The 144,179-nt window shown below is 35.8% G+C and overlaps 5 protein-coding genes across 5 annotated transcripts; 4 read left to right on the top strand and 1 right to left on the bottom strand.

Moving 5' to 3' along the window:
* The first annotated feature begins 17,494 nt into the window (after positions 1-17,494).
* Positions 17,495-63,104, top strand: LOC121422603 (dexamethasone-induced Ras-related protein 1-like). The gene is made up of 3 exons (XM_041617755.1): positions 17,495-17,765; positions 58,674-58,714; positions 60,160-63,104. The coding sequence occupies exons 1-3, from the start codon at positions 17,495-17,497 to the stop codon at positions 60,769-60,771; spliced, it is 924 nt and encodes a 307-aa protein (XP_041473689.1). The 3' UTR covers positions 60,772-63,104.
* A 7,577-nt stretch (positions 63,105-70,681) lies between these two features.
* Positions 70,682-94,661, top strand: LOC121422546 (protein phosphatase 1 regulatory subunit 7-like). The gene is made up of 16 exons (XM_041617690.1): positions 70,682-71,018; positions 77,529-77,760; positions 80,681-80,770; positions 81,871-81,942; positions 82,588-82,646; positions 83,283-83,335; positions 84,849-84,991; positions 86,379-86,465; positions 87,642-87,713; positions 88,540-88,601; positions 89,514-89,637; positions 89,950-90,032; positions 91,274-91,392; positions 92,209-92,290; positions 92,822-92,962; positions 93,307-94,661. Exons 1-16 carry the CDS (start codon positions 70,780-70,782, stop codon positions 93,362-93,364), a joined length of 1,716 nt encoding a protein of 571 aa, XP_041473624.1. The 5' UTR covers positions 70,682-70,779; the 3' UTR covers positions 93,365-94,661.
* Positions 94,662-100,027: 5,366 nt separating this feature from the next.
* LOC121422976 (transmembrane protein 220-like) lies at positions 100,028-103,789 on the bottom strand. Its single transcript, XM_041618229.1, has 6 exons — positions 103,657-103,789; positions 103,205-103,234; positions 102,617-102,677; positions 102,058-102,199; positions 101,013-101,072; positions 100,028-100,336 (listed from the first exon to the last, which is right to left on the bottom strand). Exons 1-6 carry the CDS (start codon positions 103,756-103,758, stop codon positions 100,171-100,173), a joined length of 561 nt encoding a protein of 186 aa, XP_041474163.1. The 5' UTR covers positions 103,759-103,789; the 3' UTR covers positions 100,028-100,170.
* Positions 103,790-104,006: 217 nt separating this feature from the next.
* On the top strand, positions 104,007-116,406 carry LOC121423015 (putative GTP-binding protein 6). The gene is made up of 9 exons (XM_041618285.1): positions 104,007-104,185; positions 108,055-108,950; positions 109,393-109,604; positions 110,291-110,380; positions 110,784-111,013; positions 111,824-112,032; positions 112,942-113,093; positions 114,057-114,212; positions 116,042-116,406. Exons 2-9 carry the CDS (start codon positions 108,369-108,371, stop codon positions 116,190-116,192), a joined length of 1,782 nt encoding a protein of 593 aa, XP_041474219.1. The 5' UTR covers positions 104,007-104,185; positions 108,055-108,368; the 3' UTR covers positions 116,193-116,406.
* A 2,339-nt stretch (positions 116,407-118,745) lies between these two features.
* LOC121422426 (matrix-remodeling-associated protein 7-like) lies at positions 118,746-135,534 on the top strand. Its single transcript, XM_041617460.1, has 4 exons — positions 118,746-118,851; positions 131,806-131,997; positions 132,744-133,027; positions 133,826-135,534. The coding sequence occupies exons 2-4, from the start codon at positions 131,836-131,838 to the stop codon at positions 133,935-133,937; spliced, it is 558 nt and encodes a 185-aa protein (XP_041473394.1). The 5' UTR covers positions 118,746-118,851; positions 131,806-131,835; the 3' UTR covers positions 133,938-135,534.
* Positions 135,535-144,179: the final 8,645 nt, after the last annotated feature.

The following is a 144,179-nucleotide window of genomic DNA, read 5'->3' as shown; positions in this document are numbered from 1 at the left end:
AGTTTTCTCAGGTAAAAAGTTTTATGCAACAGGCTTCAGAAAGTAATCTTTTAAGGACTGCATTTAGTGACTCATGAATAGAATATATATCTCACGAACTAAATAATGACAGCGCGAACCGCAAGCTTAAAATTTGTGACATTCCAACCTGAAAACTGGACATTTCATACTTCTTTTTTGTAACCAGGAATAGAATGAGTTCCTCAATAAACAATACTTGATGCGAGCGAGAAACGTGAGCCAAATTTTTCCGATTTTCCAACCTGAAAACTGGACATTCTATAGCATTCTTGTAAAAAAAATAATAATAGCTGGGAGAATAGTTTTCAGAACTGAAGTGGCTTCCCTGGGTAAATGATATCTTTATCAATATCATCATTCTAGGCCCACATGAAATTTCCAAAAGTTTGAGCACGTGATTCGCTCGCAACATCTCACAAGGATGCCCTTTTCACAGTATTGACCAAAAAGGTGAATTTTACATCTTCAGATTTGACTTTTTCCCCAAACCGCTTGCTCTCTACGCTCGCAGAAATGAAACGTAAATATATAACTTTAACATGTTTAGTGATCACTTAAAAAATTGTGCTCAATTTAGTTACTACAAAAACACACAACCTCTTTACACAGATGATAATCTAATGGTGAAAATATCCGTTTGCACCAAATTGCCCCTATTGGCCCCTTTTTTTTTACTTTGCCCCCCCCAAAAAAAAAAAAAAATACGTTCCGCCGCCATTGGCTAAAACACGATCGTCTTCATGGCTAACTGCAAAAAGTTCTTAAAATGTCCCCTTTAGATCAGATCAGAGCTTATATATTTAAAAATTCTGTTCGCGCTTCTTGCTAGCAGTTATTATCTAAATTTAGTTACATAGGCATCTCGCTTTGAAGATCACAAACATATTGCCCATCATATTAACAAAAATATAGCTCGCGCTCGCATTATTTAAAAAGGGTTTATCATGTTATTACATATTTACTTTATTTTATAAGGATAAAGCTAATTATTGACTGTTAGGACTACCCTTTCAAAGAAACAAACAAAAATCAACTTTAAACTGCCGATCAAGGAAAATATGGCTAAAAAAAAATTCCCCCCCCCCCCTCTATTTGACGAAAGTTGGATCCGCCGGGAGGGAGGCAGGGGGCATCAAAAATGGAATAAAAAACAGGGGAATTAATATTTTCCAAAATGGGAAAGTTCCTTTTTCAAAAATAAATATGCCGTTTTTCATGTTTTTTCGAAATAAAATACTCTTTTTAAAGTATACAAGTTAAGTTAAGTTTTCAGGCTGGAATATTGAAAAATTTCAGCTTGCGCTTCGCACTCTCATTCGATTGGTGAAATATGCATCCTAAAGAGGTCACTAAATGCTTTCTTTAACAGGTTCCTTTTCTGGTCAGTATGTTTAAGCTCGCGTTTTGCGCTCGTGTTAATTCTTTAGTTAGATGCACATCTTTTTAATGACAGCAGAAATCTGCTCGGATTTTTAAAAACTAATTTTAATTTTTGATTGAAATAACCTAAAGTTTAGCTTGTGATTCACGCTCGCAACACCTCGCAATAATGCCATTTTAAGAATAACTGACCACAAAAAACGTTAAAAAACTTCACCTTTGAATTTGTTTTACCAAGCCGCTCGCTCATTATACTCTCTCCCGAAAAATAAAGCCTAAATATACATTTTGCCATAATAAGAAGTCACTTCAAAAAAGTTATTCTCTACTTAATCACTATCAAACAGACAATGACTTCAAGCAGATGATAATCTTAAGGTGAAAATATCACCACAGTCCCAATTTTGACGTATGAGTTTCATTTTTTGGCTTTACCCCCAACGAAAATTCGTTCGGCCGCCCTTGCCTTCCCATCCTCATATGATAATTGAACGGCAACAGTGTCCCCCGCCCCCTCCCCTTGCCTCTGCTTTCCCGGTTTTCATTTTTCGGATTAACGAACCTTATTTTGTTTTCGGATTAACGAACCTTATTTTGTTTTCGGATTAACGAACCTTATTTCGTTTTCGGATTAACGAACCTTCGGAAAAACGAACCTTATTTTGTTTTCGGATTAACGAATCTTATTTCGTTTTCGGATTAACGAACCTTATTTCGTTTTCGGATTAACGAACCTTATTTCGTTTTCGGATTAACGAACCTTCGGAATAACGAACCTTTTTTCGTTTTCGGATTAACGAACCTTCGGAACAACGAACCTTATTTCGTTTTCGGATTAACGAACCTTCGGAACAACGAACCTTATTTCGTTTTCGGATTATCGAACCTTCGGAATAACGAATCGTCGGAATTACGCCACAAATGTTCGGATTAACGAACCCTTTTTCGTTTTCGGATTAACGAACATAGAGGTATAGGCAATTTACGTGTTTCGGAATTACGAACCTTCGGAATAAAGAACCTTCGGAATTACGAAGCTTCGGAAATACGAAGTGTAACCGTCTTTTATATAGACTGTCTCATAACTTGGAGTGAACTTAAATATATTCAGTTTCCAGATATTGTCAGTGTTAAAAATCAAGTTTTGTGGTACAATATCACACATGATAGAAAACCTTTATTTTACAAAAAAAATGGTTTGAAAAAGTCATAACGATTAATGACATTGTAGAAAATGGACGATTTCGGCCAAGGGAACATATTTGTCGAGTGCTTGGCTCAAATTCTTTGTTAATTGACTTTATGTATTCGAAACTGAAAAATGCGATACCAAAAATTTGGATCGAAAGAATTCTAGACATAAGTTATGCAGATAACGATGAAACAAATTCACAATACGGAAGCGACGTATTCGAATTTAGAACGCTTGATTTTATTAAACTACGAGCAATGAAGTCTCGTAATTTCTATAGTTTATTGTGTGAATTTAAAAAAGAGAACCGGCTGCTTTAACATTCTGGGAAGGTAAATTGAACCTTGCAATTGATTTTGACTGGAAAGACACATTGAAATTTAAGTTTAAGATATTGAAAAACAATAAATTATCAATTTTGAAATGTATAATTGTCTACCATTTCATTTGTACATTTTTGTTTTTCCAACCTGCAGAATGTATATTATAAATATGGTTGCAATATAAGATCGGATTAGAATTGTTACGTCAAAGCGCAAAAGAAATAACTTAAGTAGTTTACGTCCATCAATTATCCCTTCTATTCCCACCTCACTAAAGACATGATTTCTTTCTCGGGTCATGTGAACTCCTCAATCCTATTATATTTTATATTCAATAATCGTCCTAGTTATAAAATTTTGTATCAGTTCTCGAAGGGGGTTATTATTTCTCTCAACAATCAAGGTGAAACAGAGAATGAAATTTGGTCAACATATATATATTTAATGAATGTTAGAGGGAGTATAGCATGTGATTATGATTTAGAGCTGACCCTTGAGGTGGCTTAATCAATCTTTGTGTTCGAATAGGCCTACATTTTCAATGCAAAAATTGATATCATTATGAGAAAAAGTAAGCTGTTGTGTGTCCGGACGGGTGGGTGTTTCATAAAGTGTTTCATAGAGCGGTGTTGGCTCAGTCGGTAACGCGTCTGCCCGTCGAACCAAAGATCGTGGGTTCGAGTCCACCCCGGGCGGATGACTGAAGCCAGTGCGTTGTGTGTAAACGTCTCTCCCATGTTTCATAGATGCAGGCTATGTTACAATGGAAAACACTCCGTCCCTCGGATAGGACGTTAAATGGAGGCCCCGTGTAGAGGAGAGTCACCACCTTTGCACGTTAAGAACCCACTGCACTATTCGTATAAGAATAGGGGAAACCCGGTGTAGTGGTCCACCTGCATTCCCCCAATCAGTTATATCGGGAGGAGAGACCTGCGGGTCATAGTGATTCAGTTCGCTTTTCGCCTCCCAGGCACAGGTGACGCCAAACAAATAATAATAAAAAAGCTGCTTGTAAAGTTACGCACAACTTTACGAACGACTGAAACATGTCCTAAATGAATGACATAGGTATGTATCATCTAGCACAAGAAGGGGTCACCAGTCGTGCGTAAAGTCATTCATATCTTACGAACAGCTTTATGAAACACCTATCAGGTCGTGTATCTGGACAATCAATTTCAAACAGCCATTTGAAAAAAAATCTACAATTTTAATACAAAGTGTTAGGTAATGTTATAGAGAACAAATACTGATGATGATTACAATTTTTCAATTCACAATAACTTAAGTGTTCGGACACCCGAATTCCCCATCGTACTGGTATCACCGATATATCTTTTAAAAGTTCCATAACTGCATGGAACATTTACTTTTTCATTGTGAAAAAAAATATCAGAGGAATAGAAATTTACAATTGCATTCTTGGTATAGCTTAAGTGGGAAGATGTTGAAAGAGAAAGAGATTTTGTTTGATTTATTGTATTTAAACGTGATAAATACCCTAGATTAGCTTACAGCTCCTTGAGGGATGGGGCATTTAAACAATATGGATTTAAGTGCAAACCATTTTTTAACTGGAACTGAAAGAACGCAGTCAAATTTACCTTTCAAGGGTGACATTTGGTAGGTGATGCGATAGGTAGGTCTATTTGTTCTTTAGGAAGAAATTATGTATTGCAGCGATGGATATATTATACCATCATCTCAACAGACACACATTCCTTTTTAAGTGTTATAACTTAAGTGCTTAACTTTCCGGGAAAAAAATATTATCTATGTCTATAGGCCGTACATAAATCTATTTGTAATATACTTCTCGATTCTGCTGTACTTTCGAACGTAGTTATATGTAAAATTTGGTATATTGTTGTAATTTGTTTGTTTGAATTGAAATTTTTGACGGGGACCTAGTAGTATGTTTCCCCTCATTTTCGTTCTGTCTCAAGGTGCCCCCGCCAAAATGTGCAGTAGAAGATAATAGTTGTAATTATATGCAACATTTATATAGCGCTTAATACAAATGTTTCAAAGCGCTGCATGAGTCACCCCGGCTTTACGGCTGCCCTGGTCTGGCACATCAACCATTCAAGGAATTACTTTCTATCGGGTACCCATTTACTATAGTACACCTGGGTGAAGAGTGGCAAATGTAGATAAACGCCATGCCAAAGGACGCGAGTGCTGCGGTGAGATTTGAATCCCGGACCTTGTGGTTCAAAGTCCGAAAATTATCCACTGAGCCACAACACCTCTACGATAGATAGGCTATTTTGTTTCAATTATCTCACGATCGGGCAAGAAAAGGGAGAAAGACAGAGCGCCGTGGTTGAAATGCCCCAGAAAGACATGTAAATGCAGAAATATATTTATTGTACAACAGCCTATGATTATGGGGAGGTTCTTCTCGTTTCCCCCAAAGTGCATGACCCCCCCCCCCGTGCATGACCCCCCCCCACACACACACCCACACACAAATGTCCCGAAATCGCCGCCCATGAATGCCTCATTATAAGTAAGTAGAGCATGTAGGCGTATTAATGAGGACCACTGACTTATATTTTATGTTTAATGATATTCACCGAGTTCTAGCTCATTATACAAAAAAAATCAGGGTCACGCGTAGGTAGCTACTTTGCATGGTCAGAAGATCTTGTCGGATGAAGTTCTTGAACGTGATCGTATAATCATGTAGAATCATATGTCACTAGTAGTGACAGTGGAAATGCGAGATCAACTAAAACAAAGCTATGGAAAATCCTCATAAAAAATACAATTTCTGAGGATTCTTTTGGTAGAACTGAAAAATGAAGTGATCCATAACAAACTGAATAGATTCTCTGTTATGACTTAATTTTGTTTTACAGAACTATCCATTGGAGGTGCCGTGGCCGATTGGTCTAAGGCGCCTGGCTGTACATAAAAAGTCCGGGGTTCGATCCCCGGCCCCGTGAGCAAGGTATTTAATATACAATGCTCTTTTATCCTGCTTTCAAATAAATGGAAATGCTAACTTGATGTGCATTTGTTTCTTTAAAAAAATTGATAGAATGTGCATGCGCCGCTCTGATTAGATTTTGATTATGTTTAGAATGTAAACATAAATGCTGTTAGTGTTCAATTCACAATCCAAAAGTTCGGCTCTCTGAAGGGGATCGTAATACAGATTACTAGCTGCATTCAGAAGAAAGTTTGTATCAATAGGGTTCTTTCGCTCTGCGGTGCACGGCGGACTCAAGAATACAGAAAATGTCCTTAAAATGACAATCAATCGCTGGGTCTTTGTAAAAACTTGGTGGACCTGGGCAGCAGTTTCGTCCGATGTTTCACAGGGGTCGCGGAAGCGTGGGGGCTGTTTGGTCAGCCCCCCCCCCCCCCACTTTGAAAACTATTCTGCGGCCCCTGTTTCAGAGCTGACAAAAATGGCAAATATGTCGCTTGCCCACAGTCCAGGGTGAAACTAGTTCGGACAGGAAGACTTCTTGATTGTGCTGTATCATGATGGGGCATTTGACGATACATTTTCTTTGTTTTTTAATCCTTTCTGCTTTGTTGAGCGAAAACTTCCCAATACAAGCGAGCTACGAGTTGTAACCTGATTAATGGCAATCTCTGCGTGGCATTGATCAATGTCACGCAGAGATGGCCATTCGACATTGTCAGACGGTCTTATCTTGTTTGATAAAGTTCCTGGGCATTATCTCATAGCTCTATATAGAATACGAGATCATTTTTTTTAATTTGGTCTTGTTTAAGTTCTCGGGCATTGTCTCATAGCTCATAAATCATGATTTAATGGATACATAATTAACACATAGGTGGAGAACCCGCACAACGGTGGAGGGCCCTCAATTTAAAGGGCCTGGTTATTTTTTAAATCAATTTACCGGTGAAAACAAGTCATTTGAACATATTATAGAGCATACCATAAGACATCCCAGCGAAGGGACAATTATAACTGTGTGAGGGAGCATTATCAACCAAGCCAATTTTTTTTTTCCAGTGAAAACTTTTTTGAACATTTTGAACCCATATACGGGCACGATAAATGGGCACTGAGGTAAGAAAGACATATTTTTTTTTGCTCAGGTACACACGGGCCCGTATTCTGAAGTCAGGTTTAACCATGGTCTATACTCTGTGCTAAATATTATTATGGGAAGCCAAAGGTGTCAAAATTTTCATTAAGTTGTATGTTTCTTATGTTTACTGTGCTCTTTCCTGATTCATCGATGGTGAAGACGGTCATCTATTTATATTTCCTAGACAAATATGAATGATTTGAGAGCCAAATGAGCTGAAATATGATATCTCAACTGTTAGTGATTTATGTAACAATTGGCTATCCATACTTAAACCAAAACTTTAAACATGGGGTTTAAGTTAAACCCGACTCCAGAATGCGGGCCACGGGGTTCAAGTACAGAGTAGGTAAATGTATATCTGTTTTAAAAATAATGAATAGAAAAAAAAAACAGTTTCGTCCTAATTTTCGGAGTTGACGAAATATTGCAAATCTGTCGTCTGTCCAATTCAAGGATGAACTGGCGTTTGATTTATCAATTTTCGACAAAAACTTCGTTGTGAATGGTGGGTTTGAAGAACATTTGTTATATTCACAGAACCTAAAAATGCAGAACATAAAACAATGAATAGACGATTTGAAGTGTGCAAGTGAGCGTAGCGACCGAGTTTCTTTTTCTTTAAACGTGAAAATAAGATATCATAGAATAGGACACTCTCCATGAACCGCCGTTAAATTGTGTATGCTTTTCTTCTTTTTTCTTTTTTTTTCAAATTTATTCAATTTATTTTATGCTTGCAATTTGTCAGTTTGCATTGGCCACCGATTCTGTCATTCAGTGATCATAGCATACAAGTCTCTTCATTTCATGTCGATGCGAAAGGGTGAACGGTTGAAACGTTGCTTTATGCAAACATAATCAAAAGGTCATGGAAGTGCGAAGTAAGCATTGTCTCGTTTTAGAGAACGATTCAATATTATTCCCCGGAAACAAAGCGCTCAACACAAACAGGGGTAAGGAAAGCACTACGTGGTGTTTGTTTTGAAATTTGAAGTCCAATTTCGGAGATTAAAACAATACTGCGTTCTGCTTCGATACAGGTTCATGCGATTTCAGGTCACCCTATACGGTCACACTTCGCGAGATTTGTCTTCGCGCGCGCGATATAAGCCTAATGTGCAAAATTAATCAACAGGCAAAATAAAATCAGTTGGCAATAGAAATCAATATATGAATACAATTTATATTTGATGGGGTGGTGAAACGGAAAGAGTGATATAGAGCGGTATCCCCTCCACTCCATCCTCTTGGGCACGACGTATCCAGAAATGTATGATGGCATAATTTGCGCACATTTCAGACATTGTCATGAAGTTGATTTTCAATCAAAAATTTATCACAGCTTGAAAACTGGCGATTTTTTTAAGCTTGTCGAGAAGTTCGGATTTTCTTCGAGCGGGCGTAAAAGGTAACAAAATTTGCCGATTGTTTGCCAATATTTTCACGAATTGAGACATCCCACCATGGCCTAGCGTCCTTTGGCAAGGCGTTAATCCACACTTTGCCACTCTCCGCCAAGGTGTTAAATGGGTACCTGGTAGGATGTGAAAGCCTATGTCATGTGTATGTAGTATGCCTGGCAATTGAGTCTTCGAACTCCAGTTGGAATGCTCTCCAGGGAGTGGAGAAGGTGCATACATTGTATGCGGGCATGTAAGGATCCGATGACCGGGGTCTGTAAAGCGCTTAGAGACGTCGTTCCGATGTATTAAGCGCTATATAAATGCGGAATATTATTATTATTAAGGCAAGGCCCGTTAGGTCTCATCACATTCTCTACGCATAGTTTGTTAACTAAATATTTTTTTTTCAAATTGCCAATTTTTATCATTTTCAGTTAAGGTTGAGTTCATCAAGCCTTAATTATCCATTATAAAGTATATGAATGAGGAGATGATTTTCTTCTTTTCTTCTGGGCCATTTTTTTTATTTGACAAAGTACAAAATAAGAAGTTGACGAAATGGAAATGAAACCATCTGCATGGGTAAAGACGTAACGACGATTTAATAGACCAACAGATGATTTACTTTGACCGATCGGTTATTAGACCAAGTGGGTTTTGCAATGATGGTGTTAGACGTCTGAAAATCGAACCGGCTCCGTAACACATAGATTAGTGATTAATCGCTAATTTGAAAGAATAATTCTGATTGGTTCCTAGTCAGTTTACTGAACAGGATGCGCAGGCAACGATGATATTGATTGGCCATTTCATTCAATGATTAATCGCTAGCCTTTATGTTACGAAGCCCAGGTGAAATCATCTGTTCTCTTCCTACAGGTTGCCTCTAAAATGTTATACGAGCGAGTTTTTTTATCGTTGCCTCAGTATCTATTCTACGTTGTTTTCCTTAAAAAGCACCATCCTTACTAGTAATCATTTTTACTTTATAGAGATGGAATATGCAAATTGTGTAGATATATTTCTGTGGAAGAGAAAGGGTATGGAAAAGGTAGGGAAGAAGAGAGAAAGGAGGAAAAGGGGAGAAGGGATTATAGATAAAGAGGTAGAGAGAGAGGGGGGGGGGTGAAGTATAAAGAAAAGGGAAGTGGATCAGTCTTACGCCATGATTACCTGAACAGCATAATAATGCCAGGAAAATTAGCAAATAATTATCTCTAGATGTCAAACAATCATATTTGGGATATTCGGAATGAGAATTAGTGAAGAAGTGTCATGTCGGTCCACTGTTATATATCAATAATAATAGTGGATCTGTGGCCAATCGTCTGTTTAAACAAAGTACTTGCAATACTAGACATTTCTGCATACTTGTGTATTAGGCATATCGGGGACACTCATTTAGCGGATCATTCGTGAAATATTTCACTATATTATTTAAGTAGGCCTACCGGAGGGCATACGAATTCCTAGAATCTATTGAAGATTGAATCCATTTTGTCAACGAGCTGTTGATCACTGGCCTCTCTTCCCATAATCCTCCGTTTCTAACTTCGAAATCATTTTTCGACGATTAATGATTTCCAAGAAGACACCATCAAGTGCGTTTACAAAAGAGCACGTGCTCACACATTCAGAAACGCCCACAAAATTCAACCTCACCAGAAGGCGCCGATTTGGAATGCTTACAGGCTTTCACACAAATCGACAGGCGCACGCGCTCCAATAGTAGACAAGCTCATACACACAGAATCACTCTCGATTTACTTGCTGCTGGCATGCATAGCTGTGTGTGTGTGTTTTGCTTTGATCATTTCCAGCACGCACATATCCACACACCAAAAACGAGTATAATATGCAAGTGGCGTCGTGAGATATCAACTATTTGTGAGAAGTTGTGCATTTGCTCTTGTTGCTAGTCGGCGTGCAGGAAACCATTGATCAATCTCTCCTCAAAGTTTTTATTTTGACACCTGAATAAATATTCAATTTTTCTTGTTTTTCTCATCTCCGAAGTTTTTCTTCAGGTTACCAATCATCTTAATTTCTATCTTTTGTAAACATCTCGGAATAATACATTCTTTCAAAGAATATTTTGGATTCCAGAGTAAAGGGAGCTTTGTTTTAATTTCAATTTTGATCTTCAAATTGGAGAGACGACGATGCATCACGGAGAACGATCTCTCACTGGATCTCGGCACTGAACAGCACACTATCAATAAAGGTAAAAAACAAAGATAGTGATTTTTTTTCATTTCATGTAATTGATTCTAAATTCTACTAAGAATCTGTTGTATTCTCGTAATTTCGTCACCTGACTAAATTGGGATGGTTTGGATCCATGAATCAAGAACGTAATTTGATTCGTGTGATAATCTGATCAAAAGAGAATATGAATTATTAACTCCGAAGCTTTATTTTATTTTTGACAGCTCGTTTTTACCAACACAGGTGCAGATCCAGGATTTTTTTTGGAGGGGGGGGGGGCATTTCTGAGGCCCGTTGCAGAAATAGTTGCGCATGATTTTTTGAGTTGCGATTGATTGCAAATCTTTCTGAAACGGCACCTGCTCAGATAAATCTGACAATTGAGAACAAAAATCCGGAATGAAGGTGATTCAAGTCACCGAAAGTCTTGCAAGCAAAAAAAAGTTTGCACTTCCGGATTTCCGACATTTTCCCCAAATTATTTTGTATGGCTCTAAAGAGGGGTGGGGTGGATACGAGTCGTGTGTCGAGGGGGAAGACGAGTCTTTTCCTTAGATCGGCCACTGAACCATCAGGATGTCACTTATGTTTTTAAAACGCGGGTCCCATTGCATACAGGTTAATATTATTGTAGCTTTATTTATTTAGCTTTACTTAGATGGCAAAAGTTACTATACGGTGCGTATCAAAAAAAAATAAAAATTACACTTAGAAAAAATCCTGTAAAATTAAACATTTGTAGTATCCTGAAGATTTTTTTCCACATTTTGACATTGGTACAGATCCATTCAAGGAAATGACGATATAACTGTCGAAAAATATTTCCGCTTGAGTGAGCACCACTTACTTTTGAAAAGTTAGTGAAAATGATTTGCGCAGAACTTTGAAATAGGTATGCGAATAAGGGTAGACCTTAATCATGAAGAACACGTAGAATTTAGCTGGTAAGATTGATTTGAAGATATCTTTTACCTTTTTAAAACTTTTTCCTTTCCCAAAACACTTTGGAGAGTGCATTGCGCCCCACTTCACACACCGAGGCCATCGTGACGATATTTGCTTTACACTGAGCTGTGATTTACATGAAATGGCTTAGGCTTGATTTTCATTTTGTTAATCATTGTGAAGCTTAGGAAAAGTGTGGAGAAACAAGTATTGAATAAAAAATGAAATGTAAACCCACTTTAAATGATAAAAACTTAGTAAAAATGCTGGAGATGTCTGATATAAACTTTTGTTCAGATTCAATTATATCCTCATATCCAGCTGGCACAAAAATGCTAAAGGTTGTGCTTACTAAGTGTTGAAATTTCAATTTGGGTGGCAAAATTGTTACAAAATGCTTGAATGTATCCGTCTTATTCCATTTGACTAAAAGTGCAAGGGAAATGTATGAGAAATGTTTTGCAGGGTAAGTTTGATTTCGCCCTTTCCTCTTGACACAGCATGAAAACTAGCCTTTCTGCGAGCTTTACAAAAATGGACAGTGCTCACTTAAGTGTAACATTCTGTCAAAACGTTTACTTTCATTATAATTATAAATGAGACCCAAACCCAAGATTATATGTGAACAAAAATTACCCACATGTATATTATTTAATTCCCAGGGCTTTTTTCAGAGTGTAACCTTGTTTTGATATGCACTTTATGATAGTTACTTTTTTGCAACGGGGCCCTGTTCTGCAAGTCGACCTAGCATGATACAATATTTGATCATTAACCTCCATCTTAATACATCTATAATATGTAAGGAAGACAGATGATTCCGGTGTGACTCCTCTTGGTATCGAACCCATGACCTTCCAATGATGAGGCTACTCCACACCCTGGCCACCACATTTGGTATAGTTCCAAAAAATTTCACCCATAGCAATTACAAGCCCGGTATACATTCACTCCTGGCATCTGATAGTTTTATCTGATGTACAAGAGAGGGGATGATGACAGAGGCCTGGTCCGAACGATTTTCTATAAAGAGGTGCTGGTTTTGTTAATAATAAATAATTTGACCAGGAAAGGAAAAAAATAAATTCAGGAAAGGTCTTCACTTACGAATGGATTTGCTTTTTTATGAAGAAATAATTTGACAAGCAAAAACAAATTACCCTCCTAAGTATATACTTTAGTGTATGCTCAGCATATACAGTGCGTCCCACAAAAAACGAAACCGAGATTTATCGATAATTTATCATAACTTAATCACAAATAAAATGGACAAATGACCTACCATTTTAAAGCTTGGAATCTCCTCTTTCATCCAAAATTACGTAGATTATTTCTCATTCATGCATGACTGAGCAAAAACAATTTGAAGAGGAGATACCAAAAAGTCATTTGGCAGGCTGTATCTGGGTTTCAATAAGAAAACCACATTTTTAGAAAATTCAATATCTGTTCTTTAATTTGATATCTCAATTACAGAAAATGATCAAGAAATAACAAAGTTCTATTTGAAATAAGGCTTGAATTTCACTAATTTCATAAATTAAGAGGTTCTGCAGGTTAGCGTTCAAACTCACTTGACACTCCGTTTTGTTGACGATCAGCCATGCAGTAAGTCTTTTGTTAACCACGCGATAGCTTCTGTGGGAAACCAAGGAAAACACGTTTATTTAATGAAATTATGGAAATACAAGCTTTGTTTTGAGGGAACATAAATTTTTTACTTCTTGACCATTTTTGGTGATTAAGGTATCAAATAAAAGAGCAGATATTGAACTTTTTAGGCATGTGATTTTCCTTTTGAAATTCAGATACCCCCCCTCCCGCCAAATGAGTTTTTGGTACCCTTTCTTCAAATTGTTTTTGCTCACTCATGCGTGAATGGGGAATAATCTAAATAACATCAGATGAAAGAGGAGATTCTAAGCTATACATTGGTAGGTCATTTGTCTATTGTATTTGGGATTAAGTTATGATAAATCATCGCTTAATCTCGGTTTCGTTTTTTCTGGGACGCACTATATAACAACATTTTCAGGGAGCAATTGGCAACATTTTTGGGTGATTCATCCCCAGCTCCTTGCTTCTCAGAGCCATAGGAGTATTCATTATATACTTCGTTTACTTGGCTCGGGAGCTTCCTTTGATTTTGATGACAGTTTCGTTTTGTGTTGAAAGAGAGAAAAGGGAAAATGGAAATGCAAATGATATCCTTGACAGCGAAGTGTTCTCAGTTGACCCCACTTTCGTTTCATTAGCAAGATGAGGCACCGTTGAACTTTCCCCGGACGGCTAGCGTAAGTATTCTCGTCCGAGAAAAAAAGGTGCATTAAAAGCAAGTCAGTCAGCATTCACTTTTTCACCTTATTCGCTCTTATATTAGCCCAATCTCTCTGGCTGAACTTCAAAAAAGAGTGACGAGTGCGCGTCGTAGTTAGCCGTCAGTTTTAATCAAAGACAATGTACATCTTGTCCATCGAGTAGTTTCATTTAAAAAAGAACATACAGAGAAGAGGGGGAGTGGGAGGGGTATTATCGATTGGATGTTTAAAAGGACTAGTTCACTGGGTTTGTTTTAGATTTGTGCCACAAATTTAAAACGACAAATTTTGTGGCATCGCGTACTGAGGTCGTGAGATTTGTCAATTTAGAGATAGAAATTTAGCACTGGCTTACATAATGTCATCCTGGTTGAACTTCTGCGCCATAGAACGTGTCAATGTCGAACTGTAATCGAGTGGATAAAGCTCATATTTGCGTGTGTATTTGTGTTTGTGTGGTAGGCCCTGCTGTGGTTTGAAATTTATCACCAGAACACGTTGCCATAGCAACTTTCGTGGAACCTGTCGCTGGGATCATTATTTAATTTTCATTCGGATAACGAACCGCGGAGCAAATTTCGTCCGATTATGAATCGTGGAGTAATTGACATCAAATCAGTGAGATAGCTACACAGATATCTATGAAGTAATGTATTGGGTGGTTTTCGCAATACTACATAGACGCTTTGTGGAACGTAGAGAATCTATTGCCTAAAGTCATTTATGACAAAGCAGCCTTCGTCGAAAATTGGGGAATCAAAACAGCATTGTCGTCCATGACTCTGGACAAACTACATATTTGCTGTTTTTCATCAGCTCCGAAACCTTTGAAGATCAGCTGTCCGGGTTCACCAATTTTCGACAAAGACCTCTAAGCTGTTCATTGTAATTTGACAGACATTTTCAAGAGATTTAAAAGGGGGAGTGAACTGAGTGTGGTCTCTCATTGACTGCGTGTGAAAAATATATAGTCTTAAATTATACGTTTTCAGATATTTACTAGTACTACAGAGAATGAATTGACCTATAATTGTATTTGTATAGAGAATCTAAAATGTTTTGAGAGGAAAAGTAATTGTTTTGCTAATTGGTAACATAATTATTGCAGTGTAAAAGTATTGAGTTGTTAATTAACATGATACCATTCAAGTGGGTCTATACTACTAGACTACACTAGCATTATGGGTCAGTAAACTGGCCAGGTATGAGTAGCTGAGGACTCGAGATGGTGCTATTGGTTCGTATCTGCTTTAATATGCTGTCGAATTGCGGAAAACCAGTATTATTATTGGATAGAGGCACGATCACTACGGTCATTATAAAGCGATCGATTCGTGTAAAATGTTTTACAGTGTTTGTCTCATTTAGTGTTATGAAAATTCCACGTTCTTCATTTTTTTTCCCAAATTATGAAACTATGCACTCCATGAGTTAGTCCACGGTTGACTTTAATCCTTCATTTCTTGATAATCGAATTTAATTCAAAAGTTCATGTGTTTCTTTGAATAAATTGATTTCAAATGGTGAAAGTGAGAGCAAGAAAATATTCACTTGTCACTATAAATGTTGTTTTTAATAAGTTTTATCTGTATAATTATGTTTCCGTGTTTATCATGTTTTTGCTGACAATTCTAATTTACTTTCATTATCACAAACAAGTATTTACAGGTACACCGTACTAGTGTCGAGATATAGATATTTTATATTTACATTTTCGTTCATCTTTTCACACAATTCGAATCCAACAGCACTTCAATACAACTGACTTATTATTTTAATAGCATCAAACCAATTCGTGCTACTCTGCTAAATCTGTTTACATTGCGAATATTTATTTAATAATTTTAAACCTTTATGGTGAGGCTGCCATCAATAACCATGCACTCACGATGGCGGTTTCCTGCGTTCATAAATTAATGTTGGTTTGTATATTATGTTCACATGTTTTTTTATTATCAATTATATACTTTGATGATATTATATACATTATGGATTATTTTGTATACTGCTACTGTAAATACATATGATACTGTATCATTTTGAATGCAGTAATGAAAATAAAACAAACAACAACAAATTAATTTGTATATTTATTTCATAATCATCATTGGATTAAAAAATTACATGATGTTATGGCACATGTAAAGAAAAGCATAGTGTCATATTAATAGAACCATTTTTTTTTGCTGAGCAGGTGGCGTCTTTTATACATTCTTGTCTTTGAAAGAAAACCTCGAGAATGACATGAATATACATATATACATGTATTACAAATGAAAAGCGGACACCTCACTTTTTAAGAGGAAATCGTTTGATTGTTCCATGCTCAAACACCAAATCAATCAGGAAGCAGTATTTTGATAGCTTTTACCAGTGCGAACGACAAGCCCTCAGAATCGTTTTACAGAGAAAAACAAGCAATATTCATAAATCACGCTACTCGCTTCCAGATATTGCTGACACGTCCACATTTCAGAGACACTTCATACGTTGCTTGTTATTCATTATAGCCGAGCAATACGAGTGATATACATGTACATTCAATTTGTGGAGCAACCCTTTCGACGCCAAACAATATTCATTCCGCGGTGTGAGTGCTAACCGCGCTGTGGATAATAAGGACAAGGAATATGGATTTCTATATATTATTACTATTGCATCGTTACTATGACTCACGGAAATGCTACAGCTTACCAAGAATACGAGCTGCATCTATCAAGGTATCTCAGTATTTGGGTTGGTCTAGTGAGGAGGCAGGGCATAGCTGATAATTTTTTTTTAAGAGGGGTGCTGGTTTTGAAAAAAAAATAAACAAGCAAAAAAGGAGGGGGGGGGCTCCTCCAAAATCAATGTAATTCTAGTAAGAAAAAGGTAAGGAGCAAAAAAAAACGAAATTTGAAAAAAATAAATTGTCTTCCCTACAAAATGAATTTTGGTATAAGTTCTACATTTATGCATACCAACACAACTTCCATCCAGAGGGTGCTTCAGCACCCCCTTCCTTGAGCCATTTTAGGAGGGGGAGAGTTATGGAGGGAAAGATTGAGAGCTGAGTCAAAGATTTGAACATTCATGAATACAATATGTTTCTCGAATGGGTAAACACGGGTGTGTCATATTTACCGTTTACTAGTATGAAACTATTTCTGAACCATTGAGTACGCTGAAAGATCAAGAATGGAATTCATGTTTTTACAGCATTTAGACATGGCATTATATAGTAAAATGTATGGAAATTGATTGCTCCAAGCAACGTATATGCTTTTATTGTATGTCTGTGGTGACAGGATCTTTTCACGAAAAAAATACTGACCCATAGAGAGGACGCTGAATATCTTGAATGCAAATTGAATTGTCACCATAAATCAATAGACGAAGATTTAAATACCACTGCACTTTTGTTAAAAAAAATGTTCGATGATGCTTTAATATACTTCATATTATTAAATGTTAAACATCAAATAGAATCATTTACATCTTTTAATCTTTCAAGAATCCTGATTGGCCTCGATGTATTTGAATGGCTACTTTGTTTCAGGCAAACCTGGGATTCACATCCTTGCTTCTTTTATCCATTTTCTTCCAGACTAACGATTAAAACAGCAAAATAACATTGATCATGACCTCAAAAGCGTCAACCCCCGACTCGGAAATAAGTGCTCCGGACGAGAACTGTTACCGGTTGGTGGTCCTTGGGTCGCCGAAAGTTGGAAAGACGGCGATCGTCAGTCGTTTCCTGACTGGAAAGTTCGACGACAGTTACACCCCAACCATCGAGGACTTTCACAGAAAGATCTACAAGATCAAAGGGCAGGTCTACCAACTCGATATCCTTGATACGTCGGGCAACAACCCATTTCCCGCCATTCACAAGCTATCGATACTAACAGGTAAGCTTGTCGTCTGTATACATGTACATCGTACGATTTTACTAAAATACTGCTTTCCTCCTATAAATTATCGCAATCTTATCGTAGAAGATATATATAATAGCAATTCGACGTAGGATGATTGAAAAACATATGATAAAAATAATTATGCGCTCAATAGTCATGATAAGAAAGAAAAATCATTGTTATAAAATAAATTGTAAAATTTGAATTTTGCAAACTCGAATTAAAGCGGGTGTGATCCATCGAACATAAAGAGCATCACCACATTGCAAATTGTGGATTTCTCTGTTTGCAAAGTGTTGACGCCCTCTCCACTGTTGGCACGGTCCAACTCTAGGAATTGTTATGTGTGCATTCATCGTTTTAGTTCAGATGCGAATAAAGCACGTGATTTACGAATGATGAGTACATTAGTTCGGACGTGATGGCGTTTTTACATTCAAAGACTGAAAGAGGAGGTAAACACATTGAGTTACATTGTATATCAAGTTAAAAATATGCCGCCATGTTTAACAGCTCTATTTCGTTGCTTCACACCGTCGTGCCGGTATTCTTCAATAACACACCGGCATGAGGCTGTTTATTAGACAGGTGGCTTTGATATTGTGGGTATCAAACCTGTATATCTAATTTTGCTACAACATGCAATAAGCAGATGCGTCATGAATATGGTGTATTCTTTGAGGAGGTAACCAAGATTAACATAAAGTTTTCTTCCTCTGATGTTCTATTCAAAAGTATTTATAGATGAGTACAATAGGAGAGGTTAGAATTGAGAACAAATAAAGGATTAGGCAAATTTAACGAGAAAAGCAACAATGATCTTCAAATATAACAAGATAGAAATAAAAATTGGGGCAGAAAGCGAAACAATGAGGTTAGGGAAACGTTATAGAATTGAATAATGACAAATGATAGACACAAAGCAGACAAAAGATGAAAATTGCTCGTTTATGAGTCGAACTCATTTTGATTCTTCTCTTATAAACGCCAATATTTTATCTGAAATTTAAGCCTTGATTAAGAGTATTCCAAATTAAATTGTGTGGAGATAAGGTTAATATATGCTGAAGGTGGAGTGATATTATCTGCTGCTGCTGGAAACAGCTTAACCTCTGCCCCAATAAATCTGTAATTCCCAAAACTTTTTGTGCTAGGAACACCCTGTTCAGTAGGCAATGAGTTAAGTGATGATCAAACTGATTAATGCAGATTTAGATATACTTTCCTGTTACCCTTGTCCCTCGGTCTTGCCATTTTTTGTTCTCTTCTGCATTTTAAATGAAGCTGTGATTGATATCACAGAACCACTAAAAACTCATCAGCTCAATTTACAAACGTTCCTTAATAGACAAAAACTATTTTTTTTGGTGCTGGCTTCAAAGTTTTTTTTTTTAAAGACGAGCTAAAATTCGTTTTTTCTTTTGATTTGTCTTTAGGTATAGCAATATTCACATTCACAAAGAATAATGTTACATTTGCATTTGATAGTAAGGGCATCAACAAAGTCTAATTAAACTCCAGATCGACCGAAACCCCCAATCCCCCGCCACCCCCTACCCTTAACAACAACTCTCCATATTTTGCATCTCTAATTTCTTTATCAATAATCATGATATGGGGCTGAGACTGTTGGGTTATTAGTGTTTTAGTGCGAGGTAATCCCGACTAACCACTGCTTAGTTACTGATCTTTTTAAGTGGGGCAGTGATTACCCGTAAATCTCTGCAGTTCTCAACAACACACACCCACAAACACAGGACAGACGGGAAGACATGTGGCTGTAAAGGAGGAATGGAGCATTGTAAGTCATGATAACGTCCGCTTGTCTTACAAAGGCGTTATGCTAACGTTAATGCCACAAAATAAATTGTCGACATTACAGTGCTTGGCGATGGTCGTTTTGAGGGATGATAAGTTTTATAGTGGCATATGTATGAAACAAGACGTTAGATAGTCCCTATACCCAATGTCAAACGAGTGTAGGAGAAATGGGTTAGAATGAAAAAAAAATCGCACTCTCCCTGCAGAACTGATGCGTCATAACAAATATATCCTTTTTCAGCCCCACGGTGTTCCAATGCATGGGGATCAGACCTAAAAAAAGAAGCATATCAAACTAATAATGTACTGTACGTAACGGTTTAGAAGTTTTTGGATTTTTGTGTTAGCCTGTCAGCCTTCCAATAGATGTAGAGATAAATGACAAGGGGAATTGTTAGGTTTTCCCAAAATAATCGTAAATCGTTGTTTTTTCGTCAAATTTCTCGAGACGTAGAAAATCGCCCGTACGGGGAAAATTGAGCTGTATTAATTTTCAAAATATTTTATAACACCCCCAAAATGGTGAATTTCAATAATGATATCAATGATGATAATGATGATGTTGTTGGTGGGGATTTGATGGTGGATATGAAAATAATAAATACAATGAAATCACTTTGAATATAATTTGCATCATATTATACATATGTCATACTTTAATTTCTAATTGAGGTTTCTTATATGAGCAGGGGTAGACATATTGGGCCCGTATTCTGAAGTCGGTTTAAACTTAGGCCATAGTGTAATGCGGTGTTAACATTATGGGAAGCCAAAAACGTTTTAAAAATCATTTGCATTATCTGTTTCCTATCTTTACTTAGCTCTTTTTTATGTCTTAATGGTGAAGAGAACAGTTTCAGTTTAATTTAGACCCGAGTTCAGAATACGAGCCATTTCTATTTAATACTCTTAATAGCTAAGTGTACATAGCTCATCTTCATTAGATGTGAATACACTCGTACATCACTAAGGGGGAAGTTTAAAGTTTATACTCCGTCTGACGACAACGATAATAATTTATGCAACATATTTTCTGACGACTTTCTCGCGACATAACTCAATGACACTACACTGCAAAAACAGGTGTTTATTTAACACAATCCTTGTATCTATATCGAAAAATCAAGAGAAGCGCTGACACTACACCAGTATTATTAAGAATAAAACCGATATTGGTTTAACACTATAAGTAGTGTTGCTAAGATGACAAATTACTGTTAGCCTAACGCCAAAACCGGTGTTGTTATAACACCTCTCTGGTGTGGACCGATATAGATACCAGGTTGGTGTTAGATTAACACCGGCGTTATGCAGTGTAAAGTATAATCAAGGACAAAACAAAAATGTGTATCAGATTAAAATATAAAGTCGTTTGTCGTAGATGGATCGTTCGGCTCGGTTACACTTCGTAATCCCGAAGGTTCTTTATTCCGAAGGTTCGTAATTCCGAAACACGTAAATTGCCTATACCTCGTTGTTCGTTAATCCCAACATTTGTGGCGTTATTCCGAAGGTTCGTTAATCCGAAAAGGAAATAAGGTTCGTTGTTCCGAAGGTTCGTTAATCCGAAAAGGAAATAAGGTTCGTTGTTCCGAAGGTTCGTTAGTTCGAAAACGGAATAAGGTTTGTTAATCATTAGTTTTCGGACTAATGAACCTTCGGAATTACGAACTCATTTCGTTTTCGGATTAACGAACCTTCGGAATTACGAACCTCATTTCGTTTTCGGACTAACGAACCTTCGGAAATACGAACCTTCGGAAATACGAACCTTCGGAATAACGAACCTTCGGAATATCCCAACCTTCGGAATAACGAAGGTTCGGAATTACGAATGTATGCGGTTCGGCTCGATATTTTGTCGTGTCACTTGTTTAGTTAGAATGACACCTTTTTGAGAACATTTACTCACAATGTCGGCTTACATTTGATTTTTTGAGAGCAAACTAGCGAAACAAAAAGGCATTTTCATCCATTATTATGAGTATCATTTTCGCCAGTGCATCTTTAAGAAAAGAGGTTCAAGTTCCATTTTGTTCGCTTTAGAGATTATCTTGGAGAATACATGTAATACTAGTTATTTTGGTTGTGGAGAAAAGAGTTAGGAAGTCTCATGATATTAGATCACTCAATTAGTAATTAATTTCACGTGAAGTATAGTTAATTCTTTAACATTATATAAAAGTGAGACTTTAAATGACAAGAAAACAATAGATTGTTAACAATCATTTTCATTCTTATATTCTTCGATAAGGTCTCTTAACTATTTTTATGTTTGATAAAAATGGAGGTATTTCTATTTTTGGAGCTCTTTTATTTCACGACACGCTGGCGTTCTTTTTGAAAAATCTCTTCCTTCTTTTAGGGTGCCATTGACCTTTTCTCAACACTTTTGAAGCAACATTCTCGATATTTCCTTGAGAGTGAAATGATAAAAGGAAGGTGGTTTTTTATCTGTCGAGGACGGTAATGGGTAGATTGTTATCGGAAAGACGGTATCTTAACCGTACGGATATAAAACGTCTCATTTGATTGGGAAGATACTGGTTTGAAGAGCAGATGAAGGTACCCTTAACGTATCAGCTTGATGAAGTGGATTAGAAACGGAAGCATCAGGAGAAAAGGGAGATGAAAGTGATGGAGTTGGAAAGAGAGAGTGTGTATGTGTGCGTGTGTGTGTGAGTGAGTGAATGAGGGTGTGTGAGGGGAGGATGGGTGCGTGAGAGAAAGAGAAGAGAAAGAGGAGTTAAGAAAGGGACGGGGAAAGAAAGAGGATCGGGACTTCTACCCGAAGGAAGAGAGAAGAGAAGGTATGTGTGTGTGGGAGAGAGGGTGAAGGTGTGAGTGTGGGTTTGAGCAGGTTTAACTAAACAAAATCTTGGAAATTTTAAAGAGTATGGAAATAGACAAGGGATACGAGATGGAGTGGTGATTTATAAGAATGACGGGAAAATGGTAAAAACGGGATAAAAAGCGAGTGGTCGAAACATTTTGAAGCTGTGGTTTTAATGCGCCTTAAATTAATAGTTGTAACATATTCATGAATCGATAGATATATATAAATAAATAGATTTCATGAATAAAGATTACGGTACTCAGTTGCTACGATTAACATGGTTAAATGGAAAGGTGATTATCAAGGGGAAGCATGTTGAAGAACTCGTACAAAATTAGGCGGACATTGCAAGTACATGTAGAAGAGGAAGACTTCAAATTAAGTGAATTAAGTTTTGACAAATTAATGAGCTCTCAGGTGTCGACTTTAATGTAAGTGTTAAACATTGGATTCGAAATGACTACATTGCCTCAAGTCATTATAGAACAAGGTTTCAGTCAGGCTGGCGCCAACCAAAGCAACGAGATAACTGTCAAGAAAATGAAGATAAATACCTGATGGAATACTCTTAAGACTCTGCATCAATGTTCATTAAATGAACTGAATGATACGTGAGCATTCAAACGTAGATCGCTGCCGAATTGATTGATAATAGCGATCGATAAAAAAATAACATTCAAAATGTGTTATTTCGTGGATAATGGTAATGAATGAGTATTCTCAGACCCATCCCTTTTCAGTTATGAAAATGAAAATCCATAATTTATTGTTCGAAATAGACATGAATGAAATACTCCGAAAATTTGCTTTGCCCAATTGATCGTGGGCCCGGCAGCCACCGTGCAGCGCCAGATCGACGAGGCTCTATCCCTTTATTGTTGAACGCCAAACAGGGTAGCAGCAACTCCCATCTTTTAACGTCTTTTGGTCTTATTTATTTTTCTTCATCTGATATCAAAAGAGAGTTCGAAATTGAACAAATATGGAATGCTCTCGATGCTTGGATAATGAATAAAATTACATCACAGTCACTGTAAAAGAAATTCATTGAGTTTTCTCTTTCTCTTGTATGCTGGAGCCTCTTCTCATCCGCTCCGGATTTTTCCTGTTTGTCCAAAATAGCTATGCATATTTACAGTATTTTTTTTTTTACAGTAGGAAGGATCAGCATTGGGATAAGGTACCAAATCTTAAGTTATAACCCCCATATATCCGTTTTCTTTTATTGAACCTGTTTCTCTCTCTCTATCTTCTGTCTATCTAGAATGATTATTGCTACCATAACGGATGTATCAGTGTATGGAATGCTCCATTGCTCATGCCATTTTTCTTTCTCTCTCTGTGCCTTTGCTCATGTAAGCAAGTCTCTTTTCAAAGCTATTTTTTTTTAATGATTAATGCAAATTCACCTACTCAGTTTTAATTATATGATTGCTTTTTGTTCGCAATCAATATGTTATGCCTTTGTAATTTACTTTTTATGTACATGTTAACCTGCCTTGAACCAGTACAGGTTCATGGACCTGGTTTCGATGGTTACTCTTCATTGTTTGACTTTGTTTATTTGTATTCTGCTTTCCTTTGAAATAAAGAAATGATTACAATCAATCTACATCAAGCATATTATTGAAAACTGTTTTAAAAAACACACTGGCACATTAACCTTCCAATCAATTGAATATAAAAATGTTTTAATGTAGAGAAATGCCATTTTGGGGGGTAAAATGAAGGCAGAAATCTGAATTTCTTTTGTTCCATCATTCAAAAAGGGTATTTAACATTGTTAGTGTTTCTGATGGGTTGGTTATTGTTGACGTCGTATCAGACTCTATCGTTGCAGGCGCCAACACTCTAGCATTAATAATTTTACGTTATTAACACTTCAATTTCCAAGATCTTTATACCATTATAATTTTGAAATTATTTGAAGTTCCAGGATAGTATATCTATTTGTATTGCTCTCCATACTTACAGTGAACTCTGATTCGCCATTTATACCTGATTGACAAATCATTTATCGTATACACTGTGATCTGCAGTTCATAATGACCGTCTAGCAGGAAGTGTGCATTAGGACAGATCAATTTTCTACAATTACACCCTGGGTTTTTTAATCATTATTAGTGAGTGGAAAGTACGGAAAAATCTATAATATTTCGAATGATGCCAGTAGTTTCTCTATAATTATGGTAGAATTTACTCATTTATGAAAAATCAAACTTGCATGGCCAATAGTTGACGTCGGCCTTACATTTAACCTTCGCATTAATATGTAGAGAACCATGGAGTCCCTAATTGGGAACAGTTCGCAACCATTTCCGGATTTGCTTGTCTGTGAAATGGGACATCCGTATAGCCGTAGCGCACTTGTAACCGAATCCACATAACCACCCCCCCCCCTCCCATCCATTTGTCCCGTTCAACCATATGGCGTAAATCGACTATTGTATACAGTTCTCTTTTATGTTCCTGTATTGTTTTCAACAACAGGTTATTACTCTGTGTCATTCTCTTTGCATATTCGAATGCCATTTAATTCAGTAACATGATTAGTTTTGTACTTTATTCCTGGGCGTATGTACTGCCAGAAAACCGTCAGGTATAGATGTTGTTTTAGTGGATAAAATGTAGTAATAACTCAGAATTTTCTTGTCTCATCATATCTTGATTGCCTCGATCGTTCATATTCATGTTATTTAAGCTTGACTAATCAGCTTTGTGCTGTAATCATATCAAACATAGATCAATCATGGATTTTGGTGTACAGACCCACAGATTATACACGAACGTGATCTTTCCTATTCCAATGCTATTGGTTTGTTAATCACCAGCGGGCATGATTATGTTTGCTCGGTATATTTGATCTGCCTATGCTAATTTTCTACCGATATCGAATCAGCGGTCTTTTTCCTCACGCCAGGTTGTTCCAATTGCCTTGTTCATACATGTGGCATTATTAAATTTGATTGTTAATCCACATATGGCTTTAGACATGAAATCATTTGTGATTGTTCACGTACCAAAGCTTAATCATCTCGGAAAACATGCATTATATCAGCCTGTAAATGTCATATACCCGCTTCTATAAGCAAAAAACATGTTCCGTAATGAAACATTAAAAATTGAAATTAATTGAAACTATATTACCTAAAATAATATTTAGCGGACGCTTGTATTATGATGGCGAAACAAATTCAATAGATAAAAATTCATTTCTTTATTGTACTTTGAATGATCTTTGTCGAACCTTCGCCATTTTTCCCAGCTTTTATTTAAACATTATTATCGTCAGGAAAAACTTCTCCTTTAAAAGTTATAGGTAACCCCAAATTAAGTCGTGACTACCAGTCAGTACTTTATGTCGTACAATGAGGGACATACTATGATAGTATTGAAAGATAATAGTTATCAATAAAGTATTATCTGAATATAATAATTTTGATATTGCACGTATGTTATCAACGAAACAATTCAATGCTCTATCTCTACCCTCGAGTTTGTGAAAATTGTAATGTTCTAAAGGTGACTTGGCTGACTTGGTGACGAATTGCCCGAGATACCATATACCCGCCAAAATGAAAACTGGTTGATTGATCATTTCATGATATAAAGTGCGTAAGGGTTCGAGGCGACGCGGTAACGAGGCTATATTTAGAGATAAGTAACAGGCTCTTACTTGTGTAGCATCTCATTCAATGTTCCTGTCGACTACCCGTTACGTGTAGGGTGACGCAGATATTTGCGGCAAATAGGCTGAGGGTTGATATCTGTATTCTGTATTCTGATATCCTTTGAGTTTCACTAGACTAGAGTGTTTGGTGTCATGTAGACCAATAATATCTATATCTTTGTACCAACATCACTTTAAAGAGGAGTCTAAACTTGATCAGTGGCGTACAAGTGGGTCGGGGCGCTTGCCCCCAAATTTTCATGGACAAGGGGAAAAAAAGAGAATAGGGAAGAAGAGGGGAGAGAGAAGAGTGCAATGTGATATTCATTTCCTGAATCTTAAGTCCAGAATCTATCGCAAAATTGGATTTTCGATTTTAGCTTGCTCGCAACTTTTTATAAATTACGCCAATATACACCATATCTGGTCCCTCAATTTTTTTGCTTTGTACGTCACTGACCTTGATAGTATAAAATTACACATCACTAGTTCTACATCTTTAGAGAAAGTTAAATAAGAAAGTTTATAGCAGTTATAAACGTTAGAAAACTATGCACATCCCTCAAATAAGTATATTCAATTCCTTATTCTATTTCCATTCAAAACATAACACAAAGTAATATAAATCAAGTGCGATTTGACAGACGAGCATTCAAAAAAGAAACTTCGTAAAACAAAAACAAAAAAGTATAAAATTGAGCATAAATGTAAATGAGAAAAGTATGTAAGGACTAGTTTCCCAAGAACTTGTACATTATTATCAAGATTCAATTATTTCATCCATAAACACATTTTTCCTCACGTGGGATTTTGACCAAAAAATTTGCTTTTATATAAATTTAGAAAAAATGACGAGTCTCATTCTTTATTTGAGCAGATAGAGGAGTTGTTTGTTCCCTTTTAAACGTTACGTCGATATTACCTAGATTTGAAATACCCCTGAGGTATTTGATGATTACAGATTTTTGTTGCTTTTAATCATTTATGTATAACTTTCTAATTGTGTCAGATTTTGATGATTTTATTTTACCTTATTCGATTCTCTGCGTTTATTTGGTGATTTAGGACTACCAGTGCTGAAAGAGTAAATTATGGTTGATATTTTTAAATTTATAATAATTACGTATCATCAGAGTGCTTTTGGAAAAGTCTGTATACTCAAGAAATGCGTTTACTTTTAAGCATTGACATGGCCAATTTTCTTTCAGTTTTATTTACTTTGTAGAAGAATTTGCTACCTTAAGAGATCAAAAATTATCTTTTTTGCATTATTTGTTTTTTGTTACGATATTTTATATACTTCGACATGAAGAGTTTAGAATGTCAAGCTCGTATCTATTGCTCGTTATTATTTTCATTTCATGTTTGGATAGTCGATATAAAGTGATATGTGGCTTGAGGAGGACAAAAAAGACATTTCTGTCAACGCCAATTCATCATCTCTTATTTGCTGATATTAGAGACGATCTATGTACCGCTGCCATCAAACGGTCTCGTTTTAACCCCTTTCCTACCGAGAGGAAATAATGTTCAGGTTTCATTTTATTCCATGTGCAGGTACAGCTGCTGAAGCATTCAAAACAATGTTCATAGTTAATTCCATCTGTTAAGAATGCAAATATATTTCGATGGTCAGTCAGATTTTACAGTAGATTATTAGGGCACTTTCATGATTCTTGTTAAACTTTGAGCGGTTAAAACGAAGATGACCGGAATCCAATCGAATAATTATAACCTTAATGGACAAGAGAATATTTTCTTAGAAAAAAAACGTTTCTGGAATTCATATCACATGACAAAATCAAATGGGGAGCTGTTCGCTTGGGACGTTCCAAAAATAAATCTTAAAATTCCAGAACTTGATTTATTAGTTTATTGATATTCGCAAATATTTTATTAATGTATATTTATTTCTGATTTTTACTAAAGCCGAATTTAGGTCACCAAGCAGTTTGGACCATGCTTTGAATCTACCCCTGCTCATTTTGTAGAGTCGGTCCTTTTTTTTACCTCCGGGGCGTATTAGCAGCAACACAAAATCCCAATAACATACGCTTATTCTATACTTCTTACGCAACCTCCACACAACTCGTCAAAACTTACTCAGTACTTCATGATTGCAACTCAGAGCCTTAAATGAATTGCGGTCCTTCCAACGGCGCCGTTGATCTCCGACCTTAGCGGAGGAAGAATACAGGAGAGAGTCAGTGTGAAGTTCTTATTTAAACATGGATATAGGCCTTATAGTACGTAATATTATGCTGAAATATGAAGTAAATATACCAAATCAAATTGTGTAATTTCATACCTGTCATAAGTAATATTCTGCTGAAATATGAAGTACGAACACCAAATCTGATTCAATATGGTAACAAGATTCAAATTCAATGATAGATTACCTTAGTTTTTACATGTAAAAGACGTGTAAGGGTGATACATTTGAAAAACAACAGCTATTAAGCCCTATTTAGTATTTTTTTTCTTTCGCTTGTAGCTGCATACTGTCACGTGTGCTCTTATGTTTGAATTGAAGCACGACACCATCGACTACGATAGCCTACTCTCCCTCTCATCACTTTCCCGATAGAACCTCAGTTAAATCTGATACACTTAACTGTCTTGATGACTTTCGAAGTATAACATCAATTACCGCGCCTCAAAATGTGCCTAAAACGCTTGCTAAGTCACAATAATGCATGCAGCCCTTCTCCTGAATAGCTTTGTGTACGTATATACAGCGACTTTATTTTTTAACCATACAATAAAAGTATTCTCATTTTATTTCATAATTTCACATAAAAGACTCCCAGTTTTTAAAAATGTTAAGTTTGAACATAATATTGAATTGGAGCTTAAAAGAGAGCAAAAAAGTTATTTGTTTTAGTAGTAGTATAGTCAACTCGGTCCAGGTATGAACACAATAATAAAACAAAATCTTATTCTATAATAATTAATTTTCATACCTAACACTTATGTTTAAGCTGTTGGCATATGCTTATCGTTTTTATTGTTGTTTTTCTTTCTTTTTTATCATCAACATCATTCCACCGCTAATTTAATAAAGTTTTCAGAATAATTTTCTGACTTTATTTCTAATTTTATCTTTTTGTAGTGGAGGACTTGACCTTTAATGACTTCCCGTTGTTCTGCAAATGATGATTAGAATTCAAACTACAAAATAAACGATAATATAAAGACTTGCATGTATTCTAAAAATGAACGATTTGAAGCTATATATAAATGTATAAGCCATTAGACCTGCGTCTGCTCATTAAATAAATAGATGGTCTTAATAAAGGTCTCGAGACGTTTGGGAGATTATTTATAGAAAAGGTGTTCTTCGAGATGAGCGGGAACTCACATTACATAACATGTTTACTCTCACGGACTAAATATAGAGTATTTTACAATGTAAATGTTGTTATGCTATATGGAATCGTCATTATAAATGCGATTTAAAAATAAAATGGATCGGAATTGAAACAACATAGTAATCATGAAAATGATTGGTGGGAAAGCAAAGCAGCCAGATGTTAATGATTGCGCAAGATCAGTTTCTATGCTTTCCATTTATAGTCTCATATTAATCAGATCAAAATTTAGGACTTATCAAATGGAGTATGCATACTCCATATAGTTATAATCAAAGTGCCTTTGAATTTTTTTTGTTTTATTATTTCAATTTGATTATATTATTGGTACAATTTGAATTATCTATATTCTAAAGTAAACCTTAAAACTCACCCATTTCGAGAAAATGTAAAATTATACCTTAAGACGACATTTTACATACGGTCAATGATTACAAAAATCCCTCAATAATTTGTTGCTATACCTGGCATAGGCAATGATAAAAGTCTGTTGAAAAAAATAGACTTTAGACGTAATACGTGTACCATATTATCTTCTGATTGAAACTGAAATAACGGTGAGCAGTTGGCGAAGATGAAAGGAGTCTAGTAGAAAAGAACGGTAATTCATATTCATTTCCATGGCAACGAAACCCCTGGGGAGAAAGGTAATGGATTAATTACTTCTGTATATCATTGTTATAATAGAGGTCATTGAAATGGACTCAGCAGCATGTAGATCTTGTACCAGCTTCTAATACTAGCAAATAATATTATGGATAGTTGTGCAAGTAAGGATTCTCATTTCATGGTGTGGTTAAAAACACAGCATTCGCCAGCAGTGATACAAATCGAAAAAATTAGTACAACATAGAATATTTTTTATCATATTCAGTCTTAATTCCAAATGCATACAGAGAAGGAGTATGAGTGTAAGAAACTTTTAAATGAAACTTAAACGAAAAACATACAACCTGGTCTACTATATGAACTGACGGTTTTTCGTGGGTTTTAAGAATGATAAAATTTAAATAACTATGTTCATATTTTAAGTAATAAAATGAACATGAAGATTGCTGTTATTTTTTAAAGCAATTTGTTACATTTTAAACAATAATTGGTCAATTTATGTTGTAAATCACATTGTATAAAATGATTTCTATACTTTTTTTTCGATTTGAAAAAAAAATAAGTAGCTTTGAAGGAGAATGCCTTAAGAAATGATAAAATATTATTTTGCGCTCGAAGATGTATACAATATAACTTTTAAAAGACCCCCTTTTCGCTGTGTTTTATTTATTTGATGTTTTTAATATATAAGGATCAGACACAGGGATTGATAAAGAAATTTATATGAAGAACGTTCGAATACACAAGCTCTCTATAAAAATATATCTTTGGCCGAAAGACAGGTTGGCTCATCAAACAACATATTTTGCTTTACCTGTTCAACCTCTCTTCCAATTCTCTGTTACAATTTAGGTCGTGCCATTAAACTCTGAGTAATAAAAACTTGAAATAATTGTCTTGAGTGAAGGCACTCGGGGCATGACAAGAATAAGCGCGTCACTGTTGTCGTTTTAAGACAAGAAATGCTTAAATTCACCCCTTGAGGAAATGGAATATCAACCGGACACAACGATTGTCGATGACAATAAACCCCAAGCTTGAGTATATTAGAAAGGAAGAAACTCAAGAAAGACAAAATTTGATAGCTTAATTGGAGATTTATTTCATTTTGGCTTCTTCTTCAAGGGAGATATGTTTTTTTTCTGAAACAGAATATAATTGTTTTTCGCCGGAAGGGATCAAATGGATCTTACTTTCTGAAGACATCGATTTTTTTTACTTTCCGTTTCTTGGCAATCCATTGTCTTTGTTTAAGGGGACTTTTTAACCAACAAATAGTGTGCAAGAGTCATGCTTACAAGCGCCAATGCGCACGTGATATTGAACTGGCAATCCGTATATAAGCTAAATACCTAATTATCGCTAACATCCCCTTTAAAAAACATTTTAAGCACTTGCAGATTAAAATATATTTATTTGTATGTTTCGTTATGCATATATTCTAACGCTTTTTAGTGGAAAGGCGCTGTATTAATGCATTAATACATCGGACACACGCCAACTGACCTTCCAATACACACATATTCAACCACATGAGGAGAGGTATGGACGAAATCTAAGGTAGATGTGGAGACATTATTTTATTAAATTGATGTGGAGCGTTGTGGCCCAGTGGATAAGTCTTCTGACTTTGAAACAGAGGGTCGTGGGTTCGAATCCCAGCCATGGCGTAGTTTCCTTCAGCAAGAAATGTATCCACATTGTGCTGCACTCGACCCAGGTGAGGTGAATGGGTACCTGGCAGGATGAATTCCTTGAATGCATGAGCGCTGAGAGGCAGCTCGAGCTAAAGCCGGGGTAATAATAATAATAACAACGCGCCTCGGAATAGAATATTTCTAGATAGATGGCGCTATATAAGTGCCTATTATTATTATTATTATTATTATTATGTCCAGTGACGAGCCTAGGACGCTATTTGGAATTTAAAAAAGAAATAAGAGAACTTACTGTATCAAAACATACACATGTACGAAATACCCACATGATCACCCACACGCACACTGTAAAAACTGTGGTGCTAAAACTGACACCAGTTGGTGTTAATTGAGGACCACGCCCTGAGGTGTAAAAATTGCACCCTAGAGATTGAACATAGCACCAAAGAGTGTAAATATAACAACCATATGTGTTTTAATAACACCTATAGGTGTCAAACTAACACTGCCAATTTAACACCGGTGTAAAATAACCGGTGTGGTCCTCTATGTACACCGGTTAACACCACAGTTTTTGCTGTGCACTCACAAAACAAAACATCGAGGCGCAATTGGGCCGTATAGTGTCCGTGCATGGTCACTATCATTTGACCTGGAAGGAAAAAGAGAGGACTCAGGACACAGGCCTATTCCTATCTTCTTGGGAATGATGCATTATATTTTAAGATCGGCCACTGTCAGCTAGTGGCGTAATGATCAAAAAACAAAATTGACAGGGCAAGATGTTGTGTATCGGGCAAAATTTATTTTAAAAAAATTGAGAGCGAGCGAAGCGACCGAGCCAAAAAAAATCTACATTTTGATAAAAAAAAAATCAAATTTCGTGATACATGTGTAGATATTGACACGTAATATTCAGAAAATAGTATCATATTTCTCTCTCTTTCCTTTTGTCTTATTTCCTTTTTTTCTTGGTCGTAAAAAAATTTGAGAGGCAAGCGCTCCCAAGCCCCCATCTGTACACTACTTGTCACTGTTATATATAAAGTTCAGAACAATTTAAGATTATTAGATGGGAAGGACATATTTTCTGCATTCAAGATAAGGATGCAGTATTTTGTGTGGGTGTGTTTCACATTCATAGTGTCTGCTTTTCTATTATCTTACACGCACAAACCTTGTCACCGAAGATATTCCGTCAAAATGATTGTGAAATGTCAAAAAGGTTTTGACATTTTTATTCCAGGCTGTTTTTGATCATCTTGTACTCCGGCGCTGTATCATTATCAAGGTTTCAAGGCTATGCCGTTCAGCGAGTAAAGTGAGGAAACGAGTGACAATGATGAATAGGAAATAGGCCTATGCAACTGCAAGGTTTCTTAAGAAGGAACGACATAGGTATCGCCGATGTATTATGACATGAAGCGCATTGTTAAAATATATTATCAGTATCTCGGCTTGTAATTCATGATTCATTTCAATTTTGACAGAATTGAAGGTGTGTTTTTTTCTTTAATTGGGCGTTGTGGCGTGCCCCTGTAATCCAAGCTACATGTTTGTGGGGAAGTTACAAATTGATGCAGAAGGTTTGAGGTTCGAGCCTTGGTCACGTCTTTCGGATGGTGACGTAAGAGGTCGGTCTCAGACGTACTTCATCATGATTTAAACACCTCTGGGGCCGTTTCATAATTCTGTTCGTAAGTTAAGAGCGACTTTAAGAACGACTATTGAACCTTTCTTACGCACCTAACCATTGCCAATGAATATGCAATTTTCCACATGAAAGGATCACCAGTCGTTCTTAAAGTCGCTCTTAACTTACAAACAGCTTTATGAAGCAGCCACCAGGAAATACTTAATTTCACATACAGACACCTTAAAAAATATAATTGTCTGGGAATAATGGTTAATAGTTTGAATTAATGAACGATTTACAAAAAAAATCACATCTTTTTTTAATTATGCAATCATATATTATAATACATTTTTTAAGAGTTTATTTAATCTAAATGATGATAATGTATGAAGAAATAGATTTACTTCATCTCCCAAGTACTGCTTGATGATAATCCAATAGTTCCATTGTGATCTATTTTACCTGTTAGTCTACGGAGACCATAATGTATCGTGTGATGTGACATATATGACTCTTATGACAGATCAGAAATGTGTAAATTTATTTTGACGGGACTTTTCTGTTTCAATGGATAGTCCATCCTAAACGAAAAGTTCACAACAATAAAGAGAAAAGTCAAACAAGTCAGCTATAACGCTAGGGATTTCATCAAAATCATAGTTCAGATAAGAAATTAAGGACATTTAGAAATTTGCTTTATTTCATTAAATTGTTACAAGCACATTATGGCCGATGTACCATGAGACACACTGCACGCTCACAGTTTATTTTGTATTTTATCATATGAATTATGAAATATTCACTTGTTTCCTGATTATGCTGTTGAAACATGATTGATTTTCCATGAACATATGGAATTGCCATTTTGTGACGCATTGTGATTTAATTTAACGAAATATTGTATGATTCATGCAATAAAATACAAAAGAAATTGTGACTACATCCACTGTCTCATTTGCATATGTTGTGAGTATAATGTTTCGTTTGAAATAAACTGGTAAACAAACTAAGGCAAATTTCTTAGTAAAAATGATATGAAATGGAAACAACCGTTGTCAAAATATGTCATTTTTAGATCACTTTTCATGTTTGTTTCATTATGTAAAATAATTTTAACAACAGAGGACCTTCTGGTTATGAGTTTGGTATCCAGTTTCACAGTTGCGTTTAGTCGAAGCTACAAGTAATTACTTGTTTATCAATTACTCTTGTGTATGTTTTTTTTTTTGGGGGGTGGAGCAGACTGTTAGCATAAGTTTGCAGCTTTATATGCTAGACTACGAGGAAAGTATTATCATTTTCTTCATCAATTTTTCGAAAGGGCCTGGATACCATCCGTTATAGACTCAAATCAGTCAAAAATGACTAGTATATAGGGTCGGCTGGGTGCAACTGTTATTCTAGTCATATTTGATTATTTTCTTATCGTATTTTACTAGAATAGAGTTATTTCCGACTAGAATATTATGTCAGAAATGTGACAAGACATATCAGTTGCACCCAGCTGACTACTGGTCTAGTCAATTTGACTGAGTTGTTTTAAGGGTGTATTTAACAATAAGCAAAGTATGGCGACTCGCATTTGTATAATCTTACAAAGTGTTGATTGTATGCTATTCACGAAATCGATGGCTTGATTGGCTAATCAGTTCGTTTTGTCTGGAGCGGAAGTGAGTATTGGCTCCACAGAGGTAGGGTCGTTTGTGATCTTCAGAAGATCTTTCCGTCAGGGTATTTGTTGCGTTAGTGTTACCTTGGAACTCGCATCAGCGTGTGGGGGATAATTCACTTACAAGCCACCTGCGCCTGCTGTTTGCTCCCTTCCTGTGGAAACGGGTTTGAACTCGACCTTTCAAACTGAATGAAATTATGCTCATCTGCCGCTTTCTTGGTTTCGTTTGTCCTCTCAGAGTTCAGGGTAATTGTATGGGTTAATTTAAATAAGATGTTCAACACACTGTGAAAAAATTGGGCAATATTTTACCCAATATTTTGCCCAACGTTGGGCCGATAGTCAACCCTACCAACTACTGGGCAATATTTTACCCAACGTTGTTGGGGCATTAATGTGCCCAACTGTTGGGTAATATTTTGAACTACATTTTGGGGGACATTAATTTGCCCAACTTTTTAATAAAGTTATTAACCCAACATCTGGGCAAGGCCTACACTCACTTCGTGTACCTGGTCCGTATCGATCCGGAGACCTTATCCGAAAGTGCTTTGCATGCACAATAACGCTGCATACAAGTGCAAGTGCATATCTCAAGTGAGTGAAGCAAAAACAAAACAGCGTCAGATATATGTCATGTATGTAGGCCTATTCTGACAAATTCCTTATAAATTATGCTTAACGTAAAGTCCAAAATAAAAAAATTAAAAAAACGTTTAAGCAACTCATCTATGAAAGATTCAGCGAGGCTCCCCAGCCCCCAGTCATCTAGAAGCTCCTCCATATCTTATCGACCGTGTGTAGCATGCTGCAAGCGCAACTCGTGATCGTAAAGTTTCGCAACATTTACCACTCAGCAGGGCAATTACTAGCCCAACAATTGGACATCTGTATTTTGGCAGCGGCAGAGTAAAAATTTGCCTAAGTATTGGGCACATAATGCCCAACAAAACAATAACCAACGTATATATTACCCAACAAAAAAATGACCAACGTAAATTTACTCTTTTTTTTCACAGTGCAGATTAGATAACGAAAATAATGAAAAACACAAACGTTAGCAGTTTTAGGGTATCCATACAAGTATAATTCATAAGGTATCCATAAGGTGCAATTTATTGAACTAGTCTTGTAGACTACACGAGACAAAGGCTCAATTAATGTTTTTAATATATTAATAAATAATAATTACTTGATTGATTCCATTCCATGATCTGCTATGCCTTGTAAGTCTCTGTCAATCCCTTCTTGTTATTGAGAACTTTCCCCTCTCCAATTTCGACCTTAAGGGAGATGAAAGTCTCGCTACCTTCCTCCCTCCCCAGCAGAATTTGACGAGAAATATCCAGAAGCCATCGAGTATGCTTTCAAGTCGGCTGTTATATTGAAAATGCTGTGTGACGAAGTATAAAAAAAGTAGAGAATTTCGCTAGAAACGAAAAGCAGCTAGGACATAGGATGACATGACATGGTTATAAGTTGCCTAAACGAATTCATGTTAATCTCCCGATATGACAATTCGTACAATTTTCCTTAAGGACTGATTAATTTCTTTCATCATCAGAACTGATGGTAGAGTATTACTGCAGAAATACAGTCAAATACAAGCTGTTACATGCCATAAGTTAGTAGTCGATGTTGTCCTCTGATCCTTGCTTTCACCATCTACACATAAACAAGGATCTTATTGCCAGGTTTAGCCTATCTAGTATACCGAGACAGAGGATGTACTAGGTAATTGTAGGAGCATAGTATCTCCTAAACGGATCAGACTGTCTCTCGTTAAGATGTATTGAAGATCCAGAAGAAGGCTAATCCCCGAGAGGGGTAGATTGTTTTTCTCTGGAGAAATTCCAGTCCACCCATGTTTAGTTTCAAAGCCTACATGGTATACAAGAGGAAAGATGAATAGCATTTTCATAACATACACAGTCATACCATGGATCTGCTAGTTCCATGGTCATACAGACAAAATAATCATCTAGTGTTGAAAAGTCGGAATCTTGTAATCTGTTTGTCACCATGAAAAAAGACGTGTGACTGAACAAAAGTCCAGAAATGTCCAGACAGAAGTCTCGTCTCATGCAAATCACAAACTCGGGTTTTTACTTAAAAGACAAACATGACTCATTTTCATGGTGGTGGAATTAGCACCTATATCCAATGGCAGTAAATCCGACACAGTACAGTGCAAACATTTTATGGGTATAGAGAAATACAGATTGAAAGCTGGCCGAAAGTTAAGTTCGACTTAGCTGTTTCCAGTAGACGGTGAATTCTTGTTCTTGTTTGAATCTAGAAAAACATGCAATAACGAGGTACCTCTTTAACATGAATATGATATAAACCTAAAGGATAATGCTACTACTGGCTTACATCCATTTTGTATAAAAACAATACATTCAGTTTGGTCGCATTGCTAAATCCATTTGGTGTAATCCTCGTTCTTCTACACCTTATTCGTTTATTTACCACTTGGAATAATTGCATTTAGTCGATTTACCACTGACTAATTTCTAGTTAGTGCAGAGTAGGGCATGGTAATGTAGGCGAATTGAGACCAAATTGATGATAGCCCAAGTGGGTTTAGCCATGATGGTATGAGACGATCGTAGAATTAGACCATCTGTTTGTAGACCAATATGGTATAGTCATGACGGCGTGAGACGATCTTAGAACTAGATCTACTAGTAGACCAAGTGGGATTTACCCTTGATGTCGTGAGCCGATCTTAACATAAGACCATCTACTTGTAGACTAAGTGGGATTTAGTCTTGATGGCGTGAGACGATCTTAGAACTAGCCCATCTAGTAGTAGACCAAGTTGGTATAGCCATGATGGCGTGAGACGATCTGAGAATTAGACCATCTAAAAGTAGACAAATTTGATATAGCCATGGCTGTTTGAGACGATCTTAGAATTAGACCATCTGCTAGTAGACCAAGTGGGGCTTAGCCTCTGCGGTGTGAAACGATCTGAGAATGAGACCATCTGCTAGTAGACCAAGTGGATTCAAAGTGAAGATATTGCATCGAAATAAAAAAAATCAGATTATATTGCTTTTTCTGATGTATTGCATTGTGGCCTTGCATCGTCAGTGAGAAAAAAAATGATGGATTTCGCCCCTTGGCGCTTACCTAACATGTCGGAAATATTGCAACAGAGTAAAAGAAAACAGCATCCATCTTGATCTTCCTTTACGTAAAAGTCACCAAACATTATGATGAATCAGGAACACGTTATGAGATGTTATTTAATTGCTTGCAAAAGCCACACAAAAAAATAAGATAACCCGTCAACATGACATTCGAATTCAAATACATTTATTTTGCATCTCTAAAAACAAACAAGATACAATATATTAAGATCCTATCAATCAAGATGATGGAATAAACGATGAATATTGTACAATTGTAAAAATATTGTGAAATAAAGAAGGTAACAAAATACTTGAGGTAATGAATGCGATTTGAGGAACCTATAGAACTATCTAGGTTACTTCCTGATTAACATTCATTACCGAACATCTTGAAATCAACTTATTAGATTGCAAGAAACAAAGATGTCAAAATCAGCCAAATTGGCAAGCTAGTAAAGAATTCGAATATATATCAGGTGAAAAGCGAAAATGATTTATATATTTAGAAAAGATGAATAAACTATAGGTTTATTCATCGAGAACATGGTAAAGTATACATATTTCGAAGGTATGATTTATATTTTATTTGAAAAGTATTTAGTGAAAGACAAACACACACACACACACACATATATATATATATATATATATATATATATATATATATATATATATATATATATATAATAGAAATAGTCTGCTTCGGCATATGGAATATATATATATATATATATGTATATATATATATATATATATATATAACTTCAAAAAAAAAATGGAAATCTGAATTTGATCGATAATCCCTCCTCGGTTTTAGTAAATATCAATGTTTAATGAAAATCAATGAATAGAAAATCTAATTTTCTTTCAAATGATATGCTACTTGATATGATTATGGTTCACATGGAGGTGCAGTGCCTTGAAATGTGAGGCAAGCTCAATTTCAAAAGTTGCAAAATGACACAATATTGAAAGTTAACTGTTCTTTTTTCCGTGGTGATGAGTGAGTTTCTCATCAGTTTCGTTTGACTTTGATCGATAATCCCTCCTCGGTTTCAGTAAATATCAATGTGTAATTAATATCAATGAAGAAATCATTTAATTTCCTTTAAAATGATATCCTACATGATATGATTATGGGTCTCATGGAGGTACAGTGCTTTGAAATATGGGGCAAGGTCAAATTTCAAAGTTGCAAAATGGCACAATATTGAAAGTAACTGTTCTTTTTTTCGTGGTGATGAGTGAATTTCTCAGCGGTTTCTTTAATTGTTTTCATGCACCTTAACATCAGCATTTACATGGAATCAAACACACCTCTTCACATAACACATAACAAAAAACAAACATGCATGTATGGGTATTTCAAAAAACGACTCAAAACATGTTATCTCACAGAACCATCACTACAGAAGCAGGGGCTTGATTTGAATGGATTTTCATCTCTATTAACACAGACAAAAAGAATCATGTTCTGTATTGACCCTTCATAACTATTTCTGCTCGCTTTCGCAGCTTTTCAATTCAGATCTCATCCAAAACTTTTGAATCCTGCTCTTTTCGTGATGGCATGATCATAACAAGCATGGTATCATTTTAAAGAAAATTAAGTGATCTTTTCAATGATTTGAAATATGCATTGGGAAAAATTGGGAGTTTGGAAAAATTAATGGCCAAACACAGATTTCCATACTTTTTTAAAGGTTTATATGTGTGTGTTGGTGTGTGGGTGTATGTATATATAATATATGTGTGTGTGTGTATGTATATATAATGTGTGTGTGTGTGATAATATAGATATTGAAAAGAATAATTATGATAAATTAATTTTTTTCTCAATCATACCGTCTCAGTTTTGTGTCGTATATCTATCATATTCTAGTGTCAATAGTTCTTAGTGTAACCGGGGTACTATAAGGAAGGTTAACACTCTTCAGTAGCGCACTCGATATCTCCTTCCGTCTTCATCTAATCGCCTATAGCAACCGGATGTTGATAGGGTGCACCGATGGGGTACCGTGATGCCCTTCCTGATACCCCTCAAGCTACGTGTATTTCAATTGGAAGTATCTGGTGACGTAGATGAGGGGTGCAAGGGTAAACCAATGCACCTATCATGTGAAATACTATAAAAAGCTGTTATGATTTCTTTCTGTCGCAATGGTGTACAAATTATACGTGGGTAATCTTGTCACAGATTACTTTGTTTTTCTATTTAGGTTTCTTCTAATTCGATGTGATTATGCTGTTCTGCCTTGCCTTGAAATGGGCTGTTTGGGTTAGAAAGTTAGATGAAGACGGGGCAATTTGCAGAAGCATGAGTGTTCAAGAAACCCATAGAGGACACAGTGTCAATTTGCAATATTGGTATTTAATAAAATACTTTCCAAATCAGGGTATATATTAAAGAACAGAAAATTGAACGTCACTTTCTTTCCTTTTTGTATTTAACATTGCCATAAGTTTTTTTAAGAAAAAAAAGAACCATCTAGAGTGTAACTTTGACATGGAAATTATGAGCAAGAATCAGATAGAGATACTGGTTGAACGTCTGAGTCACCTGCACATGCTGTAAGCCCATCAAGATCAACGCAAACATTTGGTTAATATGTATTCAAAGGAGCTCATATAGAGGTACCTGGGGCCCGTTGCAGAAAGAGTTGCGTTTAAACGCAAGTCAAAATATCAAACGCAAGTCAAAATATCAATCGCAAGTCCAAAATGCGCGCTCTTGATTGGTTGAAAATGAAGTTGCACATGATTTTTAGAGATGCGTTTGATTGCAACTCTTTCTGCAACGGGCCCCTGGAGATGAAAATCAACCAATTCCATTGAGGGTTTAGCCGGCGTGAATTGCGAAAATAAAATCACGCTTGATCTCTCTTGTTTATATAGCGTGAATAAAACAGCAATGATTTTTGTCTTTGGATAGCGCATGATCATCAATGCGTGTCCTTACTGCCTCATCAAATATCACATCATACGCAATCCTGACCGTGTCCAAGAGCGGTAAGCTGATAGCGACCGGCACCCTCATAATCATTAATGTTCCTTACTCGCTTCCATCAAAATAATTTGAAAAGCTGTTGGCTAGCTAAGCGAGCAAGAAAAAATGAATTACCTTTAAGAAAGGAAATTGTGACGTTCTGATAGATTTTGATATATAATTTTTTTTAATCATGTAATCATTTTATTCACTTTCCTTTCCCTTTTTGTCTCCTTTATTTCTAGTCGTGAAACTATAGGGGCAAAGACCCCCGTCCCGATCTGTACGCCAATGCATTATCCAAACTGTATTTGAAAATTGCCCTTTTTAAGGACAAGTCCACCCCATTTTAATGAATAAAATGAGAAAAATCCAACAAGCATAACACTGAAAACTTCATAAAAGTCGGATATAACATTAGAAACTTATAGCATTTTCAAAAGTCGCTTAATAACAGTTATATGTACATCCTGGTCGGTATGCAAATGAGAGGACTGATGACGTCACCCATTCTGATTTTCTCCCCCTTGTCATGTGAAATCGAGTTTTATTCCTCCCTGAACATGTGGAATCAACATTGTTTGAAATTATGTGGTTCAGTCAAGCTTTACATTTGTGTAAATTCTATAAAAAATTGTAACATCATGTAATTCAAGCAATAAAAACCCCCAAAAAATAGTGAGTGATGGACATCATCGACTCTCTCATTTGCATATCACTGCGTTGTGCATGTAAATGTTTTGAGAAAATAAGCGAAACGTTTAATGTCATAACTGTCTTATTTTACATCTGATTTTGATGAACTTTTCAGCGTATGCTTGTTATATTTTTCCCTATTGATTCAAATCAACATTTCCTAGGGTGGACTTAATCTTTAAACAACAACATTATTTCCAGTTGAACGATGTTGACAATGAATTCTATGCCACGGGACCTGAATAATATTAACCAAAGGCAATACCCCACGCCCTTTCACTTAATTTTGTATTTATTCTATCTCTTGCCAAGAGTTGTATTAGCAAAGCAATGCTTTCTTGAAATTTGTTGTAAATTTAGTTGGACCCCCCCTTCAGAGTTACTAATACCTAAGAAAAAATATTAAGAGTGTTATTTTATTCTTTTTATTTTAAAAATTCAAGTGTCGACAAGAATTATACTCTAATAATCCTAATGTGGACTAAACACTTAACACATTACCCCGCATTCTGATAGCAGGTTTAACTTAAACTCAGGTTTAAAGTTGTGGTTAAGTATGGATAGCCAATTGTTACATAAATCACTAATGGTAGAAATATCATATTTCAGCTCAATTTGGCTCTCACATCATTTATGATTGTCTAGGAAGTATAAATAGATTATTGTTTTCACCTTCGATAAATCAGGGTAGTAAACAAATATGATACTTTTGGCTTTCCATACTTAAACCACAGCTTTAAACCTAAGTTTAAGTTAAACCTGACTTCAGAATACGGGCCATTCTGTTGAATTATTCTGAAGATTAAAATGTTACAAGTCGAATCGTGATCGTTTAATGATGAAAACTAATATCTCGGTCACATTTGCTCTACGGCGGCCGTACGGCTTGTCGAAAACAGCCGTTTTTACATTTTTGTAATAGCTACATGTAGGTGGTTTGAATGAAAATGAATAAAACGGCTGTTATCGACTCGCCGTGCGGCCGCCGTAGAGCAAATGTGACTGAGGTATTTGCTCATCATTAAATTTTGTTGAAAACAGCCTCGTTGCACAACTACGTAATACTCAATATACCCTCTTAGACAATAAAGCCATTCAATTATTCAAATACGTTATGCATTATTTACAACGATATCCAGTGACAGAAAAGGGATGGATAATTGCAAGGAAATTAGAAGCGAAAGGCAAGAATGGCCATTTTCTTGTTCACTTTGTTAAGGAAAAGAATCTGAGAGAGCCACAGATCACCTATATTTTGCCCGACTCTCTGCGACCTTCGAAGGATGCAGCGATATCGTTTTCACCAAACGCTTGTCTTCTGATAAGACCTTGCTTTCAGCATGTATAAATTGTATCGGCTTTATAATAATTAATCCCTGGTGCATACAATGTTTAAAAGGCTCGAGCTGAGGAGTTAAGGGCGTAATGATTGCTGATGTGATGGCCAACTTTACATTGATTTCAACTTATTCATGATTTGCGTATTTCTTTGTTGTTGTTTTTTGTTCTGTACCGAATAAAGATTGTTTAAAGATACGGGGAAAATTAAAATCAGATAAACCAACAAACAAATCATCATAGGCCTGATGGTTAAATATTGCTCATTTTAAGGATTATAAAATCACATTTATATGTAAACATAACAAAAATTGTAGAGCGATCGGTTGATTCATGCATGAGTAATCAAAGGTTTGTGTAAGTGCAGAGGTGGGCGAAGTTTGTTTTTGTCGAATTTCATTTGGCATATGCTGTTTTATTATCCGTCATTTACCACTCAAACGCAAACGAAAGTTTGATAACATTATATTCATGGTTCAGTGAGTACAATAGTTTTGTGACGAAAGCATATGTGTTTATGGTATTGCCCTCTATAACTTGAAAAAAGTGAAATATTAGTGGATCCCCTCCCCGATTCCTCGGTGTCATTCCCCATTTTCAAATTCTGGATCCACCACCACTCACATAAAATTTTGCTAACGTATGTTCATGGTTCAGTGAGGACAATTTTTGTGACGTATAATAGGGTTTATGGTTGTGCCCTCTACAACTTAAAAAATAGAATGTTAAAATTTGAAAAAAGGTTAGTGGCTTTCCTCCCCAAATTGTCGCCCCCCCCCCCCATTTTCTAATTCTGTATCCACCATTGATTTGTCAATAAATTCAACTGATCATGAGAAATTCCATTCCCATCTGCACGTTTCTGCTGGATTGTAGTTACACAAAGATAGAGTACTATGTTTTATACTTACGTAAGGTGTTCATCAGGAACGTACGCAAAGTGTTCTTCCATTATCCATCTACGTTGATTACAACATCATGCCAGCGTAAACTCGACATGTGAAAAGGCTCATCTATTTGCCATAGGGCTAGATTGGTCCGGTGATGATATAAGTGAATCTTCAGCCTGGTGCTGGGTGTGAACAAGAGGAGAAGGTTCAAAGTATCTGGAGCAGGGGAGTATGTCGAAGAAGAGATGAGATGGGGGAAAGAGAGAAAGAAGGGGGGAGAGAGAAGGGAGGGAGGGTGGGTGGATAAGACGGAAAAGGAGAGATGAGGTGGGGATAGAGAGAGACTGAAAGAGGTTTGGAAAGGAGGAAGAGAGTGTGTGAAGAAGCGTGATGGAGCAAGGGGAAGTAGAAGGATGAGCGAAACAGAGACGGGGTAGAGAACATGAAGAAGGTATTAGAAGAGAGGTAGATAGTGGGCGATGATAGAAAGTGAATGTGAAGGGAAAGAGTATTATAGAGAAAGAGAAATGGGATGGAGACGAGAAATTTAAAGGAGAGGGAGATAAAGAGAAAGGTGAATCTAACGATCATTGGAGAGGGATAAATGATATAGGATAGGTTTAAGTTGAAAAGGGTGTAGGTTGTAGACGTCGCATTATATCTGAAAAATACGAGAACAAAGCGGGAAGAGAGCGGGCTAGAAATAGATATAATTAAGCCTTGAGTCCTGAGTTAATGCAAGCAACGAAGCTGAATTATAGAAAAAAGAATGCATAATGTAAAAAGTATAGAGTTATTGTAAACATCTTCAAATGATACTTAAAACACGTTAAACTAACATTAACGTACATTACACTTCTTTTTCAAATGTTCTGCCTTTGTCTTCTTTTCTTCGTCTATTTCTCTCTCTTTGCGAGGCTAGGCATCTTGTATAATGGAGATTTTGTTTCGGCATTTGATCCGCACCGCCTGAGGTGAAACACGATTTCGTGATCTATCGCCTATCGACTAAGGCAAATTTATGATATCGATACAACAAAGTGCAAGGCAATCCAGCATTCTAGTATAAAACTGTGATTTTCCCCTTATTTCTTTTTTGTCTTGCCTGCATAGCAGAGCGAGATTATAGGCGCCGCTTTTTCGACGGCGGCGGTGGCGGCGTCGTCAACATCAAATCTTAACGTAAGGTTTAGTTTTTGAAATGACACCATAACTTAGAGAGTTTATAGATCTAGTTCATAAAACGTGGACAGAAAATTAATCAAGTATCACTAAACATCCTGTGTAAGTTTCAGGTCACATGACCAAGTTCGAAGGTCATGTAAGGTCGATGAACTTTGGCCAGGTTGTAGGTAATTGTTGCATTTGCCATCATAACTTTGAAAGTTTATGGATATAGTTAATGAAGTGTGGGCATTGGGGTAATCCAGTATCATTGCTCATCTTGCACAAATCGTAGATCACGTGATCAAGGTTAAATGCCATAACAGGTCAATGAGCGTAGTATCATACTATATGAATGGTGTGTTTTGTGAATAATTAATTTATAGTCATTTTCAAAGTCAGCACTGCTGCTATATTGAATTGTGTTGTGCAGGAAACGCTGCCAGACTGAGGCGCTCCACTCGTTCATGTTAAACATAGGCATTCATGGCAGCTCACATTGTTGCATATATCAAGTAACAATTCTGGAAGCATCGGAAAGAATACGATTCTAATCTGATACATCAGATTGGATAGCAAACCAGAAACAATGATCACCTGAAAATATTTACAGTATGCAGTATAGAGGTAGCAGTAGTAATAGAAGAAGAAATAGCAACAGTAGCAGAAGTAGTAGTAGTAATAGTAGTGGTGGTGGTAGTAGTAGTAGTAGTAGTAGTAGTAGTAGTAGTAGTGGTTGTTGTTATTGTTGTACCAAAGTGCTGGTTTGATGCCTTGCCTTCCATGACGTGATTGGTTGATCCACGGCTACTAGCCGCTTTGGCATTAGTCTGTGTACGTCTACTTTCTTTCCAAAGAATTATAACTTCTATGCTTCGTTTACACAGATTTACGTAGCAAATTAGATAGTATAGATAATTTGATAGTTTGGCTTCATTTTCTTTCTATAACCTTTGAATTCATTCACTTTCATAAAAGATACTGGCTGTAACATGTGAATAATTGAATCTTCATGCAAATTGAACCCCAGCCAGTACAAAGTGAACCCGTACGGGTAAAATAATGTACCCTCGTCGAGATAGGCGTGCTAAGTGCAAAATTGAACCTTAAACTGCACCTTTATTTCTTAGTGTGTAGAGGTAGCAGTAAGCAGTAATAGTGGTGGAATTGGTAATGACCATGGTTGTGCAACGAAAAAATTATATTTAGCTTATGGAAATGTCAAATTCGAGTTCTGACGGTATAATATTTTTTATTTTTCAAAGAAATAAGTAGGGCTCTTGAAATATCATCTGCGGACGGAATAAACTTTATTTCTCAACCCACAATGACATTAACTCTCCCTCTGACATTAACTTACAGGAAATTGTATCATAATTCTATCAAAATATATATGTTATTCACTAGGTTCATCTCATGCTCTCATGAGATAAATGACCCTCTAAAATCTAGTGCAGTAGATTAATTTCCTGAGAAGAGAGACTATTGCTCAGGGTTGTGTTATCATAGCCAACATGTCTGCGAGATAAAACACTATATTACAGGGTGTGAGGATCTTCTTCTCGGTCACACGACATTTGCTTCGGCGACAATTGCTCCGGGGTTCATTTCGTCTTATAAGATGTAGGGTTAGGGTTGCAATAGGGTTTTGTTTAGGTGTAGCATAGGGTATATTATTAAATGCAGGGTTGAAAATGGTCATTCCATCAATGTGTGGAACTTGCAGCGGAGCAAATGTTATGAAACCATTCTCTCATCTTTTTTTACCCCACCCCCTTTCTCTGTCTGTCTGTCTCTCTCTCTCTCTCTGCCTGCCCCATCCACTTTCTCTCTTTGCTACTTTTCATTGTAATCATATTCACCAGAAAAAAATTACAGTTGTTAGAGAGAGTTATATTGTAAGGAGTTCTCTCCCCCCCCCCTTTCTCTAGCTATCTCCCGCCATTTTATTTCAATCCCTCAGTACTTCGTCGCGCAAATCGCAACTCAAAGTTTTCTTTAACGGCATGCATTGCTTCAAGAGAAACGATCTGTTACACCGCTTTCGGGGAGAGTTTGCTGTACATTACGAGAAAAACAAGAGAGGCTGGTAATTACATCCCTTGGCAATATTGTTATAGAAAACCTGAACTGCATATTGCTGAGAAATTGCAACCATATAAAACCAGATGTACTTGCCAATGAATCTTTATCAATGTCCATGATACACCATAGCGTTCTTTTCGGATGATGTATGTACAAGCCTTTTAAGAAAATGCTTATTTATTCCTTTATTAGACTGTCTCTGTGTTAAGTTCCTTTAAAATTGATATTCAATCTAGAATAATCATTGGAAAAGTTTTAAGAAATAAAATATTAAGATTTGTATTGTGATCACTCGATCGAGTGCCCCCCCCCCAAAAAAAAAAAGAGGATGAGCGCTGAAAGAGCATTGAAAGAATAAGTCTATAATGGTAAGTTAATAGTAATCGAAGTTTATAAATAATGTAAGTTTACTGCACGAAAAACTTTAAATTTCCCAATATTCGGCGGTTTTCCTTTCGGCTTACGTCATAAGTTTACATCTACTATAGATCACGCTATATATAGGCCCGACACAATTACTGTGTCCGTGATACGCTACAGGTATTATGCAATCTCTCTCTATTGATGAAATACACAATGTTGAATTAAGACGAATTCCAATTGCTCTTTATATATCAGTAAAATTATTATTTTTTTATCTTTTATACTTTAGTTTATGATTTAATGATTTGTGACGAACATTTATTTACGTAAATCTATCTTCGCAAACGTCAAATTGATTAAAATGGTTTGTGTACCCAGTAATAAAGGCACAAATTTGAATCCTAGAAGTTGGCACAGTAATGAGTGTCAATGAGTGTAATTATGCTAATTTGTAATAATGATATTAATAATGATAATAACTCTTATTTACCCAGGGTAACCACTCTTGGTTGTAAGCTTTTCTTGTAGCGGGCCATGCACGACATGTGTTTTTATTACCCTTCTCCATTCTCATACGTCGAATGCCTGACAAGAAGACAGAAGGTCTTTTGTATGACTCGGCCGGGGATCGAAACCACGACCTCCCATTCACGAGACAGGCGCTCTACCACTGAGCCATCACGTCCGTGTGCCTTTAATCATAATAGGTTACATTAATCACCCTTATAGGGTGCAGATGCAACCACGTAATAAATGTGCAGATTTGTACTATTTCGGCTGAAAACGAGTACATTTGGTGTAAATGATAAAAGACGATATTTTGCACCCTTTTCGACTTAATGGATGCAAGATTGCGTCCCAAATGTGCCGCCAGTGTTTTATTTATGGTGCAAACTTTATTTCTTAGTGTTTACCATTCACTTACCTGACACGCAGGAAATACTGGTCAGGTAAAGGCTCCGATGAGGCTTCATTTTAAATGACACCAAACAGCTGGGTGTCAGGGGGCGGGCATAGGACCCCATACACCCTCATCTCACACATTAATGTTGCATGAACAAGCAATGCACGATCGATCTTATAGCGGTCGATTCCTAAGCGTTGAGATGGCTGTATCGCCCAAGCGGACGCGTACATCGGCCCGTGAATACAGCCTTGTGGGACTACTCGGAGTCCTAATTCTCAGTTGTTGACCGGTGTATGGAGGGCTTTAAAATCAATGCTGACCGATATGTTGGCCGGCCAAGACGAACACACGAGGAGTGTCCCAAAGTATGCTGGCATTCACTAAAAATAGAGAGAATGCCTGATTATGAATATATGATTGAGCAATAATTTCTGCACACAAACAAGATGTCTTATATGAACTCATTGTTTGAATGAATGGGATGATCACACCGGATGAAATTCAAATGGAAATAGCATTACCGTCGCATTATTGTTACTTTACTTTAAAGAAAATGTGTCATGTTGACTTGAATAACTGAGTATCCGTTATTCAATAAAGCCTGACCTATTTCTGTTTTTTAGATGGTAATTTACGTTCTTATGTACTTCAAAAAAAAAAATGGAGAACCAGTCATTTGAAATGAGTCATATTGGTGTCTTCATTGGTTCAATGCCCGACGGTTAACCTGACTTGTAATATAAACAAAGTTATACTTCACCAAGTTTGGAACTGCAAACGAAATAGAGAGTTTAGTTGACATTCATTATGCACTTCCCTATAGTCCATGGTCATGTGTAAGCCATCTGGTGTACTATGGTTCATGAGCACAGCAACGCTGAATTTCTGCATCTGTAATAATCAGCATAATCGGCTCAGCCGGCTGTTTACACTTTAAAATAGGAGGGATTCGGATGGTTACGAAATTACCTAAATATAATATTTCGTCACGGTTCTTCACTTTAGAAAATTATTAGCTGATTTAGATGTATCCACTATGACTGTATTTTTCTAAAATTGTTATCATAATTACAAAGGGATTTAATTTGGAGGGGGTAGTATGATATAGGATATGTTACAGAAGAGGGGTATTTTACCCCCATCCAGCTCTGACTACCTCCACTGGTGTGTGTCATGATTCGGTGTTTAAATCCCTCCCAGGCATTATACTTGCGATTGGATCGTGATTGCCTCCCGGGAACGACTATCGGTGCTGCTTAACAAGATCGCCCATTATACAGTAAACACGCACCAACGCCCTCGGCTCCGAAACCAAAGTTGAAGAACCAAGAGGAAGAGCGACGGAGAGACAAATAGAGCAAGAGATCGAATAGAGTTACAGAAACACCCTCAGAACAATGGATTTTTTTTTACTTCCAAATTATTATGATTATACTGACTTGAACATAAGAATATTATAAAAGAGATAATTGTCTGCTTTCATGAAGAGATGATTATGTTTTCTGCTTCATAATAGTAATAATGGTAGTATTGATAATAAGAAGAAAAAAAGAAAGAAAGAAAGAAAGAAAAAAAGGAGAATTAAGAAAAATGGAAAAAGAAAAGAACAATAATGATAATAACAATAATAATAATTTTGTTTGTCATAACAATGTGTAGATAAGCATCCAGATTATATCAAATTCAAAATAGTTATATAGAGCATTCATAATCTACGAACCTGACTACTATATTGGTATTGCAAGGATATGAGATAAAACTTTTTAGAATATGCTGCTATCGAACGGAGAGCGGTTCTATAGGTCAAAGTCACTGTGGTTTAGCTCGTCAGGGTTTATTTGTATTTCTTGTTCTTATTACAAACTTTATTCGCATTCGGTATACTTTCGAATGCAGTATAATTGACTATGCATGAAAATGGTAAAACCAGAGGCATGCCTTCGCAAATTGCCCCAAGCAGACATCGGTCGATAAAGCATGTAGACCGCAGAGGAAAAAAAATTGAACAAGTTGAATAGTGATACAGGGGCTGTGGAATAAGGGGAGTGCCTCAGGGAAATGAACTTTCCCCAAAGCAATTTTCATGAAAATTATAATGATAGGATTAAATTAATGGATACGAAATAGAAAACCCTAAGTAATAAGAAAATGTAAAATTATTAAATGAGTGAATGAAACCAGACTTTGTATTAGTGAAAAGAAAATGTTCGTATGCACCTCTCTCCTTGAATTAGACTAAGAATATTATTGCCACTTGTGGAATACTCGTAATTCTAGAACAAGGACCTGTATACTACAGTAGTATGTGGTTAAATTACCATTTTCATTTGAATGAAATAAATACTTCGACCTTCTTTTCGAATGCAGGATAAAAATAAACGGCATTTAGTCATCATGTATTAATCTAATAAGCAACCTACTTTATTCCACTAGCTTTCATCCGTCTGGTTCACTGATGATGGAATTTTTTACTTCAATATGAAGGTTTGCATATTAACTCCACTTCAGGTACTGTAGGTTTTCTTCTAAGCTTCCCACTTACTGTTTTCAAATTCATTGTTTTTACTCCATGTGTTTTTCCTTTTACTTGATACTTACAGGAAAATACACCCCGACAATTGGTTTGTATTAAAAAAAGGAAGATCAAAAACATGCTTAACACTGAAAGTTTAATAGTAATCGGATGTAAAATTAAAAAAATACTTTATTCTAATCTTTAATGATAACTGAACGAATTGCCACAGTGTATCGAAATTCAGTTTAATTTGGACACTTAATCGATAAAAAGCGTTTTCTTTCTCTTCTCTGATTTCTGTACGAAGATAGTGACTATCAGCTTACCATAAATCATCGCGTTTGTGACTGACGCAGTACGTGACTTCTCACATGGCGTCCAAATCAAACCATTGTAAAATGGAGCGTTTTTGTCTGCGCAGTACTGATAGCCGATCGTTCATTATGACATGATGTCCAGTCGCATTTGGAGGGAAATTAAAGAGATAAATCATGTCAGTTTGGGCTATTCACCCATTCTGTCTTCACATGCAGAGTGCACTAGGGTTATCCTTGATTTGTCTTGCATACATTTACAATCCTGCTTCGATCTCAACTCTCATCTCACAGTTTTTAGCAATGACATCATATTACACTCCATGTACCCCCTCCTTCTCTCTCCTCGCTCTATTTCTCCCACCTCTTCTATTTCTCTGTAACATTATATCGATGACGTTTCTACCTTAAGTTCCATGACTTTTCAAAGTATTATAATTCATTCAGACCTCTATGCGTTGAGTCACGATCTTCAAGCATGACTACCTATATCAGGTTAAAGAACTTCTCGTTAACATTCACTTGCACTTTCCAGAACCGATAAATCTGAAGATGACAAATTAGTTCGATAAATATCAAGTTGTCTGAAAGTTATCACAATCTGACGCTGCAACTCTTAAACAAGTAAAACTAGACTGGGTGTTGTAAAACAGTCCCCCTTTAAATCTTAACTGATATCGCATCAAGCATGCGGTTAGGTTTACTAGGTTACATACGTTTCACAACTTTAGTTCTTTTGATGTAATTTGAGAGTAAGTGTCTGCGGAACACCACTTCGTAAATGTAAGAATTAATGCGATTCCCCAGCCCAAGTTTCTTATCTGCTTCAGATGTCCACAGACATGGCGCCAGGCCAGAGCTCGCTACGGCGCCAAGGCCACATCTAAACCTATTCCCAAGACATTCCTATACAAAGAAAAAAAAGTATTTAAAATCACATCGAGGACCAGGTTATGTGAACTCTATCCGATTGTATTCAAATGTTTAGTGATTCGATACCTTACCCTGATCACAAGACACAATATTTTTCACACTAGAAGAAACTTCCGTTGTTGTTTTTTGTGTATTTTTTCTTTTAAAAAAATTGCGTGTTGTTTCATGAAGCCTTTCACTTTGGATCGATCTTGCGCACTTGAGTGCGTGATTCGATACTAGAAACAATGTTAAAGACAGTTTTTTGAAGTGTAAGTATTTTTTTCATTTTATAAGCTCGAAAGTAAGATCTATTATTTTGACGTAGATTTAGACGTAGATTGATGTAAGTCTTTGAGGTAAGTCTCTTTTCTTTTGTAATAATTAACAGGGCTCGTAGGTAACATTATTTTCTTTCCAAAAAAAGAAGAATGGTATTTTTTGTTTCATTCATAATAAAGGACTAATCCTTTAAAAAATGGGATAGTAAATCAATATAGCTTCTTTCCAGCCTCCCCAACCCTTTCTCTCCTTCTTCCTCCCACCCCTCTCTCTATTACCTCTCTTTAATTTTCTAACATATCTAATATTCTTTTGTTGGGGTATACCATGACAGCATTCGGTTGCCCAGATATAAAGTATATTTCATTTTTGCTCAAAAATAATCTTAACCCGACATAACAGGTCTTTTCATAACGCTATTCCTAAGAACCCGACCTACATTAAGGTAATCATCGAGTCTTGCATACATGCAGACACACCATGCCCCAAGTGTCGCCCCTCCTAATCCACGTCCTTGATAATCAAGTATCACCCCGAAAATCACATGTCACGTGCTGTTAACCTGCTCCCCAATGACACCTGAAAGGGTCGGGCGTCCTCCCAGCATTCCACTGCTCTTACTCTATCTCTCTCTCTATATAAAAAAAACCCTACATCGCTCCATCGAGGGATGCCCACGGGGAAAGGAAATGAGAGAGTTTCATTGGATTCCTGGTGTTTTTTGTTGAATAATAATGACCTCCTAAAGCAAAGCACCACCTGACAAAACACGTGACATTTAGCCCCTTGATGCTATAAGCTCTCGTGCTCACAAGATCAGTGGGGTCCTTTGTAAAGATGTGATCAAACTCAACTCCAAAAGAATCAAATGCAACTTGTCTTTCAACCAATGAAGTATAAAGACTTGAGCTTGATTTTTCTTTTCTTTTATTTTCTTTTATTTTTTAGAGTTTGGTTTAAGCGCAGCTCCTTCAACAACGGGCCCTGAAATGGGGACAGTTCCCATGTATTGCATTTAAGTTACACACAGTAGAAACACTAATTACTTTTACGTATATGCAACGTCTGTATCTTTCCAATGATCATATTATTTCATGACATGTGTATTGGCAATCTCTTCTCCCTTTTTGTGTTACTTCTGCTGCAAGTGAGAATTTGCAAAGCACTTTTTAATAAGTTTCTACGAACTATAAGTATATACTTCTGTAAATACAGATATTTACAAGTTATATTTCTGTTCGGATTTTTAAAAGCAAGTTGTTTTATAAGAAAGAACACAGTGTCACACAGTGTAATTACATTGTGGACTATGTGGTAATATTATTCACACTGTGAAAATAATGCTCACATCAAAGTGTGAAGACATTTTCACACTGTGCAAACCTCGACAGTGTGACTGCTCGCAGCTTGTTCACATAGTGTCCATGGAAGACTATGTGAATGTGTGATTTACACTGTTGAAATGCTCAAATTTAACAGTGTGAAGGTGATTTCACATTTTGTTCCACACTGTGAACCCACTATGGGACAGCGTTCTTTTCATTAGGGATACTACATACATTGCTGGATTTTATAGCAAATATTCTGTAAACCCATAAAACTGTTTATTCCTTTGTAATTTTGATTTTTTTTCATTGTTTATGTTTGTTAAAAGCATGTCAAACAATTACTGCACCTTTGGTTTCATTGGCTTGTGTCTGCACAATACCCAAATGTCATATAAAACACTGCATTAGAAACAATTTACCATTTTCTGAACATTATTTAAAAATCTTACCCTTTCTAGTATTTACGCAGAATATTATCATCATTAATTTAAACTTCTTGAAATTTATCTACTGTAAAATTCTTAAATCATCTGACACAAACAATTAAAAAAACTAAAAAAATGGATTATATTGATAGATTCCTTTCGTTCGTGATATTATTGAGGAAAAAATATAGAACAGTTACTGATTAGTTTGTCTAACGAAATAGTCTCACTAAACGCAACAAAACTTGTACCTCTTTGATATTGGTATGCTATCTGATAAACCCACGAAGACTGAGAACGCGAATGATCTCATTGATTTATGGTAATTTTCGTAAAATTTTGGGTGAATATTGATTTCTGTAAATCCCGGAACATCTGCTCGACTCCCTAAGCTATCTTTTGCCTATCGATTGAACGTTTTATGCGGTAAAATATAGTTATAATGGATACCGAGTACATACCTAGTATGTATACAGTATCTTTCATCCGTAGCTTAAAATCAAATTTTCCCCAGAGCTATCTTCCCTTACGTAATTTTCGCAAGGGAGGATTTCTCTGGGGAACTTTGATTTAAGCCCAGCCTATCATTGTTCTCTTTCATATTTCTTTCACAATATATCTAAATAACAAGAGTTACCAAAGCTGCTGTACGTTTATTTATCACACTTATAGCGTTTTCAGTAAATCAAGTTTTTTTTTAATTCACTACCTTTCCTTATCTATTACAGTTATTTTGATATATAATAGAAAATGCTATCACCTTGCATTAATCGAACAATGTTTTCAATAATCTGACACTTGATATCGATTCTTTTATGATTTGTTTTCATGGATTTAGCTCATTTTTTTAATTAACAATTTTTCCCACAAATTTTAAGCATTATACTTTATGAGCTTTAAAGAAGTTGTTTAAACGTTCCTTTTTGTGTGTTAAATTTTAATTATAATCAAAACTAAGCACGAAAAATTGTTGACAACTTCTTCAAAGTTCATAAAGTTCATGAGCGTTGTATGTGAAAAATAATATACAAAGTTGTATATTAAATTAAGTAAAGCATGAAGTCCGACGTACGAGAAATCAATTCAACTAAAAATTAAGGGAAAGTACGTGAGGACAGATAGATCAGGCGATTATGGTGTTTAGGGAAAAGGGAAAATATCTTGACAAATTGTCTGCGATAAGTGGCTCCAGTAAACGTCTATTTCCAGGCTCGCTGTGGTGAAGTGTGCGGCCTATTTTTAGTGACGGTCCTTACGAGGTTTTGGAGTGGAGGCCCCGGCGTGAAGCCACTTGGGTTTGGCTCGAGAATACTCACGGTAAATAAAAGTCTCTTCCATCATTGTTAGTATCTAACTACTACCGCGTTCTCACTTAGCCCCAGGCCCCAGCTCGCGGATCAGACTCTCCTCGCGAGTCAGCCTCTGCTCGTGGAGTCTTCTCCCTCGCGTTCACATGTAGACTCGCTTTGCGGGTCTGCTCCGCCAATTACCCACAATCCTCCGCGATAAATTTGTAAACTAACTCTGGCACGTACTTGCCATGAAAATTAACCTCGTCTGAAAACTGCATAAAATTGAGTGTACTCCGATCTGGACGTAGAAAAATCAAACTCGAATAAAGCGCGCGAGATACACCAGAAGTTCAAAATCAATTGCAGGGGTAGATTCGACTTCTGTCCACACTGCAAAAAATTGCCGTGTCTCCTCCAGCTCGTGGGTCTGATCCTACCTTTTTGCTGAGGCAGAAACGGTGAGTCAGATCCCCCTTAGCTGGGCTGAAAGATTTCCGTTCACATTGGGGAAAAAGCGAGTTAGACTCGCGAGCTGGGGCTGGGTGAGAACGCGATAGGGGACGGATGAGAGAAAGCAGGGAGACAGACGTCAGAATGGAATAAGCGATATCGTTTTTTGGTGTGTTGTGTGTGTGTTTAGAAAAAGAGAGAGTGAGAGGAAGTATGAAAAGAGATGTATTTTGAAATAAATACATACAAAAATGAAAGAGACCAAATACTAAAAACCAGCAAAACACCAATAGACATCTTGTGAATAGCACAAGGCTCGTCTTATTAAGTTTCCTACCCCCCCCCCCTTTCCCTCCTCTGCTTAAATCTTGAAAGTTAGTCGAGAGATTGCAGTGCTCAAGTGTATTTTAACAAAATCGGTTAATCTTTGCATGCAATTCCCTTAAAACCACTCTGATATGTATCTCCTTCAAATCGAAATTGTCAAGTGAGAAGGACAAATGTATTAGCAATTTAGATAGCATGAGTGGGGGGTGAATTCCATGGTAGATTTGATATCCCTGCAAGGACCAGCAAAAAACAATTCTAACCCTGTTATTTTGTGGGTTAATCAGATGCATAGCTCCCCGTGATTAGAATTTTATATCTTTCAAATAATTATTACCATCAGGTGTGTTGATCTTTGCTTGTACATTATACAGCGTGTCCCACAAAAAATGTTAATGGTATTTTAAATGAGTATAATGCGAAAATTACAAAATCATATGTTACATAATTCTATAATTTTAAACTAGCATTTTATTTTGTTTTATACAACTTTCTTAAATGTTATACCATATGGCCCATCGAACACAGAGATATCAGCCTTCTTTTAGCACTCATTAGAAATCCGCTCAATCTAAGTTTCGTATTACGTTGAATAAATTAGGAAGTCCAATCACGTCTTAATTCTCTCTTCTTTATTTGTTTCTTTGTAGACTTTTGGCCCACAACGTGCTTGCCGATGCTTAAATATTCTTTAAAAAATCAAGGTTTAAGGAAACTAAATTGTCAGGATATATATAATCAAACATGGGAACTGATTAATTTAATGATAGAGGATAGGTAAATGGAAATGAATCAAAACATTCTTATGATCTCCTCTTGATCTTATCTATTCATCAGTGGATATGAATGAATATGCCATCCCCAAGTCCTGAACAAAACAAAAAAGAAATCCTCGCAGAATTACTCCTGTGACTGAACACGAATTGATATAACTTGCACCACTTGAATACAAAACAAACTCCCGTTAGCTGTACGTGACTACACATATTATTCAACACAAAACTTGGATGGAGATAGGTTTCCTGACGTGTACTTATGTAAAAAAATGCTCATATCGTTTGTGATTATTTGATTAAATCACATCAAGATTACCAATAAAATGTTGAAAATTTATATTTATACCATTCTAGAGTGCCATTAACAGTTTTGTGGGACACGCTTTATAACCACTTAGATACAAGTGTGTATGACAAAGCTCCATATAAAACAGATCTCAAATAGAGTTTTTTCATCGAAATCTGATTGCAAAGTTGAATGTGATATGAACCTGTCTTATAATGAAGTGCAAAATTATCAAATTATACTCACATTTAGACTGATCTTAATTCCAGTCTCTTATAGTTACATAATCTAAAATCAATTACAGTCTGAGGTTGTCAATTTTGTCAATGTGGAATCCAAAGATCCGGACTATCTTGTTATATTCTCCGAGAGCTGAATATAATATTATAATGAATACTTTTGTGCAGTATCTCTAACAATTAGTATCTCTGTTGAATAATCAGCAGCTTCTGATTTTAGATTCAAATTTTAGATTTTTGTTTATGGTAATTTTATTCCATAGACCTAATGGTCAAGAGTTTTGGATCCCTGATATTCTTGGAAAGTATTCTAAAGTATACATCCCTCTAAATATTATTGGCTAATGCCTGGTCGCTCATTTTGTCCCTTGAATATGATTGGTTAAGATATTTTGCTACCACTTCCATTTGAAGGAGTGGGAAACCAAATTCTATTCTTTCTGAGAAATATCTGACGTCTTGGCAGGGTCAATTCTACTCCATTCACCCTGGTTCTTCTCCTTTATGAGCATAGGGATTCCTTTTCAGGGATATTCCCCAAGAAATCTAACTGACCGGTAGTAATCATGACGTTTGACCATCATCATAAATACGTTGACCGGAAGTTCTTTTCTTCCTTCTTTTGATTTTCATTCAAACCTTAGGAATGTTTTATTTCTACATTATATTTTATAGAACTTACATTGATGATACATATCGTAATTTCCAATACTATAGAAATATCAGAATAACCAATACATAATGGAAATTAAAAGGAAAACAGTAATTCCGCTTAAACTGCAATGACATACATTAACAAAAAACAACATTTCATGTAGCATACAATCTGAGCATTTCATTACATAACAATTATACATTAATTAATAAACAGTTATAATTGTGGAATTTTCAATCTATTAATGATCTCTTGACAGGAATCAAGCATTTTCACAAGATTATAGAAGGAATAAGCGAAGTGAGTAATTGCAGTCAATTTGAGTCTGGTATTAAGAAAAGATAATCTGCGCAGCGTATAGAAAAAATATAACTATTTCAATTTTAATCTCAAAGGATACACCGTACCAATCTTCCATCTGTACCTCTCTATCCCTAATGACAGAATAAGATTACGCTGTGGTCAGTCGTACCGTTGCAAAGCTTTATTTGAAACCAATCTCGCTGGCGTCAAGCTGTTAATTGGAATGAGGCGGACGAAAGTCATGTTTTTGCTATAAGGCATTTGTTGGATATACTTGATAATCCTATATTCTCTTCCAGTCGAGCGAGAGAATATTTGCTTTCCAACTAAGAAGTATCCATTCTCGAGAGCTATAAATTCTGGATTTTGTCAAGTCAAAAAATAAAATAAAACGCCGCCATACTCTTAGTTTACATGGCACTAATGGAAGATGTGGCAGCCCCCCCCCCACACACACACTCAATTCTGCGTGTGGTACAGAAACTATCCATAACGTATTTTTTTCATAATCAAGTTATACCACGATGTTTCTTGTTTAACAAATGTAAATTAAGAGAAGTCCATTCGCAAACACAAATGATTCGTTTTGAAAGGCTTTAATTCGAAAAGGAAGAGTTCAGAGCATTACTTAAGTGTCATTAAGATTGACATGTTTTAGTGCCGAACTTATTCACTTTTCAATGCCATTTTTTTTGCCATTTGTTTGATTTAAAGCAAAAACATGATTACAACGGAACTACCCTATATTTCATGTTTTATTTTTTTTGCAGTTACAGTTAATGTTATCTACCAGCTCATTAATATATATCTTCTTCGGCAATATGGAATTTTCATTAGACAAACGTAGTGCATTTTTGTATTCTTTAGTAACTCTGAATATGTATACAGAATAAAAGTCAATGTAACTTACTACGAAATAATATCACAATCAGGTGTCGAAGACTTATCAAGATGTGAAGCAACTTTTTGTGCGCTTTCTTTAAGGCAAAAGAACTAATCTGGTCCCTAATCACACTCCTCTTGTATTGATACTAGGGACCAACCCCTCTGGAGTGAATTGTACATCGTTTTAGAGTGCATTATGACTTCTTTCGGAGTGAACTGCAAGAAGAGGAACATGCAGTTAAAAGGGACTCACAATGCACTCTAAAAGATGTACAGTTTAAAGTTTAAAGTTAAAATGGAGCATTTTATTTCACATGTTCTGAAAACTATGACATCACCCCGGTAACGCTATGTTCTCATGATGGCTCTTGATTCAGAGGGTCTTTTGTCAAGCACACAAGTGGAAACAGAATGTGATAAGGTTTATTTTGACTAATAAATATTTATAGGTAGTTTGGGAATCCCATGGTGACTCGTGTGTACAACAGAGTGGAGTGTGCACCCCTACGGATTTTCCCTCTATGCTTAAGAGGGGTATTCAAGAAGGATGATATAAGCTAATATCAACTTTCATTTTGTATCATTTTTGTATTTCAGGTGACGTCTTCATCATTGTATACAGCATTGACGACAGAAACAGCTTTCAAGAAGCCATTCGCCTTCGGGAACAGATACAATCAACCAAGAACACTGCCAACGGCACAAAATGCACCCCAATGGTTATTGCAGGGAACAAATGCGACAAGGACAACAACCGGCAGGTTCCTCTGGATGAAGCCAAAGCAGCCTTTGACCAGACCAGAAGGTGTGTCTTTCTGGAAACCTCCGCAAAGAAGTTCTATAATGTTGACGTCCTCTTCAGGTGTCTTTTTGAAAATGCTCGCTTGCCAAGCGAGATGAGCCCATCGCTGCATCGGAAAGTGAGTGCAAGTCACGGACCGACGTCTCTTAGGCCGAGTCATAATGGAAAGTTAGCCCTGAGGAGACGGTTGAGCGAGGCCTGTGGGATGGTCACTCCCAATGCGAGAAGACCCAGTGTCCGCAGTGATCTTCTGCAGCTCCGGCTAAAGACCATAAGGGGAAGTAGTATGGACGAAGTCGACGACGATGAAAGCGAGAGGGGTAGTATCCATAGAAAGCTAAGAAAAGCTATGTGCTGTATTCAGTAGTGATGTCAGTATTGAAGGGCAAAGTCAAACTGATAAAGGACAGGGAATCCGAGTTGGACGGACGCCTTAGCATTCCTTCGGCAATGCCACAGCTAAGTAATCAAGAATCACATTTTGAAGAAAACAAACAAATCTTTTCGTCATGTTCGTGTAAAGTCTGCAACAGGTGATTGAGCCAAGACTAGGTTGGATTGGACCAAACTACTACCATGAGTAGAAATTTAGATATTAGGCGTTTCAATTGAGATTGGAAATGGACCTGGATGGTATGATATGGTATATTCGCCAAAGAATGAGGAAGCCAAACGAACGTTTGATCAGAGAATGTCTGATCAAACTGGATGAAATGTATAGCTTAGCCATTATGGTTATTCGACCGTGAAACCAAAATGCGAATTTGTCTACGAGTTTTTTGGATATAGGGGAAGGCAAAGGACCCGCTATTCAATCAAGAACTTGATTTTAACTGTTTGAAAATTTTCACAAGTGGAAATCACACCAAGTTCTATTTTTGTCCATACTTTTAGTGGCGCCATTCTGTAAATTCAACACTGTGTAAGAGACGGTCTTGATACTTGTCTGGTTTAAATCTGTCCGCCTAACGTCAGTGGAGTGTTGCTATTCCGTTCACCTTGTGTTTGTAAAAATACACCATTAACAAGTTTCAGGTGACAATAAAAATTCATCGTGTACCAGAATCCGTTTTCATATACTCAACACGATTAATTGAATATTGTTTTCTTTCAGTTCTGACTACTTTTAAATCAAACATGCCACTGTTGTTTTCGCAAGAAGCCACACAAATAAGAGTAATTCGCTTTTAAAAACCTTCAACATCCACGTGATTTATGTATTAACGAGAGTATCACGCAACGACAAGAGTGACCAGGGACATTTTTGAGAAAAGAATATACCGACAATAAATATTGTTCTGAGAACAAAGATCTATTTTGATAGCCTGGAGAAGATCATCGCTCGACACTGTCTCATTACCGGTAGCCAAGGACAACATGAAAAAACAGTTTGCCTCTTTTTCCGCATTTACAAAGATTCGGAGGGCGATCGTCGAGATCTCAATTGTCTAACACTTTAAAATACTTAACTCATCTTTGTATAAACTTAGTCTCTTAGACTTCTTCGCGTAAAACAGAATATGATGTTGTAAATTTGAAAGTGCACTTCGAGAAATATGATGTAAATAATCCCGGATAACGTCAACGTGAAAATTGATCTAGACTCATAACGCTAACGAATTGAAGCTATCAGTGTGCATGAGATTTGCCAAATAGTATTGGTGGGGGAAAGATAAACTATGTACGTACATCTTGATTTAGTTAACGTGTACGAACTTCAAAGTCATGCCTTGTGGGGCTACTTGGTAAGTGTCGCTTTGGTCGCGTTAAGCCACAATTGGTATGGGACTACATTAACTACACGGCAGGCTTCAACAGGCATTAATTGCTACATACGGCCACTGACGCCTCCGACGCCGGGTCTGAAGTCGCCTTCACGAATACAATTTGGATGATGGTACATGTATACGCCGAAAGTGGACTGACGCCGCCTCGACATCACTATCCCCCTGTTTACACAAAGCCGCCGTCACGTCGCCTATTCGCGTGACGCGGGTCTCCTGACGATTCATGTTAACAGTTTACATTGTTCGTCAGCTATAACTAATGTTCGCTATTTCTAGTTCAGTGGTCAATCCAACCTGAGTCCACTTGGAGGACATACCAATTTGCTGGAATGAAGCCGGCATCGTCGCCGGCCGGCTTCAGTCCGGCAATTTGACGCCGCCTTCAAACCACATCCAAAGTTGGACTCAGTCCTAGACAGCGTCAATCCGGCCTTCGAAAGACACAAGTCAAGCCACCTCCTACGCTGACTTCAGTCCACTTTCAGAGTATAATTGTGTAACACCACCATAATATGGACTTCCATGGCTGTAAGTCATAGGTTTAAGTCTTCAACATTTAGTGACAAACGACTCCTGATCCTTTACGACGTTTGCTAAAGATTGATGAAAAAAGAATTAAATCGCCGTTGGTTGGTTTCAAATAGAGTAAAGATCACAGTGCGAAACGTTGAAAATTTCATTAAAATCTGATAGCAAATAACGAAGTTATTGCATTTTAAAGTTCAATTCAATTTTCAAATTCAATTTATTTACCATGCATCTTTAAAAATTAGCATGCATAACAATATTACATGTAGTAATTTAAAAATGGAGGGATACCCTTAATAAGCAAAGTGCTTGTAATTAAGCAATATTTTGTGTAAACAATTAAATGCACGCCGTCATGAATATTCATTAGATGGGCTGATGATGTCACATACCCACTTTCCTTTTTCTTACGTTATTACATGAAATCATACTTGCTTCATTTTTTTCAAAATATGTGAATGATATGTCTCCCTTATAATGAAATAAGTTGCAGCAATAAATATATATTGCACTTAATCACTTGTTATTCCAATATTTTTGGTTTTGAATGAAAAAATTTGAATACACTAATTTTATATTACAAAATAACATTATGGGTATGTCATCATCAGTTTGCTCATTGAATATTCATGAAGACATGCCTAGAACTTGTTTACTGAAATAATGCAAATCTTTAAAATGACATACCTTTGTTATTCCTTGTCCGATTTTGATCAAATTTTCAGACTTTTGTTTGTCTGATTTTTCTTATTCTGTTCAAATCATACTATTTACAGCCTGGAGTGCCCCTTCAATTTCATACCATGAGGTGATAATATTGTCGATGCTACGTAGATCAATACTTGCCTAACGTTCTCATTAAATTTGGTATTGCGTGTTTTCGCTCAACCACGCGCTTTCAATTCTAGCACACAACAAATGCATTGAAAATGCATTCACAATTAAAATCTAAGAGATCTTTGTCGAAAATTTGTGAATTTGGACAGCTGATCATCCTAAGATTTGGAGCTGACGTAAAATTGTAAATACGTCGTTTTTCCATAGTCACGGACGATACTGCTGTGATGACTCACCGTTTTTCGACAAGACGTTTTTGTCATGAGAGTTTTTGACAAAAGAGTCTCCACGTTCCAGAAAGTGCCAGCGTATGGTTGTTCCGAAAATTCCTTATTAACACCGACTTGCACCCATCTGCCAAGAGGCTAACTGAACTGTTAAACTATTCGCCTCCGTTTTTTTTTCTAGGAAGGCATGTTAGGCCCTTTTCACACGTGAATCTTGAATCATCATTGTAATGATGAATGCTATAGTAATCGTGACTGGAATTAATAGCGTCCATGATTCTAATCATGTTCTAGTTTGGTTTCACACGTGCTTCGTCATTAGCCTTATTTTTCATTGGAATCATCATTCAAATTACGATTTTTTTTTACCGTGTGAAAGGGCGGGTAGTAAATAACACATGTAATTCAGTCAGACAATCCTGAAGAAAGCTTTCAGAAAGTGTGCATGACATAAATATTCGTCAGTATATTTCGCACCCATTACACAAAATACATTCATGATATAAATATTATTGTGAAATACACAATTGTGGGTACAAAAAGCTTGTCATAAAGACGGTCGGCGCATGCTCGGTATGTATATTAATTACTTAAATTTACCGCCATCTTTCCATGTCGCGTGTCCGAAAATGTAGTCATGTGATACATTTTTACTCTGTTTGTTAGTAGTGTATAAGTACTAGTGGGTGCATTGGCATTATTTTTCCCCCTAATGAGGATGAATGCACAGCACATGTATATATATTCAAAAGAGCTGATCACTTTTGAAAAAGACAAAAATGTTTTTTATACTCGATGAATCGTGATTTATACTTTTGTAACCCGTTCAAGTTATCGTCAACCAAGTAAAAATTATATTTTGTATGTATGCCATATAACAAGTCTTGGTTGTGTTTTCGTTTGAATTTTATTTTTTATATTAATTTCGTGGTTTTGCAAACATTGAACGTCATATTCGCCCGTGAATTTTCAATTACTTGTTCCTAAATTATTCTGTACCTGGAATTAATCGATTAACCGATGACATCGAGATCACATACTCGAGGTAAATTAGCCGAAAGTTTGATTGACAACATTATTTTGAATTCTTGATATTACCATTTATGAATATGATATTGCCTGATTACCCTCTCTCATCTCGAGAATGTATTCTGAAGATGCAATCTAATTTCCGAAGCATTATTGTTCTCATGTTGCTATAGTAACAGCTGTCTGAATAGCATATCAAACCCACTGTATTTCTTGTGAGAATCATTAATGATGTGATTGATAACCTTACCGAAAAGTTTGCCTGTTGATTAGAGACAGAATATCATATTCTCACACACTATTTTTCGCACATTTAACATATAACTGGGGATTTTTAAACCTTTATCATAAGAGTGCTGTTTGATATGATATATCTCATAATTTGGTGCAGTTTGCCGGTCAGTTTTGAATACACCAAGATTTCTTAGTGTTGTATGAATAAAAAAATATATGTTCCAATATGCCCTATGATTGAAACCACCGACAGAAAAAGAAAAGATGAAATGTTAAGGATGTACAGAACTCAAAACAATCCTAAATTTATATTTATGTAGAATGTGGGTCCTAATTCGAGCTGTATCCAATCTAAATGAAGACAAGCAAATGCAGTTTGAGAGAGGGAGAGAAGGGGTAGAGAGAAGGGGGGTGGAGAGAGAGCGAGGGAGTGCAGGATTGAGAGAGAGAGGAAAATGAAAGATGGAGAGAGGGAGGGGAGGTGTAGGAGTTTAGATACGTATATTATAGTATAGGAGTACACTGAAGGAAGTCAAGATACTGTATGTGATGGATGCAAGAATGGCGGAAGTTTAGACAAGGTGTCAGAAAACAGATGGAGGTGGAACAAAGGATAGCTAGATCGGGAGAAGGGTGCGAACAATGAAGAGAAAAGAGTGAAGTAAATAATAAGGAGAGAGAGAGAGAGTAGGAGAGAACGAAAAGTGGGAATGGATGTCGAGAGGGTTCATCGATATAAGAAACATTAATTGGAAAAGGTGAAAGGATAGATGAAGAGAAATATTATGAGATAGGAAAAGAAGATGGAAATTGTTTGAAAAGACCTGGAAGGGGAGATGCTTGGTGGAGTGATGAGGGTAGAGGGAGTACGTTAGATCACTGGCGGATCCAGGGGAGGGGGGCACAACCGGCCCGTGCCCCTCCTTTTGAGAAGCAAAATTAACATTTGTAATGTAAGAATGCCGTTAAAACAGAGGGGGTTTTTTGCTTGACAATTTTTTTTGGGGTACGAAATATCCTTAATTTTTTTTAAACATTTTCTTTTCTCTTTGTTTGTGAAAATTTTCCTACGAAAAATTTGCCCCCTTTCCCCCTTTTGGAAAATCCTGGATCCGGATCCTGGATTCAGTCAAACATCGAGATTATGTTGCTTGAAATCATGGCGGAGGTAGGGGTATATAAAAAATATTGAGCAACATGAGTGGCGACGGATTAGGTAGAAAGAGACAGAAGTGGTGGAGATGGGGCTATACAAGAAGTGGATATAGTGTTGAGAGAGATAGAAGGGGGTAGATATGGGATGTGATTAGTCAGGCAGGAGTGGAGATGGGGTATAATGAGGGAGAAAGAGTTAGAGATGAGAAGGAGTAATGATGGTAGAGAAGATGAGAGGGGAGTGGAGATGAGGTAGAGAGATATATAGAAGGGGTAGACGGGAGATTTGACAGACAGAAGGGATGGAGATGGGGTATGATGAGGGAGAAATACCTCGAGTGTATATATGGGGGAAGAGGGGAGTGGAGATGGGTTAAAGAGAAGTGAAGATGGTGAGGAGAGAAGATGTGGAGATGGGATAGAATGAAGGAATGGAAATGTGGTAGAGAGAAGAAGATGTGGGGAAGAGAGTAGATGGAACAGACCAAAAGAGTGGTGATGGGATAGATAAAAGATGAGAGAGATACAAGGAGTGGAAATTGGATTGAGGTAAGATGAGCCAGACAGAATTAAGGAGTGGAAAGTGAAAAGGAGTAAAAAGTAGTGAAGACGGAGTAGAGAGAAGAAGGAATGCAGATGGGGTATAGAGAGGAGATGTGATGGACTGGACGCGATATAATGAGAGGCCTATGGTGGGGAAAGGATAAAAAACACACGTATATCATGTATATAGAATGATGTCTGGAGTGAGACTGACTTGTGGAAGGTGTTTAGCACTTATGATTCGATGTGCTTGTTGTTGAGTGTTGTTTAATAGTCTGAATTAAATGCCATTTTGTTTTATTATCGAGGGTTTCGTAATTGCATTGACACCAAATGGCGAAATGCCTTGTGTCTATACCCTTCTTATTCTACATCGAAAGTGTGTCTTGATTCCTTCACTCTCTGGTGTCATCTATAAACACCCACATCTCACTGATATTGATTCTCTGTTGCTAATCCATTTACTATGTGAAGTTTAATTGTTGTCCGTCCAATCAAGATTAATAAAATGCGTTCTTGATTCAAATATTTTGTCACTGTGTTTTATTGGTTATTAATCTGACAAGAGTGTGTGGGTGTAAGGATGTGTGTGAGAGAGATAGAGAGAGTCGAGAAAGAGAGGAAGAAAGAAAAAAAATTGAAAGAAAAAAAGAAAGAAAGAAAGAAAGAAAGAGGGGAGAGAGGGGGGGATATAATAGAGAGAGGGACTAGAGAGGTTGTAGGGAGGGGGATACGAAAATATCGAAATTCAGGAACAGGAGGGGAAACATGTCAAGAATAGAATGCGTATTTTAGTATATGAGAGGGCGGGGGATCTGTAAGTGTGTGTAGATGAAGGAGAGGGGGTCCAGGATCTCTCATTTTAAAGTTGCAGTAGCTAATTATAAAATTTACAGGTCAAGTTCACCCCACAAAATGTTGATTTGAATAGATAGGGAAAATCAAACTAGCATAACACTTAAAATTTCATCAAAATCGAATGAAAAATAAGAAATTTCGCCTATTTTTCACAAAACATTGATATATTCACATCTCAGTGGCATGCAAATGAGACAGACGATGATGTCCCTTGGTCACTATTTCCTTTTTTTAATTGCTTGAATTATACAATATTTAATTTGTTACAGATTTGACAATGAGGACCAACTTGACTAAACCATAATTCCACATGATGTTTTGGATTGTTCAGGAAGGAATAATACAAAAGAATTAGTGCGTAGACCTTGATGTGCATTAAAACTGTTTTGTGAAATTAAGCGAAACTTCAAAATGCCATAACTTTTTTATTTTACATCCGATTTTGATGAACTTTTCAGTGTTACGCTTGTTGGATTTTTATGTTTGCATTCAAATTAACTTTTTGGTGGGGTGGACTTGTCCTTTAAAGGGATGGTCCAGGCTGAAGATATTTCTTTCTTAATACACCCGTCACACTTATTCGGAATCAGCAGGAATCAAGCAGAACCAGTAGGAATGAAAAAATTCAAAATTCGAGCCACATTCGGGAGAGAATTTCGAATTGATCTAAATTTGTAAAAAAATGCCGTTTGATGACCTCAATGTTCCTCAGTGACTCCTCGGTGCTGACTGACGTTGCAGCAACAGCTAACGGTGCTTTTATACGATTTTATTCTCCCACGAATGCGATTGGAATACTTAGAATGTTGTTGAAATGTCGTCAGAATATTTGGAATGCAGTCAGAGTGCTGTTGGACTGCACTTTGAATGCCGTTCGATATTTTTCCAGTTCGAATGCACCTCGAAAGTTTTGAGCATGGACAAAACATTCGGGCCGGACACAAGAATGGACCCGAATATTTGGAATGCACTCAGAATGCAGTCAGAATTTTTAGAATGCACTTCGAATAACCAAGAATGTGCCAAGAATTTTCATTCCGACGGCATTCCGGCTCATTCCGCCTTTAGTGTGACTAGGGTATAATAAATAGAGAAAAATTCACAAAGCAAAATGCTGAAAATTTGATCAAAATCAGATAACAAATAAGAAAGTTATTGAATTTCAAAGATTTGAATTATTCTAGTGAAACAGTTCTAGGCATGCCGTCATGAATATTCATTAGATGGGCTGATGGTGTGATATCCGCACTTAATCTTTTGTATTTTATTATATGAAATTAGGTTTATTCAAAATATTTCTACCAAGAAATAAAACAATTGGATTGACAACTGATTAAGGGCATTAGTTATGTATTATTGCCACAATTTATTTCATCATAAAGGAGACACATTATTTACACATGTATGAAAAGAGGAAACATTTATGATTTCATGTAATAACATAAAAAAGAAAAAAGGGGATGTGACATCATCAGCCCACCTGATGAATATCCAAGACGAAGTACATAACTGTTTTCACAAAATATTGCTAAACTTGAAAATTCAATAACTTCGTTATTTGTTATCAAATTTTAATGAAGTTTTCAGCATTTTGCTTTGTGAATTTTACTCTGTTTATTTAAATGTAAATATTTTCAGCCTGGACCATCCCTTTAAATACATTACCACACATATACTTCCAAATACCTCCACTCTTTCACGCACACCCCCCCCCAAAAAAAGGTACATGTATATCACCATGGTATCTTAAAGGGAAGGTTCACCCTGATGAAAAGTTTATAGTAAAAATAGCAGAAAAATAATAAAAAAAATATTGTTGACGGTTTGAGGAAAATCTATCAACGATAAAAAAATGAAGTCATTTGATTTTTTTTTATTTGTGACGTCTTAAACGAGGAGCTTACCCATATACGATAAAAAAAATATGATGATATTTTAAATACTGAACAGAAAAATCATTCACATCAGCTCCCACGGGCCCTGGGAACGATTTTAAGAGGGGGTACAGGTTTTGAAAACAATAAGAAGCCTCTCCCACCCCCACCCCCCCCCCCCCCCAAAAAAAAAAAAAATCACTACAAAGGTTATTTTGGCCAGAAAAAGTTTTTGCTCAAAATTTAAGGTGATATTGGTTACATTTCTACCTGTTAGCATACCCACCTGATTTCTAGGGGGTGCTGACTATGATGATAACCGTGACAAAGCACCCTCAGAAAAATCTTTGGGTTCTTCAACACATCCAGTAACCCCGCTTCCCAGACAGAGTCATGTCAGCTCCAGAAAAAAAATGGTCGTCATGAAGTGATAAAATTTTCAAGCTTAGGATGAGGCTTGATTACCTTGAAAGATGCTCTGTTTTATTAAAATGATATGTTCCCTCGATTATAATGTTATGTTCTTTTTATTGTTTTTATTCAAGTCTTCATGTATCACTAGAAGATTAAAAATTATGCATTTTACACTCCTTGTCATTATGGGATAGAAGTGCATAGACATTTTGTCGATGCTAAATTGTTTTTCTTTTTATTTTTGCATCAAACTTTTAGAAAAAATGATAGTTCTCATATTTTTCACTTATCTGTAATATAGAAGGAGAAATTCTGAAAAACATATCTTTATACCCATCCCTACCACCCCCTCTCTCTCTCCATATCTATGACTAATGTTTCGCTTATTTTTCACGAAACATATAATATATGCACAATACAGTGATATGTAAATGTCGATGATGTCCCTCACCCCCCCCCCCGTCACTATGTTTTTTTGTTTTTTATTGTTTGAATAAAACGATATTTCAGAGGAGCTGTTTATGAAGTGAAACTTTAAAATATCATAACTTTCTTATCCACATCCGATTTGGATGAAATTTTCAGTGTTTTGCTTGTTTGATTTTTTTTTTTCAAATCAACTTTATTTATTGGGTGGACTTGTCCTTTAACTTTCTCCCAATCTCTTGCTACCTAGCAATAATTAAGACTAGTTCATTGAGTCATCGTTTTCAGACATTCTTTCAATTTTATCTTACGAGTATTCGATTATGCTTGTCTATGGAATGCTTTCTGCATTCTGTTTCCCTAATCCACATAAGGCTTACCATAGAAACGAATCGTCGCAACGGAATCAAATTCGTGAATTTCATCTCAGTATGCCTCTGAATTTTACCTTGATTTCTTAAAAATGAGTTCTGCAAAGAAATTTTCGAGCAGCAGAGCTGTATCCAGTACAACCAAGGGTAATATTCGCAAAGCTTTGTCTTCGAGCAAGTCCAAGATTTCTGGAAATGGCGATGTTTCCAACGTTGAGATTCAGAAACGAGCGACAGCTCCTCTGAAAAACGGATCTGTTGATGGTTTCCAAGCAAAAAGGAAAGATGAAAAACTGCCCAGATCTTCCAGGCAGTCACGTTTTGTGCAGGGGTAAGTTCACAAGTTTGATATTTACCTCTAGATACCTTTTTTAATTTGATAATTATTTTATTATTAATTGCATTTCGTGATATCGACTGTCTTTACTTCGGACTGTCTTTTCTTCAGTCCCACTTGTTACTTTTTCTGTCGTGAAGTCTTGTAGTACGGGAACGGGCCTGCGCACCGCCGAGGCTTCGGCCGATGCGGAAGCGCACTCTCGGCTCACATTGCTAATCACTCACGCACATGCAAGGTCGGCACCCATGGGTTCATATCGTCTCGCGAGTGAAGGATTATCAGTCATACGCACGCGACACACCACTACACTTCGAAAATACAGTGGGCTTTTGCCCACATAAAATATTTTGTTTAAATAAACATTCAACATCCTGCTATGACACTTACCGAATCATTTAGATCCTTCCGTGACTTCTCCTTGAAGTTTCTTTCTAAAAATATGTATATTTTCTTGATCTTTAGTGAAGATTTTACGGAGATAGAAATCAGACAGCGTTGATATCAATTTTCTCCTGAAGAGGGCGCGCGATTTATATTCATATCAAAGACACGACAAGGGAAAGAATAGGCACCTACACTATTTTACACGCATATCGACGCAAGGCATTACGCAAAGTCCGTGAAGTGTCCAATCTTTTCATTGTATAGACTTTGGTACACCGTATACGTATTATTGACGTTCGTCAAAGCTTGTACTGCTGGTTTCTTTCCAGGCACGTATATTATTTTCATTTTTTTTTTATCAGTCATCTTTTTAAATTAATGCAAATGAGTGTTGTCATCACCAATAATAATCATTAATTATGTTTTTTGAAGGCATTTCATTAATTGGTGCCCATAATTAGTAAATTAATCATGAGGATTGCGCATTCAAAGAATTTAGATACAGTTATAAAATTACCGAGGAGCTGAATCAAGGTTGTGAAATTATTAGCGCCACCAACGGGCTTCCTTGTATTTCCGTGGAAGAGACAAGCGAAGTCACTTTCGAGGCCGAGGTAAGCAAAATGTGCTTTTTTTATCGGATTATTATTTTATTATTATTTTATATTCAAAAAACTCTTGCTACTTACCGGCAAGAGCCCCGGTGCGTAGCGAGAAGGAGCTTCGGCAAATATTACTTCAGCAATGAAGCGATGTTTGCCGACTACTTCGAAATCCAGGGTCAAACACAGTCTATTGTACGAGGTTAGTACATACTAACCTCGTACAATGTGTGAGTGGCAAGGTCGGTAGAGGCGCACGGCCAATATTGGAGACTCTCTCCAATGTGGGAGATAATCTCCCATATTATAGACTGGCTTTGCAAAAGAACAAAAGAAATGACACCAACAGGCAACAAAGTCAAAGACAAAAGCATAATTTTTTCAACCCAAAATTTGTCTCACTGAGGTCAGAAGCCCATTTGATTTGTGTATGGATGACAAAAATCTTTATCAAAACAAAAGTAGACGGTGAATTTTTATAGTAGACAGTAAAAAGGGGTAATTTTTCATGAGGAATCTGCTTATCACATTTTTATTTGCCGCCAAGGTAATCCTTTTTGAAGCAAATGCAAACAAAGGAAATTGGTCTCCCAATTTTCAAAACATACTCATCAGAAGTTTAATGTTTCATTTTTTTCTTACATTTTATCTTTAATAATTCAATAAATTTTACAGTACCTTGTGAACAAAAATTGGGATGGCATGGCAAACACGTGGCATTCGGTTGAGTAGTTTCTTGAGGAAGTCTGGTGAGATGTTCTTCCAGGCCTCTTGGAGGAGTTCCCAAAGATGCTCAGCATAAGTTGGCTGCTTTGCCTTTTATGATTCTGTCAAGTTCATCCCAAATCATCTCGATAGGATTCAGGTCGGATGACTGTGAAGGCCATGCCATAATCTTTCGTCTAATCTCATGTTCTTAAGTACTTCACGTTTATAATTTCGAGGAGCTCAATAAATCGCTGTCCTTATTTTTTTGAGGAGCTCAATTGAGCTCCTCAGAATCGCTCTCATTGATGAGCTCAAATCAATTCAATATAGTACATGTATGATAAATTTTAGATTTTTCTTAACATCGTATATATGCAATAGCTGTGTAGCTATTAATTAATCTGTGGTGAAACTAGGCCTGGTTCAATATGTTTACAAAATCTCGCGCTCCTGCTAAAAAAAAAATTACTGTAATTTCACATTTTACATCTTTAAATCCATGAAATGGCCATCTATTTTCCATAATTCCTTGAAATTAGTTTGATTTAGTTGAAAACTATCAGAAAAATGAAGAATATTCACCTCTTTCCCGACTCTGATTTGAACTTACACTCGTTAAATATTGTAGTCCCACATGTAGACTTCCATGGTGTTGCCATGAAAATCTACATATAGGACTACAATATTTTACTGATTTTTTAAGCAATTTTTTAGGAGTGCGATTTTTTTCTTATTTTTTTTAGGAGTGCGGTAGGAACGCTGGTGCAATCCCGCTCCTCAAAAATGAAGGTCTAGTTTTTTTCTTTTTTAGACATTTCTTACAAAGCTAAGAACTATTCTTGGGGTCATTGTTTTGCTGAAAGGGGCCGACCAATTTCAACTCAGATGGAATAGCATGTCTCTAGAGGATACTGTAAATAACCATGTTGGTCTAGTGTACCACACACTTCACAAATCACCAACATGATTTGCTGGTGATCATTGTTGATGATCTGTTTAGAGATGTGTATATATATGTGAGCCATCCTGGGAAAATGGGTATTATAGGTGAAATTTTGGATTTTGGTGTTTTTATGTTTTCTGGTACCTGGACACAGGTACAATGTCTATACAAAATATTAGAGTCTAATTCATGTTTAAATTAGAGATATGGCCAATTGAATCAGGGGTACCCCCCCCCTGCCTGGCTGTAAGGGTAGTCATGGTAGTCTGGCATATTATTCATCTTTTCATGATAGGGAAATGTTGGTTCTCTTGTAACGCCCAACATACCTGGCCTAGGCGAGGTGATCTTTGTAGTGCAGACATAATTTCATACATACACACCTAGGCGAATACAATAAAACAAATTATTATGCATATTCAACCACACCCACACCCACACACTCACATTATATGCAAAAAAAAAACCTTATGGAGACCATTTGTCATACTACATTCGTCATAGCGCGTTGTTTTAACATGGGAGGAGATCACCAGATCCAATGACCAGGGGCAGATGTGGTTGGATTATTTATCTGAATTCTTTTTTTTTGGGGGGGACAGCTTATCATTATTTTTTTTTTGGGGGGGTGCCCACCCCCACATACGCCGCAGAATATTTTCGAAAATGGGAGGGGGCTGTCCATGCAAACAAAAAGATCACAATCAAATTGTATTTTTTTTACATGTTTATACATGCGTTCTAGGTAAAAAGGTGGGGCCAAAGCCCCTGCCCACCTCTACCCTACTAGATTCCTCCCTGCCCATAACCCCCCCCCCAAAAAAAAGACACTACCTTGCTGTTTGTCCATACTTTACTTTCTCGCAAAGTAAAATCTAAAAAAAATCATGCTTAAGCTTTGGAAAATAAACACAAACAAAATTCAATTTTGCAAAACCAAGTTTTTTATGTGGCAATAAAGCTGATGCGAGCTACATTTCATAAAGGTTTAATATGACAGCAACTCTTGACGAAATATCAACTTTCATTGAACGAGCGAATCAGGAAGCAGAAGTTTCACTGTTTTCATGGTAGTTTTCATTCGAGCAAGGGATCATAATTACCAACATTTCTTGAAATGGGCCACAGTTGGTTTCTTTTTAGGGATGGGGTAGTCATGGAAATATATTTCACAAATTAGTGCCAAATTATCTGGATCACTGAAGGATTATGATTTTTTGGCACTTCGTTTAAAAAGAAAAAAAAACTTTGCATAAAAACTTGTCTCCACATATTAAAACGACAGGTATTATAACTAACAAATAATCACAAATACATAATCTTCTTTTCTATGCTACACTCTGTACACGTGTGAATGAAATGCGTTGTAAACATCTAATGCTTGAATAAAAATATAATTTCAGAGGTTAATTCTTGATATGGAAGAGACTACATACATTTACTCTTTTCTATGCAGCAGTATTAGCAAAACTCAGGGATGTGCATCGCTCTCTACTGTCCAAATTTGCACTAAAAAGGATATTAAACACGACAATCTCTCCTTAGTGTGTGCCTTTAGTATTATTACACACTCCTTAATACAGTAGCAAACTTACCACATTTCAATTTTCTACAATGACATCCTTCTAATGGGTCAGCAAACGTTATAAATTAAGTTAAATGTTTTTTAATCGAAAAAATTCATAGAGTTTGTTCATTCAAAGAAAAACATGTATTTTTTTTCCATTTCCTCCCCAACCGGGGAGACCGAGGTGCCTTGTCATCATCTAAGATCTTTCCATATATCCTAATCCTTCTATTTGGAAAATCCAGTTGATATATATGGGAGTATCTGAGAGAGTATGTCAGCAGGGTCACCAAAAGGGATAATTTTCGTCCTCTGCATTGTTTGCTTTCTTCATGTCCCGGTCTTAAAAATGCCACGTTCCGATGACTCGAATCTGCATGTTTGATGAATGCAATTGAAAAGTTCACCGATATTAATGTGTTATAAAAACAGTCACATTACATTCTTATTTCTTCATGATTCATGGACATTTATCAACAACATGATATTTAACATTTCACTCTTTGACTGTGTGTAAATGTTATTTGTATTTCTAATAATGGTGGAAGTACTCGCTGATGTCATATTTTTCTACCAAAAATAATAAGATTAAACTATTGTTGGGTAAAAGAAAAATTGAAGGGCGGCTGTCAGCTGCATTGTGGTTCTGAGATGCCTTGTCCTCACTGCACTAATACAGTTGCTCTGTAGATCCATGATGTGCCTTTAACATGCTTCACATAACGAAATAAAGGCCAATTAGTTAACAAATTTTCAGAGTTGAAGTTTATTTTTAAAAAAGACTTTAAAAAAAATATATTTCTTTTTATTTTCAAAAATATTTCTTTTTTAAACATTGAATGATTTTGTGTAGAAAGTTGGCGAACCTCATGTAATGTAGCTCGACTAGATGGTAGAAAAAATAAGAAATAACCCCCCCCCAAAAAAAAAAAATATATACATACATGTATATATTGTTATTTTTGAATAAATTTCTTATAAATTGTGACAATCTGTTTTCTAGTTATAATTTCGATATCATTTGCACAGTTTTGGTAAACCTCATGCAAATGAACCCCACCCCTCTGAAAAAAAATTAAAATCAGAAGTCCGACAAATAAGAATTTGTTTTGGAAGGGGATTTGAAAAATGTCCATAATTAAAAAGGATACTTCGAGCTTAAAATGATCTCATCAAACGTACTAAGATACAAGCAAATGCTGCAAATTTCATCAAAATCTGATAACTAGATCTAAAAAGGTTTTTCATGCAATATAAGCACGTCTTAATAAATATTCGTCAGATGGGCTGATGATGTCACATCCCTACTTTAATTTTTCTTATGTCAAAACATAAAATCATACTTATTTATTTTGTCATACGTGTGTGAATGATAAATCACCCTTTTTGCATTCATTAATATCTAGTCTTGGAGGCGGACAATAGAACAAACATAATTTCATGTAATGATATACAAAATAACATTCAAGTTGAAACATCTTTGCATAAGTTTGTCAAGTAAATTCATAAAAAATCATGCATAGAACTGTTTCACCGAAATAATCCATATCTTTAAATTATCATGGCTTTTTTACTCCTTGTCCAATTTTGATTTTTTTAAATATATATTTTTACAAACTTATTGCATGTGATAGATTTAACTTAAATGGCTATGTTACATACAAATGTGTAACATAGCCCGTCCGCACCTACTTAGATAGTCCGTCGCTACATACAAGTATGAAACGACGGACTATCTAAGTAGGTGCAGATCTAGTTGATAGCCTAGGCAGACATAAGTTAGATCTTAAAAAGGCCGTCAAAGGCCCGGACAAATACCGCGAATCGCTTCAGCAGTCGCATGTAATTTGAAGTTCCTAAAAAGCTCTCGATCGATCGATCCACATAAATACGCAACACAAAATTCACATTCAAGTGTTAAGTTGCCATATTCCTCGCATCACAATTATCAATGAATCTAACAAAACAACTCAATCTGCAACATAATTCAACTTACCTTCATGAGTTTGAGCCAGGGGAATTAAATCCAATCAACATATATCCGAACCCGCCACCAAATATATCGAGCAAATATCCACTGTTCTGAAAAATAAAAATGCGCCTGACATTTTTTTATTTCCCGCGGGTTGTTTGTTTTGTTTTTCCTCGCGACGCGCGCCAGACAAAAGTTTGATGACACGCGTATTTAAATGACGTCCTAGCGCATTTATTGTCGCTCACCAATAGTCTGGTTATCGCGCGACGCCACACATATATTAAAAATTGACATTTATGGTTTTAATATCTCTTTTCCGTAGTTCTGCGAGGAAAGCATCTCCTCTGCAAAGGAGACCTTCACCATCCGCTTCCACCAAACCATCATCGGCTGTCAGTGAAAGACACCAGAGACCTCCAGACACACAGAATGAGATAGTATTCACCAACAAGGAGGCTGTTAGTGCTTGGGTCAATGGAGGTGCAGAGGATCAAGTAGACGCAGCAAGAGGGGGAACAACTACACCTACTGGCAAAATCATCCCCAGAGATGTAGTGAGTTCAATAAGAAATGGGCAAATCCTTTTTTGGTGGGGAAAAATCCAGGATAACAATATAGTATATACAGTGCATCCCAGAAAAAAAAAAACTGGGATTTTCATGTCTTTTTCTTCAAATGCAAATGAATAATTAGGCCTATATTTCATTTACATCATACAATTCAATTATTCCTCTATATTTTAATACCTAATATGAGATGAACACTTCAAGACCAGTTGGAAGTTTTTATGCCAAAATTAGGTTGCGCAGAAAAATTAGAAAATAGTGATTTGTGAAACGACAACCATGCTTATTCAACAATTGTCTTAATCACATATCTTTTGTATTCTTTGTTAAGTTTTTCTCACTGATCTCTGTAATGGGCAAGGTTCAGATTTACATGTGAATTTCTATGTAAATGGTTTCTAATATCCTCAATATTTATTTTCTGTAATCTGCCATGCGTCAACAATTTGCTAAGCTGTTGGTCCCAAAATAAAGATGAGATTCCACTCTTACCATAGTTATCAAATTTATAGTAAGAACATAATTTAATCATTTTGAAATTTATCCTGAACGCGAGTTTCCTTTTTTGTGGGATGATATTATAAGGGCAACCTGAATCCATCTCTTGACCAAGTTTAAGCAAACATTGGATATTTTTGCTTTGTCTATACATGAGTACATCGTGTGTCCAATTTATTCCCGAATTCCAGTCAACCAGTGTGTGAAATGAATATAAAATGACCAAAATCCCCTTTGAATGTTTATTAAAAAAATCAGTTTGTTTTTCATGATTTACTTGAAATGAACTATTATATACTTGGATTGTTCTAATATACTCAATTGCAAAGGTTGCTTATTTTTTTTTAAAAGAAAAAAAATTTAATTAAAAGATTCTTTTGTAAAAAGAGACAATAACTCCAATTGGGTGACTTATGAAATTGAAGACTTTGAAGACTTTGTTGTATAAAGCTCATGTCAGAAGATACTATCCAACGGAACATGAATTTAAATTTACGTATTCTAGAATTTGTTTCATGTATTAAAAGACGATATTACAATGGAAGGTTTTCAGGGGGGGGGGGTGTTTAAAGGTCAAGTCCACCTCAGAAAAATGTTGCTTTGAATCAATAGAGAAAAATCAGACAAGCACAATGCTGAAGATTTCATCAAAATCGGATGTAAAATAAGAAAGTTATGACATTTCAAAGTTTCGCTTATTTTTAACAAAATAGTTATATGAACGAGCCAGTTACATCCAAATGAGAGAGTCGATGATGTCACTCACTCACTATTTCTTTAGTTTTTCATTGTTTGAATTATACAATATTTCAATTTTAACGAATTTGACGATTTGGACCTCCTTGCTTGAAGCACAAAAAGTTAAAATAATGGAATTCCACGTGTTCAGGGAGGAATGAAACTTCATTTCACATGACAATGATGAGAAAATCAAAATATTTCATATTTCAAACAATAAAAAACAAAAGAAATAGTGAGTGAATGACATCATCGACTCTCTCATTTGGATGTAGCTGGCTCGTTCATATAACTGTTTTTGTGAAATGAAGCGAAACTTTGAAATTTCATAACTTTCTTATTTTACATCCGATTTTGATGAAAAGTAAATTTACAATACACTGATGGGCATTTTCACGGTAACTGATGTTACACGGCACAATTTTACACACTTTTTATTATGTGTATGATTATCTCTAAAACAACAGATGAAAGTGTGTAAAATTGTGCTGTGTAACGTCATTTACCGTGAAAATGCCCTGATGTAAAATGCTCTGTGAGTTTAATGAGGGTTACATCATTCAATACATGGATTGTTTGTAATGCGCTTGAGGTGTACATTTTATGTCTCTAAGCACTTACAGATTTATTCATTACCCCAGTCGTCAGATTTATCCAGTCGGTCCCGTACACAATGTACATGTATGCACATCCTTCACTCCCTGTGGAGTGTTTCAGCCAGTCGCCATCTGAGGCACACAAAACACTGGACAAGCTACAATGACTTTCACATCCTATCGGGTACCCACTAAGGAACTGGGTAGAGAATGGAGGAGTGTGGATTAACGTCTTGCCAAAGTACTCTAGACCATGAAGGGATTTGAAACACATGACCCTCTGATTGCAAGGCGATAGTCAGAACCACTAGACTCCAACTCTTTCATCATTTTAACTCTTAACATGCCACGCACACTACTAGCCCAACGCCACAGTGCTAATCCGATGCTAATCCCCTGTGCCAGCCACAAAACCCCCCTGTGCCACATTGATTTTGGGATCGCGAGTCGTATTCACTCCTTTCAATAGTCATGATTACAATTGCTTGTAACTCTCTAACGATTAGTTTATCCACAAAATATTGTGTAGTAGAGTTGTAGGAAATTTCATACCCCTTATAATGATGTCCTCATTATATGGATTGGTTATTATCTTTACCGCTAAAATATGAGTCTTATCAAGTAGTTCCATTTTGTGGAGTGTTTTGTATGGATCAAAAAACCTAGGTCTCTTCCCTCTCAGAGGCGGAGCCATATCTTGTAAAAAAAATGTAGAAATACTTGAAAAAGTCGAATGTAAACCGCGTAAGTTGATCTGTCAGAAAGCAGAGTTCGCACTGCACACAATAGTGCTAATTACGGCGTGCATGCGATGCGCAATACAATGCAAAAAGGCGTAACAATGATTGTAATTCCGAATGTGCGCAGTCATGCACGAAGCAGGCGAGGGTAGGAAACAATGCAAGCACAAAGCAATCAATAGTAGGCGTGCGAGCACGAGTGTGGCATGTTATAGTAGGATACGTAGCGTGCACGAAGCACTCAATGAGTTAATGATGTAATATGAATAGATAAAAATTTAGTTGGGCTATAGTGGTATTCCTTTCTAACTTGACTGTTTTATTTTTCTGAAACAGATGGAAAAGTGTCAGGAAAGTGAAGTTACCAAGGTGTATGACATTGATCTTCATGGAGCAAATATCGGTACCATCAAAAACTTGGACATGGTAAGTAACTTAGCTTGAATGGTAAAATGTAGTAGCTACTGCTTGATATGTATGTGTGCGAAATGGTTAATGATAGATGGTGTGTTTGTATGTTCAATTCAATTCAATTCAATTTTATTTATTTCACTTCCATCAAACAAAAACAAGTTATATACCATATATAAACATAAGTATTTGTATCCGTTGCAGAGAAACAAAAATAATAATACACATGTTGTGAAAAAAACACACAATTTGGGCAACACATTGGAGGTTTTAACTAAGTATACTATTTTTTCAATAGAAATTAAATTAAGATGGAAATGGAGGGACCCACTAAAAAGCAATGCTTGTACAATGTGGGCCCCTCAAAAAAAGATAACACAACCAATAACAAAGTACAAATACAGATATATGTAATCAAATGAGAAAAAAATAAATAAATGATAAATAATACTCACAAAATAAATACGAAGTTATCAAAAAAATATAGTTTGTATAGGACAAAACAACCCGTCCTAAAATATCCCCACCCCCCCTCGAAGAAAAAAAAAAGAAAAAGGGGAGAATGCCCTGATAGGATGGATGGGTGCTGCTGAACGTAGATAAAACACATGTTAATCCTTAAAAAAAGATGGGAAGTTAGAGATGTATTTAATCTAGTTCATGTTCTGTTTATAGAATAGAAGATACATGCATGATTGGAGTGAGATCAAAGTTAAATACTTTTGTTTAAATGACCGAGAGAGGATCAATTCTTTGATCCAATTCATCAGAATATTCAGATTCAAAAGAAATGATTGAATAGTAATATTTGAAAAGATTAGGGGAGGTTAATGTTAATTTGTATTAATTTCTCGTTTAATTTTTAATAGTGCAATTACTGCAAAAAACATATAAAAATAGAGCAGATTCTGTAAGTCAACCTTCCATATTAAAGTCAAATAATCGTGTACCGAAATATGCAAAACATGATATATTAACATCTTCAAAGTCAATTTCACCTGAGTAGAACAATGTGCTGTGGTCCCAAGAGATTTGATTTCACTCTGGCAGAGTCACCTGTATGAAACACTGAGCAATTTGAATTATCGTTGAGACTCGTGCTTTCTTTCTTTCAGTTCATAAACCTCCGAGTGCTGGACCTATCCTGTAATTGCATCAGGAATATTGAGAATCTTGCCAATAACAAGGTAAGTAACTTACAAAAGACCCACATATGTAAATCAAATTCTTAATTAGTATTAGAAAAAGTTCATGAATTATTTTGTCACTTCTCGCTCTGCATTTGAAATGGTAATCTACAAATACTGGGGGCTGTTTCACAAAGATGTAAGTACGACTAGAGTAGCGCTTGAATGCCAACGCGTACACAATATGCAACACACAGTCTTATTGATCGTTACGCAAGTGTTCATCCTCTTTGCTTGATCTTACCAAAGCAGTTATACCTTTTGCACCGCACGCAACTAGGCATTAAGTGCGACCCTAAGTCATACTTTAATCTTTGTGATCACCCCTTGATGTTGGGTTTTGATCTAGTCAGAGCAGCTACAAGAAAGGCCCTCCCCAAAATAATTGTCTTCTGTAAAACAACTGACCCCTTTGAAACATGCCCACTGTAATGTTTTTTCATATTTGACCAAAAAAAGAATGTTCCAACTGACCCTAATTTCATTTTATTTTTGATGGTAAATTGCATGGTAAAATGTCATCCATGACATGGGAAGGGGAAGAAACCTGACTGACCAGCCCATTTTTTAACCCCCATTGTGGCAAACCAACATATTTTTTTTAGGTCTAAGAAATAAATATTTTTTTTTATCTATTTCCTTCAGGATTTGAGGGATCTGAAGCTGTATGATAATAGGATAAGTGCCATTGCCAACATTGAAAGGTAAGGATTATTTCGTGCAGACTTTGTTAACAAGAATCAATGTTCACAGGAGTCAATCATTATAGCAAGTTGACTGTGGTCATTTTACTCTGATCTGTATTTTTATTGACTTTTTAATGTGCTTATTTCTGAGATTTACGTAGAATGTGCTGAAAGAGAGGAAAACAAACGATGATGTTCATAAACTCGTGAATTTTACTCGGAAAGAATTATTGATATCAATAGAGTAACACAAATCCTCATACTATGGCCATACCAGAAGACAAGAGTCTTTACAAAAGAAAATCATGAAGGGAAAATTGAAGGCAGGAGAGGAAAAGGTGGAAAAACAGAAAAGCTGGCTTGGAAATATTCAGGAGATGATGGCAACAAAATGCTGTGAGATTTACAGTGGATAGAGAAAGATGGGAAACCACAACATCCAACATCTTTAAAGTGAAGAAACAGCTGAGGAATGGGAGAAATTCTGACATTAGGGCAACTGAAATAGATATCCAGTGTATGCAACCACAGTTATAAATTCTTAATCATGTTGTTTGCTGAACTTTTAAAGTCAGGGATTAATGCTGTTTTTGTAAAGCATGGATGCTACAAGACTATGAAACTTAGGACTTGTGATCATTCTTCCCTTCACAGGTTACAAGAACTATGTTCACTGCAACTACAGCACAACAAAATTAGAACAATAGGTAAGAATTTTCGATGATTTTATTTATATTTGAAATTGTATGCCTCATGTGTTTTGTCATTTCATTTAATGAAAAAATATCATAATGAAACATTTTCTTAATTCTCTAAGAAACTTGGAGGTACTGAATATGTAATAGTCAAAGATTTTTCCCAATCAGTAAACTGCTTGCGAAATTATACTCAGTATTTGTCATTTTGTATTGTGTCATGCTCGTTGATACAGTTCCATGACATTTGCTCTGGCAACAATTGATCCACTGTAAAGGCACGGTCACACCGCCCGACCGTTGTTGGAGCGGTCGTGGAGCGGAGAGAAAAAATCATCACCGCTTGCTACCATTCACCATTTCAATTTCAATTATTTTTTTTTTGTTTTCGATTGTATGTTTTCAATTTTTTCCCCAATTTTGTGAGCAAAATTCGGCTCTCTTTCCCTACCGCTCCAACAACACTCGGGCGGTATGACCATGCCTTAAATTCCACAGACTAATGGAATGACAAACTTCAACCAGGGATTGAACACTATACCCTGCCTTATTCTAAACCTAATACAATACCCTATTGCAACCCAAAACGGAATAAAAATGTTTATGCACTGATACGTTGCATAACAGGGATGACGAAAAATATTTCTCATGTTTTATGCTTATTGTGTCTGATGACAAATATATTGTGTCTGATGAAAAATATTTCTCATGTTTTATGCTTATTGTGTCTGATGAAAAATATTTCTTATGTTTTATGCTTATTGTGTCTGATGACAAATATATTGTGTCTGATGAAAAATATTTCTTATGTTTTATGCTTATTATGTCTGATGACAGGTAACAGTGGACAAAAACCATTCACAACTTTAATATTGCATTCAAAGTAATGATGCACACCAAAAATGCACCTTGGATGGCCTATCTGTTTTCAGCAGTGAATGCAAACCTGCGAATTGTCTTGATTCTATCAGGATCATCCCGACTTTCAACTTTCAAAATCACCAAAAATCCTGACTTCTGAAAATTTCATTTGAGGAAAAAATTATTGCCATAGACCCATTCATGCCCCTCCCTTGGTTCTCCAATACACCTTAAATAGCCCAGTCCTTCTAGGTTGAAAGTTGCTTAAATCCAGGGGGCACTGCCTACTTGACCCCCGCACTGGGTTCTGCCCCTGGACACCGCAGGGGATTAGTGGGCCCCCTGGCTCCCAGGCCATTGGTTGTCCAGATTTTGTTTTTCTAAATGTTGGCAGGTATGCAAATGTACTGGGGGGTGTTTCACAAAGACTTAAGTACGACTTGGAGTCGCACTTAAATGCCTAGTTTTGTTCGTTGTGAAAAGCATGCCACATCGGTCAAATCATGCCAAGAGGACGTGCACTACTGCGTATTAATCAACAAGATTGTGCGTTACATATCATACACGCATTGGTTTTTAAGTGCAACTCTACATGCAAGTCATACTTAAGTCTTTGTGAAACATCCCCCTGATGTGATGATTTTATTTTTCTTTCACCATTTAGGTAAAGGACTTGCATTGTCAAGGAAGTTGAAAGTCTTGAGAATAGATAGCAATTATTTGGGAAAGATCGAAGCCAGGGAGTTGGCAGCCTGTTCACAACTTACCTATCTTGATATCAGCTCAAACAAGCTTGACAGTTTAGCGGTAAGTAAAATTTGTAATTCAGTGGAGACTTATTGAAATGGGCCCGTATTCTGAACTCAGGGTGCTCAATTTGACCCCCCCCCCTTTGACGGATTTTGTCACAATGCCCCAGAGTAAATTTGTTTTTACCGTGCTGCTCGCTGACTTTGTTTTTATGTCAGACCCAAAATTGTTAAAAACATGACTTTGTCTACAAAGTCAGTGCAAATTGACTTTTCAACAAAAAAGTGATAAATGTATGATTATTTTCACTTGGTATACGCCCGTCCTACGGGAAGTATTATGGTATCGCACTTGGTGTCCATCTGTCTCTCCGTCCGTTAACTAGTTCGGCTCTTATAATTTGTTGTGTATGATACAAGCATGATTCCCAGGAAGCCTATTAATTTTGAAGTCAAAAGATCAAAGGTCAAGGTCACAGTGACATGTTTTCATATTACCCTTCTGAAGTGCTTGCAAACACGATAACTTTAGTTTAACTTATCCTAGGCTCATATAATTTGGTTTGTATGATACTAGCATTGATCCTAGGAAGCCTATCAAATTTGAGGTCAAAAGGTCAAGTCCACGACCATGTCAGGCAGGGTCACTTAACTTACTCAACAAATTGACTTAGAAGTGTAATTTTAAAAATAATAATTAGAAATAATGCTTGCACTGTACTATCAAACAAGTATGTCTGAACTAAATAATTCATGTATCCAAATCAACTCACGAATAGCAGCAGAGATATGCACTGACGATCAAGCTACATGAACTTGACTCGTAGGATAGACACTCGCTCATTCTGTTAGATTGAATTTCGATATCATTATTCTGACAAAAGTATGGAATTCAGGGAATTCTTTTTTCATATAAAGATTAAGTTACAATTAAAATGATTTTTCTTTACAAATAAGTTTTATGATTAATACTTCGTTGAATCAAATATTTAAGGTAAATTAAAATTAAATGTAAAACTAAAACATAAAAAAGCTAGCAAGATGTAAACAAGAGCTGCACCTTGAATGCATTTGCATCTATCTACAGCTAGCTGCCGTGCTATAGTGCAGTGCAGTATTGTATGTGTGCACAAAAACATTTCATTGTCATCGTGCCCCAATCATCGTACAGTGAAGGACAACACTAAGGAAGAATTCAATTTCAATCAATCCATCCTCTAATATACTGTATATAACTTTGTATTTGTGATCATGAACAGCGTAACATAACTGACTAATTTTAGAATTGACTTTCATCAGTCTCCATGATAATTGAAGTACCACAGTGTTCTTATTTTCTGCTCTAATTTGATTTGTAATTGGCCATTTCAAGGATTTTCAATATATTTTTACTTTAAGTAGTCGGTCAGTTAGTTATAATCCTTTGCATCATATTTATTTTCCAGGCCTTGAATGCACTGTCGTCATTAGAAGAGCTCCGTGCAACACACAACTGTTTAAGAGCGGTTACAGATCTCAAGAGATGTCGCAAAGTAAGTACCTCTTGATCAGTGTGAATGCCTGATGTACTGACCATGATGCGGATCACTAACAGGCCCCACGTGACATAGATTATATAAAAAAATAATGGAAATGAAATGTTTTTTCAAAGTGGGGGCGTCGATGCTTTGTGGTCTAGTGGTTAAGACTCGTCTTTCAATCTGAGGAACATGGGTTCGATCCGAAAAAAAGCATGCTTTATTTCAGCAAGAAATTGTCCACATTGTGCTGCACTCAACCCAGGTGTGGTGAATGGGTACCTGGTAAGAATTTGATCTTTGAAGCACAGTCCAAGTAACAGATGCTGTGCTAAAGCCAGGGTAATGATGCTGCATTACTGTAGAGCACTTAAAGACTTCTGATAAAATAAGTGTTAAGCGCTATATACGCAAGTATAATTATCATTATTTAGATTTATTCCAAAGGTACTGTCCACACTAAGCATGGTCCGGTTCATGAACAGGCCCGGCCAGGCAGCAATTTTTTTCCTACAAACTTTTTCCTTTAGGCATTAGGATAGGATATTTGTAGTCAAAGATTTCACCCACATCATGAACACAAGTCATAAAGCTATATAAAAGTAATTGGCAACGATGAGAGGAGCTGATCAGCGTGGTGTGATGGGATAGTCATTGCGCTTACAATGGCAAGGGTGTGGGTTTGATGAACAATACAGGCGAAAACTTAATTTGAAGAATTTCTTCCTTTTTGATAAAAAAACAAGACTTTGATCAAAATAAAAGTCTTGGAGCCTATTTCCTATACTTCAAATCAGCTTTAATTTGTGGAAAGGAAATATAGGAGGCTGGAATTTTGTAGGAAAATAATTGTGATCAGACATGCAGTGCCAAGAAAATTGTGTAATAAATTGCATTTTCATTTATTCCAACAGTGCTACTCCACATACATGTATACACAATGTTTAGAAACCTAAACAGTGTCTGGAACAGATTCATGAGATGTGATGTTTTATTTGATTTGATCTGATTAATTAATATGGTTTCCCTGATTGGTTTGTCATGAGGCATTTAAAGTAGAGTCATCTTTTGTTTTCTTAAAACAAATTTTGTGTTGTTTTTTTGGTGTTCTAAAATTCAAACTCTTTATACAAAACATGTAACAGCAACTTTAGTCCTTAGTGAGATTATTTTCTGTCTTTGTCATTGTAGCTACAAGAGATTGATGTATCAAACAACAAGATAGCAGACTTAAGTGGAATCAAGGGGCTCCATAATTTGACGGTGAGTATATTTTTGTTTAGCTATCAAAGAAGACATTAAAAGAGGAATGTATTTCCTTTTTTCTTCTTTTTTTCAAACTGTCAGGTTTTGTATCTTTCATTTTAAACTCATGCAAATCAAATCTTTGTTCTTTGTGTGTGTTGATTTCCTACATTTATTCATTCATCTATAGAGTCAACTTTTCACCCATGTCTCTGTCATAAAAGCAGGGTAGTTACATTCAAACCTGACACCTGGGAAGCGTTTCATGAAACGACTTGTTGGACGTTTAATCCGACAAGTCATGTTTTATCCGACAGTAACCACAGTGACAGTACTTCTCAGCCAATCAAAGTCAAGAAACGATGTCAGATCTGACAACTTGTTGGACGAAAATGATGATGCTGTACAAAGAATGCTCTTACCAGGATTTATACCATGCATAGTTGTGATAAACACAACTAATACCAAAAAACTCCCAAATAAGTCCTTTGTTAAACTTTCATCATGATATACAGTTGTGCTCAAAAGTTAGTGAACCCCACCACAGAATGCACTCCTTCATGCTGAGTGTTGAATGTAGACACCAACACTACAATGTCTGGCGAGCCCAAAGGAACAAACTTTGTTGAATATAAATATTTTATCACCTGACTTCACAATTAAATATCTAAAACACTGCAGGACTTGAACACTTTAAATATATTCATTTTCTGTATCAGATTCACTAACTTTTTAGCACCACTGTATATCTGTTTTTGCTTTAAGAATGGAAAAAAAATAGGTGAATCACACCATATTGGATTTGAATTTTACAGTGGCAAAATTTTACCATATTTCTTATCAGGTTTTGAGGATATCGCACAATCAGTTAACGGTCGACACGTTGAAAGCTGTCGAGAGGCTAAGGTAAGATCGTTCATTCTTTTACTCTTTGTTTTGAAGTCCATTTGCCATGTATCTTCATTGTTTTTATAAAACTTTTAATGATTTAAAGAAAATTTCAAAATTATGTGTCCTAGAACAGAGATAGATATAAAATAATAATCACAATATGCAACATTTATAAAGCTCGTAATACAGTGTTTCTTCGTGCTGCATACTATTATCCCGGCTATAGCGTGGCTACTCAAGCATTCAAGGAATTGAATTCAAATGTTAAGGGCTTAGAAACTATTGTGATAAGCGCTATATAATTGTACATCATTATTATTATTTTTATTAAATCTACACGAACCTACCTGAAACAAGTCAAAGCCATTCAATGTCTTGCGATTAATTTTTCTGATTTAACATATAAATAAATGGGGAAATTGGGGGGGGGAAGCCTAGCAGGATTTCCGCTTCCTAAACACCTTTTGTGCAGGATTCTGTTCACTATGTTGACCTAAACTGTACTGTCCTTTAGACCGCACTTCAAATGACACTTTATACTGCAGAAGCAAATTGATCTCATTCTCTACTGTGGGAGCATCTTGGTCCAGTAGTTATGACTCTTGTCTTTCAATCGGAGGGATACAGGTTTAAATCCAAGCTATGGCGTGTTTTCCTTCAGCAAGAAATTTACCCACTTTGTGCTGCACTTGATCCAGTTGAGGTGAATGAGTACCCGGTAGGATATATTCCTTGAAAGATGTAGCGTCTGGCGGCTCAGCTACTGTAACAGTCGGGGTGCACTATGCTTACAGTAAGTGTGCTATATAGATAGACCATATTATTATTGTTATCTTAAATGTACAGTCTACCAGACCTCACTCTCTGTGATGTACTGTATGTATTTTGAAAGCAAAATTTATTAGTTCCTCTGTTTTTCCTCACCAGGTCATTACACACTCTTGATGTTTCTCACAATAAGATCAGTGAATTAGAGTTCATCGTTGATCAGTTCCCTGCTCTTGAAGTTCTCAATGTCTGTAACAATAGAATTGTCAGATGGAAGTCAGTGGTAAGAGAACCGTCAGGGGTAGATTCAGGATTTTTTTATAAGGGGGGGTACATTTCCCAAGGAAAATTTTGACAAGCCCCCCCCCCAAAAAAAAAAGAGAAGGGTTGTAACCAGAAATTAAATGGATTTCATCCACAAAAAAATTGACAAGCAAAAAAAAAAGGTATTCACTTTCAAGGGGGGGGGGGCACACTTCTGTTTTAACTGCATTTTCAAATTTCAAAAGGGGATGCATGGGCATATAAATCTATTGCCAGAAATATATTTTTTTAATGTTGATTTTCACAAAATATTCTTTTTCTTTTCATACAGCTTTCATTACATATATGTCAACATTTGTCAGAGTTGTATGTTCAGGGAAATCCATTTTCGCAACCAGAAGGAGAAAAACCAAGGTAAATTATTATCTTTATAAATATATTACCCTGATCAGTATACTCATGGGGCTTGATATTTCTTTTCTCATATATCGCCCTTTTAAACGCGAGTTATTCTACATAAAGCATTATCTTAGTTCAATTTATCCAAGAAATTATATATAACCTAATTAGGTTTTCAAATCAGGATTGAAATTTGATTAGCGTTTCTTTAGGATATGCCAAATTCTTCAGGATCTCTTAGGAAAAAAGCATGTTATTGAAAAAAACCACCCTGGTAAAATTAAGCAAATGAAATAAAATGAAATTTGGAATAAAAAATGGTGGATTTATAAGTACAAATAATATTAACATTATCATGCATTAAATATATTAATTTCAAATTCATTCATAAAATGTCTTCAGGGCTGCTTTTAAAATTTTGTCATTTGACAAAATCTGCAGTTTAATAGTCTCGTGAAGGATTTTTAAAGTTTACTCAGGGGTGTACTGTATTTACTCAGAGGTGTATTAATGTCAAATCCACTCCAGAAAAATGTTGATTTTAATCAAAAGAAAAAAATCAAACAAACATAATGCTGAAAATTTCTTCAAACTTGGATGTAAGATATAAAGTTATGACATTTTAAAGGTTTGCTTATTTTTCACAAAACAGTTGTTTTGCAAATGACAGAGTGGGTGATGTCTCTCACTCTTTTTTTAATTGTTTGAATTACAATATTCCAAATTTGACAGATTTGACAATAATGATTATCATGACTAAACCACAGAATGTTAAAACAGTGGTAATACCACATGCTCAGATATGAATAAATGTTTATTTCTAATGACTATGAGGATAAATTTGAATATTTCATATTCTATACAAAGAAACACAAAAGAAATAGTGAGTAGGTGATGTCACCAGACCTCTCATTTGCATACCGACCAGGATGTGCATATAACTTGGTTGTTTGATGAAATTAAGCAAAACTTCAAAATGCTGTAACTTTATTTTAAATCTGATTTAGACAAAATTTTCAGTGGTGTTCTTCTTTTTGTTGTGTTGAACTTGCCCTTCAGTGGTTAACGTTTGCCTATGATAGTTTGTGAAGAATTCCGCTGGAAAGTGTGTTTTGCAACATGGTGATTTGTTTATATTATTGCATGGTCATCTTTTGTTTGTTGCAGTTATCACAAAGAACTACATTTTTGCTGTGTTTTCATTATTACATGGTAGTTTAGTTTATCTGTTTACATTTATTTTTTTGTCATACTAGTTATCATCAAGAACTACAAGCAAGTTTATTGGGCCTTGAGATCCTAGATGGTGCTGTGATTAAGAGGAATACAGGAAATAAAACAGCCCCCATTATGAGACCTATGTCAGCATCAACAGGTAAAGATATAAAGGGGGATGGAATTTATTTCAGGTTTATAGTGCAGTAATGGTAATGCCATACAATATACGTTTCACCCTCTCTACGTGGATTCTTCATGAAATGATTTGTCTCGGTTTTCTAGTTGATATTACACAGGCTCCTTGTAAAATCTTGTATTGAATAAAGGTTTACAGTTCACCATGTGTAATATATAGAACGGAAAGGAAATACAGGCAGAAAAATTGAAATGGAAAGACAAGAAAGGATGAAAAGAGGAAATTTTAGGTATTCTTTTCTTGAAAGTCCTGAAAAGGACTCCAAACCAGATGAGAGGAGCTGAAAAAAGGTTTATTCCTTCTTTTATTTTCTTCTTCAAAAGTGCATAGACACCTGATGATATTGTTTTATTTTTTTTACTTATTTTTTTATTTATTTATCTATTTATTAATTTACCACTTGTTGAGATGGAACACCCTATCAGCAAATGCTGTTTTTTGTAGGGGTCACAGTTGTGATATGTGCTATATACCATAAGCAATGTTTGTTATCAATATTATCAAATTGTCATGGCTTGAGAAGTTCATGAAATGTAATAAGACTGGAGAAAATGGAAGGGGGGTCAGATCTACAAAAATGTTGATGATTTATATGAAATTGCCCAGTATTGGATAGCTTTTATTCACATATTGATATAAAAAAGATTCTGTTTTAACAATACCATTATACTGACCAAATAGTTAAAGATTTTCACAGACAAGATAAGTATGAAGCTGAAACTATTGGTTGTAGGTTTGGTTTGTAAGATGTTTTTGTTGTATATATTTTTATTTCAGTTGTGAGTGCAAGACAGGTAGAGAATCAATTGAAGCATTCTGATCAAGACCTGACAGATTTCATGACCAGCCTTTCAAACAGGTATGTATGAGAACTGCTCTTCCACCTTGATTTGCATGTAGGGGGAAACTTTGGTGTAGTGATCCACCTGCACTCCCCCAATCAGTTATATCAGGAGGAGAGACCTGCGAATCATAGTGATTCAGTTCGCTTTTCACCTCCCAGGCACAGGCAACGCCAAACCTACAACCAGTATATAGCACATATCACTTAACAATGAGGAGACAATTAAAATCATTTAAGATTTCATATAATAAAATTCAAAAGAAATAGTGAGTGGATGATGTCATCAGTCTCTTCATTTGCATAACAACCAGGATGTGCATATAACTGTTTGTGAAATTAAGCGAAACTTTAAAGTGTCATAACTTTCTTATTTTACATCTGATTTTGATGAAATTTTCAGTGTTATGCTTGTTGGATTTTTCTCTTTTTATTCAAATCAACTTTTTGTTTGAGTAGACTTGTCCTTTAAAAATATAACTGTGGTTCTATTATTTTAATTTGTAACGCCTTAGACCCACTTTCTTTCTTATGTCTATCCTTTATCAGGTTTGCTAACATCCGTACCGTCCTGAACACCTTACCCAGTGAACCACCAAGCCATAGACCAATGACAGGATTCTCTGATGATCTATCCATTCGTAGTGTGTCTGCTATGTCAGATGGCAGACCAAAGAGCAGGTGCAACAGGTAATGAGCCGATTAATGATTCATGAGAATATAAATATTAAGAATTATAGAATATTTGTACCCATTTTAGGGGGGGGGGGATTAAGAATGAAGATTTTCTATTCAATACATAATAAGACAAGAAAAAAAAGAGAAACATACATGTAAGTACAGTGCTTACATGACTGGCATTGTTAAGAAAGCTTAAATTTGCAATAAAGTTTGTGTATTTTTTTTTAAATCTGGAACTCATTTCGAATATTGGAATTGTTTTCATTGAACATTCTCCTTTAATATCTTGAAGATTGTTATTGATATTGATGAATTTTTCATGTATTATCTTTTCTTTCAATCTTTCATTCCAGTCGGAGTAGAATTGCCGATGCCAAGGCCTTTGCATCCCAGAATTTCTCAGGATCATAGTTGAACACTCCGGTGATAATCTCTAATTTTTATCCATTTTCTACAAAAAAGAGAGTATGTACATGTATGTATGCATGTAGATGGCAGCATCATCTGAGAATGATATTTTGCTCTGTATAGACATAATATTACCCAGGTCATCAAATTGTGTCTTACATGTGCCTGTACATGGTGCATACCCTTTCTCCATTCTCTGAGGAGCTTTCCGTGAAGTTTCTTAACTCAATGACGAGGCATACTACACTCCTGGGTTTAGAGCGGTATAGAAATATGATTGCCCAGGTCATGAGATTATGGCTTACCCGCATATGACATATACCTTTTCTCCACTCCCTGGAGAGATTTCGGGCCAGTTTCCAAACTCAATTACGAGGCGTACTACACCCCTGGGTGGAGAGCGGTACAGAAATGTTATCACCCTGTACATGGTGTATGCTATTCTCCACTTCCTGGTGAGCTTTATGGCAATATTCTTAACTCAGTTTCAAGGCATACCACACCCCTGGGTGGAGAGAGGCAAGGTGCAAGCTCAAAGGAGGCTGGCTAGGCCATAGGGGATTTGAACACACGACCCTCCGATTACAAGGGATGATGTGGTTAGATTCACTGCACCTCAGTGCTTTCACATAATTGTTTTGACTTGATTCTGAATCCTGGACTGTAAAATCACAAGACAACCGCTTTCTGATTGAATCATCGCAGAGCGTTACATTGTAGTCGCATTATGAAGAGAATGTGTTCTGGTGATCGTGATTGTCGTCTTTACAAGCAGAGTTGGATCATTGATACTCCTATGGTGTTATCTATACTATAACAAAATGTCTAGAGGATCTACCAGTTGAATCTTCAGTTTGGTGCATTTATTCTCTATTGAAGCCATACAGCAAGGGAAAAAATTACATCGGGGCTTTGCGCAATTTCACCCATGAAATGCCCAAAAGAGCCCTGAAAACTTAAAAAGGAGCTCTTGAAAATTCCCATTATTTGCAATGACAAAGCTCAATGTTGCAAAATTAGGCAGAAAGTTGTGAGAAGTATTCCCCAAATACATTCTAACGAAAATTTTGCCTGCCGTACAGATGATTTCTCCTGCAAGTTAGGGTAATCCTTTGCGATATGGCTATAGAGTATCACAGACTTTCAAAGGTGCATGTCAACAATTCAGAATTGTTCAAGAAAAACAAATTATTGACCATAACATTTACGTCGATCATGATTGTGCTCAAATAATGTACCATTCACTAATAGTGAGCATCCGACGCTGGCACCAGATCCAAAATAGAGGGATTGTTTATTTTAATTATAGTTCATAAGCTCAAGTGTTAAATGATTTTTTTTGATGTGTCAGTATTGGCTGATATTGAAGTTTTCTTGGAGCACTTATCAATGCCATTATGAAACACTCAATATTCACCTGTATAGAACATGGTGGTTATCTATAAAATCAGAACAGAGTGTATAGTAATAAAAAATATATATGCACTGCCTTTTGTACCTAATGGTACTTCTTTATTGCAAAATGCGTGGTATTATACAGTCATTAAAGCATATATTCCCCTCACATGTGATTACATGGTAATTTGCAACCACAGATTCAAGTCTGCACATTGAACTTAATAATGTGTTGTGTGTTGGTTATCGACTATTAAAGTCACAGAAATGAGTTTATTTTGTATTCATAATATTCTATTAATTATGAAAGCTATTGTTGTATTGTCATAGCTTTTAGTCAACACCTTGAGGTGAAGGTTTTATTCAATTTAGTGCAATGTCATTTTGCAGAGCTCCCGTCCAAAATACTTTGTACCAATTGACAATGTTTTTTAATGCCTGTGTGAAGTATGCTGATAATTATCTTTGATTCTGATGCAATAGAACTTCAGAGGATGTACAGTTCAAGGTTGTGGTATGTTAGACCTGACATAACACTGCAATGCTGAATATCACAAAATCCCAGCATCTCTTCAAAGGTGTACATGTACCAAAGAAAGAGACAATCTAACTTGTATTGTGAATATGATCATATCTTAATACTAAAAGAAAATCTCAAATACCACTTAAGTACAGAGCTGCCAACCTAAACAAAAACATTGCTCGGGAGCGTTTCATCATCATTTTTGTCCGACAAGTTGTCCGATCTGACAAATTTCCTTGATTTTGATTGGCTGAGATACACAGTTCCTACAGTGTATGTCTGATAAAACAGGACTTGTCAAATTTCATGAAATGCTCCCCAGTATTTTAACTCTTCATGCGTTCACCAGTAAACCCCCTGTGTGTTGCATTATTTTAGCGTGATCCCCTCTACGCAGTATCATACACTGTTATTTAGGGTGCCATTACTTTTTATATGATCATTTTGAAAGAAAATGTTACATGTAGCAAACTTGTAGAATGTTTCCTGGGCTGTCTTATCGTATTTAAATTTATTGATTAATTATGGAAAAATGTATAGTAATTTACATTTTCTAAATGCTTTCTCCTAGTAATACTTCCAACAAAACAGACTCCTAACAATAAACCTGGCCATGGTATTGTTTGTGAGAAGGGTTTTTATTGATTTTCTCCTCTCCTTTTTCAATGAACTTCCTGGCTGTGATCAGGATGTATTGATTTTTTGGGAAAACTCAACGATTCTGTAATTTGTAAACTGCGATAATCCATCAAACGCTAAACTAATGTCGCGCGCGATTTATCGATCGCTACACATGTACGGTATACACAAACGCCAGGCTATACATTGTAGCTAGTCACCCTCCGGGGCATGCAATTGTTCCAAAAACAATGGGACAGGGGACGTCTATGGGAAATGTGTAGTTGTGCAAAAATGCGAACGAAACACGCCTACGGACGTGCAATAATGCGAACATAACGCATGAAGAGTTAAAAGCTGAAAATCAGTATATTGAGGAAATCGTTTTTTTCTAAGAAATGCCAGATGACAACACATAAAACTGAAAATTTAGAAATCAGTTATTTGCATGAAACCATCAGGATTCTTCTCATTTTTCCAGTACTTAATAAAACAAAATGAAAATCAGTACTAGTTGGCAGCTCTGACAGTATTTTTTCCCAGTTATGAAATATTGTAGGCCTTCCCTACTTGACCAATTATAAACTATTTCTTTCTATTGAAAATTTGAAATGATGGTATTATGCCATACTAATGAATATTTAGTACAGGCAATCTTAAATTGTGGATAGTGTTGATGATGTAAATAAATGGAATACATGTATTTTGAATTTCGAAACTTTTAAGTTGCTTTTGTAATAAGAATGTTGGATTTTATTAATTTGTAAGTGACAATTTCATCTTCACCAACATCACCACCACCACCATCATAGTTATCTTGACCACCATCTTCTTCATTATCATCACCATCATCGTAATCAGCATCATCGATATATCATCATCACCATCATCACCATCACCACCATCATCATCATAACCATCATCACCATCACCACCATCAGCATCATTACTATCATCGTCATCATCACCATCACCACTATCATCATCACCATAACCATCATCGTCATCACTCTCATCGTCATCACTCTCATCGTCATGAGTCATTCATCCATTATTTAGATCATTCATATCATCCCTCATTGTACATGTAAATAACAATTAAATCATGCTGAATAATTAAAAACACTTGGAAATTTAATCACATGCTTATCCCAATTCATGAACAAATTTTCATGTACTGAATTTTTAAAAAATCTGTTAAAATTGTTTTCACTTAGTGAATGGCAATCTAATGTTGCAGTGAAAAAGAAGTGACATCAATTTGATAGCAAGTGCTGCCAAAGTTGTTATTCTTCAAATACACTAAATAACAAATTATAATACATGTTTCACATATTTCCATACCACAGTGAATTTGATATTTGTCTTGTTCTCACTAGTCAGGAATATAAAATTGAAAAACAAAATAGAACAGGGGCCCGTCTTACAAAGAATTGCAATTGATCTGAATCGCAACTATTGAAAGCCAGCAGATTAAACATATTAAATATCCAGAAATTCATTGATTTCTTGACAATTTGGTGTGTTCTCCTTTCTTTACAAAGGACATTTTGCAAATTTCCTGTAAAAAAAATTATGACACTGATGGATTTCCATAGATTTACAATTGATTGGATCAATAGTAACTCTTTGTAAGACGGGGCCCTGATATATTTAGAATAAAAATGTTAGTGTATCCATACATTTTTCTTGATATTATCATATCAAACTTTTAAATCATGATATAATAAATCAACAAATATGTATACTTGTTTCCACATACTGAGAATTGGTGGGTTATGAATGTTAAGAATCATATTAATTAAATATATCACAAACATGATCTCTATTGTACAATTTTTTTATAAGCAGCAAACTTACACCACTTCCAAATACTGTTGAGAAATTTTTGGCTTCAAGATTTCTTGAAAATATTAAAAGTATTTAAGAGATTTTTGGAATGAATGGCAAGAAAGTTATTTTTGTATTATGCATCAAAAAGGACAATTTTGTCACACATTTCTGATCTTAATATCTTTCTCTAGACTTACTCTATATTAGGCAGTGCTTGGTCATTGATGAATTCACATTTGGTCCTTCAAATTATAATACATTATAATAATTTACATTTATGTTGCATAATTTATATATGTAATGTATATACTCAATTGCACATTAAAATAATGTTTTTATTACTACCCCGGCTTTAGCCGTGCTGCCTACAGGCGCTCAGGCATTCAAGGAATATCTTCCTACCGGGTACCCATTCACCTCACCTGGGTTGAGTGCAGCACAATGTGGGTAAATTTCTTGCTGAAGGAAAACACAACATGGCTGGGAATAAAACCCATGTCCTTCAGACTGAAAGACGAGAGCCATAACAACTAGACCACAATGCATTTTTTTAGACTATCCAATTAGAACATGTATGCACAAGCTGGTCCACGTACTGGGTGGCCCAGGTGATCCCTGTTCCTTGCATACAGATAATTCATGGCGCATTTTCAACTAAATTCTCCCTTCCGACAATAACATGTTATTACTAGGTACAACAAGATGGTTTATAATGAGACTTCAGAAACCTGTTGCTAATTTGAGCATTCCTCCTTGTGCATAGTATCTCACCAACGAAACAGACTCCTGACCGATTAAAGCTCTAACATTATTTTTGGTTTGGATTAATTTTGAGGGGGACTGTAACATTAGAAATTTAGAATATCATGGTAAATGGAAAAGACAGCCAATTTTGACTGTTCATTTCATGACACATTTGCAGAAGGGTCATGGGCCTGGGAAGCAACCCCAAAAATTTGTTAGGGGGTGCTGCGTATGCTCCTAAATGACATAGACTTGGGAGCAATAACCTTTTATTTTGGTTGTCAAATTTTTTCCTTCCCAAAATCCCCACCATCTTGCACTGAATTTTGTTTAAATGTTATTTTCTATGCCTCTCAATATTTGTCTGAACAAGGACCCCAGCGCCCCCTCATTAAATATTGTTCTCTGCACCCTGAAATGGGTCAAGTCGATTTCTCAATTACCGGTAGTCGCTTTTTCATGTTACTTAATAATAAGTAACAATAATTTAACAAAAGAAAAATGCATCGATCATATATCATCAATAGAATACAAATAATTGTCACACTTTAATAGCACCATTTACTTTTCATACAGACCAGCTGCATGGGAGACTTCTCCGTTTGGTATTTGGGTGGGTTTTAAAACATGAAATATTATTAAGAAATGGATCTGACTAACTTGGCACTTGAGCAGACTCAGTGTTCTTTTTATACAGAAAAAAAGAGTTCCAAGCATTGATGTAAGACTGGTTTAAAACAAACCAAAAAAATAATTGCCGCATAGTTTTGCATAAAATCACCTATACTTGCATTTATTTTAAACTACCTAACACATAATTCTCTTGGTGTTTTGAAATCTCACATTCATTTGTTTATCTTATCAGCTCTATTACATTTCTGATATTCCCCATTCTTCAAACAAATCTATATATTTTCTTGGTCAAGGTATTTACCACTCTCACAATATTTTTTCCTATATTTCCCTGTCCGAGTCCCTCATGCCGAGTCAGACTTGTTTCTCAGGGCTCTGTCATTAAATAGCAGTTACACATAATTTTTAGACAGATTGAAGTATGGTAAGCCATCTTGCATCTTTCAGTCATTAAGTTGAAATACACTGCCATATATAAGATTAACGCACATTCTGAGAGCAACGTGCGTTAATCATATACGCATCAGCATATTTCCATGAATATAATTTGCCACATATACAATTCAATTGGATAAAAAAAATTGTCTCACCTCGTGAAACTTCAAGAAAAACAATATTGTGGGCTCATATTCTAGCACGACATATTCTACTTACTTGTAATGTCTTGTGTAACTTAACCATTAGTTTAATTAATGAAAAAGCTACCTTGATTGATATGTTAGTATATCTGCAAACCTGCTGTATATTTCACTATTCCATTGTTACAAGTGGTGGTTATATAAAAACGGTGACACAACAGATTTGCTCTGGGCTTCATTTTGTCTAAGATACAGGGGTAGGGCTGCAGTAGGGTTTTATGTTAGGTTTAGGGATAGGATATAATGTCAAATCGAGGGTTGAAGTTGTTAGTGAGTGTAATTCTGTTAGTGAGTGGAATTTACAGCGGAGCAATTGTCGCTGGAGCAGACGTCATGGAACCATAAAAACAACAATAGAATGGTTTAATAATTAACTGTGAGAGCTCCACCAGATAAACTTTCCTTATTTTTCACAAGAACTCTTGTCACATTTGAAAGCTGGGCATCTTTAGTGATCCTTTGCAATGGTCTGGTTGAATCTCATCATAATGTTTATTGAAGTTGATGGAAGCCCATAGGATGAATGGTGTTATGATCAAGAGGAGAGCAAGCCAAACTACCAACCGAGGAGGGCTTGTCATTCTATTTGTCCTGAAATGCAAAGAAACAAAGAAATAAATATGAAGAAATAAATGTTTATGATAATTTCAATCATTCTTTTATATGATCTCTTATCAAGTTTAATTAGGTAACAACTCTAGCCATACCACAGAATAGAATTTATTATTTTTCTACAAAAAAACCCTGAAAGTTAATGTAACATTAAAATTGATACCTGAATCCACTAAATCTTTTCTTTAAAATATATAAAACTAGAGTTTTGCCATTCGTGGATTTCATGCTTGCTATTTGGGAAGCGTGATAGCTCAGTCGGTAGAGCGGGGTTTCTGATTCTAGTGATCCGAGTTCGATTCCCAATTGGTGAGCTAGTGCCCTTTGGTAAGGCATTTATCCTCATTACCAGGTCCCTCGGAGAGGTCCCCTGGTTGCTTGCTCACAGGCATTAGTGCTTTCTTAGCAGTCAGGTAAAAAACCTCGGTATATTATAAACCTGTCTCACCAACCCCCCCCCAAAAAAAATATATATATAAATTGATATAAAATAAATAATAATGAACAGATAGATACATAGAAAAATGGACATATAAACAAGTAAATTACTCCCATATTAAATGCATGAAATATCTGTAAGATAAATTCATAAGACAATCATACTCTACAAAAAATATTAATGATTTATCAAGGTTGAATATCTCTTTCTGCTTACTTTGTTTGTAGAATACATAAGGTTAGCCATATACAGACCAATAGAAGCCCTGCAAATTCCCTGAAAGATACAGCAAAATACAACAGCAATATAGCATTCAAAACAGAACCAAAAGGTGAACAAAGAAATATCAATGTGCAAAATGGAGATAATGAGGGGAATTTCTATAGGGTAGTACCAGGGGGCGGATCCATGATTTTCTAAAGGGGGGGGGCACATTTTCCCAATGAAAATTTGACAAGAAAAAAAAGTTTTCACCTAAAATTGAAGGTCATTTTCATTTGCGGAAATTTGACAAGCAAACTCCCTTCCCCTCAAAGTTTCTCACTTTCAAAAGAGGGGGGGGGGGGGGCACACTTACCTAAAAACTGTATATTTACATTACAAATTTTGATTATGGCTCTCAAAAGGGGGAATAGACAAGGGCCAGCTGTGCCTCTCCCTGGTTCCGCCACTGCGTAGTACAGGTACCGATACAAATCAACACCCTAATTCATATTACACATATTAATTCTACTATAACAATTATTCATCTCGCATAAAAGGTAAAATCCCCCATCCCAGCTTCTCACAATCTTTTCCTTTTCTTTACTCTTTTTAAAAACATGATAATACTGGTGTAACAATCTAATTTTGACCCTAATACTTCAGATAATATGCAATTTGAGAAATTATTTCTCCAATAAAATGGTTGTGATCAAATCAAATTTGAGACAATGAACAAAATATGTATCAGATAAATAGTCATGCATGTAACATATATGATACATTAAAATTTTAGAAAAATATATGTACATATTATATATAGAATCCATTCTTACAATAAATAATATCAAAGAAAATATGTTGACAATCTTAAGGCAATAGTATTTTGTAGTTTATATTTCTCGTGCATGGAATTTGAAATAGTAAAAACATTCGGTATACTTCTCTTTGACATAAAGATGTATTACTGACAAGGAAGTGCGGGCGTTAGAAAGAAAGGATTATTTACGATGAAATCCATCATGCTGGAGATTATAATCCCCAATAAATTTATCCTTACCTGGCTTCTTCTCTTTCAAACCACTGCTGGGCATGCTTACCAGCGGCCCCACTGGAGAGGTAGCTGTGAGATAGAATATACCCCTCACCACAGGCACAAAGCACCAGATGAAGCACTGTCATGTAACGCCATACCACATTTTCTGGAGAAGAAATGTCAGGAAAAATAGTGTAAAAAATGTCTTTTTTGTCTTGTTTATCCTATGAACAATATTTTTACCAATAATGTACACAGGGCAAATATACAAAACAAGATTTAAAAAAAAATCATGACACATTGATATTCAAGGATAATGCATGTAACTGGGGTCATGTTAATAAAGTATTTATTCCCACAACAAATTCACCTCAAGAAATATTAGCAAACGATAATTATAAGATAAAAACTGTGTACTGTGATAAGTTCAGAGTGTCAAAGATATCATTTCACATAGATTAAATGCATCAGTTATAAAGTTAATGGAAAAGCCAACACTATAATTCCCATCTATTATTACCATTGTATTTAATAACTTTAGGCAATCCAAAAATATACCTCTCATATGAGTAATCTCTGTTACCTGATATGCTTGGCTTCATACACTGTGCTACACAGAGAAATGCTGGAATGCCATAGGCCAGCTGGAAAAAAATTATCAATGATTCAATTCAATTCAAGTGATATTTGCAAATTCGTCAAAATATTACATGCTAATTACATAAAAACAGTATAAAAAATCAAATAATAAAAAATACTAAAGAAATTGCAAAGAAATACAGAAGATAAAAGCTGCATTCAAAGTTACAAAGAACATACATGTAATACACTGATTAATAATGGACAGATAATATTGATACATGAAATATTTCAAATCAAATCTTTTGAATTTAACAAAAGACTAGTAAGCAAATCATAATATATGGGAGTTTAGCTCTTAAATTATACCAAATTTAACTCAGAAAAATAAACACATTTAGCATAAATTTAGAATGCCATTTGCTTTCACTATAAAAAGCAAATTAATCATGTTCCTTTTTGTTTACCTATCACTATCACATGAACTTTAAAATTATATAATTGTCAAAATATTATAGGCCTATTTAGTATTGGTTTTCCATAACAAAGAGGAAATATGAATTATGATGAGAAGAATTAGGGGAATACCTACCATCCATATTCCTGCATCGGGGTCATTGTGCTGCAAATATTAAAAAAGAAGTGTAAACATTATGCTTGAAAATAACTTCATATAATCGAGAATATAAATATAGGCCTAAAAATAATCTAACGTTATGTGTCCCAGTTCTTCTACATCTACTGCTGATCACATTCACAGTCATATAATTTTAGGTTCTTTGTTTCTGTCACATTTCACTTAATTTAATGCCTACAAACGCCAAACTCGATAACTGTTAAAAAAAAATCCAATCTAACGACAACGTTAGACCAGACAGAGAGAGAGACACACAAATGATTTTAACAGTAAGAAAAGTTACACCATATCTTACATGTGGGACTGTCTGAGCGATACAGCATAACATCAGAACTGAGAAGTGAACAGAATTGACGATTAAAACTCTAGTCTAAGATACTAAACGCTATTTGACGATTGAAACCTACTTGTACATATGATGCAAGAGAAAAGAAGATTGCCATGAACAGATTTCCTATGCGCCATAAATTGTAAACAGCCACAACTGCAGAGAAATCCATCGTGATCATGAAATCATTCTGCTGGTAGAATTATGGTATGGTGTGCCACTTGATTCCGAAAAAGAATTAAAATAAACAAAATATTGAAATTTTAGATGAAGAAAATTTTGCTATATATTTGTCATATCAGCTCTTAAATCATAATAAAAGATTACTATCATAAATAGGTATTTTAGCTACACTTTACTCTAGTTCAATTAAAAGCTGCTCTTTTAAAAAATTGCAGCTTTTTCAGATATATTTCCACAGAATTCTTGAACTTACCGCGTACCATAACTTACGTGACCAGTCCGTACGTATTCAAACTAATTTGGGTAAAAATAAAGAACGTTTGGCTAGAAAAACACACTTTTTTCAGGAAAATAAGGCGTTGATGAAAGCAAGGTTGCAACAACTCAGTTGAAACTTAATTTGTCTTACATTTGCAGGGAAAAGGGTAAGAACATCTCTCTCATGTCATTGCTCGTGCCCCACGCGTTTATTTTTGTGTTAGCCTAACTTGGGCCCTAGTTAAATTTTAGTTTTGCGCCTAACACTTGTTCACTGCTACCACCCTGCCTGTGGGGAATCTACAGGTAGGACTATGGTATGCCAATGTTGTACAGAGCACACACTTTAAAAAATCATTAAAATATCACTTTTGTGACCAAAATTACTAATTTCCATACAGTTGCAATTTATTTTTCATTAGTAACTTGGGAATAATTTTTGTATTCATCAGAGCGCTCAAAAACTTGAATTTGGGGCATATTTTTTGTACGCCCTCTATTGGTGGAAAGTAATATGGCAAGAAAATTTTCATTTTTTGATCTCTATTTTTAATTAAGAAAAAAATGATTTAAAGAATCAAATTTAAATAAGAGTCAAGTTGTATGAATAATACAAATGGAAATTGTCAGTGCAAAAAAAATCAAGCATTCGCCCCAAAGAAAAAGAGAAAATAAGCCAAACATTTCCACCCTTATTTTGCCACACATGGAGATATAAGTGAGAACGAGGTTATATTATAACCTTGTTCATTGAATGAGTGCCTTGTTCATTGAATGAGTGGCACCTAACACTGCACTGCTACAATTACTGTTGTTAGGCGCGAAACTAAAATAGTAACAGCTCGGACATTAACCTTCACCTTGGGCTTGTTTCATGACAAGATCAGCGATACAGTCATAGGAATGTCCTTTGACCATTCTTCGGAGATGGGAAGATTGGCGACAAATTAGCACGCAGCGCTTTCCGTTTCACGGACAATGACGCATTTTTATTTGGTCTTATTTTGAAATTTGTGATTTTGTCATCTCCCTTCTGTTCTCGTGTGTGTCGATGTGTCGCTGGGGCCTGGGTGTGCGCTCATTATGTAACCTATAGTGAGTGATTTACCGACCGGCCTTGTACTAGTTGTAGTTGTATTATTGAACGCGCGCATCATAATGCGTCAAAAAATGATCTAATGCACTCAAACCTTAGCAACATCGTTCCAAAGGGAACTTGAATAGAAAAATGATCAAAAACACATTTTCGAAGTCTTTATATCCTCAAAACAAACAAATATGGTAAAAATAGCTCATCAGTGACTTTGTTATCCCAACTTTTCCATAGAAAACACACGTTCGGTAACACGATACCTTTTTCAAGTGACCAAAATTTTTCACTTGTGAAGAGGGGTCCGATTGGAAGCTGATATCTTATAAATGAAAAACAATTTTCGGCAAAGTTTCTGCATATTTATATTTTGTAGGTATTTGTGTGTTTATGGTGAAAGTTTAGTGAATTTTATTGGAATATTAAATGTGTTTGATATGATCAAATTCATTGAAAAGTGTTCAGTAATACGATCCACTACCATACAATGGGAGAGGAAAGAAGTCCCCGCCGCTGATGAAATAAGTGGCAGCGAATGGAGTGGTGACTTAAAAGTTTAAACCAGGATATGCTGGAAATTTTGTCTCCCAAGCTGTCTGTGACAGTCATTGTTTGATCTCGAGCTCGAAGCCCTATCGTCTCGAGTATGGGCAAAAAATTTGGTCGTTGCCTGAACCTTATTACGGAATGAAAGCGCTTAGAGACATTCTTTGTGATAAGCGCTATATTTTTTTAATTTTTTTTTTTTAGAAGGATTTTATTAAAATTATCCATGCTCGCAGTCCAAAGACTGAATTGCAATGGTTACAATGTATGTACAGGATAAAATAACTAATACAATTAAACATTTGGATCGAGAAATAATTAGTAAATGAAATAGTTACATGCATGAATAATTGAAAGTAGTACTGTTTGAAACGATTATTAATGATATAAATAATGTTTATTAATATTATGATGACTTTTCATAAAATCATATAGACTCTATTTCAATAATAAACTGGAGATCAAATATTTTTTTCTTTAGTACAGTTTGTTGAATTGATCTGACATGTATGGAGCTAGAGTGATAAATCCGATGTTTCTTTCAGAGGAGTTTTTCAACATTTTCATATTTTTAAATCAAATACAATCAGCTCACCACCTTTTTGTTAAATATGCTGGAAAAATAGCGAAATTTGATGAAAAACATTCAGGATCAGCTAGGTTCTACATGTACTTTGATCGCTGTCAGTTACAGCTGGGCATACGGACGTGCACACGCGGGCGGATTGGCTGGCACATTCGTACACTAGCTCGGCTGTAGATGCGCTGATGGTGATCGAAGAATAATCTGGCCTGTTTGTCAACGAAATTCGTTATTTTCCGGCATATTTTTCGGAAAGGTGGTAAGCTGAATGTATTTGATAGATGAATTGTGATTTTCCTTATCTAGAACATGTGCCCTCTTAAGGACACTTTTCATTGATATTTCAACTAAAGAGACCCATGTCCGAAAATAAAAATTGATGTATCTACCAGTATGTAATTTTAACATATTTCAATATTCTGAATTCTATTGAATGTTCTATTGAATGCAAATTTTAAATCATAATTTTACAAATTATGCCTTATATGTTTTATTTGTTGAGGTAAAAATAGGATTTGAAATTTAAATGGAGTAAACAAAAATTACAAAATCAATGTGTCTGAGTGGATGAAACTAAAAAAGAAAATATGAAAGGCTGCGTGTGAAAAGTGAATTTATTTTATTTGTCAGGTATTCATTTACAGGGGCCGCGGAACGGTTTTCAAAGTGGGGGGGGGGCTGATGATGCAAAAAATCACAATCATATGGTAATTTTTACGTTTTTGTACATGGTTTTTGGAAAAAGTGGGGGGCTGAAGCCCCCCGCTTCCGCGGCCCCTGATTTAGTCATTTTGTTGCATTGCCGGGCAATTATGTCTTATATTATATCTTGTATCTTATCAAGTTTTATTAGCCATAAACGAGATGATAGAACTCATTGTTATGCAGTAGCTTAAAAATGTAAACGTCCACGCTTATGCATACTGTGTAAAATCAATGGGGAAAGTGAAATTTCATCATATTGTATTATTAACTTGATATATTTTTTACTAGTTTACAATGAAACAAAACATAGCAAACACTTTACAACCTTATAAATATTATGAAAGATGTCTTGCAAATAATTCCATGTGTTAAACAAATAGTGAAAGTGAAATTTCATCAAAATTTATAATTAACTGGATGTAAACCAAAAACAATAAGTTTTACATGGATTATTATGATTGATATGCATTTCTATTATAGTATATGATGAAACAAACACTTGATGACCTTTAATAAAGGTCAATGAACTCTGGCCGTGTTGGGAGTTTGTGTTGAATGGGCATCATAACATAGAAAATTGATGGATCTAGCTCATGAAACATTGACATAAGCCTATGAATGATTGTTTTGCACATGCTTAGGTCACATGATCATGGTCAAAGGTCAGTTTGGGTCGATAATATTTTATTATCATATTAGTGCTTTCTATAATTATTCATTAGTTGTTTTCAAAGGCAGCACTGCTCCTTTATCGAAATTTTGCGTAATGCAGGTGAGCCTGCCAGAGGCGTTCTACTTCACTTAAAGTTCTTATTTGACAATTTCTTCTCATTTTATTGTTAATGGAAGGTTGCAACAAGATAGCAAGTGGCTGCCCACCACCATCTTCAAACATATTCAAACTTCAACAATTTTTTTTTCTATTATATTTTGATTTGTTTATTTTGTTGGGAGCTTCTTCACCATATTCAAACAATATTTGTTGTTTGTATTGTACTATTTCATGTACTCATACTTCAGTTTTTATTTATAACAGTTTTCAATCTCTTAGCTCAATCATTCTACGGTATGTAATTTTTATTCTTTCTTTTTTATTCAATTTTCACCCAAAGGTCTGAACATGAAATGCCTCTGTGAAAAGTGTCAATCCTATCAGAGAAGACTAAAGAAGTTGGATGTCTTGGCCGACATGCATACCTGTGTGGACTGTGGATCAATTCACCTCAAGGGCAAATAGATAGATTTTCAGACAATGATTTTAAAATGTTCTTCATGTTCTAGAGTTGTAATTATACAAAAAGAATGACTATCTACTGCAGATTTTGGTTTTTAAGTGACTTCCCGTAGGAACAGACTCTTGTGTGTAGAATCCCTTCTATGCTATTTGAGTGGTTCATCATTTGACCCTTCAACATCGCACAATGCAATGAGTGCTCCATATCTTCTGAGACTGGGAATACCCAGGAGATTTCTTCTTCATCTACCATTTCGTAATGGGTGCGTTAATGGAGTTTCCGAGCCTTTTAGAAAAATTGGTGAGAAACCTAGTTTGATTAGAATGAATCTAATGTCTTCTCCATACCTGACTACAAGGAAAATGAATTCATTGTCTTCACCACGTCTGGCTGCAAGGAGTTCTTTGTGTCATGTGTCTTCAAGGAATCAATGTTTTCGTCAAAGCGCCCCCGGCTTGTTTATAAGAATTCCTCGAGAAATTCAATGTTCACCACCAAAGGGATCCTTGCACCAATCACCCATATCCCATCGCAAGCGAAAGAGTAGGACTTCAATGGAAAATACCAGGAATGAAATGTTAGCTGATGACCTTGATGGTGATGGACTGGAGTATGGAGACGAAGTCATGGAATATGCAAATGAGCTTTTGAGGAGAGAACACGATGCTTTGAAAGGTCATCATGTTCTAGTTATTCAACCTGTACTTAAAACTGGGAGAAGAGACAAGAAAGACAGTGAGCTGAAATTAACAGAAGCACAGTCTCTTGTTACAGTAGGTATTAAGATTGTTTTTTCTTTTAATCTGTATTTATTGTCTGGAGACTTGGGCATAACTTTTCCAGGCTTGAATCTATCCAAATTTTGATAGTATTAATGAGGTAATCAAGCCTCACTGATCATTTGAAAAGCATTTCAGGTGACTTAATCTGGATGAAAGGTAATTTTTACACTGATGTTTTATTAAATTGAATTGGTCAATATAGGTCATACAGCGTGTGATGTTCTATTTGTTGTTTCAGAAAATTATTAAACAGAAGCATATGCTATCATTTCTGATTTAATCCAAATTGCATTTACTTAGTTTCAAGCTTTAGGTCACTAGTAATTATCCCATGTATATTATCATCAGTCATATTACTCCTCGCTTGACACAGTATTGTTTGGCTCAATTCATAGTGCTCTAATATTTAAGCTTCAATTTGACATTGATACAGACACTTCAAGACTGGTCACTGGTTGACAGCAGACTGATTCCTGCCAAATCTCTGAGCAAAAAGTACATGTTTGGCCAAGGCACTTTTGATGAACTCACTGCCCAGATTCGGTCTCGACCAGATATAACCAGTGTGTTCTTGAACGTTGATAGATTGAGCGGGTTGCAGAAGAAGACTATGGAAGAGCAATGGGGAATGCCGGTTTATGATAGGTACATTTCAATTCTGAAAAAAATCTATTGATCATGAGGTATGAATGACTCCCCACAACTCCCCCCCCCAAAAAAAAAAAAAAAAATCTGCAGATTTATGAGGTTTGAAGTGTCTCTGAAATTGTCCTTGGAGAATTTATTTAAGCCAACGCCTGCTGGAAAGAGGGTGATCCCTGCACAAAGTTTATGAGAATTACAGCATTATGTAGCAAGGGGTTGATACAGGTCTTAAATTGAGATATTTACAGGTCAAGGACATGTTTTATAGGGCACATTTCTTTATGACAGCATATATGGGGAACATTTACAATGGGCACACACAATCACAATGGCAATAAAAGTGGCAATGAGATTTGAAAAAACTTTTCTGATTAAGTTGGAAGACTTTTTTTAAATTAAAAGAGTTTCAATGCTGTAATTCAATCCTCATTGGCTTTTACCTTTTAGTGAATGAAATGAATCAAATGTGCATTGCTATGCAGATAATTATTGCTATGGTGAATAAGTGCTGTACATAGTGAAAAAAAATCATACTCTGTTTCTACACACTAGACTTAAGCCATCATTGTGAGAAGGGGAACTAAATATTTCATCACAGATTCTTGGTCCTTAATAGTAGTAGAGTTAATTTTTGTGATCACTGATGAACTCGCTTATTTTATTTTCTTATTTTTTTGTACATGTAGGTACAGTGTTGTTCTTCAGATCTTCAAGGAGCATGCATCATCTAAGGAAGCAAAGCTACAGATAGCTTTGGCTGAGTTACATTTTAGAAGGTGAGAGTACACTCCTCCCCCTCTGTTTACTCTTTCCATCTATCGGTACATCCCTAGCTGCTTTTTCTCCACATCTCTCTCTCTCTCTCAAAAGAAGTAAAGAGTATGTAAAATCTTAGACTCTCTTATTTGCAGTCTAATATTTTTTCTTAACTCATTCAAATATGTTAAGGGTGGACTTGATCTTGTATGAAAGATCACATTCAAAATTTTGTGCATATCATTTTGAAATAATGATTCCTGTTTAGATCTCCCATTCAAAATGAAAATAAAAGAATATATATGTTGCATATATTTCATTTCTGTGTCTTGATTCTGTAAAATTTGTTAAATATATTTGAAGAGATGTTTGACATCAGGCAAGAGATTACCACTTTGAATAATTTTTATCATCACTCTGTAGGTTGCATTTACAGCAAGAAACCCTTGACCTGGATCAGCAGAGTGGAGCCCACCAGTACATAGGCGGTGGAGGAGAAACCTTGCTGGAGAAGAAACAACGTTTGCTGCGAGACAAAGAGGGCGCTCTCAGAAAAGCTCTTGAGAAGCTGAAGGGAAAGAGAGACTTGTTGAGGAAAGGCAGAGAGAGAAAACACTTTCCACATGTCGGTGTTGTTGGATACACAAATGCTGGTAACGAGATGACCCTCAGCTAAGCTTTATAGCGCAGTTACATTTTCCCTCCAGCTGCCGTACGGCGAGTCGAAAACAGCTGTTTTATTCAAACCACCTATATGTAGCTGGTACAAAAAAACTGCTGTTTTCGGCTCGCCATAGGGCCGCCGTAGAGGAAATGTGACAGCACCATTAGATGATAAACATCCAATGTAAAAGATAACAAGAGATGGGAAATGATATTACTTTAGCCAATTAATTTCATGCATTTAATTTTCTCACCTTATTTTCTTAACTGATATATGAAGCTTACCTGTACGTTCTGTACACAGGCACTACCTGGCTCCGTAACACAAAGATTAGCAATCAATCACTATTAATGAATTGACCAATCAATATCAAATTTTACAACAAATCAAAAAATTTGTTTAAAATTCTGACCAGGAACCAATCAGTGCTGATCTTTCATATTTGCAACTCATCGCAAAACTTTGTGCTGCGGAGCTCAGGTCCTGTTCATGAGTTGGAAAAAAAAATATGCAGAGGCTTGGGGCAATATTTTAGAAATTCTCAAAAGAGCCCTAAAAAAATAAAAGAGAGCAAGTCGGCAAAGCCCAAAATATCCCCATTCATTGTGATGTAAAAACATATATGTTGCAGATATTGGCAGTACATGTGCTTTGTGACAAGTAGCCCCATCCCCCTCAAAAAAAGAAAAATAAAGTTGAGTAGATTCATGCTTTTTGCATAATTATTTTCGTATTTGTAATTGCTTAATTTATTAACCTGTAATTGACATGTATTGTCCATTTCCTCCAACCTTTCCAGGAAAGACCTCCCTTATAAAAGCACTTACTGGAGATGCAAGACTTGAACCTAGGGACCAACTCTTTGCAACGCTGGACGTAACGTCCCATGCGGGTTACCTGTCTAATAGAATGCCTGTTATCTATGTTGATACGGTTGGATTCATCTCAGATTTACCTCATCAGTTGATTGCATCTTTTGCAGCTACACTAGAAGATGTCCTTCATGCCGTGAGTCCTTTTTCTAGAATATATATTCAGAAATCAGGTTTAACTCCGGTTTAAAGTTGCAGTTTAATGATAGATGACCAGTTGTGACACAAATACAGGTTCGGTTTATTAGCTCATCCACCATTCAAATAATTCAGAACTATCTGGAAATAGTAACATAAACAGTTTAAAGCATAACAAAAGAGCACAGTTAACATTGGAAATGTACAATTCAAACAAAGTTACGACATTTTTGGTTTAGCATAATTTTAGCTCAGTGTTACACCATAGTCTATTTAAACTTTTAAACTAGATTTCAGAACACAGACCATAGTAAGTGATTGTATTACTGACTGGCCTTGTTTTATTGAATGCACACATTCACACATTAAATAATCATTTCAAGACATTTCAATATCCTTCCAAATGGAAGTTATATAGAAAGATGATGAAAAAGGACCGAACCTTTAATTTTTTTAAAAAACAAAATATAGTCGAAAATAGCTGATTATAGGCGGCGGAAGCGGGGGGGGGGGGAGGTGGTAAGTTTTAGTTGATAACTTTTTATTTTCTTTTTTTTGCCTGTCAATTTGGTTGTCTGCATCCCCCCCTAAATTCTGGTGGACCCCCCCTTAAAATGTCTCTTGTCCCCCCTAATATTTGGGTTGATGACTTTTTTTCTTCTTGACTTGCATACTAATTCACTATTGGCTACATCCTTGAACCCATTTTTGACTGTAATAAAGCTGTGATTATAATAAATTCACCCTTTCTATGATCCCGAAGTAATTATTTCCTTTGTCTGCATCAATTCCAGCATAATATCAACACAGATAATTTTGATCTATGTAGGTGTATAAAGATAACATTTGGATTGACCAAAATAGAACCACATGTTTTTTTATTCTTCTATTTTTTAAATGTTGACAGGATCTTCTAGTGCATGTTAGAGATGTAAGTCATCCTGAAGCAGAGAGTCAGCGGATTCAGGTTCTCAGTGTTCTTCATGACCTTGGGGTCAATCAGCGTCTCATAGACAACATGATTGAGGTTAATAATAAGATTGATCTCATGGAAAACAGGTATAGGATGATTTTCTTTACTCATTCTTTATGTCCTAGAATGTATTCTAACCTTTCTGATTTTATAAAATCATTCTAAATCATTTTGTCATGTCCTCTTCAGTAGTAGTATGATATATATTCAATAAAGAAAACTGGCAAAACAGTCCAAAGATTGAAAAACCAGTGTAAAGTATAAACAAAGGCAAATACAATAATATATAGATGATATATAAGCAAAAAATTACAACCAACAGATTATCATATCACACAATCATAAAAGATACACCAGGAAAAAAAAACAATGATTTTTTTTTTAAAGGAACATGTTGATTGATGAAGCATATACAAACATCAAGAAGTATTATTGATATAGTTGCTGGATTCATGATGATGTAGGACCAGCAATCCATCATTCTTGGTGGGCCTATACACATTTCCAAAAAAAAAACATGATTCACTTCATCCCCTACCCCCCCCCAAAAAAAAAAATGGATAACAACAGAGCTGCCAAGTAGTATTGATTTTCCTTGAATACTGATGGTTTCATGCAAAATACTGATTTCTAAAGTTTCACTTTATGTGTTGTCCAAGCTACACTGACTGCCTCCTTCAATCCTGAAGATTCTTGCAGTATTGTAGTACCGGGGACTGGCAGGTGCAATACACCAGGTGAACACCCTACTCTTTGATGAATAGTGTATTGGTTTTAACGTGCATAGGTTGTGACTCTCCTATACACGGGACCAACATTTGCGTCCTTTCCGATGGACATAGTATTTTCCAACTGCCTTCAAACCTGCACTGAACACAGCGGTGAGGCACACTAACACACAACGCTAGCATGGTATTCCTGTGAAAATACTAATTTCCTCATCAAAATACTGATTTTTCAGCCTTGAAAATACTGAAATGTTCAGGTTGGCAGCTCTGTAACAATATTCAATAAATGAGTTTAAAGTCTTTTTCATTAAAATCTTATAGGTCTGAACTTGCATCAAAAGATGAATGTTACCCAGTTTCTGCCATCCAGGGAACCGGATTAAAGCAGTTGAGAGAGGCTATAGAGTTGAAACTAATAGAGGTCACCAAGAGAGTCACTTGTGATGTCAGAATTCCACAGGCTGGTACACATCTCAGGTAATTTTTTTTTTCATTTAATGATACATGTGCCACCGATATTCACTTATATAATATTGACTGGCCTTGAGGGGAACATCAAATATATTGCCAGCAAAAGAATCATATTGGCCCGAGTCTTCAGACGAGGGCAATATGGGTCTTTTAAGGGCAATATATTTGATGTTCCCCGAAAGAAGGGCCAGTCAATATTTTTATTATCATCCAAATCAGATATCTAGAGCAAAAATCGTGATAATGGTGATATTTCTTTTTAAAATAGTTATATTGTGTCTTGTTAATATAAGGGTCTAGGCTCTGCACTTTACCATTATGACGTTCTTGCAAGCGCTTGGATCCAGTGATGTCTTTATTATGACGTATATTGTTGGCGCGCAGGTTCTTATGAAGCGTATCTCTTTATACGCATCCTCAAATGCCCGGATGTGAGACCAGGGAAAATACAAAGGTATATTTTGCGTCGTCTCTGCATGCAAAGTAAATACGCGCATTGAGACCGAGGAAAATACAAACAATATACCTACCCTTCCCGATATTCAGAAAATGTAGGGCAATACGGTTTTGTAAATGACCAGCTCAGATGTCTGATACGGGTGATAATTTTGTACATTGCCTACTTAGCCTGTTGTAAGCGATCAAATGGGAGGCTGAATGTCAAACATTCTTACCGTTGCACGCAAGACGTACCATCCAAAATGTACCATTGCACGGCTTTAGGAGGTGACGTCACAATGCGATTTCATTGAATAAGGCAAAGATACTACAATGCACATACAGCCCGCTGGCTAAATGTGCAATGCTGTCCAAGATCATGTGCACTTGTGGGATTTTGCTTTTCGCCTTCAATATTTTTGCTCCCTTTTCATAGATTACTGGAGGGAAAAACTCTTATTTTTCATATTTTCACTAGATTCCGAGGCGTTGTACAACACAAATAGCGAATATTCTTATTCGTGCAATGGTGCGAGATTTCGCATTCGGTGAAAGAAAGAAATGCTCTATTCAACTCGGCTAACGCCTCGTTGAATAGAGCATCTTTCTTTCACCTTATGCGAAATCTTGCACTATCGCACTCATGCCTATTCGCTATTTGTATAATATGTGATTTTTGTGGGGGGGGGGGGAAATATACATGGGGGCTTGGGGCAATTTCACCCTTGAAATGCTCAAAATCGTGATTGGTTGCAATGTTAAAGCTTATCCAGAGTTGCAGATTCAGGTAGTAAGATGTGGTGAAAGGTACATGTAGTCGCCGAAAGTTAAAAATATATTTTTTTTGGGGGGCTGAATACCTTAAGACATAACAGCATGGGCCGTGAGTGAGATTTGACAAATTTAAAGGAATATTCAACTGAATGATGACTCCCAAATGCAGGGAAGAAATAGGGGTAATCAGTTTTAATGTTTGTGAAATCCTAGGAAAGCTATAGTGTTTATTCATAGTTACTTTCAAAGGGAAACACTGACTATTGTGATAATTTTGACTAAACAGTGGTTGACCAATTGCCCTTAAGAGCAGCATGTTTGTTATGTTTGGTCACCCAGGAAAGTAAAGATTAGTAGAGAATACTGGGATACATACCGTAATACAATTTTCTAGATTAATAAAAAGAGATAAAAACTTCCATCAATGACAATGAAATAATAATAACAACATGTAATACAGGATCACTATAACTACCCAACCCACATACCATAAAATTAACTAAAAAAAAATGAATAAAAAAACAGTAAATATTAATAGATTGTATAATTTAATTACTAACGATAAAATAAAAATGACTGATGGATAGATTTGATTGTTTCTCTTCAAATATTTTTTTTTTCAGCTGGTTGTACAAGGAGGCAACCGTCCAAGACATTGCAACTATAGAGGGCGACACAGAGCATCTACTTGTGTCAGCTGTGTTCAGTGCTACTGCGTACTCAAAATTCACGGCAAAGTATGGCAACCTTATTCAAAGACAAGTCAACTCTTAAGTGTAATCAGATACCCAAACCTGCATTTAGATTACCCACGATCTCAAAAAGTCATTATAAAAAAAAGAAAACAGCAATGAATGCGGACATATGGAAGCTCTTTGACATGTACGTAGAGTAAAACTGTATGAATGAATAAAACACTAGAGGCATATAACCGAAAAGAAAATGATGGATGCTTTAACTAGCTGTTATATTGGCTGTCAAAGTATTTTTTAAAATTATGCTTTGTAGTAAACAGCCATTGGGTCATTAAAGCTAAAGAATCCTATCTTCTTCATGAGTGCCTGCAAACGGTCCTAAAAAAAACGCCTTTTCTGATTGTCAGTATATCATAACTTTCATTCATTGCTTGGTTAGATACATGTATGCATCTTTGTTTTTAAAAAATGCTTAGAATGTCCAGGGGTCTAAATACATGAAATATTAAGAAATTTCAGCTCATGTTTCGCTCACGTTTCACACTAACATTATATCAAATCTTTATGAGATACCCTATCTTGTTTGCAAGAATAAAACAAAAAATTACTTTATATCAGGTCTAAAGGACTATGCCAAGTATGTCCACGAAAAATGCCTTCAGTTTTTAGCTTTGATCAGACCACATTGGAACATGGTTTTAAAGAGCTTTTCTCATCTTTCAAGCTCTGCTTTTTTATGTTCTGTATAAACTTATGTTAAAGGTCAAGTCCACCCCAGAAAAATGTTGATTTGAATAAATAGAAAAAAATCAAACTAGCTTAACGCTGAAAATTTCATCAACATCAGATGTAAAATAAGAAAGTTATGGTATTTTAAAGTTTTGCATATTTTTCACAAAACAGTGATATGCATAATTCAGTGACATGCAAATGAGACAGTCGATGATGTCCTTCACTCACTACTTCTCTTGTTTTTATTGTTTGAATTATACAATATTTCATTTTTTTTTGATTTGATAATAAGGACCAACTTGACTGAACCATACAGTATCAAACAATGCTAATTCCACATGTTCATGAAGTAATTAATAGCTGTTTCTTTTGACAATGAGGGGAAAATTAGAATATGCCATATTTCATATAATAAATTACAAAAGAAATAGTGAGTGGATGACGTCATCAGTCTCCTCAGTTACATGCCGACTAGGATGTGCATATAACTATTTTGTGAAATTAAGAATGAATTCAAAATGTCATGTTTCTTATTTAACATCTGATTTTGATGAAATTTTGAGTGTTATGCTTGTTGAATTTTTCTCCTTGTATCCAAATCAATGTTTTGTTGTGATGGACTTGTCCTTTAAAGATTCCATTCTCCAGGAGCTCCATGCTTGTGTTATATACCAATCTACAAGAAATGCTATCTATCGAATCACTTCTGTAATAGTATGTAACTGCAGTCTTTCTGTATTAATTTTCTTAGTGTCCAGATGGTTTCAGTACAAATGACTGAATGATTTCAGGATGAGGATGACAATTGATTACCCTGAAACATTGTCCGTTTGTTGAATTGTTTATGTTCTATTTTTTGTTTTTGTCTTCAACTACTTGGATAATATACAATGAAATGACTGTAGAAAATTCAATTGAAATCTCCTGTTTTACAAAAAAAAACATTTAAGATTATAAATCTTTTTGAAAAGTATTGTTTATTTTAATGCTGAATTTATTTGTTTCAGTTGGATGGTAAATGTGCAATAAATATCCATGTTTTGTCCAGTTGAAATGTCATGCTGCCTCTGATCATTCTTAATGTTTGCCTGCCTTGTTTTTTTTTATAATAAAGAGAAGAGAAAACTCCTTTTATTATTAAATGTAGCAAATATAAGACAGTGCTAGTATATTTAGTGAGGACTTTTTTATGTATCTGATGACGACTGAGATTACAATAATGCAGTTTTTTTAAGTGCCAAGGTCTTTCTAGAATGCTGTTATGATGAATAGTATGATGATGATGATAATTAATTGATTGATGATGATAATGATGATGATGATGATAATGATGATGATGGATGATGATGATAATGATGGATGATGATGATGATGATGACGATGAAAATGATGAATAAGGATAATAACTATATGGATAAATAGAAGCAGACAAAATCAAAATGTTCAGCCCCGGTGTTCAGCACACGGGCAGGTAATTACACATCGAAATGACTTTAAAAGTGATATATCTACTTATTGCATACTAGTCTGATCTTTGTACAGATCGATCAGCGGTACACAGATCAGTAATGCTAGCATGCAATAATGGTCTCTTTAATTTTATTTCATCATGGCGAAAATGAACTGATATAGGTCGAGGCAAAACTGGGGGGGAAGAAAACGGGTAAAAAAAAAAGAAAAAAAATATGTTTTTATAAAGCACTCACTACAAGCTGTGTTTTCAGAGTTGTCACCTCCATTACATGTAAATCTTCATGAATATCCTGATATGAATATTGCGTAGCCTTTGGAGACAAATTTTATTGAAGTGAATTGAAGTTGAACTGATTTTTCAGATCCTGTTAGTAAATTTCATTGTCAACATTGCGTCCCTTATTTTTTTTTTCTCAGGCTACTTGAGGCCACTGTATGTAATAATTTTTTTCGGAGACCTGAAACGGAATTGTTTTGGACGTCTGCAAATATATAGTTTGACCGTAATTTGTACTTTACTGACGAATTTGGAGGTAAGTGCTTTCTTTTCTTTTAGTTGATGATGTGGTACATCGATTCTTAATGAGGAAATTAGGGGAATATTAGCCGTGAACTGAATGAATCTTCTTGCGATCGCAAGTTCGTATGACACTGACACTGCGTCCGCAGTGCAGTGATGCAGGCATGCGGCGACAATCAGTGCCTCTGCTTTGGCCCAGCGGTGGCCGTGGACGGACTCTGAACTGAAGGCTGATGTGTGCGACTGTGTTTGACTGAGTCTGACGTCTGAGAGAGTGCTGAGGCTGAGCTCGGGGTTGAGCCTGAGGTCTTACACTGAGGCTGAGGAAGTAGAACTTCACATCTTCAGCAGATGCAATATTCTGAAAATTATCTTAAGACTTAAGACAAATACGGTATTCAGAGTTGCAATAAAATCTGTAATCTGAAAATTGTTTTACTTTTGAAATACAGGTGCAGGTTATGCCTAAAAAAACACGAGCTAAACTATGTACCTCGAGCGAACTTCGCTCAAAAAAGTAAGGTAGGCCTAAACTAGCCTGGAGGCGTCTGGGGAGTAAAAGTCATCTAGGCCTAGGCTACAGTAGAGTAACTCTACGGCCGGAGGGTTACTCCCCACTGAAGCGCAAGGGTAAACGCCTTACGTTAATAATTAGACAGGAATAACCGTCGTTTCTGGGGATTTATTCAACAATTTCTGACATTTTACTGTAAATTCAGGGCTCCACACTAACCCATTTTTTCTACTGGTCCAACCTATTCATGTCGGACCAGTAGATACCCAGTTTTTCAAATTTTTTCTGGTCCGAACCTAAAATCTACTGGTCCCCAAAAATAAAGAAAACATTAAGAAAAGGCGCAAGTTTATTTTTCTAGCCTTTCGTTACCCCCCCCCCAAAAAAAAAATGAAGGAAATGAAGGACAAAAAGAAAGAAAGACCGAAACGAAGAAAGACAGAAACAAAGAAAGAAAGAAGGAAAGGAAAGGAAAGGAAGGAAGGAATGAAGGAAGGAAAAGAAAGAATAAAAGAAAGGAAGGAAGAAAAAAAGGTAAGAAAAGGATAGATGTGAAGGAAGAAAAAAGAAAGAACTAAAGAAGGAAAGGAAGGAATAAAGAAGGAACAAATATAAGAAAGAAAGAAAGAAAGAAAAGAAAGAAATGAAGGAAGGAAATGAAGCAAGCAATAAAGAAAGAAAGAACAAATCCAGAAAGTAGTAAAGGAAAGAAAGAAAAAGAAAGGGTAACAGGAGAGATGGAAAGACAGACAAAAGAAAGAAAGGAAGGATTGAAAGAAGGAATTAAGGAAGAAATGAAGGAAAGGTAAAATGATAGATAGAAGGAAGGAAATAAATGAAGGAAGGGAAGGAAAGAAGCAAGCAATTATAAAAAAAAGAAAAGGTAAAAGAATAGATGAAAGGAAGAAAAAAAAAGACCGAGAGACAAAGAAAGGAAGGAATGAAAGAATAAAGGAAGCAAGCAGTCAAAAAAAAGAAAGGAAGGTAAAAGGATGTAATTAACAAAGGGAAAAAGGAAAGAACAAGACAGATAGAAGAAAGGAAGGAATGAATGTAATAAAGAAAGAGCTGGGAAGAGAAATAAAAAAAGAAAGGGTAAATAAATGATGGATGGAAGAAAGAAACAAAGAATGAAGAAAGGGGTAAAAAGAAGGAAGGAAAGAAGGAAGGAAAGAAAGGAAGAAGAGAAGAGATGAATATAGGATGGATGGACTCAAAAACTAAAGAAAGAAAATATCAGAAAGAAAGAAAGAGAGAGAGAGAAAAAGGAAATAGAGAAAATATTTTATAAAAGGATAGAAAGAAAAAATGAATTAAAGAAACAAGGGAAAATTAAAAAAAAACAGTAACAAAAAAAATCGAGGGAAGAAACAAAGAAAGATGAAGAAGGAAAGAAAGATAGGAAGAAAGCTAAAACTATAAGAAATTTATCAGTTTCTTTTTGGCTCAATTAAAATAGCTACGAAAGAAAGTCAGATACCAAGTGTATCAACACACACATAAATGCATATGTGGGGCTATTATGTATTCAGACGATATCACCCGAAACCCGATCTGTTTGAACCAAAACAGAAGTGAAAATTTCTCCTTTTACTGCTTACGAATGACAGAGTTGCTCCAATTTTTAGGAAATATGGACATTATAAGAGCCTTTCATGAGTATGAACCTTGAATTTTGACAGTTCTGTGAGAGATTTCTGCCAGAGTTTAGCCAGGCTTCGTTCGTGCGGCCAGTGGAGAATTTACCATGTGAGCTGTGTGGCTGACTACATGTACACAGCTGTATGCATGCTGTATAGTACTCTAGTAACACGTGCGATTCATTCTGTGTGTATTCTGTGTGTGAATGGCTGAATTTAACGGGGGGAATGGTTTGCTGTGAATTTGACCATTTCTGGAAAAGTTATTGGCCCAACAATGGTTTTTATTACTGGTCATGTCGGACCCTTAAATCTTGCTATTTTTGGAAAAATTACTGGCCCGACAATGATATTTTTTACTGGTCATGTCGGACCAGTAAATCTTCCAATTTCCGAAAATCTACTGGCCCGACAGCGATTTTTACCGGTCTGGGACCGTCGGACCGCCGCTAGTGTCGAGCCCTGCTGTAATCCCCATTCACTGACGGTAAAGTGTCCGTGTGGGCTCGCATTTGTTATCAAACCCGCACTTTTGTCAATCCATAGTCCAAAGTTTGGTGTAATTTTACACATAGAATTTACACTCTAAGGATTTATAAACTACAAACTAAGAATACATGATTATTCACCATGAAAATACTTTAAACGATATAGATGAAAATGCATGAAAATCATACTTTACCCACTTATTCAATGAACAAGGTTATGATATAACCTTGTTCTCAGTAATATCTCCATGTGTGGCAAAATAAGGATGGCAATGTTTGGCTTATTTTCTCTTTTTCTTTGGGACAAATGCTTGATTTTTTTACACTGACGGTTTCCATTACATCTATTCGTCATACAACTTGGCCCTTAAATAAATTTGATTCTTTGAATTATTTTTTTCTTAATTAAAAATAGAGATAAAAAATGAAAATTTTCTTGCCATATTATTTTCCACCAATAGAGGGCGTACACAAAAATATTCTAAAAATTCAAGTTTTTGAGCGCTCTAGTGAATACAAAAATGATTCCCAAGTTACTAATGAAAAATAAATTGCAACTGTATGGAAATTAGTAATTTTGGTCACAAAAGTGAAATTTTAAACAATTTTAGAGTGTGTGCTCTGTACAGCATTGGCATGCCATAGTCCAACCTGTACTCCCCACAGGCAGGGTGGTTGCAGTGAACAAGTGACTTTACCGATGTTTAGTTGGGTAGGCCGCAGAAAAACGATCAAAATGGCAGCCAAACTATGAAATATTTACAAACGAACAGAGAGAGCGTCAACAATTTACGAATGTGATAGCGATATTGCATTCCACCAGCACACCTACAAGGCATACAATACACTACACAAAGACAAACGATACTAGTTATAATCGTGATATATCGAGACATTTATAAAGTTAATAACGATAATAACGTCATTCAAGATGGCAACTTGTAAGAAAAACTGTCGGGTCAGGTGAAAATGTCAGACTTAGATGACAGATTTCTCAATCATCCAGTGGATATTTTTCAACTCTGGTCCAAGGTATACAATTACTTAAGTTATATTTTTCCCTGATAATGGAAACCATGAAACTGTAAATTTCGCTCAAAAACAGTTTTAAATCGTGATCTATAAAATGCTAGTTCACTATACCGTTGTCTGTAGCCACGGGCCCCCAAGCTCTTCAGTCTATGTATGGTGAGTGGAGCCAACGTAGTTCAGCGGAACAACCAAAATACAGAGACTGAAGCTTTTGGTCTAGTTAATAATGTGCTCTTTTTCTTTTTTTTTTTACAGAAGACATGCATCTATTGGTTGACCTCAGCACACAAAAACTTTAATGATTAGTTGATAAAGTGTTTGGCATGTCAGAGATAGAATAGACATATATTTTCCAAGAAATTATGACTGAATGTTTTGTAGCACAGCTCACAAGCACAAAGGTGCAAGGGTAACAGAAGATCCACTTCAATTGGTTGCCCTAACCACACAAAACCTTTAAAGGTATTTAATGTAGTTTCAGTAAAGACTGATTTCACGAAAAAGTCTGTAAAACCAGGCTTAATTGTCATTATATCATCAAGGATCTAGATCTGACCCAAATCCGTGCTTATTTGCTAATTTCTCAGCAATTACACAATTTCTTCCAGAATCCTTTGGCACATATTTTTTATTTTATATACAGACAGACACTTTGGTGGTCATTTCATTGGATTCTGTACGAACTCATTTTGAAATCGTTACCACAACTGGCATTTATGGCACTGTAAGCACAGGATTCGGGTCAAGCGTCAGGCACGACATTCAAAGCAATAATAATACACTGTCCCACGTGAATTTTTCTGTGTTGGTGATCTTCAGTGTGAATATTTTTCAGCGTAAATTTCAAGATTTCACAAAGATCAGTTTATGTGACTGTACCAGATCTACATGTACATGTAGATCCTCGATGATATACTGACAATTAAGCCTGGTTTTATAGACTTTCTCATGAAATCAGTGTTTACTGCAACTACTGGCATTTCTCTTTAAAAGTCTAGAAAATAAATTATTTTTTTATATTAATTTTCTTATGTACATGTAGAGAAACTAATCTTTCTAAACAGGAAAATTAGTCCTGAGCTATTGTTACTTCGTAATTGGTGGTAATTGTGGTATGAAATGAGTAGTGAATTGATAGTGTTCTTACTATTTAAGTGTGTTTATATTATAAGACTACACTGCTGTAAATGATGCATGGTGGGTTAGGAACCTGGCCAGATATGAGTAGTTTGAGGACTTTAGGTGGCTCCTGGTTTATGCTCTTCTGTGGTATTGGTTACATTTCATAAGGAGGTAACAACTCTTCCAATTGAGCCACATTTGCACATTTCTCATATTCCTACATGTAGGATGTTATTTTCATCAGTTCTACAGTGTATGTACATGTAAATGAATAAGAATACGTCAGGAGCAAAGCAAGATATTTAATTTTCTTAAGTGTAAAGCTAATTTTGTAGTAGATTTTGACAGTATTAAAACTGATCTTTCCCTTTCCTTTTCCCTTTTTTCTTTTTCTTTTTTTCTTGGTGTTAGAACATTATTTATATAATATTTCATTTAATTTTTTTTTTTGGGGGTGGGGCATGCCCCTATGTACATGTATCTGCCAGTGAATTGAACATATTTTTGTGGATTTTTACATGTACATGTACCTTGAACCGAGCCCCTGAAATATACTGCATTCCCTGAAAAATAAGGAACGTGCTTGCAACCTGTTAATGAACATTTGAGGGGGGGGGGCTGAAATGGAAATGACTATTTTCTGCCATGGGGGAGGGAGGGTCACATTTGTAATACTCTGTGTTTTGCATGTGGAACATTCGATCGGAAAGGGGATTTTTTGTGGTACATGTATATCGTGTGGCTCATTTGGCAAATATATGGCAATAATCATTTCAGCAAAGCCTGGTGTCCTAATATTTCATTACATGTCTTTTCATTTATTTTCATATATCTCATTGATATAAAGCAGCAACAGTAATGCATAACTATGTATTAAATTATAAACAACTGAAAAGTATGCAATAACATAATACAATCAGTCAAGTTATAGGGTAAAAGCTTAATTTAATTCAAAGAATTAGGATGGGACCTACATTAAAGCATGCTTGCAAGAACTGCAGGCCCCGGTGAGATAAGTTTTAATTAATTGTGGAAGACGGATACATTATGACCTGAAATATACAGATTATATTAAAAAAAAACGAAAGAAAAATCTTTTAAAAGGTAATTCAAATTAATATGCGTTTAAAAGAAATATGCATGGATGTACATGGAAATCCATATACATGTACATGAATTAATATCTGATGTTACTGTCGCAGTAAGGCCTGCACAATATGCATAACATTGTTAAAAAAGCAAATTAATAGTATATTGCTCAGCTGGTAAACTGTAACAGAAATAAATTTTAAACCCAGAGAAATAGAAAAAGAAACTCAATGTGACTAAATCGTGGAGATCAAGATAACAAAGAAAAAACAGTCTGTTATTAGCATTTAAAATAAAAATGGACATGTAAGTGTGACCAAAGGAACACCAATTGACAGTATAATTTTAGACTCCAGAGTCTATGTAATATTGTTTATATAAGCTTGGTAAAGAAATCATTTGCATTGCAACAAATCTAGAAAAGTTTTGAGAAGCCTACAATTTAGTTTTGGTAAATCCCCAAAGTGCATGTCAGTCACTTTAATGCATTCAATGACTAAGTACATTTTTTGATATTGTACTGTTTGCTGATACCCGAGTATAGTTCACTGACCCTTTTATACCAAAGACTTTAAAGGGAAAGTTCACCCTATTTTTTTGTTGTAAGAATAGAAGAAAAAAATATTGTTGAAGGTTGAGAAAAATCTGTCTATGAATAAAAAAGCTAGTAGAATTTTAATTACCGTATTTGATTTGTGATGTCATATGCATGCAGCTTCCCTACAAAAAATCAATGAAAAGTAATTTTCCTCAGAAAATTGAAAAATGATTTTTATTTTACCTTCAGTGTATATCAATACACACATGATTTCACACCCGCTCCTAAAAATAAAATAAAATAAGTCATCACAAACCATTAACAATGAATTAATTTAGGCAATTTTTTTACATAACATATGGGGCAGCTGCTCGTTTATGACATCACAAATAAAAAAAACTGAAATTCTAATAACTTTCTTAATCTTTAATGGATTTTCTTCAAACCATCACAAATATTTTTCAATTATTTTTCTGCTATTTTCACAACAAAGTTTTTGTCAGGGTGAACTTCTCCTTTAAACATGAATTACTATTCAAAGAGTACTAGAGACCCTCCTCACATTATATGTCAAAACTAAGCTATTCAGTGTTAAAAAACGGCACTTTTTATTTCAAAAAGGGCACTATCTTAAAAAAAACAAGACCAATGTACAGTAGTGTAATAAGCCAACAATTTTGATGGGGCTAGATATGTCATATCATGTACAATAATGTCATATTTTGCCCTTCTCTCTTTCCTTTTCTCTTTTTTTTTCTTGGTCTTGAAAAATTTGGGTGGCAGGGGGGCTAGAGCCCCCCATCTATTCACCACTGCTTATCTACCCTGCTCACATTATTCTTACAAGTATTATCTAAAAATGAGAAAACAGAACACTTTTGTAAGGGGCACTTTCCTTGAGTAAATAGGGGCACTGCCAGTGATACGAGAAAGGGCACCTACAATTGTACAAGAAGGCAAAAGAGCACTTGCTAATGGCATAAAACGGGTCCTTCTTACATGTTTTTAGGTATGAAAGGGTCACATATCACGTTTGTGAGGGCACTTTTCTTGGGTAAAAGGGGGCACTGATTCAAGAAAAGCACTTTAATACAAGAAGGCAAGGGGGCACTTGCTCACACATAAAATGGGTCCTTCTCAGGTGAAAGGGGCACAAAACACGTTTGAGAGGGGGCATTTTTTAATAAAAAATTGGGACTTTTAGAGAAAGGGCACTTGGTAACATCTAAAAGGGCACAGTACACATTTGTGAAGGGGCAATTTTCTTGTGTAAAAACAACACTCTCCCCAATTGTGTCATGATTTGTGGATCGTTCATAAAGCTGTTTGGAAGTTAAGAGCGAATTTAAGAACAACTGGTGAACCATTCTTACCCGCTAAACCATCACCAATTAAAGGGGAATCCAGCCCTGGTCATAATATGCAGTGATTGAAGGAGAAAAATAAATAAAACAGAATGGCGCAAGTTTGAAAGAAATCGGATAAGCAATAAGAAAGTTATGGCTGTTTTAGAATTGAAATCTCTTAGACCCTGTAGATTTCAAATTGGCAACTAGGTAAGTAAATCATGACAAGAGGCAAGGGCAAATTTCCCATAGGCCATGTACTTTATTATCAGGGATTTGTGGTTTTCTCTTAAGTACCTATTCCCCTGGGGCTTTAATTAATCTAAATATAGCCTAGGTAGTATAGTGTTATATGTCCTCATGAAAGAAAAATATAATTTGAAGTAAAACTTTGATAAAAATGTAATTTTAATCATTTTATGTATTGGAGTATATGGAAGAGTAGTCCTTGCCTTACATCACTTTGACATCACATTTGTTGCCAATTTGACATCTCCATAGGTATAGTGATTACCAATATTCACAACTTTTACGAATTCATAACTTTTTTATTGTTTGTCCGATATTGTTCAAACTTTCACCTATCAACTTATCTGATTTTCCTTTTTCCTCTAAAAGCAAGTTTCTATTTGGGTTGGATTCCCCTTTAATATACCATTTACCACAAGAAAGGATCACCAGTCATTCTAAAAGTAGCTATCAACGAACAGCTTTTTGAAACACCCACCAGGTTTGCAATGTACAGAGCTACATGTACATGTGTGAAATATGTCATTATCAGTAAAACTGAAAAGAGGAAGCATGTAAACTTGTCATATTACAAGACAAGTATTACATGTATCTGTACATATGTACAGTACACAGAGTACATGGAGCTAATGAAAATGATAAACATTGACCAAGCTTATTAGTTCAGTCAGAAGCAATGCATGTGAACTGTGATACCAAGCTAATTACATGCATGCATGCTTCCTTCTCAACTGGTTGCCATGGTAGCCATATTATCATGTACATGTAAGCCTCCTGGGATTCAATTGAAGACAAGTTTTTGTGATATTTAAAAAAATCTCAATGTAGTTGGATTAAAATAGCTTCACCGTATGAACAATATGGTACATTAAATGTAAATGTAGGCTACTTGTAAGGGGGAGATTCCAAAATCCAAATAATCATCTCTTTGTAATGCATAGCAGTAGAAACATGAATAGATGCACATTTACTAGGTCGACAGTTTATCCAATAGGAATATGAGAACTAATCAATCTTATTTGTATATTAATGAGCATTGAACATTGTCAATGGGCCTTATTTTCCCCATCAAAATCGGGCAAAAGAGGCCCCTTGATTAATAAATATTTTGTGTTGCTATATATTCGGTTACACTTCGTAATTCCGAAGGTTCTTTATTCAGAAGGTTCGTAATTCCGAAACACATAAATTGCCTATACCTCGATGTTCGTTAATCCGGAAACGTAAAAGGGTTCGTAATTCCGAACATTTGTGGCGTAATTCCGAAGGTTCGATAATCCGAAAACGAAATAAGGTTCGTTGTTCAGAAGGTTCGTTAATTTGAAAACGAAATAAGGTTCGTTGTTCCGAAGGTTCATTAGTTCGAAAACAAAATAAGGTTAGTTAATCATTTAGTTTTTGGACTAACGAACCTTTGGTATTACGAACCTAATTTCTTTTTCGGATTAACGAACCTTCGGAATTACGAACCTCACTTCGTTTTCGAACTAATGAACCTTCGGAATTACGAACCTTTGGAAATACTAACATTCGGAATAACGAACCTTCGAAATATCTGAACCTTCGGAATAACGAAGCTACGGAATTACGAATGTATGCGATATATTCAAGGTAAAAATAGTTCAGTTGGTTTGATACAATCAATGAACATTTGGGGGAGAGTGCGGGTAAATAAGGCCACCTTTTTCATAATTCTAATCAAATCTTTACTTTGCATAGCAGTAGAAACATGATTAGATGTCTAAGGTACACAATAGACCTACATTATTTAATAGAATTATGAGATCTAATCAGTCTCATTTGCATATAAATGAACATTAGATATTGTCAGAGGCCTTACAGTTTTGTATTTGCCCCATCAAAATGGGGGCAAATAAGGCCCCTTGATTAAAAAGTATTTTGTGATGCTACATGTACATGTATATATTAAAATTAATAGTTAATTGGTATGTTGTTGAAACAATCACTGAACATTTACTAGCATTTGACAATAACAGGATTGATAGTTTATTATTTTTCCAAAAGCTCCCATTTAAGGATTTATTTCAATATCAATCCCATCCAATATTATGGGAAAAAAATGATTTTCGGATTGTGTTTTCAACTGTTATACTCATGTTGTCATGTTTCTACACGTTCAATTGGAAATGGACACTCAAAAACATTTGTAAGCAAGTGTGGAGATGCCTACATGTACACTACATTTTACTGTTTTAAGAGATGTATTTACATGTGTGCAGTGTTAATTATGTTTTAATCCAGGGGGGGGGGGGGGCTCATTTGCCCCATCAGGCATGTTAAGTTCATAGGCTTTCAGTCAGAAAAAAGGAGAGAAAGTGGTGAATTTTACTACAGTACTGGCATGTACCATAATGCCTAACAAAAGTAAACTGAGATAAGATTTCATACATGTAAACATTACAGGGTGGGTACAGTACTTGCCTCTCTAAAGTGGCGATGCTTCTTTCAAGATTTTGATTTTGAGGGGCTGAGTACTAGGTTTGTGCTCCTCCCGGTCATACAGTATGCATTGGGCTGAACGTCTGTGCTCAAAACTTGTGCTAAAGAACTGCCTCAAAATGCTTAAATACCACACAAACACCGACCCATTTTCACTGGTATGTATACTTGAGCAGTACATGTAGACTAAGAGGCTGTTCTCACTACGTTCCTAAAACTAAATACTGGAAACTAGTTTAACGCGTAGTGAGAACGGTCAAAGTGGTCTTGGAAGCAATCTTCCAAACCAGTTTGGAAAACCATCTCGCGATGTAGTTTTCAAGATCGCTTTGCCTCGTTAAACTGGTTTTAGCGTAAGTGAGGACACAACCGTTCTTCGGGAAGCGATCTTCGCAAAACAGGTGTAGAATGCTAATGCTGCGGTTTCAAATTTCGCGCGAAACGTCTCACCCCACTGAGAGCATTTCCATAGCAACAAGAGCGCTTTACGTGAAGTGATTTTGAAAACCACTTTTGTGTGATCAAGTGAGAATGCTAGCAAAGCGATATTCCAAAGTGGTTTCCTGAATCGGTTTCCAGTAAACTAGTTTTAGAAAGCGTAATGAGAACGGCCTCTAAAAACTAACTGCTGTAGGGGCCTTGTTTACCCCGGAGCCTCAGCCTGTTCTTCCTTGTGTGTTTAAGAGACAAACTTGTGGCAAGTAAATAATCAGATTGTTAAACATCCTTCCCCGTTTCAGACAGCTCCCCAATCAATCTCTACCATAAAGTCTGGATCAGGTTTTTCTTTTTAATCTCTTTGTTGTTTTTATGGGAGGAAATGAGCTAATACCAATTCATCCAATTGCCAACTTGTCTAAAAATGTAATTTGTACTGTCACTAGTATATTAAGATGTACTCTTAAATGGGGCACATGTGAACAAAATGATTAACACAGTGCGCCAAAGCCATGGGCTGATTTGACTTTCAAATTTTATTTTGAAAGGCAATCAAGGCCATGGCCTTGGGTTAATTTGAGCCCCCCCCCCCCATAACGTTATAACGTTAAGCCTACTTGTATGACATCAAAGATCTTGGTCACATTGCAAGTGGTAAGTAGCTAGGATCTCCATAGCATTTCTAGTAATGTTGACATTCAAATGAATAAATTTCCTATTGTTCATCCAATTGTTCTTTAAACTTTCTTTGATCTTATTCTTTTATTTATCCGTATGCTTACAATCTAACTTGTTCTGGAAGGGTTTCATTCTCATTTAATGTTCAGGTGCACACAGCTCATGTACTGTTGAGCTACAGTACATGTGCATGATGTAGCAGAAATTTAGAAAAGATCCACTCCCCATACGGGTCCCATTTAACACAAAAGGTTTGCAATTAATCGTATGCATGATTTTATGATTGATTGTACATTGTAGTCAATGCAATCAATCATAGAGAAATGCTCTACGATCATTGCTAAGCTTTGTGTTACAGGTCCATGGTCTGTGATTGTAAATCATTGCCAGATTGGAATTCATGGCTTGTTTTCATCTCCTGTTTATCCACTTCTAATAATATCATGATGATAGATGTCATACCAATATATAATGAACCTTCATGATTTGATCACCATTGGAATGGAGTGCTGTTGACAGATTTGTGTAGGCCTGGCTTGTAATGTACATGCTGTCATGTAGGAAGCAATTATACTTCTTGTGAGAACTACATACCAGGGGCCGTGGAAGCGGGGCTTCAGCCTTCCCCCCCCTTTTTTCAAAACCGTGTACAAAAACGTAAGATTGACCAAATGATTGTGATTGTTTGCATGGTCAGCCCCCCTACCACTTTAAAAACCGTTCTGCAGCCCCTACATACATGTACATGTATACCAACCTTCTGAACGATCATTACTCATTAGGCAAAGAAGAATTAATGAAATAAGAAGAATGTTTAATAGTTATATTGCTGTTATTTTTTCTCATTTATGAACTGATCCAAGATATCAACCAGCATGAGGGTATTAAATCTAATGAAAGTCACTATTTTCAGGTCATTACAGCCTCAGAAATGTCCTGGTAACGTGTGCAAGTTCTTCGAATTGCCCAATATACAGATCTCTAAAGGCTGTGCCGTGTTCTATATAAATTGGCCATATATATATTTACACAGACGGTAGTTATTTTCCTGTGCTTAAAATTTTATGATCCCTCACACCTCCTTCTAGAGCTTGTCTGTCTTGATCCCCCTCTGTACATGTTGTAATGTACATCTCACATTAGTTACACATCACATTCTTTTATCTTGTTGCATGAGCTTTCACTTCCTAAATCTAAGCATGCATTACCTTAATTACAAGTAGAACATCCTAATACAATGTACATATGTGCATTCAGAGCCATATGTTGTACTTTCTGGATGTGGTGTACATGTACAGTGTAGGCCTATCTATAAAACCTTGTATGGAATCTGTCCCCGAAGCTGTCTACATTTCTACTTTTGTTTTTCACAGACTCGTAGATGAGCAGATGAAGCAATAACGATGACCGATGCGGGAAGGAAAGCTCTGGAATCTGAGATTCTTTTTTACATCACAGCTGCCTTGGTCACCTTTTTGGCTTTCATAATATCTTTCAAGTGGGTGTACAGGAAGACTGCCAGGAAGAATGTGTGTCCAGTCCATCCAGATGGAGATAAAAGAAAGGTTAGGATTTGTACAGTATGTCTTCTCCATGTAGTAGCACCCCAAAAGATGATTTGGGGCCAGTTTAGGTCAAATGTTTTATTGAAATATCCACATATTGCAGCCAGTTTGGCTGAATTGCATTGGATTTACAATGATGAAATGATATAGCAAATCCTTTTTGAGGAACTATCTTTTTGGGGTGTTTTTAATTTGTATGTACAATACCAGTCAGCTATCTTTAACTCACTATTACCTGTAAAAACCAGAGAACAATAGATTCGGTGGACCCCAAATATTTTCTGTTTTTTTACAGCTAATAGCGAGTTAAAGATAGCTGACTGGTATTGTACAAATTACATATTTGTCACATTTTTTTTGGCCAGGCTTCAAATTATCGTTTATAAAAATTGAAATGTAATTTGAATAATTATGGTTTACATTGATTTCTTTCAAATGATTTTTTACTTCAAACCATCATAACTTTTAATAAAATGTTAGTTATTTTATCATTACACATAGGTAGTATAAACCATTCACATTTAGGTTACTTTTCTAAAACATGTATGATAGAAGGACTTAATCACACATGTAGGTATCAAAATACATGGATTTTAAATCTTCCCAGCATCATGTTTACTGAAAGAAAATATACGGAACATTTCTAGCTCTGTCTAACATTTGACCTTGGCATATCTAATAATACATTGACATTCGTGTATAGTTATCCTACAGTGAACTTTTCAATTATCTCCTTTTGTTCTCAGTCAATAACAGAAGATAAATCATTGCAAGCATCGTCAGGAGGAGACGGGGAATCGACGAAAGAATCAATCGCTGACGATGATGAAGATGACATCAAAGACCTCCTCATCAACCACGATGACATCAAACCATTAGATTCTGAACAGACCAACGAAAAGGAGCATGATGGGGAAGGTGATGATATTGAGTCCAAGACGCAACATCTAGCGGGGCCTCAGAAAACAAAGAAATTGGTTGAAGAGGTCTCCAAGATGATGTCAGATGAACAGAAGGAGGAAGAAAGAAGGTCTGTTTCTTATGATGATAGTAATGGTATATTCACCCAGGTTAGCCACTTCAATTCTGAAAACTGTTCTCCCAGTGGGCCCTGCTATTATTTTTACCCCAGATTTAGCTCGGTTTCTTATACAATGTAGGCGCTCAAGCATTCACCTGGGTTGAGTGCAGTACAATGTGGGTAAATTTCTTGCTGAAGGAAAACACTTGCTCTCTAATAATGATTCTAATAATAGTTACATTTATAGCACATAGTACTGAGGGGCTCGAATTTGATCTCTTTTGCGCAGCACACACTATGTGATCCGATACAATGCAATTTTTAATAAATTGCACTTTGCATTAAATATGAAAGTTCCCCAAAACTGAAATTATTTTATTTGAAGTTCAAAAAAAAATGTTAGGACTAATAAAATCATAATTCGCTTTTTCAGCAAGCTCTGTGGTCAGAGTAAAGTTCAAAGTGGCTTCAAGTTGCAGCCAATGATGCCGTCATTACGATTTGGAATTGGATTTGATTTATTACTACAGGGAGACTCGAACTAGACTGAATTTCAATTTTAGAAGTCCTACCACTATTCTGAACTCTGATAGCTAAGATTTTATTGGTTAGAATATTTATATCAAATGTTTTACGATATCTTTGAATCTCAGATCCCATCAAATCGCATAGTGTGCAGTGGGCTTTTAATAGTTGCATTTAAACACAAGTCTCTAGAATGGGCTCGTGAAGCTTGGATGTTTTTGCAGTATTGGTTGTTCTATTTAGAAGATGTTTGACTCCTCATTCCAACGTTTCTCATTTCAGGATTCAATCAGAACAACTAGAGGCAATCTTCAAGCTGGTGCAGAACCAACAAGACACATTTGGGATTGGATCATTAGAGGATATTGAGGATCAATTCAAACTTTATGCATAGCACATACATGTACCTACCTTATCAACAGAGCTGCTACTGGTGAACAGCCTGCATAGCACATGCCACATCATTCTACTGGGTTGTTGTCAGAAAAAGTTTTCTTACCAATCATTAACATATAAAGAAGTTGTGAGTTTTCATGTATGTTGTAAGTACTTATACTCTAAATATGAAGCAATAGAAACGGATCAATTGAACTGGTTTACTTGCATGGTCTGGTAGTAGGTTTGTTTTACAAGATTCCAATAAGGTAAAAAAACTAACAAACTTTGTGTGCTGTAACCTGATGGACCCTACTAAGCATGCCAATTCAAATTTACCCCTCCCCCCAAAAAAAAATAAATGAATAAATAAATAAGTAAGAAAATAAAAAACTAAATTAATAAATATGCAGCCAACCTTGATTTTTGTGAATGATTTCTGCCTATCTTGTCTTTTTTTTTAAAGTTTAGAATTGAAGAATGACATGGTAGAGCAGTGGACACTCATGGCTGATTGATTGATCGATGCATTCGCATGGCTCTATGTATGCGAAAGATGTGGCTATCTTGTAATAACAGTTTGTCTTTGTTAGCTGATTCTAACATCCTCAAAACGATTTCTGTGTAATTGAAGCAATTTTCTTTTGAAGGAGCTGGCTGCTTAAAGAGATTTATTTCATGAAAAATAGGGAAAATAAAGTTCCAGCTCTTTCAAGCCAGTTAGCTTCACATGATTCAGTTTGATATGTTTGCATAGGAATTTCTTGCCAACACAAGTTCGTTGCAACAGACCCAAGACCTGAAAGAAGACTCAAGAAATAGCATGAATTTACAGACAATTGTACTTGTCATAAGTAGGATGACTAAAAAATATTTATGGTGGTAGTATATTGCCTCTCATTATTATGGTCATATTATGCCATAAGGTACACCAACCCAAAATCATTGCACATTAAAGAATGAAGGTTTCAATTGAACCAATACTGAATAGCACAGTTACCCCGGGTTTCGTATGATGTGTATTGAGGAACCCATGCCTGTTTTGAAGATGGTGGAAGATGGGTGTATGATTTTTGTTTATTGTTGAGTTTTGTGTGAAGTTAGTTCTTGTGTCACTGACATGTGTAATGTATGTACTCTATACATCACCACTGATCATTCAATATCAAAGTGATATTTATACTGTGGATTTACCATGTATCTTTCATGACCCTGCCCTGGGACCTGTTTCATTCAGACTTGTTAGGATAACAAATGCGCTATCAGCCAATCAAATGAGATGATTTCAGTAGTTTTGAACTGTTATTATTGCAAATTTGTTATGATAACAAGTGCTTGTGAAATGGGCCCCTGTCCTTGTCCATGCCTTTCCTACATGTATGTGATCTATCAATGTGAATGATTGATGTGTGATGCATGGATACAATAGCAGCAATATTAATAGTTCATTCTCTGAAGGCAAAAAGAAAAAGAAAGAGAAAAATCATTTGCTGGGTTAGATTTTTAGATTTGTATGATTGATAGACATACATGTACACTGTTCTGTAACCTATAGTTATTAATCTGTTAAATTGAAGGAACCTACTCAGTTAATGGATGTAAAAATTTGTGTACCCTTCTGCAGATCAAGCACTTTTCTTTAAGGAAAAATAAATGTAAAGGTGGGCTTTATAAAACTAGAAATATCACTGAAGTTGATTAATATCCACACTGTATGCCGTTACCATGGCAACAGTTTCCAACGCATGGAAAAAATAAATCTTGTATTACCCCAAGATCAATTTGTGAGCTATTAAATATCATGAGAACACGACCAATGTGTGTGCCAAATTTTATGAGAATTGATTAAAAACTGAGGAAGTATTTTGAACTGAAGGATTTTTACCTTATTTTTGCCATAATATACAGTTACCATGGCAACACAATTTCTGACATATGCAAAAAATGTATCTTGCACATCTTTACCCAAACACCAATATGTGTGCCAAGTTTCATGAGAAAAAACTGAGGAAGTACATGTAGTTCGATGTGCAAGATTTGCAACGGAGCTACAGCCAGACCGTACACTGATTCCTATACACCCCACTTCAAACTTTGTGTGGGGGGTTATAAACATAGAGATTACTGGATAACGCTGTCCATGACAAAAATGTTATGAATTAGAAATAGATGTCATAACAATATGTGATTGTGTTTCCATGAATTCACCTACAGTCATAGCAAAGAAAGAATCGTTTTGAACTTGAGATATTTGTTCATAATCTTGATCTGTCTAGTTCATCTCAACCTTATGAAAAAAAAAGGATTGATGTCCCATTTTCAAGTCTTATGTATTGCCAAGCTTTAGGATTTTTTTTTTTTACAATAATTAAGTTTTGATGATTTTAAAATATTTTTTCCTAATGAGGTTGTTATTTCATTGGTGTAAGAATGAGAAGTATTATGGCCTTAATGACTCTCACTCTGCTGGCATACTGACATGTATTGAACTACAGAAAACCTGCCCCCCCCCAAAAAAAAAAACACCATACTTTGTTATCTAATAAGTGTACTCGGCAAGTATTTAATAATATCAGTATCGGCTCTTAATGTTAACTTTTTTTTACAATTGAGTTCAAGTATGGAAACGATACATGTACAGAAATTTACAGTTCTCTTGTGGATCAGTACTAGTACCCCACTGCATTTGCTAATTTATTGTGATTCACTTTTGGTGGTAGTAAGGAATACTAGTGTGTGCTTCGCTGTCTATATTTTTTGTTCACAGAATGACATTCTTCTTTCATTCTTTGTGTCTATTTTATAAGAGTTGTGTGTTAAATTGTGTTCGTAACATGTTTAGATTCTTTCGAGTTGTATTTTGATAGATGCATATATTTCAACACTTTGGCCTTTTATGCAAAATGTAAAGCCAGGAGAATAATAAATTATTGTTCAAGTTGATGTAAATAGAAAATGATTATTTATCATGAAACGACAACTAGAATATTGTTGTTCAATTGTGGATCAAATAAATTAGGACATAAGTATTGAGGAGATGTGACCAAAATAAGTGTCAATTCAGAAATATCTAAGGTAAACCTTGAGTGGGGTGTAATTATAATTATTTCATGAACCCCCTCCCTGTTCCTTGATTGACAGTGCAATCTATTAATCAATTTTTGTATGCTATGCTGATAAAACATCACCTTGCTCAAGCCTTTTCTGTTTGGACCAATTGATGCAAATCTCCTCTACAACTCTTATTTATATTCAGACTGCCTCGATCTCCAGAATACCTGTTAAATTATAAGAACTTTTCAGGCCACAAAATACCTTATTATAGTATCTGTATTCACACCGACCCAAAGTTAACCCTTTCGGGGTAAGTTTTCAAAGTTTCGAAGCATGTACAATATGTTCTGATTAGCAGGCAAGGCCACAGCGTTTGTGCCCAACTACTCACACAGTTGAGAAAGTTCTTGTTATTTGTTTTCACATTGCCAAAACCCCTGTAAAAATTTCTTGTAGTTTCAGCAAGTATCTACTATTTAATGGGTATCTTGCCAATATAAAAGCAAATTACCCTTAATATCCATGAAAGAAATAAAAGGAATATTATGAATAATTTGCTCTCACATTGGCAAAAACTGCTACTTTCTGATAGGGGTTGATCAGGGCAAATTTTCCGATCAGAGAATAGCTGGAACCGACAAACTTCGAGGCAGTCTGAATATGCCTTTTGGGCATCTCCATCTTGCTATATTACATATAGAGTTAAGTATGTTCATTGTGTTATTTCCTTTGATGTTAAAGTTATTTATTTTCCTTCATTTTTTTTCCTGTTGGGTGTTTCACAAAGAGTTAAAGGGGAGGTTCAATCTGAAAACAAATTATTTAAGAATAGTAGAAAAAAAATGATACAAAAATATTGTTGAAGTTTTGAAGAAAATCCATCAAATTGATATTACAATTTTATTTTTTTTTATTTATGACTTCATATGAGAGCAGCTTCCCCATACATCCAGCAGTAAAAAAAGTCAATGAAATGTCATTTTCTCACATAACTAAAAACAGTTTTATTGTACCATTTTTGTCTCACCTGCGAAGCAAAGTGAGACTATAGGCGCCGCTTTTCCGACGGCGGCGGCGACGGCGGCGTCAACATCAAATCTTAACCTGAGGTTAAGTTTTTGAAATGATGTCATAACTTAGAAAGTATATGGACCTAGTTCATAAAACTTGGCCATAAGGTTAATCAAGTATTACTGAACATCCTATTAGAGTTTCATGTCACATGACCAAGGTCAAAGGTCATTTAGGGTCAATGAACTTAGACCATGTTGGAGGAATCAACATCGAAATCTTAACCTGAGGTTAAGTTTTTGAAATGTCATCATAACTTAGAAAATATATGGACCTAGTTCATGAAACTTGGACATAAGGTTAATCAAGTATCACTGAACATCCTGCATGAGTTTCACGTCACATGACCAAGGTCAAAGGTCATTTAGGGTCAATGAACTTTGGCCGAATTGGGGATATCTGTTGAATTCCCATCATAACTTTGAAAGTTTATGGATCTGATTAATGAAACTTGGACATAATAGTAATCAAGCATCACTGAACATTTTGTGCAAGTTTCAGGTCTCATGATTAAGGTCAAAGGTCATTTAGGGTCAATGAACTTTGGCCGAATCGGGGGTATCTGTTGAATTACCATCATAACTTTGAAAGTTTATTGGTCTAGTTCATTGAACTTGGACATTAGAGTAATCAAGTATCACTGAACATCCTGTGCTCATTTCAGGTCACATGACCAAGGTCAAAGGTCAATGAACTTTGGCCGAATTGGGTGTATCTGTTGAATTACCATCATAACTTTGAATGTTTATGGATCTGATTCATGAAACTTGTACATAAGAGTAATCAAGTATCACTGAACATCCTGTGCGAGTTTCAGGTCACATGATCAAGGTCAAAGGTCATGTAAGGTCAATGAACTTTGGCCATGTTGGGGTTTTTTGTTGAATAACCACCATCATATCTCTGTAAGTTTATTGGTCTAGTTCATAAAAAGTGGTCTAGTTCATTAAACTTGGACATAAGAGTAACCATGTATCACTGAACATCTTGTGCGAGTTAGAGTAGTATTTATAGTCAGCACTGCTGCTATATTGAACCGCGTGATGCAGGTGAGACGGCCAGAGGCATTCCACTTGTTAAGTATATCAACAGGCAAATTATTCCACTGCCACTCCTGAAAGAAAAAAATATGTAGTCATAATAAAACTTTGAAATATTGAAATTTATGCATTTTATATACATATCATGGGGCAGCTGCTCATATATGACCTCACATATCAAGAATTTTAAATGCTAATACTTTTAGATGAATTTCTCCTCAAACTTTTATTGATATTTTTTTTTACTACCTTTTTCTTGTATTTTTACAAGAAACTTTTCTTTGCGGTGAATTTCCCTTTAAGTGTGACTTAGAATACGTGCACGATATGTGACACAAAATCTTACTGATTAATATGCAGAAAGCTTGCGTCCTCTCAGCATGATTTGACCAATGTGGTGATGCCTTTTAAACTGTACGCAGCAGGGACTCTTAGTGTGAATCTTAGACTTATTTATTTGTGAAACAACCTCCTGATTTATTTATTTAAGGTTAAGCATCAATGCTCTGTCATTAACAGTTGTCTACATTCCCTTCAGTGTTTACCAATGAGTGTAGTTTGTTTGGAAAATGAGAACATTTTGTATTGCAATTTGGATGTAAATAGATAATTGATGTTATTTATTATAGTTTAGCACAAATGTTATTTATTGGATTGGATTTTTTTCTAATTGAAGAGATGTATGTGAGTTACCAATGTTCTTGCCCTTTTAGTGTGGATGTTTATGGTGCATTAAAACTTTACATATTCTTGATACAGAAAACTTCTCACAGTGTCAATGTGAAAGTAATTATTTGTGCATTATATATCTTTTTTCTTTAAAAAAACTTATCCTGGGAGCGTTTCATAATTATTACCTTTCATTGTTTCATCACGGCTCTTGGAAGTGGGGGTGCTTTTGTGTATTACTCTCTATAGGTAGCATCCCAGGTATTCTGGAACTTGTAAAAGTGGGAAAATGTAACCAAAATGACCTTCATTTTGTAGTGAACCCCCCCCCCCTTTTTTTCAAACTTATCATTTTTCGGGACCAACTTGACTTTTTTCGGGACCAACTTGACTTCCATCTTTTAATAGTGAAACCCTTTTTTTTGGGGGGGGGGGGCTTTCAAAGTTACATCAGCACCCCCACTTGTTCTCAAGGCCCTGTGTTTCATGGACAAGTTTTCAGATCTGACAACTTTCCTTGATTTTAATTAAATAGCCGAGAATCACTGTTACTATGGTAACTGTCGGATAAAATAAGACTTGTCAGTTTATGTCTGACTTTTCATGAATGCCCCCCATCGGCAGATCCAGGGGCCTGCCTCCCCCTGTTGGAGCAACACCAAAAAAAAAAGGAAAGAAAGAAAGAAGGGAAAGAGGAGGAAAAATAGGAGGAAGACGAGACAATAAAATAGGGTGAGGGGAAGACTTTGAAAAGTAATTTAAGTTCTCGCTTGCATTGGCTGTTCTACGAGATCCATAATAATAGGCTGATATGGAGCTTAAAACACGGAAGTTTTTTGTCAATATACAACACACATTTCAGTTTGGATATCGAGCCTTCATTATTTTGTTTGATTTACACAATTATTTTTTTAAATTGCTCTGTAAAATGTCCATTTTATGGTCTTAATATCAACTTTTTTAGCTCGCTCTGGGCGCTCGCATTATTTGGTTTGTCAAGTACCTATATCATCTTCATGTATTCCATAAGATTCTCAAAATATCCCTTTTCAGGTCTGATTGTCAAAACGAATCATTTTGAATGTTTTCTCTCTTTTCATAGCAGTTTGTAAAAAATTTCGGCTCGCGAATTGCCCTCGGTGCATTAATACATTAACCCATGCGTCCTAGTCATTAGTAAATAAATGGTTGAAATGTTTAGTATTCTGAACATTGTCTTTTCTCTATATTTTATCTTATCTCAGAGATATGACAAAATCGGTATTCTGGTGGATGTCATAACTTTCGTCACAAAAATTGTCATAAATTTTGTCTCTTCTCTTTAGCGGGCAGCAAAAAAACGCGGCTTTAAATGCGCGTAATCCTTTTATACAAGCAAAAGATATGACAAAAGTTATGACAGGGGGGTAGCAGTCATAAATTTTGTCATATCTTTTAGTACCAAATATCCCGATACCCTGCCGACTGAATGTCAAGCAAACAATTATATTATTTAGATTAGATTGTGGTATTAGTTTCACTCATCTTCCATGACAATTTTCAAAATTATATTTTCATGCTACAGTTAGTTAGGCCCTACATATTTATTCCTCCTTTTTTTCTCTGTTTTCCTTACTTTTATACTTCTCTAAAATTCTTCACAGCTCCCTGTCTCTCTTTGTAATTAAGCGCATCAATATACGCGTAGTTGCGCGATGCCAGCAACTGTTTTGGGGATACGCCCTACCTGCCATGGGGCTTTCCTATTGGCTAGAAGGGCTCCAACTGGGAACTAACGATGATTTTGATTTGCTCGCTTCCGAAAAGATGGGTGGGAACTTTGAGAGATATGACAGGGAAAAGACAATGTTCAGAATACCGATTTGTGACAATCATAGCGGTGTCATATCTCGGAGAGAAATGACAAAATTTATAACAAAGTTATGACAGAGTTACAGAATACCACCCCAGGCATTTAATGTCAACAAATCTTACACTCTCATTAGGCTTATTATTAGATTAATAGACAAGATAATTTAATTTTCATGAATTCCTAATAACTAAATTGTCATCTATTTTCAGAATAGAATATTTAAAAGTATAGGAAGAGGAATAGGAAGTTAGTCATTATTTTCATATGATGACAAAATGACTTCAGAATATCCCGGTTCGAAGTCAAAATAGTTAAAAAATATATATTAGCTCGCCCTTCGCGCTGGTATCATCTTAAGTGCGATGCACATCCACTTCACGATTTCCCTACACATTGCTTGAAAAAGTGTTTAAATTCACCCTCTTTTTAAATAATTGATTTGCGCTCGCAATATTGATTTTCATGATAAAAAATGTATTGATGTCCAAATCTAAACCACGCACATGCATGTTTATTGAGCGCAGCTTGTTCTTAGTTTCAGATCAGAATATCAAAGGGGGACATATCGGAGGGGGCATCAAATTGACTCAGAACTGAGTGGGTGCCAAAATGGTCTTGAAATGGGGGTTGATCTCAATCTTTGGGTGCCAAAATGTCAAGCCATAATCTATAGTCGCCAATTTAATACACTCAAAATTTTGAAAGGGGTGCAAAATTTGAGCTTTTTGGGGGGAATTGACCCCACGGCCTCCATGGCACAAATGTTGATATTTTCTTTTACTTTTTACTGAAATGTTGACGATGTCCTTTAATATTACTTAAAGGGGAATTCAACCCAAATAAAAACTTGCTTTTAGAAAAGGAAAATCAGACAAGTTGATAGGTGAAACTTTGAACAATATCAGACAATTAATAAGAAAGTTATGAATTTTTAAAAGTTGAGAATATTGGAAACCACTATACCTATGGAGATTTCAAATTGGCAACAAATGTGATGTCAGAGTGATGTAAGGCAAGGACTACTCTTTCATGTACTCCAATACATAAATGACTAAAATTACATTTTTTTCAAATGTTTTACTTCAAATTATATTTTTCTTTCATGAGGACATACAACAATATACTACCTAGGCTATATTAAGATTACGGCCCTAGGGGAATTGGTATTTGGGAGAAAACCACAAATCACTGATAATAAAGTACATGGCCTATGGGAAAGTTGTCCTTGCCATTTGTCATAATTTACTTACCCAGTTGCCAATTTGAAATCTACATAGTCTTAGAGATCTCAATTTTAAAACAGCCATACCTTTCTTATTGCTTGTCCGATTTCTTTCAAACTTTCACCATTTTGTTTTATTTATTTTCTCCTTTCAAACACAAAACATGACCAGAGCTGGATTCCCTTTTTAAGTGCATGCCCCGTACTGGTTTTCATTTAAGATCGAGTATGGTTCTTTTGTAAGAGCTTAAATTACTCTTTTTCATGAATGATAAATGTCCTTAAAGTGTGAAGATGCATGGAGGCGCTGGCGGATCCGGGGGGGGGGGGGGCAGCCAGCCCGTACCTCCCCTTTTGAGAGGCACAATTAAAATTTGTAATTCAAAAATGCCGTTAAAAAAACTGTGCCCCCCCCTTTCAAAGTGAGGACCTTTTTTATGCTTGTCATTTTTTCATGGACGAGATCCCCTTAATATTTGGTTAAAACCTTTTTTCTTTTTTTTTGCTTGTCAATTTTTTTCTCAGGAAAACGTCACGTGCCCACCTTTCAAAATTTTGAAAAATCCTGGATCCACTCCTGCATTTTGTCCATGAACTACAAACTGATCTATTGGAGCCACATGCTGTGATGCCTTTTATTCCGCACCTAAACTGGGATTTCAAACTTGACTTTCTGTGAAACTTAAGGAAAGTTGATTTATGCAGACTCTTGTGTCTTTCATTTGTACTACAGAAAATAAACCTTGAATTCTAATGTATGAGAACAATTAACAAAAAACGCCAATTTAGTATTGCTATATCATTTAATATATAATTTATTGCATGCACTAGAGATACACATGGTAAAATATACTCACACACTGTCTTTCCAAGGCACAAGGCACACTTCTGAAATGCACTATAAAAATATCAATATTTTCATCTATTATATAATTATCTGTATATTTACACCTTTTATAATACTTTTAATTGGATTGTTCTCAAGGTGATTTTTCAACAGTAAAGAAATTACAATATTTTATACCGATAAGATATAAAAGGAAAATGTATTACCCAAATGCCTATTCAATTCTGCAATCCCCATAGACTATGTACAGTGACAAACTGGTTCTTGTACCCAATGAGATATTAGAATGTACTCAAGTACATACATGTAATTCACATTATTGACATTTTAGCAAAGCTTTAGCCAGGCTTTAAGCTGATGGGAATCAAATTGATTGAAAATTTGATTGTTACCCAAGTGCAGGCCATCAGTTTTGTATAAAGTCATGTGTGATAAATATACCAAATACCTTTGAAGTGATTTGATCTTTCCTATAAAAATCTGGGGAGTGTTTCATCGCTATTTGT

This window comes from Lytechinus variegatus, chromosome 10 (genome assembly GCF_018143015.1).
Source record: "Lytechinus variegatus isolate NC3 chromosome 10, Lvar_3.0, whole genome shotgun sequence".
Classification (NCBI taxonomy): domain Eukaryota; kingdom Metazoa; phylum Echinodermata; class Echinoidea; order Temnopleuroida; family Toxopneustidae; genus Lytechinus; species Lytechinus variegatus.
Note: the sequence above shows the minus strand (reverse complement) of the source record. Positions and strands in the feature narration are given on the sequence as shown.

What these genes read in the sequence shown, in the direction of transcription:
- LOC121422603 (XM_041617755.1), top strand. Translation starts at nt 17,495, where the DNA reads ATGACCTCAAAAGCGTCAACCCCCGACTCGGAAATAAGTGCTCCGGAC. An exon ending in CAAGCTATCGATACTAACAG is followed by an intron (nt 17,766 to 58,673) that starts GTAAGCTTGTCG and finishes ATCTCTTGACAG; the next exon opens with GAATCAAGCATTTTCACAAG. An exon ending in TTATAGAAGGAATAAGCGAA is followed by an intron (nt 58,715 to 60,159) that starts GTGAGTAATTGC and finishes GGATGATATAAG; the next exon opens with CTAATATCAACTTTCATTTT.
- LOC121422546 (XM_041617690.1), top strand. Translation starts at nt 70,780, where the DNA reads ATGAGTTCTGCAAAGAAATTTTCGAGCAGCAGAGCTGTATCCAGTACA. An exon ending in AAATCATCCCCAGAGATGTA is followed by an intron (nt 77,761 to 80,680) that starts GTGAGTTCAATA and finishes TTTCTGAAACAG; the next exon opens with ATGGAAAAGTGTCAGGAAAG. An exon ending in TTGTCAGATGGAAGTCAGTG is followed by an intron (nt 89,638 to 89,949) that starts GTAAGAGAACCG and finishes CTTTTCATACAG; the next exon opens with CTTTCATTACATATATGTCA.
- LOC121422976 (XM_041618229.1), bottom strand. Translation starts at nt 103,758, where the DNA reads ATGATCACGATGGATTTCTCTGCAGTTGTGGCTGTTTACAATTTATGG. An exon ending in TATGAAGCCAAGCATATCAG is followed by an intron (nt 102,200 to 102,616) that starts GTAACAGAGATT and finishes TTTCTTCTCCAG; the next exon opens with AAAATGTGGTATGGCGTTAC. An exon ending in TTATGTATTCTACAAACAAA is followed by an intron (nt 100,337 to 101,012) that starts GTAAGCAGAAAG and finishes TTTGCATTTCAG; the next exon opens with GACAAATAGAATGACAAGCC.
- LOC121423015 (XM_041618285.1), top strand. Translation starts at nt 108,369, where the DNA reads ATGAGTGCTCCATATCTTCTGAGACTGGGAATACCCAGGAGATTTCTT. An exon ending in AAGCACAGTCTCTTGTTACA is followed by an intron (nt 108,951 to 109,392) that starts GTAGGTATTAAG and finishes ACATTGATACAG; the next exon opens with ACACTTCAAGACTGGTCACT. An exon ending in GCTGAGTTACATTTTAGAAG is followed by an intron (nt 110,381 to 110,783) that starts GTGAGAGTACAC and finishes ATCACTCTGTAG; the next exon opens with GTTGCATTTACAGCAAGAAA.
- LOC121422426 (XM_041617460.1), top strand. Translation starts at nt 131,836, where the DNA reads ATGACCGATGCGGGAAGGAAAGCTCTGGAATCTGAGATTCTTTTTTAC. An exon ending in CAGATGGAGATAAAAGAAAG is followed by an intron (nt 131,998 to 132,743) that starts GTTAGGATTTGT and finishes TTTTGTTCTCAG; the next exon opens with TCAATAACAGAAGATAAATC. An exon ending in CAGAAGGAGGAAGAAAGAAG is followed by an intron (nt 133,028 to 133,825) that starts GTCTGTTTCTTA and finishes TTCTCATTTCAG; the next exon opens with GATTCAATCAGAACAACTAG.